Source organism: Periplaneta americana, chromosome 1 (assembly GCF_040183065.1).
Source record: "Periplaneta americana isolate PAMFEO1 chromosome 1, P.americana_PAMFEO1_priV1, whole genome shotgun sequence".
Classification (NCBI taxonomy): domain Eukaryota; kingdom Metazoa; phylum Arthropoda; class Insecta; order Blattodea; family Blattidae; genus Periplaneta; species Periplaneta americana.
The window spans coordinates 148,655,138-148,799,316 of record NC_091117.1 but is presented as its reverse complement, the minus strand read 5'-3'; the positions used below and the strand labels follow the sequence as shown (position 1 = coordinate 148,799,316).

The 144,179-nt window shown below is 36.3% G+C and overlaps 2 protein-coding genes across 3 annotated transcripts in view; both read right to left on the bottom strand.

Moving 5' to 3' along the window:
* The window catches only part of LOC138701885 (trypsin beta-like), an 18,116-nt gene extending 17,838 nt beyond the window's left edge, over positions 1-278 (bottom strand). The window contains exon 1 of the mRNA XM_069829231.1: positions 123-278. Coding sequence (XP_069685332.1) covers positions 123-168 — 46 coding nt within the window. The 5' untranslated portion in view covers positions 169-278. The remainder of the gene's footprint in view (positions 1-122) is intronic.
* A 49,010-nt stretch (positions 279-49,288) lies between these two features.
* LOC138701910 (trypsin-1-like) lies at positions 49,289-136,831 on the bottom strand. Of its 2 annotated transcripts, XM_069829275.1 has the most exons (8): positions 136,810-136,831; positions 130,313-130,432; positions 120,587-120,657; positions 115,394-115,482; positions 106,438-106,591; positions 90,302-90,415; positions 83,608-83,739; positions 49,289-49,614 (listed from the first exon to the last, which is right to left on the bottom strand). In XM_069829275.1, the coding sequence occupies exons 2-8, from the start codon at positions 130,371-130,373 to the stop codon at positions 49,423-49,425; spliced, it is 813 nt and encodes a 270-aa protein (XP_069685376.1). In that variant the 5' UTR covers positions 130,374-130,432; positions 136,810-136,831; the 3' UTR covers positions 49,289-49,422. The 2 variants fall into 2 exon arrangements, with proteins under 2 accessions (XP_069685376.1, XP_069685384.1); XM_069829283.1 differs by lacking the exons at positions 115,394-115,482; positions 130,313-130,432; positions 136,810-136,831 and adding an exon at positions 124,310-126,127.
* Between the last annotated feature and the right edge of the window lie 7,348 nt (positions 136,832-144,179).

Genomic DNA, 144,179 nt, shown 5'->3' with positions numbered 1-144,179 from the left:
GCATAAGAATACATAGGTCTACATTTGAATGTTTAGACCGTTCAACACAGTAGAAGTGTATTTCAGAAAATATGGTTTATGTAGCAACATATATGATTATGTATGGAAACCAAATTTCTCACCTGCAACACAGGCGACCAAAGCTGCAAGGAGAACGAGGACCTTCATTGTTGTAGTATCCAGCTGACACTTGGTTGGCTTCTTGAATAGTTTCTGTATTTATATGTTCCAGTCACATGGCTAATGCATAAGCTAACGACATTGGAAAACCCGTTGAGAATTTTCATATAATTATGTTATTAAGATATGGCGTTGATTTCAAGATGTTGTACCCAATATGTCATGCTTTGATCGCTACAAATCTCCTTATCTAAATATTAACAATTTATCACTCGTGTAATCCTCGAAAGAATAAATGATTAAGTTGCATTCACTTCTTCTCAGAACTAAATTTAGAAAGTAGCGATATGGTCTATCTCTATTATCAAAACTTTGATCGTACCGCTCAAGTAACCTTCAAAGAGCTTTACTTTTTAAGCTGAAGGGAAGATAAGTGTACTCTATATTCTGATGTAGAAAAAAAAATAATTTTGATGTTATTTTCATAGGAAGAGATCCTAATGCAGACCATTTCGAGCAGTTTATTATAACTCACATACCACCAGACTATATCCTAGCTGCATATAACATCACAGTGGCACCGGTACCATTAAGAAATTAAGTTATAATATTGTTGAAACTACATTCAAGATGCCGGAATTGCTGTAATCGTTCTCAGTTCAATATAATTATGCATCACAATCGAATAAATTAGTACTTTTGGAAATGACTATAGTCCTCAATTCAAAACATAAAATAAAACGGATACAAATTAATTACGCATACAGTTGTTAATAATATGGCTGTTATTATTCGGTTGAGAAACTTTTGTCATCCAGTTTTCTCTCAAAAAAGCTCAAAGTTAGGATTTATAAAACACATATATTGCCGGTTGTTCTGTATGGTTATGAAACTTAGACTCTCACTTTGAGAGAGGAACAGAAGTTAAGAGTGTTCGAGAATAAGGTGCCTAGGAAAAAATATTTCGGGCTAAGAGGGGTGAAATTACAGGAGAATGGAGAAAGTTAAACCACGCAGAACTGCACGCATTGTATTCTCCATCTGACATAATTAGGAACATTAAATCCAGACGTTTAAGATGGGCAGGGCATGTAGCACGTATGCGCGAATCCAGAGATGCATATAGAGTGTTAGTTTGGAGGACGGAGGGAAACAGATCTTTGGGGAAGCCGAGACGTAGGTGGGAGGATAATATTAAAATGCATTTGAGGGAGGTGGGATATGATGATAGAGACTGGATTAATTTTTCTCAGGATAGGGACTGATGGCGGGCTTACGTGAAGGCGGCAATGAATCTCCGGGTTCTGTAAAAGCCGTAAGTAAGTAAGTAGGTAAGTAAATAATGTAAAGTAAATAATTTCGAGGGAAAAATTGTTCCGGGGCCGGGTATCGAACCCGGGACCTTTGGTTAAACGTACCAACGCTCTCCCACTGAGCTACCCGGGAACTCTACCCGACACCGATTCAATTGGGTAGCTCAGTGGGAGAGCGTTGGTACGTTTAACCAAAGGTCCCGGGTTCGATACCCGGCCCCGGAACAATTTTTCCCTCGAAATTATTCAAATTAACTTTACAGGGAGTTATTCCTGAAAGCTTAATTTGCATAATGTAAAGTAAAGTTAAGTAAAGTAATTAAGTAAATAAGTAAATGTATGTATAAATACATGCATATATTTGTGTACAGTCGCGCCTTTTTGTAATGTATTCTTTTTGAAGCAGGGTTTAAGTCACAGTCGCATTTGCCGCTTTTTGCTACTAACGCGATTAACTTCCAATGTAAATGCGCAAAAATGCGACATCCACATTGGGCTTGAGGAAACTTGAGAAACGAAGATGATTATGGAGAAAATGATATCAGAGATGTATATGAACTAATTAGTTATGCAGAATCTATAGATTTAAATTAAATGTTAATGGATTGAGCAGTGTCGAAATAAGGTATTGAGCAATAGATATTCAGGAATTAATTTTAGAGTTGGTACAATTTTTGTCTGTTAACTAGATATGTGTGCAGTTTTCTCTAATTCAATTCAGTATGCTGCAACAACTCCATTGCATAGTGTAGATTGCGAACGAGGATACAGAAACTGAAATTAGAAACCACCTTTCAGTGAAGAGAGTTAACACTCCGCTAACATTATATCTTGAAGGCATCCTCTTAAAGAATTTTATTTCCCAAGTGCTTTCAATGTTTGGAGTACTCATAAAAATGGACGTATTAAGTGATGTAAATTAAGCAGTAATTGGCTCCAAACATTGGTTTAAATATTTACTTACTATACATATATCCAGAATATGGTAAGATGGTTGAAAGTAATAAAATTATTGTACAAGGAAAAATTTACATATTTTTTGTATGTATGTATGTATGTATGTATGTATGTATGTATGTATGTATGTATGTATGTATGTATGTATGTATGTATGTATGTATGTATTAACACTACAATTGGGTATACACCCGGTGGCAGTGATACAGTATATAATATACAATAATAGCATTACAATATTAACAAAATTTACAATAATTACAACAATGAAAAAATAAAATAAACGTAAATTTACTTCTAACTGTAAATAAATAGATGCAATAAACCTCGGACTATAAATAAAACTATACTATAATAATGCCTACAATAAGCAAAAGTAAACCTAACTTATAAGTACTTCTGTTACACTCAACTATTACCAACTTAAGTAATTACATATCACCTTAATTACATATCATCTTAATTTATTTACATATCAAATTAACTACATATCATCTTAATTAATTACGTATCAACTTAATTACATATCATCTTAATTTATTTACATATGAACTTAACTACATATCATCTTAATAAATTACATATCAACTTAATTAATTACATGACAACTTAGATAATTACACTGCTCCTACAATTACATTTTCAGACTAATCTTCTCAACCTTTCCTTAAATGTATTGATTTTGAGAGGACCACCCTGAAAAATTGCCACAGGTAAGCTGTAACCATTCTACTATTGTGCGGCTAACAAAGGAAAATTTTGCTATCTCCATTCTTTGTTTCCTGCATTTATGGCCGTGTGCACCATTCTCGATCATCTAGCCCGTTTATCAGCAATCACGGAAACATGGTTAATTCTTGACAATGATCAAGTTGCAGATGCGGTGCACAGACATTTTCCCTCGATCAACTCAGTACCGTCAGCTGACGGTACGCTCGCTTGAGAAGAATCATCTGAGTGCTAGGTTACCGCGTATAAAACAGCGAACGAACGCACTCTGTCAATTATCGCTTTGTTTTTGTTTGTCGGACTGCTTTAAAACCTTTCAAACATCCTCGCAGTTTTCAAATAACAAATTTCAATAGACTAATCATGGAAGAAAAAAAGAAAAGAGTACCGAACTTCTCACAGTTCGAAGTGGGAATTCCTTTAGAACTCGTCAGCAATTATGCATCCATATTACAGAAAAAAGTACTGGCGGAAGTTCTCAAAAGAGAAACGCAGGCTATCTGGTTGGATTTAACCTCACAATTCACAGGAGTTATACGTGTTTACATAATTCCACATAATTTGTAACGTAATTTATGCAGTGGTTATTTCATATTATTGATAATAATTGGGAAAATTTCAGTATACGGATACCTCATTGACAATTATCTTGAAATAGGCTACTAAAAAGAGTAGATTTGTGTTTGTCGAATACTCATCATCTTGCTTACGAAAAGACACATTTCAGTGCCAATAATTTATTTGGGAAATTTTCAGTATACGGATACCTCACTGACAATTATCTTGAAATAGGCTACTAAAAAGAGCAGATTTGTGTTTGTTGAATGCTCATCATCTTGCTAACGAAAAAGACACATTTCAGTGCCAATAATTTATTTGGGAAAATTTCAGTATACGGATACCTCACTGACAATTATCTTGAAATAGGCTATTAAAAAGAGCAGGTTTGTATGTGTTTGTAAATGCTCATCTTGTTGCTTACGAAAAGACACATTTGAGTGCCAATGATTTATTTGGGAAAATTTCAGTATACGGATACCTCGCTAACAATTATTTAAAAAAAAAAAAAAAGAAGCAATTCGTCTGTGTATGTCGAATACGCACCATCATGCATACGAAAAGGAAGTTTTTAGTGCCAATTTATTTTGTGTGCACAAGATTGGAATTTTGGAGTAAGAGGGAAAGGAAAGTATCCTTGTTCTGAAATTTATCCATTTATTTTGTGTTCACAAGGTTGGAATTTTGGAGTAAGAGGGAAAGGAAGGTATCCGTGTAATTTCTCATAATTCAATCGTAAATAGCCTAATTGTCCAAAACGTCATGTAGGTCCTAATAGTTTCAAACGGCAAATCTATAACTAATAAGTGATAATCTCGCATTCTACAAAATTGTCATTTAGTTTTGCTATATTACCCTATTACCGGCATAGAATAACTGTTTTATTATTATGTTAACAAAATTGGACAATTAGGCCTAAATAATATTTTGTCCTCAAGTAAAGTCCCGATCTTCCAAAGCAGAAACATATATAAAACATTAGTCTATTTTGAGAAAAAAGAACATTTTTATTATTCATCTACAAAATTAATCTTTCTACAATAACACCAATTCTGTTATTTCCGCAGTAATTTGCGTGTTCAAGATACATCATTTCAATTCCATCAAGTACGTCAAATCGTGCCGCCATTTTGGTTTTCGCTACTTGACCATGTTCAATTCAAGATAATCGGTCCCACACCCGTGATCAAATTTGATCATCATCAACTCGCTTGTTTAACTTTGATCGAGATTGATACTCCACAAATTGGCGTTGAAGATGGTCAAGTGCCGACTTAACCATGGTCAAATTTTAATCGAGAATGGTGCACACGGGCATTAAACTTCCTAATATGATCAGCCCTGCCTAAGTATGATGTTGTCACCAATCCAGCATTCTGCAAATCTTATTAATTAAATTAATAAAAGTTATATCTTTCCGTAGAATTATTGAAAATATTGCACAAGTGTTCCGCAATTTGCATAAATATAATTTTTAAATTGTGCATTTCTTGCATCAGTTATTTATTTTCTAGCTTAAACACTGATCGTTTTATACAGTAGGCTACATATCTCATGTTTCCAGGTTTATCGACTGGCAAACGGCGACTCGCTTGATGCGGTGACAAAATACTTGGCCTTCACTTACGACGTCACAGCACAGAACATGATAATGGAATGACGCCGTGCATTTCGCACCGCGTCAAATCAGCAACTTTAGATCTACGTGGACGACAGCTTCCATAATGGTAAGTTTGATAAACAATTTTCTCCGTATGATTATATTGATGTTTTTTCCAGCTTCGGAATTTTCTGCAGGATGTCCATTGAATTTGCACTCTGTCCACTAATGTATAACCTGCTATTAGCACCGTTAACACAGAAAGAATGACGTTGTCCTTTGCACTACAGATAGAGTTCGAGGAGCTCTGTTCACCCCACTTATCAGCTGTGTTCTCACCACACATACGGCGGAGTTATGGCGGCGAGAATGTTGGCGGAATAGGGGTTTAGCCTTGATATATTTTTCTCGAAAATCAGATTGTGTTCGGGATTCCCAATTTGATGCTACCGTGTCCGAAGTAAGTCATGGGGGAATACAACTCAGCATCCCGTTCCCCGATATCGCCATTATTTACGGACATTAGAGACTGAAACATTTGAGGTAGCCAGAAAAAAGTCTAGAAAAAAAGTGCAACGGATTTGCTTTATTTTATTGGTGATTGCTAGTAAACATTCGAGGATGTTACAGTAAAGAGGTCGGGTTTCTGAGCCCGTTCGTTCTCCTTGTGTAGACAAAAGTCTGTTTTAGAAAGTCAAAATGATCATTTTTTCCCGGCCTCTACCGTCCATATGCCTGGGGGCAGAGGGTTGTCCTTTGCAGTACAGTTAGAGTTCGACGAGTTCTATACACTCCAATTATCATCTTTGTTCTCACTACTCATACGGCAGGGTTATGGCGGGCGAGAATGTTGTTATATTTTTCTAGAAAAATCAGCTTGTGTTCGAGATTCCCAATTTGATACTACCATGTCCGAAGTAAGTCAAGGCGGAATACAACTTCGCATCCCGTTGCCCGATATCGCCATTATTTCCGGATATTAGAGACTGAAATATTTTGGATAGTCAGAAAAAAACTCTAGAAAAAAAAGTGCAACGGAATTGCTCTGTTTTATTGGCGATTACTGGTAAACATGCGGGGAGGCTACAGTAAAAAGGGCTGCTCTCTGAGCCCCTTCGATCTCCTTGTGTAAACAAAAGTCTGTTTTGGAAAGTCAAAATGACCATTTCTTGAAAATTTGCCGGCCTCTACCTTCCATATGCCTGGGGGCAGAGGGTTGTCCTTTGCACTACAGATAGAGTTCGAGAAGCTCTGTACACCCCACTTATCAGCTCTGTTCTCACTATATATATACGGCGGAGTTATGGGAGCGAGAATGTTGGCGGAATATTGTTGCTATATTTTTCTCGAAAATCAGCTTGTGTTCGAGATTCCCAATTTGATGCTACCGTGTCCGAAGTAAGTCAAGGGGGAATGCAACTCCGCATCCCGTTCCTCGATATCCCTATTATTTCCGGAGATTAGAGACTGCAACATTTTAGGTAGTCGAAAAAAAGTCTAGAAAGAAAGTGGAACGGATTTGCTCGATTTCCATTCTGAAACCCAATATCTTAAACATTTCTGAACTGTATATGGCATGCAGGTTCTATCCTGTAACTTAACATCTGAAATATTTTTTTTAACTACATAAAGCATATAGGTTCCATCTTGAACTTTAATACGGTATCTCTAACATTTCTGAAGTATATACAGCATACGGGACCTATTCTGAAGCTTAATATCTGTAACATTTCTTAACTATAGACAACATACAGGTCCCACCGTGAAACTTAATATCTTCAACATTTCTGAACTACATACGGGATACATGTTGCATCCTAAAACTTAATATCACTAATTTTTCTGAACTATATACAGCATACAGATTCCATCCAGAAACTTAAAACATCAAACATTTCGAAACCAATTACAGGTTACACCCTGAGACTTACTATCTGCAATATTCCAGAACTACATTATATTTTAGATTACCTACATGCTGAGACTAAACATCTGTAACATTTTTCTGCGCTATGTACTGGTTCCATCCTGAAACGAAATATTTCCAACAATTCGGAACTGCATACAAGTTCCAGAATCTTTAACCTTGACAGGAATTTATTATGAACTTTGTGTTGTATTGCAAGCTACCAAATGGCTTAGCTTAATCCCTTCATTACGTTTGTGTCATTACAGAAATTCATATCTTGCATAATCTTGAAGCAAAATAGCTGTGAAACGACGAATCATTATGGACAAACAAGAAAGTGACGTAATGAACGAGAATATTCTTGAAGTTTTTGTCTCTCTTAAACATTTTTGATTAACTGATTACGATTTCTGACCTTTATCTGATGTTATTGAGTGAGATAGGCAGGGATTCCCAGTGCAATTGTTCTCAAATCAATTTCTATTGAATTATTTCAGTTTATATTTACTCATCGTCAGAATAATATCTTTAGGCTATTGGAATGGATACTATCATATTATAAAAATGAAGACAATGAGTTTGAGTCAAGACAATGAATATAAATTGAAGTGCATTGACTTCTTGGTGTTGAGTTTAATGTCTTTTTTTTTTTTTTTTTTTTCAACTGCGGGTTTTCCGCATCTTGTTATTTCCCGTGTGTTAAAAGTTCAGTTAAAAAATAAAAAGAAAGGAGAGAAGGACTAATTTTCTGAACTCTAATCCTGTAGGTTACTCAGATTTTCACCGCTCTACTGAAGGAACTTTAATTATTTTAGAGGAAAGTGTAGAGTCCGAAAAATAATATAAAATCTATTGTGAATAGAACTTCTACATTATTTCAGAGTACTTGGAATTGAGATGCCAATATACTTTTTAAATAATGAAGTAAGTTCTTTAACATCAGGAACTTTTCATCATTCCAGTAGGAAAAAAGCATTTACTTCTGCTTCTTCCCTTTTTCCTCCTTCTTCTTCTTGTTATTATTATTATTATTATTATTATTATTATTATTATTATTATTATTACTATTACTATTATTTTAAAACCGCTCAGTTCCTCCTTTAATGCAAGGTCCTCTTTTTATTGAGATTATTAACATGTTGCGTTCCTTTTTCAAATCCAGACAGTTTCGTTATTAGAACAGTCAACATAGTGCATGTGTTAAAATTTCCACTAAACATACTCATTTAAACATTTAAATTAATTAACACGTTAAATTACTTTTTCAAAACCAAACAGATGTGAAGTAAATATTCGTTAATAGATTCGATTCCTCCTGTACATTTTGTATTGCGCATCAATTTTTCAAGACATCCTGTGAAAGGAATGCTTACAGAATCAGCTCCAATGAATACAGCGAGGGTATTATCACAGTGCAGTCACGAAGCTCAATACGTAGGTAGTAGATATGCATCCATAGATAGTTGCTAACCATAGGATCGCTAATATCGCCTCATTACAGACAATGCGAAATAGTACCGGCACAGTCTGTTCTTCCTAGCACCCTCACAACTCAAGCTTCGTGACTGTATATACTAGACTGTGGTATTATCCTGCAAATTCAGCAATTCGAGGAAACCGAATCATCTGTAACTGACGCTGCTCAATTCGTAACAGATATAGAACCACTTTTCCTAAGCAGCGAGTTGAAAGTTAGTATCAGTAAGAATTAAGAGGGGTCGAAAAATATCCCAATGTGTTACAGATTGCCAGATTCAAACAACAATGGCAAGCAACCACAGCAGGACATCCAGCGCTCTACAGTGGCAACTCTTGTATTAGCGGTACACAACACACGTATTTCCTAAATCGGTTATTCTACCATAAAATATAAATCTATCATGCAATTTTATTATGACATTCAGTTAAGTTCGATTTCTTCCTAAGATTAAATAATCGAATTAATTTACTAGATCAACCACATCCCACATGATTATAATAAAAGACGAAATGAAACTCTTATTTTAGTTGGACCTATACTTCGCTTCTGCCGGTTGACTGCATAGTACAAATTATAGTCCAAATCTATACAAGCTAATTCCATAATAAAGCTTAATCCAGAATTGGCTACTTTAGGTAATAAAGTTTTAAAATCCACAATTAAACAACTCACATTATGATAGATATTCCTAGTTTACATGTATCATGTGTTGAAAAGCAGTTTACTTCTACCCTCTCTAAACCAAGATGGCATGCAGAGATTTCAGAAGTTAGAAACATAATTAATTGTTGTCAATTCATATCTAAATGTAGCTACCTAATGATAGAATTTACTAAAATTTTAGAAGTGTAGTTGGGAACAATATTATTTAAGGCACGCTTTGGTGCAAAACATTGATATTCACTGTTGAAAAACAATCAAGCAAATATTAGTGATGAGGGAAAATTGTCAATAATATTAAGAATGTGAAAGACGATATAGCACGCATAGCGTGTTAAAAAACGGAATAAATTTTATACAAATATCCTGGACATAATGCTCTTTATAAAATTTCTAACACTTACATGACGTAATCGAGTTAAATTAAGTGATTTTGCTTCTTGCAAGTATACTTCTTTCGTATCTGTAGACGTAGGAAGATTTTTTTTTTCCGTGTTTAAAACATGTTTGGCAAAAAATACAATATCTTTCAGATTTGATAATTTTCAGATGATGTCTGTTGCTTGTTACAAAACCAGCACACTGAATTGGAATAAACCGTAAAATTACTATACAGTGTATCAAATTGAGTTAGTCTTATATAAAATGATTTAGCTAAGTATTTGAGTGTACAGGCAAAAGTAAAAAAAAAAAAACAAATTAATACCGGTATACAATATTATGGGCATAGACTGCAGATAGTTCTTGTGTTGTTACGTTGAAGTTCTCTAGAGTCATCTATACCTTGTCTTCGGCGTACGGTATGTGAATATTATGCTTCGTCACACCTGGTAGTAACATTTGTAAACATTAAAATGTAACATCATTCAAGATTACTTCTCAGTGCTGGAAAACCCCAATCCTGCTTATCATCGTCTTTTAATAGCCTTCAGTATACAATCAATCACTTGTAAAATCGCACGACTCAAAGATGTTAGTTTTGAAGAAGATAAAAAATAATTTGCAAATATGTTTGTTATATTAGCGCTGTGAAACTCTGATAGGAGAAACAAGATTGAGTATCTAAGTAATTATTGTTTCCATTGTATGAATTCATTTTTTGTAATATTATTTTCGATTGTCGGACTCGTTTTATAAATAATTATAAATAAGAGTACAGAGTGAATTACGAATGTAAATGTACCTGTTATGCACCGATGACGTCAGTATCACATTCGGAGGATTGTGCTTACTTTCTTGATGAAAGTGCGGATTTTTCTTAGCTCAGAAGATGTTCCGATTTCGTGAACTGCGGTAAATGACTAATTTTTCAGTGTTCTATCTTTCCTTCTGCCTCACAGGTGTTGAAAATGTTTGCAGCAACAAGACTCATACAGTCTGATACTGTTCAAATCCCTCTCTGTTAATTCATTAACAGTCACAGGGCGAAAAGCTTAAATTTTGAGGTCTTTTTTGTGTGGTCGCGTATTGTTGATCACAGCACTTCCAAATCGAAGGCTCGATCACGGATAAAATAAAATAAAAAATGTTGATTTCATCGGCGATCGAACCAATGACTCGGCGACGACATCACAAGTTTTTTCGCCGAGTGGAGGGTCTCCTACTTCGCGGCTCGTCTTTAGCATATCCCGTGCTGAAAACCTATTTCTCCCACTTCAACAAGTTATCTACAGTATGCTCGGTAGTGCCTTCCCATAGTCACGTCTGATATCCTGCATAATGTTACTCATTTTTTCCACTATGTGGCCTCTCGTGGACCCACACGGCAACCACAAATATCTCCCGTCTTTCACACTGAAAATGCTCGTATCTGCATGTTACGTTCTTGAAATGATTTACAAATGGCTTTTAAGCAGTGGCGTATCCTGACCTTTGAGCTAAGGCATGCAATACAAAAAGATTTATCTCAAAAAGCATAGACTCCAATATCTAGATACCTATTCTTATTGTTCATATAATACAATAATCAATCACACATTTAAAAATGATCATGATATTCTTCATAACATGTAAGTTTTAATATTAAACGCATTTCAAAATTAAGACATACCGTAAAAGGAAATAGTAAGGTAAACTGTAGTAGCCTATATAAATTACATTAACCGCTTCTCTTCAGTCATTAAATATGATAACACTCACTTATAGTTTGAAGGAAAATCCCACCCTCCTGGTCTTTTCGCAGAACTCCTCAGTGACTCAGACTGAGACAACACTAAATTCTACTTGTGTGCGTAACAGTGTATAAAAATTGCCTCAGGAATGATTTCCTTAACCCTAGCCTGTACCCCATTTAGTTGACCTGCCATAACCGCAGCTCCGTCATAAGTCTGGGCAATCAGTTTATCTCTACATTCAAATCTATCTAGAACTCCAATAACCAGAGTCGCTAGTTTTACTGCAATTCGATCAGAACTGACGTCACTGAACCCTAGAAATCTTTCCACAAGAACGTCGCCATGTGTGTAACGCAACACTGTAGATAACTGAGATAAATTGGTAATATCTGAAGTCTCATCTAGCATAATTGAAACGAATTTTGTTGTCTTAATTTGTGACTTGATTTCCTGAAACATAACTGCGCCAATCCTTTGAAATGAAGGTGATGTTCCCGTGAAAACTGTTGAGGTTGCAAAATTATGTTTTAATTTACCGTCAAATTCGGCAAGTAAATGTAAGAGTTCGACATAGTTGCCGCGATTGTTAGAGTCCTCGCTCTCGTTGTCCGCGGAAAGCAAGTTCCTGTTTTCCTAGAAAGCACGTCACAGATGTTAATCTTTTCAGAATTTCGCGGTTTTCTTTCACAGTTTCATTATGCCTAATAATGCTCTCTCGTTTTTGTTTATCTAGTTGGAAGTCTATTCTATTTTTCCCGAATGTCGCCAAAGTTATGAGCGCACGGATGTGAGAGTGATTTTTCATGTCTTGATGTCGCAGTATGTAAATTATTCAGATCTGAATAGCCACGTTTCTTACTGTTCCATGGGGAACTGTCGTTTCCAAACAGCAAACAGGGCCAACAGAATAATTTACGCAGTACTTCAGAACCGCATAACCAGACAGTTTTATTATACAGATCGGGATTAAAATTTCGCACGCAAGTTTTGTTCTCTGATTTCAAGTTCGTGAGATGGGGAATTGGCCGTCCATTTTTCGCAATAATAAATTTGTCATTACAGTTCGAGCATGGAAAGGCTTATCAAATACATTTATAATAATGTCTTCTTTATCCATAACTAATGAACATTAACTCTTCATAAACTATATAAATACAGTAGGCTAAATAAAAATATTACAGCGGAACACTTATTATTTCACAATGAAACTTTCTACACACAGAAATTTTACTGTACCACTTGGAATTCTCACACCAACTGAGCTGGGGTTGCTTCTGCTGGGGATTAGTCAGTTTTATTGCTTTAACGGTATTTCGACAATAGTGAGGGTGGAAAAAAAGAATTCTGTTCCCGTTCATCTAAACCTAACGCATATAGTTGTACGTAGTTCACGATTAGCCCAATATGTGGCACTTATTTTTGACAAACACTGTGACAAATGCCTCTGTCTTCAGGACCATTACGAAATTACTACCTGCTGTCCGCGAATGCAGTTTTTGAATCGCATGCAGCAAGCCTTTTCCCGCCCGCATTTTACCCAGTAGCTTCACAGAAACCAGTGTTGAGATGACGTCACCGAATGTAGCCACCAACGAGTTAGAAAGAGAAGACTATAGAGTGGCCATGTTGTCCTGTACAGCGCTCTTTGCGGTGCCACCGCGAAACACGGCAGATCTGAGCTAAGCGCCCACCTTTGTAAAAATATACTATTATAACGTCTTTGGTAAAAATTCGTCTGCTTACAATGTTGTATAACGGAGGTAAGAAGTACAAAAAAACGAAAGAAAAAGACAACTGATATATCATATTTCATGTAAATTTTATGAAGTTAAGTCCATAATTTTGTTAATTAGCAGCATTTTTTTTCATGCATAAATTTGTAACAACGCCCGGCATAAACAAAATAAATGGTTCACTGGTAATGTATTTAAACTAAATACGGATAAAACCAATACAATTCCGTTTCAGACCCAGTGAAAAACAAATAGCAATACAATATTAAAACTGTATTTCGACACCGGCATCCTTTATTTCTGCTCCTTCTGTCCTTACTGCTTATACAAGAAGACGATAAGCTGTAGCTTATAAGAAGTAGGCATATTTCGAAGACAAACGATTAATCAAATAAATGGTTCACTAGTAATAAAGTTAAACTAAATACGGATAAAGCCGCTACAATTCCGTTTCAAACCCAGTAATAGCAATCAAATATTAAAATTGTATTTCGACACCGGCATGCTTTATTTCTGCTCCTTCTGTCCTTACTGCTTATAGAAGACGATGAGTTGTAGCTTATAAAAAGTAGGCCTATTTCGAAGACAAACGATTAATCAAATAAATGGTTCACTAGTAATAAAGTTAAACTAAATACGGATAAAACCGCTACAATTCCGTTTCAAACCTAGTAATAGCAATCAAATATTAAAATTGTATTTCGACACTCGCATCTAAAATAACGCAAAACTCTGGGGTAGGTCGTATTGTTGTTAGTATTTTGACTGGAAGGACATGAAAGAACATAATTGAGCACCCACGTGCAATAATGGGATAAGTATGAATATATTTCGTAACTACTTACCCCATTATTGTACGTGGGTGCTCAATTATACACTAATAATTATCTGTGGTGCCACACTCCTTGAAAGGTTCAGACAGACCAGCCGGCTGTTGGCCTCACGTTCACATTTCGATAATAATTATACTTTACTATAACAAAAAAACTGAAAGCGTGTTTTGTCATGTTTCACCCACGTTACAAGCTTGGAGGTAAAGGTTGTTTACTACAGATAAGGCCTACTTTTATTCTATATCTTATGGTATAGTAAATAGTTTTGCAACGTGTAGAGACTGGGAAAACAATTTAATAAAATCATCCGAATCATACTCATTCATTTTATAGGCAGGTCGCATTTAAAAGAACCTAGGAATATTAACATTTTCTTCAGTATATTTGCTAGGACTTCTTGTCATACTACATGACAATTTTGCTTAGGTTATTCTTTTAAGCATTCCTTCTAGGAATAGCTCAAGTGTTTTAAATTTAGCGTACATAAGTTTAGATTAAGTTCTAGCACGTATTTGACGAAATACTAGGTTTTTCCACTTCAGTTTAACTGATTTATGCAAACGAAATTAAGACAGCTGACGATTCTAATGTCAGTTATCACCACGCCCACTTTGTTTTGGACGCATAAGTTCATTACCGACGGTCGTTCAATTTTCTTCAAACATGGCGGCGCAATGACCACTCTATATCTTTCTCTTTCTAACTCGTTGGTAGCCACATAAGCCGAGAATACCGTAGCGCCACACGTCTAAGTCTTGTTGAACTAAAAGTATCTCATGCTTTGGGTGGGAATTTAAACTATGTTTATGTGTTATTTTACAATTTTCCTGTTAAAATATGAAATCAATCATCCCAACTGAAATCTAAGAGCATGCATTGTATGCCTTGCATTCATGGAGAAAAGCCACTGCTTTTAAGGAACCCAGAGGTTCATTGCCGCTCTCACACAAGCCCCCCCATCGGTCCCTAAGTTTAATCCAGTCTCTACCATCATATCCTACCTCCCTCAAATCCATTTTTATATTATCCTCCCATCTACGTGTCGGCCTCCCCAAAAGTCTTTTTTCCTCCGGCCTCCCAACTAACACTTTAATATGCATTTCTTGAAATGACAGAGAATCAATGTATTGTGATTTTGTTATAGATTCCCTCAGTGTCCACCAGATGTCTTCTGTCAAGATAATACTTTCAAATTCGTCCGCCAGATGTCTTCCGCTTGTCACACCAGTATCACCGACACATTTTTTTATGCACAGGTGTGTTTTCCAGCAAAAATCCGAATATAGCGGCAGTTTTCGTCCACTCTGTAGTTTCATGCTTTACTGGTATCTAAACTGCCCCTTCTTTTGTCGTGCTTGGCAACCTAAACAATGACTTTATTCTTAGCAGTGAATTAAATGTTTCTTCATTCCTACGCTCGTATGCTGTTATTGTTTTTTTTTTAAGAAGTGTATGGATTTTTCAGTGTTATTGTTGGTTTCTATTGACGACGGGATGCAAGTCACATTACTTCCCTAGGGAAAATATGTTTCATTCATAATATAGTAAATAATTAATGAAATAATGACTTAAGCCTGGTTCAGACGGTGCTAGTTTCTGTGATGGATTCCAAGGTGGCTGCGCTGATGGCTGCCCTGCGTGCTCACTTGCTGGCTCCCGTGTTGCCTACGGTGATGGTAGTTGTTCACACGGAGCTGCTCTTTTCACAGTTCAAATTGGAAAATCATCTACTGTTTCATCTGTTGCCAACACTCATGGTCAAAAAGAAACTAAACCGTGAGTGGAAAACTACCAAAGTCCTACATTAAGAGTAGTAAATATCGCAACAAAGTAATTATGCCATAAGTGCAAAACAGCTAAATTCCGATATTTAATTGTTGTTTCTTAGAAACTGAAGAATATAGAAAAAAAAAAAAAAACAAGTTTAGTTGGAAAACAACGAACATGACGACATGGTTTCAGTGCTGATATTATATGATCATTTTTGGATCCAGCTGCAAACCATCACGAAAAATAGCAAGGAACCTAACCTCGAAATCCAGCAAGCAAGCCATCCAAGGATCCACCAGAGCGCATTACTTCCGGCAAGTGAGCACGCAGGCTACCCATCAGCGCAGCCATCTTGGAATCCATCACAGAAACACGCACAGTCTGAACCGGGCTTTACTCAAATTGGACGACCCTCCCAACGGTTATGATAGTATTAAATAATGTAAAATGAAGAAAAATATTCTTATTGCGTAAAATGTGGCAGTGCAGGTAATACAGTTTTAAGCTTATGTGCAAAATTTCATATTTTTACTCCTAATGGCTGCATGGAAAAAGGTACATAAGCATTGAAAAATACAGTATAAGTTACGGAAAACGAGTTTAAAGTTATAGTACTATTTATCTACTATCTCACCTCAAACAGTGCACTTAACGTTGTCTATATCCATAAGGAAGTAACAAGCCACAGCCTTCCTAGCACTGGTCAGATAGTTTGAGTGTTTAAATTCCAAGCAAATTTCTATAACACGGAAACTCCAAAATGGCTACCGAAAGGGTGAGTGGCACACATAGACTTACTAAATAACCGCGGTGGCACATTGCGCCACGCTAGGTCCTTCAGACAAGCAAAGTGTTTCAGTATTTAATAGATAAAAGTTTGTACTATTTATTAAAGTAATAAAAAAATGTTCCATGTTTGTCACAATTTCGCGACTGTTTACCCTTAATCTTTGCGTGACGTCACACCCTTGCAGTTATTTAAGTTATTAAAACATGCTCTCAGCATAGTAGTTGCGTAAGCCAAACAAAATATGTCCTAATCCCTAAATCGTAATAGCTGGATCAAAGCGGATTACATTTTTAAAAAGGTAGCATTTATTAACTCTTTTCATTCGCAATATGTTCTGATCTATCCTTTACGATTTAGCCGCAATAAGCTGATAAATGTCTGTAATATTAGGATATGTGTTACATGTTCTTGGGTAATTATCATAATTGTACAATTTTGTTTCTGGAATGAAATAAACATCATTTGTAACAGACCTGTCTTTATTATTTGATTTACATATAATTTATCCGCGTTCATTTGATAATGGATACTTATCCATCGTCATATCACCAAGGTAATGGCATTCATTACCACACTGAGTACGATATGTAAATGATTATTGCACCGATTCGGTAATAGCATTCATTACCGCACAGTCATGCACATATCGCAGTCAATCAACGATCATATCATGAACACATTAAACGCATTATTAAATAAACGGGGATAAAATAGTGTATGCAGCTTGTCGGATGAGCATAATTAGTGCTGTCATGTAATTGAGGGGTGCTCTGCAATAACAAAGTATATGTAAGAATTGGGGTTTTTGAGAGTAAGTTAAAGTAACATTGCTTTCATTAACGAAGAAAAGACTTTGCAACTCAGCGTTTTTGAATAAGTATTATTGATAGTTTATATGGAGGTACTTTTCAAAACGTATTATGTCCACTAAAGCAAAATTTTCAGGAGAGAAGAAAAACCGTTAAGTCCTAAACCCTTGGAGATAAATTTAAATTTCAAGTGTCCAAAATTATTTATAGATTTCGAGATTGAGGATACACTTTCATTGAAATCATTTTCAAAATGGGGCTGTTGATAATAAAAAAAAAAAAAACATGATGGACATAATATGGTTTGATGTGGAAGACAACATAAATGAATTCTGAATTTTGAATATGATTCAAATTTATCAAATTCGTTTACATAAATAAAACATAATGTATAGGTTAATCTTTCTTTAGACGTTTGATTGTCTTATTCTGAAAAAAGGCTCTTAAGGAAGGTGTTATACAATTCACAATTTAGTATACAGGACGGTTTAACATGTAGGAAAATATTGAATTTAATTATTATTTCAAAGTTGTGACAATCCTCCTCCATCTTCCAAGCAATCACACCTTATCATATCTTCGTCGGTCTCAAGAGTGTGTGTTGGATCATCCAAAATTCTGATTAGAAGTTCAGGTCATCATTAGTTCTCCAGTCGTCTTCATACCTTTTCATAAATAAATTCTCTATATTAGTTTTCTTCTCTTTTGAGTTTCTTTGTAGAGGCATCATCAATGGATCGGATATTTCATCCAGTTTTGTACCCTTTTCCAAAACAGAGCTATATTTCTTTGACGGAACATCCATTTGGTATGTGGGTCCCATATTCATTAATACATTAATCTGTCCATTTTTCATTATTTTCTTCAGCATTATCCGTTTCATATCGTTGATCCCGACAAGTTTTTTCAGGTGTAGTTGAAGTGACTTATAATTCTTGATTTCCCAACTATTTGTGCATGCATGTACAGACTAATGCTTTCATAAAGTTTAGCATATTGTTTGGGGGATATTATTTTCTCATACCTTCTTAAGCGTTTCTCCACTATCCCGAAAACTCGGTCAGCAGGAAGATAGGAGTGGCCTCTTACTGGGAAATACATGCTTCTTTCCTTTAAATGTTAAGGCATCTAAAAAAGCAGAAACAAAACTAATACGTGAACAACATGCATGTTCTTATTTTGGCCACAGCAGCCATCAGAGAATAGTCTTAAGCTTTCTGTTTGTTCTGGATATTCAAACTTTTCTAAAAAAAAATTACACACAGTAGATGCCACTTCAACTTACTGATCCTCTGCCGGACTGTTTTCATTCCGCACATAAAAATGAGATGTAGCTGAGTTTTCTATACCTGTTACACACAGACAATAATGGCTTATCTGTCTGGAGTAATAAGACATCCCTACCGATAACTTCTGAAGCACTTGCACCTGTTGCATGTCGAAACAAAATGAGAGTATCCCCACTTTCTTCTCCTTCATAATTTGGGGAAAAGCCTTAGCCCTCAATTTATGAATTCGTAATTAAGTAATGAATTGAATTTTTTCTTCTTCTTTGGGATTCTGAATTTTGTGCAACATCCTCTGGCAGTAACTACATTGGTCTTTGCTGGGGTACCAAATCCTAAGTTAAATTTAGTATTACATATTTTGTAAAACAAAGTCTTTTTCACATTAAGGTGTTGTGGGACGCCTACATTATAGGTTCTGGGATGTGAAACGTGAATCAATAAAGAAAGCCTACGGTCCTGTTCATTTTTGTTTGCAGTACCAAAGACTTTCTCCTTGGCCTTACATAGGTAGTGTACAGGATTTGTATAACAATGGAAGCGCTCATCCGTGTGCTGACAAGGTGGGTCAAACAACGTTTGGTCAGGCTCTTTATCGCGATTCCTGAAAATAAAATAAAATTCTAAGAGCATTCAATTCAATGTGTTCTCGTGTCACAGTTTGCAGAGTGATGAACTTGTTCTAGATTCCGTAACATTCTGTTAATAACTAACAATGGCTCACTGCAATAACCACAAACAGAGTAATAACTTTAATTATCGAAATTCAGATTGCCTTTGTCTCGCAGTTTTAGTTTTCAGTTTTTTCTGCAACCTCTGCTGTATTTTCTTACAGCAATTTCTCCTGCCATCTTCTTTAATTAACAGTATATATAAAAAACAAACCTTCACACACTGGTAACCAATAATCAACTGACATTGGGAGACAATAGACAGTTAAGAATTAGCGCCAAATCATTCAGTGCAAAGAAATTTACACAAACAGATTGCCTTTTTATATCGACGAGGACTTAATATGGTTTGATATGGACGAAGAAGTGGACAAAATACGATTTGAAGTGAACGCTATATTTCAAGCCTTGTTTGCTTGGGACCTAATACAGTTAGACGCGAATTGACTTCACCATTGGATAGAGCGGGTTCAAAATATGCGGAAATCATATAAAACTCGATTACGTTAAAAAATGGACTTCATACGGCTTCAAAGTACCTATATAAGGTTAATGTATTATTGCTCAAAATCTCGTTATTGAATCTGTTATTTTGATACATCAACAGTAAAGTACTCCGACTTACCTTGTTATTGCAGTCATTCATAACATACAACTTGCTAAAAACATAAAATTACTAAGTCACACGTTAAAAAGTGTTAAAATTTTAAAAAAGGTATATACCTTTTCCAAAATTTTAACACTTTTTAACGTGTGACTAAGTAATTTTATGTTTTTAACAAACGAAGTGTTAACGTGAACTTTAATCAAAGATACAACTTGCATTGTTATTGCAGTCATACGATACAACTTACCTTGCTATTGCAGTCATTCATAACATACAATTGCCTTATTATTGCAGTCATACGATAAAAATTGCCTTGTTATTGCAGACATTCCTAACATAAAGCTTGCCTTGTCATTGCAGTCATATGATACAACTTGCCTTGCTATTCCAGTCATATGAAACAACTTGCCTTGTTATTGCAGTCATACGATAAACTTGCTTTCTTATTGCACTCCTACGATAAAACTTGCCTTGTTATTGCAGTCATAAGATACAACTTAAGTTGTTATTGCACTCCTACGATAAAACTTGTATTGTTATTGCACTCATACGATACAAATTGCATTCTTATTGCCGTTATACGATACAACTTGCCTTGCTATTGCAGTCATAAGATAAACGTTGCCTTGTTATTGCAGTTATACGATACAACTTGCCTTGTTATTGCAGTCATACGGTAGAACTTTTATTGTTATTGCAATCATTCGTGACATACAACGTGCCTTGTTATTGCACTCAAACAATACAGCTAGCCTTGTTATTGCACTAATACGATAAAACATGCGTTGTTATTGCAGATATACGATACAATTTTCATTGCTATTTCAGTCATACGACACAACTTTCCTAATTATTATTGTCATACGATACAATTCGCCTTGTTATTGCAATCATACGATACAACTTGCCTTGAATTTGCCTTCATACGATACAACTTGCTTTGTTATTGCACAATAAAGATACATATCGTCTCCATATTGCAGTCATACGATACAACTTGCCTTGTTATTGCAGTCACGCGACTCAATTTGCCTTGTTACTACAGTCATACGATAAAACTTGACATTTATTGCAGTCATACGATACAACTTGCCTTGTTATTGCAGTCGTACGATAAATATTGCCTTGATTTGCAGACATACGATAAAGATGCATTGTTATTGCAGTCATAGGGACAATTTGTCTTGTTATTCCAGTCACACGATACGACTTGTCTTGTTGTAGCAGTCATAACATAAAATTTGCCTTCTTTTGCAGTCATAAGATAAAACTGTCTTGTTATTGCAGTATACCGTACAATTGGCCTTGTTATTGCAGTCATACGATACAATTGGCCTTGTTATTGCAGTCATACGATACAATTTGCCTTGTTGTTGTAGTGATACGATACATCTTTTCTTACTATTACAGACATACGATATAACTTAAACTGTTATTGCAGTTATACGATGCATTTTTCCTTGTTATTGCAATCATATGATTCAACTTGCCATGTTACTGCATTCGTACGTTACGAATTGTCTTGTTATTGCACACATACCATACAACGTGCCTTGTTATAGCACTTATAACAATCAACTTGCTTTGTTATTGCAACCAAACGATAAAACTTGCATTGCTATTGCAGTCATACGATAAAACTGGCTTGTTATTGAAGTCATACGATACAATTTGCCTTGTTGCAGTATACGGTACAACTATCCTTGTTATTGCGTTCATACGAAGTAACTTGTCTTTTTATAGCAGTCATAACACAGAACTTACATTGTTATTGCAGTAATACGATATAACTTGCCTTGTTATTGCAGTCATGCGATATATCTTTTCTTATTATTGCAGTCATACGGTATAACTTACCTTGTTATTGCAGTCATACGATACAATTTGCCTTGATTTGCAGTCATAAGGTACAACTTACTAAACTTGTTATTGAAGCATACGGTGCAATTTGCTTTATTATTGCAGTCATATGATGTATCTTGCATTGTTATAGCAGTCATACCATAGAACTTGCTTTGTTATAACTGCCATACGGTACAACTTCCCATGATTTGCAGTCATACGATAAATATTCCCTTGTTATTTCAGTCATACTGTGCAATTTGCCTCGTTATTGCAGTCATACGATACAAATAGCCTTGTTATAGCAGTCATACGGTGAAACTCGCATTGTTATTTGCCGTCATACCATACAACTTGCATTGTTATAGCAGTTATAAGATACTACTTACCCTGTTATTGCAGTCATACGATATATCTTGTCTTGTTATTGCAGTAATACGATATAATTTACCTTGTTATTACAGTCATACGATACAATTTGCCTTTTTATTGAAATCATACAATTCAACTTAACTTGTCATTGCGCTCATATGATATATCTTGTCTTGTTATTGCAGTAATACGATATAATTTACCTTGTTATTACAGTCATACGATACAATTTGCCTTTTTATTGAAATCATACAATTCAACTTAACTTGTCATTGCGCTCATATGATATATCTTGTCTTGTTATTGCAGTAATACGATATAATTTACCTTGTTATTACAGTCATACGATACAATTTGCCTTTTTATTGATATCATACAATTCAACTTAACTTGTCATTGCACTGATACGATACATCTTGCCTTGTTATTGCACACAAACGATACAACTTGCATTGTTATTGCCGTCATACTTTACAATTTTCTTTGTTATTGCACTCATAAGAAACGACCTGCCTTGTTATTGCTGTCTTTCATAACATAAAACGTGCCTTTTTTCTGCAACTTTATTGCACTCATACGATACATCTTGCCTTGATTTTGCAGTCTTACGATACAATTTGCCTTTTTATTGCAGTCACTCATCTCAACTTGCCACGCTATAGCTGTAACACGATAAAACTTGACTTTTATTGCAGTCATATGATACAATATGCCTTGTTATTGCAGTCATACTATAAAACATGGCTTGTTATTGAATTCGTACGATACTATTTGCCTTGATTTGCAGTCATACATTAAACATCCCTTGGTATTGCAGTAATGCGGGATAATTTTCCTTGTTATTGCTGTCGTATGATACTACTTGCCTTGGTATAGCAGTCATAAGATAAAATTTGCCATCATTTGCAGTCATAAGATACAACTTGTCTTGTTATTGCAGTATGCGGTACAATTTTCTTTCTTATTGCATTCATACGAAGAAAATTGTCTTGTTCTAGCAGTCATATCATAGAACTTTCATTGCTATTGCAGTAATACGATACAACGTGCCTTGGTATTGCAGTTATACAATACGGTCGACCTTTTCTTATTTTTGCAGTCATACGATTTAACTTATCATTTATTGCAGTCATACGATACAATTTGCCTTGTTATTGCAATCATACGATTCAACTTGCATGTTATTGCACACGTACGATACTAATTGTCTTGTTATTGCATACATACGATACCACTTGCCTTGTTATTACATTCATAACAATCAACATGCCTTGTTATTGCAGTCATATGAAGTATATTGCCTTGTTATAGCAGTCATACCATAGAACTGGCATTGATATTGGAGTCATATGTTACAACGTGCCTTGTTATAGCAGTCATGCGATACAACTATCCCTGTTATTGAAGTCATACGATACAAATTGTCTTGTTATTGCAGTTATACGATATATCTTACCTTGTTATTGGAGTCATACGATACAATTTGCCTTCTGATTCCAGTCATACATTTCAATTTGCCTTGTTATTGCACTCGTACAATACAAATTGTCTTGTTATTGCACACGTACGATACAACCTTCCTTGTCATTGCACTCATAACAATCAACTCTCTTGTTATTGCAATGAGCGATACATCTCGCCTTGTTATTGGAGTTTTACGATACAAGTTGCGTTGATATTGCCCACTTGCGATTCCACTTGCCTTGCTATTCCACTCACGCGATACGACTTGCCTTGTTATTGCACTCATACGATTTAACGCACCCTGATATTGCACGTTTAGGATAGAACTCGCCTTCTTATTAGTCATACGCTACAATTTGGCGTGTTATTGCACTTATACGATTGAAAATGCCTTGCTATTGCAATCATAGTAAACAACTGGTAAACAAATGCTTTGTTGTTAGATTCATACGATTAAACGTGCCTTGTTATTGCAGTCACACGATAGAACTTGATTTGTTGTGGCAGTCATACAGTACAACTTGCCTTGTTATTGCATCATTCATAACAAAACTTGCCTTGTAATTTGAGTCATATAAAACATTGCAGTCATTCGATACAACTTCCCTTGTTATTACAGTCATTTGACACTACTTGCCATGTTGTTGCAGTCATAGGGTACAACTTGACTTATTTGTCTCAAATGATTCAACTTTCCTTATTATTGCACTCATAAGATACAACATGCCTTGTTATTGCAGACATGCTATGCAACTTGCTTGTTATTGCAGTCATTCACAACATAAAACTTGTTTTCTTTATGCAGTCATACGATATAACTTGCCTTGTTACTTCCGTGATACGATACAACTTGCTACTGCACACATAAAATACAAGTTGCCTTTTTTATTGGAGGCATACGATACAATATTCCTTGTCATTGCACTCTTAGGATACAACACGATATGTTGTTGCACACAAATGGTGCAACTTGCCTTGTTATTGCAGTCATTCATAACATAAAACTTTCCTTGTTTTTGCAGTCATACGGTACAATTTGCATTGTTATTGCAGTCTTAAAGTAGAATTTGCCTTGTTATTGCAATCATACGATAGAACTTGCCTTGATATTTCAGTCATACGAAACAACATGCCTTGTTATTGCAGTGATACGATACAATTTGCCTTGTTCTTGCAGAAATATGTTACAACTTGCCCTGTTATTGCAGTCATGCGATACAATTACCTTAGTAATTGCAGTCATACGATACAAATTGCCTTGGTATTGCACTCAAACGATACAACTTGCCTTGTTATTGCAGTAATACGATAGAATTTGTCTCCATTGTAGTCGTAAGGTACAACTAGCCTTGATATTGCAGTATACGATACAATTTGTCTTCTTATTGGAGGTATATGAAGTACTTTGCCTTGTTATAGCAGTCATACCATAGAACTTGCATTGTTATAGGAGTCAGATGTTATAACGTACCTTGTTACAGCAGTCATGCGATAGAACTACCCTTGTTATGGCAGTCATACGATACATCTTGTCTTGTTATTGCAGTCATACGATATAATTTACCTTGTTATTGTAGTGATGCTATACAATTTGCCTTATAAATGCAAACATACGATTCAGCGTTCCTTGTTAGTGCAACCATACGATACGAATTGTCTTGTCATTGCACACATACGATACAACTTTCCTTGCTATTGCACTCATAACAATCGAATCTATTGTTATTGCAATATACGATACAACTCGCCTTGTTATTGCAGTTTTAAGATACAATTTGCGTTGATATTGCACTCATACGACTCAACTTCCCTTGCTATTGCACTCACACGGTACGACTTGCCTCGTTATTGCACTCTTACGAATTACCTGCCCTGTTATTGCACATTTAGGATACAACCGATCTTGTTATTACAGTCATACGATACAATTTGGCGTGTTATTGCACTCAAGTCCGGCGCCGTGGCGTCGAGGTTTAAGGCATCCCGCCTAGGCCTCGCGTTACGGAATGCGCGCTGGTTCGAGTCCTCATGGCAGAAGAAATTTTCTCATGAAATTTCGGCCAGTATATGACACCGGTGCCCACCCAGCATCGTGATGCACTTGGGGAGCTACGATAGGTATCGAAATCCGGTTGCGAATACCAGCTATAACGGCTGGGGTGATCACCGTGCTAACCACACGATACCTCCATTCTGGTTGGATGATCGTCCACCTCTGTTTCGGCATGTGGGCGTTAGGCCTGCAGCCGGATGGTCGGCCTAGGCCCTTCACGGGCTGTAGCTCCACGAATTATATATTGCACTCAGACGATTGAAATTGCCTTCTTATTGCACTCATACGATACAACGAGACTTGTTCTTGCATCATTCATAACATAAAACTTGATCTTTATTTCAGTCATACAATACATTGCAGTCATCCGACACAACTTGCCTTGTTATTACAGTCATATGACACTACTTGCCTTGTTGTTGCAGTCATACGATGCAACATGCCTTGTTGTTTCTCTTAAACGATACAACTTTCCTTTTTATTTCACTCATAAGATACAACATGACTTGTTATTACAGTCATACGATACAAATTGCCTTGTTCTTGCAGTCATTCATGACATACAACTTGTTTTCTTAGTGCAGTCATACGATACAACTTGCCTTGTTATTTCAGTGATACGATACAACTTTCCGTGTTAGTGTACTCATAAAATACAACTAGCCTTTTTTATTGGAGACATACGATACAACTTTCCTTGTTATTGCACTCTTAGGATACAAATCGCCATGTTATTGCAGGCATATGGTACAACTTCCCTTGTTATTGCAGTCATTGGAACATACAATTTGCCTTGGTTTGCAGTCACACGATACATTTTGCATGCTAAATGCAGTCTTACAATACAACTTGGCTTGTGATTGCAATCATATGAGAGAGCTTCCCTTGATATTGCAGTCATACGAAACAACTTGCCTTGTTATTGCAGTCATAGATACAATTTGCCTTGTTCTTGCAGTCGTACGGTACAACTTGCCCAGTTATTGCAGTTATGCGATACAATTTCCTTTGTCATTGGAATCATACGATAATATTTCCTTTGTTATTGCAGTCATATGGTAGAATTTGGTTTGTTATTGCATTCATACGATAATACTTCCCTTGTCGTAACAGTCATACGATACACATTGCCTTGTTATTGCAGTCATATGATACAAGTTGTCTTGATATAACAGTCATACGAAACAACTTACCTTTTTATTGCAGTCATACGATACAATTTGGTATGATTTACAGTCATACGATACAATTTGCCTTTATATTTCAGTCATCGGTGTAATATGCCATTTTATATCAGTCATACCATACAACTTACCTGATTACTGCAGTCATGCCATAAAACATGCATTGTTATTGCTGTCCTACAATTCAATTTGCCCTGTTATTGCAGTCATACTATACAACTTGCGTCGTTATTGTAGTCATACAGTACAACTTGCCTTCTTATAATAGACATACGACACAAATTGCCTTGTTATTGCACTCAAACGTTACATCTTGCCTTGTTATTGCACTCAAACGTTAAAACTTGCCTTATTATTGCAGTCATACGAAACAACTTACCCTGTTATTGCAGTCATATGATACAACTTGCTTTTTATTGCAGTCACGCGATTCAATTTTCTTTGTCATTGGTGTCATACGATACCATTTGCCTTGTTATTGCAGTCATACGGTACAATATGCCTTGATTTCGAGTCATACGATACAACTTGCCTAGTTATAGGAGCCATTCAATACAACTTGCCTTGTTACTGCAGTCACACGATATAACTTGCATTGTTCTCTGCAGTCAAACGATTCAATTTGCTTTGTTATTGCAGTCCTACGATAACACTTCCCTTGTTAAAGCAGTCATAAGATACAACTTGCCTTCTTATTGCGGTCATATGATACAACTTGTCTTGATATAACAGTCATACGTAACAAATTACCTTTTTATTGCAGTCATAGGATACAATGTGGCCTGATTTGCAGTCATACGATACAACTTTCCTAGTTATTTCAGACATCTGGTACAATTTGCCATGATATATCAGTCATACCATACAATTTGCCTTGTTAATGCAGACGTACAATACAAGTAGTCTTGTTATTGCTGTCCTACGATTCAATTTGCCGTGTTATTGAAGTCATACAATACATCTTGCGTTGTTATTTCATTTATACAGTACAACTTGCCTTGTTATAGTAGTCATGCGATACAATTTGCCTAGTTCTAGCAGTAATACGGCACAACTTGCCTTGTTGTTGCAGTCATACGATACAATTTCCTTTGTCATACCAGTCATACGATAAAACTTGCTTTGTTATTGCAGTAATACGAAAGAACATGCCTTGTTATCGGAATCATACGTACAATTTGCCTTGATATCGAAAAATTCAGTACAACTTGAATTGTTATTGGAGTTATGCGATACAATTTCCTTTGTGGTTGTAGTCATACAATACAACTTGCTTTGTTATTGCAGTCACACGAAACAACATGACTTGTTATTGCAGTAATGCGACACAAATTCCTATGTTATTGCAGTCATACGATAAAACTTCCTTTGTTATTGCAGTCATACGAAACAACATGCCGTGTTATTGCAGCCATACGTTACAATTAGCCTAGACTTCTAGTTATACGATACAACTTGCCTTGTTATAGCAGTAATTCAATACAACTTGCCTCGTTGTTGCAATCATATGATATAACGTGCTTTGTTATTGCAGTCTTACAGTACAATTTGGTTTGTTATTGCAGTCATACGATAACACTTCCTTTGCCATAACAGTCATACGCTACACCTTGCCTTGTTATTGCAGTCATATGATTCAACTTGTCTTAATATAACAGTCATGCGAAAGAAGTTAAATTTTTATTGAAGTCATACGATAAAATTTGGCCTGATTTGCAGTCATACGGTACAACGTGCCCTTTTATTTCAGTCATCGGTGCAATTTGCCACGTTATATCAGTCATATCATACAATTTCCCTTGCTATAACAGTAATACAATACAACTTGCTTTGTTACTGCCGACCTAGAATTCAATTTGACTTGCTATTGGAGTCATATCATACAAATTGCGTTGTTATTGCATTCATACAGTACAACTTGCCTTGTTATAGTAGTCATACGACACAACTTGACTTGTTATTGCACATAAACGATAGAACTTGCCTTGTTATTACACTAAAATGTTACAACTTGACTTGCTATTGCAGTCATACGATACAACTTTGCTTGTTATTGCAGTCATACGATACGCCTTCGCCTGTTATGGCAGTCATACGATAGAATTTGCATTTTTATTGCAGTCATACGATGCAATTTTCTTATTTATTGGAGTCTTACAATAAAATTTGCGTCGTTATTGCTTTCATACGGTACAATTTGCCTCGATTTCGAGTCATACGAAACAACATGCCTTGTTATTGCTGTCATCGGGTACAATTTTTCTTGATTTCGAGTCATATTGTACAACTTGCCTTGTAATTGCAGTCATGCGATACAATTTCCTTTGTCATTACAGTCATACAATACAACTCCCTTTGTTATTGGAGTCATACGAAACAATATGCCTTGTTATTGCAGTAATACGGTACAATTTGCCTTTATTTCGAGTCATTCGATATAACTTGCCTTGATATAGCTGTCATTCGTTACAACTTGCACCGTTATTTCAGTTATACAATATAACTTGCCTTCTTATTGCAGTCATACAATACATTTTGCTTTGTTATTGCAGTCACATGTACGTTAACACTTATTATTGCAGTCATATGTTACAACTTGTCCTGATATATATCAGTCATACGTAATAACTTACCTTTTTATTGCAGTCATACGGTACAATTACGATGCAACTTGCCTTGTTATTGCAATCCTATGATACAACTTGTCTTGATATAACAGTAATACGTAACAATATCCCTTTTTATTGCAGCCATACGATACAATTCGGCCTGATTTGCAGTCATACGATACAACTTGCCTTGTTATTTCGGTCATCCGGTACAATTTGCCATGTTATATGAGTCGTACAACACAACTAGCCTTGTTATTACTGTCCTACGATTCAATGTGCCTTGTTATTGCGGACATAGTATACATCTTGCGTTCTTATTTCATTCATACATTACAACTTGCCTTGTTATAGAAGTCATGCGGTACAACTTGCCTTGTTATTTCAGTCATGCGATACAATTTCCTTTGACATGCAGTAATACGATAAAACTTGCCGTTGTTATTGCAGTCATACGAAACAATATGCCTTGTTATTGCAGTCATACGGTACAATTTGTCTTGATTTTTGTGTCATACGGTACAATTTGCCTTGTTATTGCAGTCACGCGATACAAATTCATTTGTCATTGCAGTCATGCAACACAACATGCTTTATTATTGCAATCATACGAAATAACGTGCCTTGTTATTGCAGTCATAGGGTACAATTTGCCTTGATTTCGAGTCATACGATACAACTTGCATTGTTGTAGCAGTCATACGATATAACTTCCCTTGTGAATGCAGTCATACGGTTCAATTTTCTATGTTATTGCAATCATACTTTAACAATTCTCTTGTTATAACAGTCATACGATACAACTTGCCAAGTTATAACAGTCATATGACACAAATTGTCTTGATAAAAAAAGTCATACGTAACAACTTACCTTTATATTGCACTGATAAGACACAATTTGGCTTCATTTGCAGTCATACGATAAAACTTTCCATGTTACTTCAGTCATCCGATTCAATTTTCCATGTTATATCAGTGATACCATACAATTTGCCTTGTTATTGCTGTCATACGATACAACTTGCTTTGTTATTGCATTCATACTGTACATCTTGCTTAATTATATTAGTCATGCGACACAAGGTTTCTATTTATTGCACTCACACAATACAAATTGAATTGTTATTGCACTAATATGTCACAACTTGCCTTGTTATTGCAGTCATACGATATAATTTGCCTTGTTATTGAAGTCACACGGTACAATTTGTCTTGATTCCGAGTCATACGATGCAACTTGCCATGTTATAGCAATCATGCTACACAACTTGCCTCGTTATTGCATTCATACGATATAACTTGAATCGTTATTACAGTCTTACGGTACAATTTGCCTTGTGAATGCAGTCATACGCTAATACTTCCCTTGTTATAGCAGTCATAGGAAAGAACTTACCTTTTTATTGCAGTCATACGATACAATTTGGCCTGATTTGCAGTCATAGGATAAAACTTGGCTTGTCATTTCAGTCATCCTGTACAATTTGCCTTGTTATGTCAGTCGTACCATACAATTTACCTTGTTATTCCAGTCATGCAATACAACTTGCCATGTTATTGCAGTCCAACGATTTAATTTCCGTTGTTATTGCAGTCTCACTATACATCTTGCGTTGTTGTTGCATTCATACGATACAACTTGCCTTGTTATAGTAGTCATACGACACTACTTGCCTTGTTATTTCCCTCAAACGATACAACTTGCCTTGTTATTGCACTAATATGATACAGCTCGCCTAGTTATTTCAGTCATACGACACAATTTGCCTTGTTATTGCACTCTTGCGATACAATTTCCCTCGTTATTTCAGTGATACGATAGAACTAGGCATGTTATTACTCTCTAAGAATACAACTCGCCTTGTTATTGTAGTGATACGATACAACTTGCATTCTTGTTGCAGTCATATGTTACAACTTACCTTGTTATTGCAGTGATATGATACAACTTGCCTTGTTATTGCAGTCATACGATACAACATACCTTGTTATTGAACTCATATGATTCAACTTGCCTTGTTAATGCACTCATACGTTGCAACTTTCCTTTTTTTTATAGCAATTATGCGATAGGAGTTGCCTTGTTGTAGCAATAATACCATTCAACTTGCCTTGTTATTGCACTCATACGATACAACTCGCCATGTTATAGCTCACGTAAAATACAACTTGCCTTGTTATTGCTAACATATGATACTAATTTCCTTGTTATTGGAGTTATTCGTTTCAATTTGCCTTGTTATTGCACACATACGGTACAACTTGCACTGTTATTGCTGTCATAGGATACAATTCCCTTTGTTATTGCAGTTGTACAATATAATTTGCCTTCTTATTGTAGTCATATTATTCAACTTGCCTTTTTAATGCAGTCATACGATACATTTTCTTTGTTGTTGCAGTCATACGATACAATTTGCTTTGCTATTGCAGTCATACGGTACAATTTTCCTTGATTTCGAGTCATACGATACAACTTGCCTTGTTATTGCAGTTATATAATGTACAACGTGTCTTGATGTAACCGTCATACGTAACAACTTACCTTTCTATTGCAGTCATTCGATAAAATTTGGCCTGATTTACAGTCATACGGTACAACTTGCATTGTTTTCAGTCATCCGGTTCAATTTGCCATGTTATATCAGTCATACAATACAACTAGCCTTGTTATTGCTGTCCTACGATTCAATTTGCCTTGTTATTGCAGTCATAATATACATCTTGCATTGTTATTTCATTCATACATTACAACTCGCTTTGTTTAATAGCCATACGATACAATTTGCCTTGTTCTTGCAGTCTTGTGGTTTATTATTGCAGTTCTGCGATACATTTTCCTTTGTCATTGCAGTCATACGATACAACTTGCTTTGTTATTGCAGTCATACGAAGCAACATGCATTGTTTTTGCAGTGGTATGGTACAATTTGCATTGATATCTGAGTCATACGGTAGGATTTGCCTTGAAATTGCAGTCATGCGATACAATTACCTTTGTCATTGCAGTCACGCAATACAACTTGCTTTGTTATTGCAATCATATGTAACAACATGCCTTGTTACTGCAGCCATATGGTAAAATTTGCCTTGATTTTGTGTCATACGATACAACTTGCCTTGTTATAATAGTCATAGGATATAACTTGCCTTGTTATTGCACTCATTCAGTCCAATTTGCTTTGTTATTGCAGTCATATGTTAACACTTCCCTTGTTATAACAGTCATTCGATACAACTTGCCTTGTAATTGCGGTCATATGATAGATCTTGTCTTGATGTAACAGTAATACGTAAGAACTTACATTTTTATGCAGTCATACGATACAATTTGGCCGGATTTGCAGTAATACGATACATCTTGCCATGTTATTTCATTCATCCGGTTCAATTTGCCATTTTATATGACTCACACCATACAATTTCCCTTGTTATTGCAGTCATACTAAGCATCTAGCATTGTTATTGCAGTCAAACTATTCAATTTGCCTTTTTCTTGCAGTCATACCATACAACTTGCTTTGTTATTGCATTCATACAGAACAACTTGCTATGTTATATTAGTCACACAAAACAACGTGTCTTTTTTTTGCATTCAAACGATACAACTTGCCATGTTATTGCTGTCATACGATACAACTTGCCTTGTTATTGCAGTCATACGATACAACTTGCCATTTTATTGGTCATGTGATTCAATTTTCTTTGTTATTGGAGTCATGCGATACAATTTGCCTTGTTATTCGAGTCACACGGTAAAATTTGTCTTGATTTCGAGTCATACGATACAACTTGCCTTGTTATAGCAGTCATGCTACACAACTTGCCTCGTTATTGCTGTCATGCGATATAACTTGTCTTGTTATTGCAGTCATATAGTGCAATTTGCCTTGTGATTCCAGTCATACGATAATACTTCCCTTGTAATAAGAGTCATACAGTACAACTCGTCTTGTTATTGTTGATATATGATACAACTTGTCTTCTTATAGCAGTCATAAGAAAGAACTTACCTTTTTATTGAAGTCATACGATACAATTCCGCCTTATTTTCAGTCATAAGATACAACCTGCCTTGTTATTTCAGTCATCCGATACGATTTTCCTTTTTTTTTTTTTTTTCCAGTCATGCAATACAACTTGCATTGTTATTGGAATCCTACCATTCAATTTGCCTTGTTATTGCATTCACACTATACATCTTGCGATCTTTTTGCATTCGTACGATACAACTTGCCTTATTATAGTAGTCTTGCGACACCACTTGCCTTGTTATTGCTCTCAAACGATAGAACTTGCCTTGTTATTGCACTAACATGATACAGATAGCCTAGTTATTGCAGTCATACGATACAATTTGCCTTGTTGTTGCAGTCATACGAAACAATTTGCCTCGTTATTGCAGTCATACGATACAACTTGCCTTGCTATTGCACTCATACGATACAACTTTCCCTGTTATTACACACTTACGAGAGAATTTGCCTTGTTATTGCAGTGATACGATACAACTTGCCTTGTTATTACTTTCAAAGAATACAACTCGCCCTGTTATTGCTGTCATACGATAGAAGTCGCCTTGTTATTGCAGTCATATGTTACAACTTACATTGTTGTTGCAGTGATAGGATTCAACTCGTCTTGTAAATTGAAGTCATACGATACAACTTGCCGAGTTATTGCAGTCATGTTACAACTTACCTTTTTATTGCAGTGATGGGATACAACCTGCCTAGTTATTGCACTCATACGATGCAACTTACTTTGTTATTGTACTCATATGATTCAACTTGCCTTGTTATTGCACTCATTCGTTACAACTTGCCTTTTTTATACCAGTCATGCGATACAAGTAACCTTGCTATTGCAGTCATACCATTCAACTTGCCTTCTTATTGCACTCATATGATACAAGTTTCCTTGTTATTTCTCACGTAAGATATAACTTGCCTTTTAATTGCTGTCATACAACTTTCGTTGTTATTGGAGTTATTCGTTTCAACTTGCCTTGTTATTGCACACACACGATACAACTTTCGTTGTTATTGGTGTCATAGGATACAATTCGCTTTGTTATTGCAGTCATACAATAGAATTTGCCTTCTTATTGCAGTCATATTATTAACCTTGCCTTGTTATTGCAGTCCTACGATACAACTTCCCTTGTTATTGTAGTCATACGATAAATCTTGCCGTTTATTGCAGTCATGCGATACAATTTTCTTTGTTATTGGAGTCATAGGATATAATTTGCCTTGTTATTGCAGTCATACGCTACAATTTGCCTTGATTTCGAGTCATAAGATACAACTTGCCTTATTATTGCAGATATATGTTACAACTTGTCTTGATATAACAATCATACGCAACAACTTACCTTTTTATTGCAGATCTACGATAAAATTTGCTTATTTGCAGTCATACGGTACAACTTAAATTGTTTTCAGTCATCCGGTACAATTTGCCAAGTTATTGGTCATACCATACAATTTGCCTTGTTATACAGTCATACAATACAACTAGCCTTGTTATTGCTCTCCTACGATTCAATGTGTCTTGTTTTTGCAGTCATACTATACATCTTGCGTTGTTATTTCATTCATACAGTACAACTATCCTTGTTACAGTAGTCATACAATACAATTTGCCTTGTTCTTGCATTCACACGGTACAATTGTCCTGAGTGTTTCAGTCATGCAATACAATTTTCTCTGTCATTGCAGTCATACAATGCAACTTGCAATGATATTGCAGTCATATGAAAGAACATGCCTTATTATTGCAATCATAAGGTACAATTTTTCTTGATTTAGAGTCATACGGTACAACTTGCCCTGTCATTGCAATTATGCGATACAAATTCCTTTGTCATTGCAGTCTTACAATACCACTTGCTTTCTTATTGCAATCGTGCGAAACAACATGCCTGGTTATTGCAGTCACACGGTACAATTTGCGATGATTTCGGGTTATATGATACAATTTACCTTGATATAGGAGTCATTCGATACAACTTGCCCCATTATTGCAGTCATACGATATCACTTGCCTTCTTATTGGAGTCATACGGTACAATTTGCTTTTTTATTGCAGTCACACGTTAACACTTCCCTTGTATCAATCATACGATACAACTTGCCTTGTTATTGCAGTCATACGATACAAGGTGTCTTGATATAACAGTCATACGTAACAACTTACCTTTTATTGCAGTCATACGATACAACTTGCCTTGCTATTTCAGTCATCCTGTTAAATTTGACATGTTATATCAGTCATACCATACCATTTGCCTTGTTATTGCAGTCATACAATACATCTAGCCTTGTTATTGCAATCCTGCAATTCAATTTGCCTTGTTATTGCTGTGATACTATACCACGTGCGTTGTAATTGCATTCATACAATACAACTTACCTTCCTATATTAGTCATACGAAACAACTTACCTTGTTATTGCACTCAAACGATATAACTTTCCTTTTCATTGTACTAATATGTTACAACTTGCCTTGTTATTGCAGTCATACGATGCAACGTCCTCTGTTATTGCAGTCATACGATACAACTTGCCTTTTTATCGGTCATGCGATTCAATTATCTTTGATATTGGAGTCATATAATACAATTTGCCTTGTTATCGGAGTCACGCGGTACAAATTGTCTTCATTTCGAGTCATACGATGCAACTTGTCCTGTTATAGAAGTAATGCTATACAACTTGCCTCGTTATTGGAGTCATGCGATATAGTTTGCCTTGTAATCGCAGTTATACGATAACACTTCCCTTGTTAGTACTGTCATACGATACAACTTGCCTTGTTATTGCAGTCATATGATACAACTTGTCTTGTTATAGCAGTCATAGGAAAGAACTTACCTTTATATTGCAGTTATGCAGTTATATATTTTGGCCTGATTTGCAGTCATAAGATGTAACTGGCCTTGATATTTCAGTCATCAGATACAATTTGCCTTGTTATATCAGTCATACCATACAATATGGGTTGTTATTCCAGTCTTGCAATACAACCTGCCTTGTTATTGCAGTCCTACGATTGAATTTGCCTTGTTATTGCAGTCATACTATACATCTTGCGTTGTTATTGCATTTATGCGATAGAATTTGCCTTGTCATAGTAGTCATACGACACTACATGCCGTGTTATTGCTCTCAAACGATACAACTTGCCTTGTTTTTGCAGTCATACGATACAAGCTTGCCTTGTTTTTGCAGTCATACGATAAATTTTGCTTCCTATTGCAGTCATGCCATAAAATATTCTTTGTTAATTCAGTCATACGATACAAGTTGCTTGTTAATGCAGTCATACGATACAATTTGCCTTGTTATTGCAGTCATACGATACAACTTGCCTTGGTTTTGCAATCATACGATACATTTTGCCATGTTATAGCACTCTTCCGAAACAAACTGCTCTGTTATTGCAGTCATACTATACATCTTGCGTTGTTATTGCATTCATACGTACAACTTGCCTTGTCATAGTCATCATACGACACTACTCGCCTTTTTATTGCTCTCAAACGACACAACTTGCCTTGTTATTGCAGTGATACGATACAACATGACTTGTTATTGCTCTCAAAGAATACAACTCACCATGTTATTGCAGTCATATGTTACAACTTACCTTGTTATTGCAGTGATAGGATACAACTTGCCTTGTTATTACAGTCATACGATACAACTTGACTTGTTATTGCACTCATATGATTCAAGTGTTTTGTAATTGAAATCATACGATACATCTTGCCTTTTTATTGCAGACATGCGATACAATTTTGTTTGTTATTGGAGTCATACGATACAATTTGCCTTGTTAGTGCAATCGTAGGGTACAATTTTCCTTGATTTCGAGTCATATAACAAAGCTTGCCTAGTTATAGTGGTCATTCGATACAACTTGCCTCGTTATTGCAGTCATACGACATAACTTGCCTTGTAACTGCAATAATACTGTATACTTTGCTTTGTTATTGCAGTCATACGATGACACCTCTTTTGTTATAACAGTCATGTGATACAAATTGTCTTGATATAACAGTCATACGTAACAATTTCCCTTTTTATTGCAGTCATACGATAGAATTTGGCCTGATTTGCAGTCATACGATACAACTTACCTTGATATTTCAGTCAACCGGTATAATTTGCCATGTTAAATCAGTCATACTATACAACTAGCCATGTTATTGCTGTCCTACGATTGAATTTGCCTTGTTATAGCAGTCATAATATACATCTTGCGTTGTTAATTCATTCACACATTACAACTTGCCTTGGCATAGTAGTCATACAATACAACTTGCCTTGTTATTGCTGACATGCGATACAATTTCCTTTGTCATTACAGTCATACGATACAACTTGCTTTGTTATTGCTTTCATACGAAACAACATGCCTTGTTATTGCAGTCACGGTAAAATTTGCCTTGATTTCGAGTGATACGATACAACTAGCCTTGTTATAGCAGTCATTGCATACAACTTGCCTCGCTATTGCAGTCATACGATATAACTTGCCATGTAATTGCAGTCATACGCTCCAATTTGCTTTGTTATTGCAGTCCTACGCTAACAATTCCCTTGATATAACAGTCATACGATACAACTTGCCTTCTTTTTGCAGTCATATGATACAACTGTTCATGATGTAGCAGTCAAACGTAACAACTTAACTTTTTTATTGCAGTCATACGATACAAATTGCCTTGTTATTGCAGTCATACGATACTTGCCTTTTTATTGGTCATGCGATACAATTTTCTTTGTTACTGGAGTCACACAATACAATTTGCCTTGTAATTGGAGTCACAAGGTACAATTTGTCTTGATATCGTGTCATACGATACAACTTGCCTTTTATAGCAGTCATGCTACACAACTTGCCTCGTTATTGCAGTCATGCCATATAACTTGTCTTGTTATTGCAGTCTTACGGTACAATTTGCCTTGTGATTGCAGTCATACGATGATATTTTCCTAGTTATAACAGTCATACGATACAACTTGCCTTGTTATTACAGTCATATGATACAACTTGTCTTTGTTTTTTTATTTTATTTGGTTATTTTACGACGCTGTGTCAACATCTAGGTTATTTAGCGTCTGAATGAAATGAAGGTGATAATGCCGGTGAAATGAGTCCGGGGTCCAGCTCATATTGGGTTTTGGGAAAACCCCGGAAAAAACCTCAACCAGGTAATTTGCCCCGACCCTGATTCGAACCCGGGCCACCTGGTTTCGCGGCCAGACGCGCTGACCGTTACTCCACAAGTGTGGACACTTGTCTTTGTTATAGCAGTCATAGGAAAGAACTTACCTTTTTATTGCAGTTATACGATACAATTTTGGCCTGATTCGCAGTCATAAGATGTAGCTTGCCTTGTTATTTCAGTCATCCGATACAATTTTCCTTGTTATATCAGTCATACCATACAATTTGACTTGTTATTCCAGTCATTCAATACAACTTGCCTTGTTATTGCAGTCCTACAATGCAATTTGCCTTGTTATTGCAGTCATACTATTCATCTTGCGTTGTTATTGCATTCATACCATACAACTTGCTTTGTTATAGTAGTCATACGACACTACTTGCCATATTATTGTTCCCAAAAATACAACTTTCCTTTTATTGCACTAATATAATACAGCTTGCCTTGTTATTGCAGTCATACGATACATTTTGCCTTGTTATTGCAGCCATACGATACAATATGCTTTGTTATTGCAGTCATACGATACAAGTTGCCTTGTTATTGCAGTCATACCATTGAATTTGCCTTGTTATTGCACATATACGATACAACTTGCGTTGTTTTTGCTCTCGTAAAATACAGTAGAACTTGCCTTCTTATTGCATTCATATGATACAAGTTTCCTTGTTATTGGAGTTATTCGTTTCGACTTGCCTTGTTATTGAACACATACGATACAACTGGCCTTGTTATTGCTGTCAAAGGATACAATTTGCTTTGTTATTGAAGTCATAGAATACAATTCGCCGTGCTATTGCAGTCATACTACTCAGCTTGACGTCTTATTGTACTCATACGATACTATTTGCCTTGATATTGTAGTCGTGTGATACAACTTGCCTTGTTAGTTCACTCATACGGTACATGTATTGTTTTATTGCGGTCATACTAAATAACTTCCTTTTTTATTTCTTATCCATGAGAATTTTTGAGATTCTTTCAAGAGTTGCTAAATGTAATTAGGGATTAAAATATAATACACGAGAATAAAATAATTTAGGAGTTGAACTTTAGTTTTGCAATACAATTTAATTGTACAATACATGATATAAGAAAATTGAGCTTGTGTATTTTCTTGTATATCCCATACTTTGAGGTAGTGGAGGAAAAAATGTGCCTTCTCAAAATCGAAATGTATCCAAAACAATGGAATCACCTTATGAATATTATTATAGTATTGCTTCCAGAACTTTTTCTTCATATTGATTTAATCACTTTACGAAGGAATATTTTATATCAATCAGTATTCCAGCGCGGATTCATCACATTGAGAAACTAGTGCTTCGACCCATATGCACCTTCGAAAAACGCTTTTGATAATACTGTCTGCTCCCTTCCGTAACGTCTGAACGTCTACACCGACACTAGAGCGCTCTACTATCTACATAGTGAAAGTGCGACATTCATATTATAAGCTGTGCATATGCAGTAAGACATTTCGTACTCGCCACCTATTTGATGTATTGTATTGTATTTATTAACATTCCATGGTATTCATACATGCTTACAGCTAGAATATGGAACAAGTGAAAAAACTTAATACTATTATAAAATCTTAATTTATAGTCACAGTCTAGATGAAAAAAAAAATATATATATATATATATTTACAATATAGTCTACTAGTACAACACATAGTTTTAGTATCAATTTCATGAAGTGTTAATGAATGTCATGAATTCACCTACAGAATAGAAGGCGTGAGAAATTAGGTACTTCTTTAATTTGGCCCTAAATAATTTTATGTTTTGAGTTTCATTTTTTATATCGATAGGGAGGCTATTAAAAATTTTTACTGCCATATAACGCACTCCTTTTTGATAGCTCGAGAGACTTGCCGATGGAGTATGAAAGTCATTTTTGACGTGTATTTATGCTATGAACTGTTGAATTAGTTACAAAGTTTTCACGATTACATACGAGGAAGATTATTAATGAAAAGATATACTGACAAGCCATGGGCATTATTTGTAGTTTTTTGAAAATAGTCCTACACGATTCCCTAGATTTGGCACCTACTATTATTCTAATTACTCTTTTTTGTAATAGAAATATATTGTTACTATCTGTGGAATTTCCCCAGAATATTAATCCAAAACTCATTACCGAGTGGAAGTATGCAAAGTATATTGTTTTTAAGGTATTGATATTTACTATCTTTTGCATAGATCTAATAGCAAAACAAGCTGAATGTAGTTTGGGGGTAATTTCTTTAATATGATTTTTCCAATTTAACACATTATCGATTTTTAAGCCAAGAAATTTGGTTGTTGTTTCTAATAGGGATCTATTATTAATTATTGTACTAGAAATTTGCGACGTTGAATTTGAACAGGATTTAAATAGAATTATGTTAGTTTTGTTACAATTTAATACTAATTTATTGACAGAGAACCAGTCACATATTTTAAAGAGAATTTCCTCTGTTGAGGATTGGAATGTGTTGGAGTTATTGGCTGTAATTACTATACTAGTGTCATCTGCAAATAATATGGGATGACCTACATCTTTTTATTCGGGGGGCAAGATCATTTATAAACACTAGAAAAAGTAGGGGACCCAATATTGATCCTTGAGGAAGTCCATTATTAATAGTTTCCCATGTCGATGCAGATTTCATAGTTGTATTGATTTCAACTTTCTGTTTCCTATCTATGAGATATGAGTGAAACCATTGGTGTGCAACACCTTTAATTCCATAATAATCTAATTTATCTAGCAGCATTTTATGATTTATATAGTCAAATGCTTTGGATAAGTCACAGAAAATCCCTCCAACTTGTAATTTTTTATTAACTGCCTCCAGAATTTTATCAGTTAAACTAAATGTTGCATTTTCTGTGCCTTTATTTTTTCTAAATCCAAATTGTTCTGGGACTAAAATGTTGTATCTTACTAGATGATGATATAATCTTTTATACATTACTTTTTCAAAGATTTTGGAGAAGACTGGTAGAAGTGATATGGGTCTGTAATTTTCTGGAGACGTTATTTCTCCCTTTTTGAAGATAAGAATAACCACTGAATATTTTAATCTCTCGGGAAATATACCATTGAACATTGAATAGTTACATAAATAACTTAATGGCCCAGCTATAATATGTGAACTCGCTTTTAATATTTTACTTGTTATTTCATCATACCCTGAGGAGTTTTTTTATTTTAAATTTTTAATAATTGCAATTATTTCTTGTTTGTTTTTTGGAAATATTTGAATATTTGGGAATTTTGTCGGAAAATATTGTGTTAAAGAATCTAAACTGTTAGTAGCATTATCTTGGGGGATGTTGAGGTTATCAGTTATTGTAAGAAAATATTTGTTAAATATGTTTGCAATTTCATTTGGGTCTGACGTTTTTGTATTGTTAGATATAAGGATGTAGTTTGTTACTTTACTTTTCGATCGTCCACTTTGTTTTTTAATTATGTTCCAAGTTGTTTTGATTTTATTATCAGAGTTTAGTATTGTTGTATTATAGTGTAATTCTTTAGCTTTTTGAATTACTTTGTGTAATATTTTTGAATAATTTTTATAGTGTTGTTTTAAGTTTGAATCATTACTATTTCTGTTCTGTATGTATAATGATCTCTTGGTTTTGCATGAGATTTTAATACCTTGTGTAATCCATCTATTGTTACATATTGTTTCATTTTTATACTTTACAGGAAAACTGGATTCAAAAATATTTAGAAATGTTTTATGAAACTCGTTGAATTTACTGTTCATATCACTTTGACTGTATACTGATTCCCATGTTTCATTTTTAAGATTTATTTCAAAATTATTTAATGATTCCCTGTTTATATTTCTGAATCTCACTTTAGTTGGTTTTTTTGATGATGTGTTAATTATTGGGGTTGTTTGAGATATACCTATTTTTTTCTTTTCCGATGAATATGTTGTCTATTGCAGTAACTAAATCCCCTTGTATTCTGGTCGGAAAGTTTACTGTGTAAATTATGCTAGCAATGAATTTAGTTGATCTTTCCTATTGCTTTCTGTTAGATAATCGACATTGATGTCTTCGCAAATAATGCATTCACGTTTCAGTTTCTGTAAGTATTCTAGTGTCTTTTCCAATAAATGAATAAAATTTTCGTAGTCTCCAGATGGTGCTCTATATAGACATATTATAATGAAATTATATGTTTCATTTTCTAATTCAACAGCACAAATTTCTAAATCCCTGTCTTTGCAAAAATGTGAAAGATCAATATTTTTAAAATTAAGGTCAGATTTGATAAATACACTCACGCCTCCATCCTCAAGAGTTTGTCTGCAGTAACTAGCACCTAATTTATATCCTTCCGGTGAGAGAGACAATATTTCCTGTTGGAACAGCAAGATAAGTGCATTTGCTTTGTATTTCTAATGGTGGTGACTATATCGAGGTATGTGTACATTGACGTTCAAATATATCTGACAAACGATTTTAGGATCGTGTAAGCGAACTTTCTACCCACTGGATAAGTCAGAACCAAAGATATAAGAAATTGACAAACATTGAAATAGTTCCGCCATTTCTCAATAGGTGACCCTATTATTGGGACGGGTAAAAAAGTATTTGGAAGAATGTCGATGTAAGCATTTAGTAGTGTCTGGAATGGTAAACTATACTGCATACTGTAGACTTTGATTTCGTTCTACTCACGCGTTTAAACGCGTTTATGAAAAGGAATTCTAATCCTATTATCTTCACTTAAGGTTCATGGCTAATTGTTTAAAAGCAGAAATTATTCACCTTATATTGTAACTGATTTCTTAAAAACATAGGGTGTAGAGAAATAGTGGGTTCCTGGTTTCACTTACATCTTCAACTTCCGTGAAAAAGAAAAAGAAAATATCCGTTACGATGCAGTTCGATATCATGGCCATTTTGTGCTTGTGATTTCAAATAAAGTCATATTAATATTTTATTAAAGTTATTACGTATAGCCTGTTTCATTCCTACTCGTATATACTGAATTCGAACAAAATCCGCCCAACGGTTCAGAAGAAATCGCTTGAAACAGAGAGACAGACGTCACGCATGAGACCTCTTTTTCGTTATCAGTGATGCTATAAACGTATATTCCAACGAAAGTCTTGAAATCGATATATTTTGCATCATCACGGTACACTTATACCTCTTATAAAAAGGAGATTAGGAAAAAGTGACAGAGATTTCACAGAATCACGATGATTGCACAAACACGACTTTGTCTTATTGTTTTATTTTTAGTGTTATATTATCAGTAGGGCTATATTTTTATGCTCATTCTACACTTAAGATATATGGCAATACACGTACGCTTTGACACATGCAGCATCTAGCGGAGACTTCTTTAACTTCTTGTAGCGCAAAATGTAAGTTTTTTTAATCAATAATAAATTGTATCTCGAAGAAAGACTTACTCTCCTAAAAAAAAATCGCTTTATTTTCCTCTCTAATTATCCTCTGTTTCCCGCTCTAATTTTCTGCATTAATTTGCCTTTATATTCCGCTGTAATTTCCCGCTAATTAAATCTCTAATTTCCCTCTATTCTTCGCTTTAATTTCTGTCTATTTTCCACTCTCGCTTTAATTTCTGTCTATTTTCCACTCTAATTTGCCTCTGTTTTCCGTTCTAATATCCTTTTCTTTCGCTCCAATTTCACTCTTAATTGCGCACTAGTCTTCCTCTATTTCCGCTCTAATTTTTCCCTATTTTCCAAACTAGTATCCTCCTATATCCTGTACTAGTTTTCTCCTATTTTCCGCACAAATTTACCTCTATTTTCCGCTCTAATTTACCTCAATTTTCAGCTCTAATTTCCCTCTAGTTTCCTCTCTATTTTTGCTCTACCTTCCGCTCTAGTTTCTCTTATCTTCCGCTCTAATTTCCCTCTAATATCCACTCCAATTTTCCTCTATTTTCCGCTCGAATTTCTCTCTATGTTCCGTTGTAATTTCATTCTATTTTCAGCTCTAATTGCGCTTTAGTTTTCATCTATTTTGCGATCTAATTTCCCTCCATTTTCCGCTATACTTTCCCTCTATATTCCGCTATAACTACACTATATTTTCCGGCCTAATTTCGCTCTAATTTCCCATCTAGTTTTCGTCTAACTTTTCCTCTAGTTTCCCCTATCTTAGCTCTAATTTCATTCTATTTTCTGCTCTAATTTCCTTCCCTTTACCGCTCTAAATTCGTCATTTCCGTCCTAGCGTCGCTCTATTTTCAGTTTTAAATTAGCGCTAATTTTCCTCCGTTTCCCGCCTTAAATTCTCCCTGTACTCCCCTATAATTTACCTCTACTTTCCGCTCTAATTTACCTCTATTTTCACTTCTAATTCCGCCATACTTTTCCTCTGTTTTCCGATCAAGTTTCTCTCTAGTTTCCTGTCTATTTTTCCATATAATTTCCCTCTATTTCTCGCTAGAATTTCCCTCTACTCTTCGCTCTAATTTCTAGTCTATTTTCCCTCTAATTTCCAGTCTAATTTCAATTTATTTTCCGTTCTAATTTCGGTCTTATTTCCATTTTGTGACTTGTTTTTTACTAATTGAATAGTACCCCACATTTTCTCCAGTAAATCATTTCTCATAGGTACTACCATATAAGTAGATATAAAAGTGGATTAGTTTAAAAACAGGGAGTCTGCAGTTCTTCGCTAATTGAGAACCACTGCTGTAAAATAAAATACCGTAATTTCCCATAACTATGGTCCAGGCACCCAACTATGGTCCAAAACGCATTATTTACTACTTAGTCCCCCAAGAGTTCGGTGTTTGCCTTTAAGGCGCCACTGTGATGGAATTATGTTCCCCATAGATGCTTCTATCTACCATTACGCGTGGCAATGATATGGATGCTTAACAAGGTCAGTGTGCATCGTTCTATTGAATGTGTGAAAACACGAAATTATTCAGTATGTGATTATCTGTTTTATTAAGCTCTCCTCTGTAGAATTGGTACGTTATAAATATATGAATCTTTGTACAATTAAACCTGGCTATGTAGTGTTTACTTTCACGTAATAATTGCACTGGCAGAGGTTAAGGACTCTGCGTGAAAAATGTTTAACCTCAGGGCTAGAAGTCAGTCAACTATGTACCACAACTTTTCGTGGACCTTAGTTGTATTTCATTTTGAAATATTTGTTTCAATAAAATGTGATCAATGTGATTATTTACTTCTGCAAATACGGTATCTCAGTATATTCTAAAACACCATTTAACATTATAGTCAAGTAAACAAAGAAAAAGGCTGTTCCAGCATCAATGGTACTAGCACGAATGATGGTACGGTAAAACGAAAACTTCAGGGTAGAAGGAAAACAACCGTCCCTGTAAGTGACTATGAGAGCGTTGAAATTGAATTGGATACAGATTATGATGTTTCCTGTGTTCTCTCCATATTTACAGACAGTGAGTCAGTTGTGGAAAAGAAGACGAAATCTGTTAAAATAATGCTAAAGGCACATAGTTATATGGTAGTTACTTATGGGGAGGATTTGTGGCCAGGAAAAGTTTTGGAAGTGAAGAACAATGGAGCTGTTGTTTCATGTACCTATGGTAAGAAGCGGCAATTACTGAGGTGGTGAGAAATGGAAGACATTTTATTCTACAGAAAGGAAAACATAATAAAACAAATTGAAGACCTCAGATGCGTCTCGAAAAAGAGAGATTTATTTTCAATTTCAGAATTACAAGAGAAGTGGAGATTCAAAGGATCGAAATAAGCCTACTTAATGTAGTCTCAGCATGACAAATAAACATTATCAGTAAATTTATGTGCATAATATATGTGAATGTGTTAGTTCATTCTGATATCGCAATTTTCTTCTTTAATATACTGTAGTTGTTCATTATTGCAGGAAAATGACTTTCAGATTTCACTTGTTTATTGTGTGTTTATGCAATATGTACTAATAAAAAGAACCACGTACTTTTAATTTATTTGTAATATTTCTGTGCTAGATTATGTTTCTACCCTTAAATTAGAACTCAATGTATTGATTTACGAATAATTACAGCTCCAGCTATAGTCCATTCGTGCTTTAAAACATGAATATATGAGTGGACCATAGTTAGGCAACCCAGAATACAACTATGTACCAATGCTTATTATTTTCTTAAGACTTGTAATTAAATAATTTCAAACACATATGTCAATATTTATTTAATATACACTTGCAAGAGTCCGAAGCCAAAATTTCACTTAATCTGGATGAATAGTACTGAATATACAAAGAAAAATGTGGAAAATGTGGACCATAGTTAGGGGAAACTACGGTACCTAATCATTTGTGAATAAATACGCAATAAATAAAGTAAATATTGTAAACATTTCATGAATTGCATTTACTCATTATCAGGGAACGGATTTATATGGACTAAAAATATATGAAATATGTAAATATATATGTAGTTATTTTTACCAAAATATGGAATTAAATATGGATTTTTACCAAAATATGGAATTAAATATGGACTTAAAATTATAAAAAAATGACTATGTACGTTAAATATTGGTACATTTTAATCAAACTAAACAAAAAATATAATGGACGTACCTTATCTTCCAATGTAGTTTCAACAAAACACAATTTTTATTGTCTGTTACCATAACAATAGGTTACAAACATTTCTTTCAAGTGCTGAAAAGTGAATCTTCTTCTATTGTCTCTGAGGATAGATTTATACTGACTAAAAGAGCGTTCGACGTCACAAGAAGTAACTGGTACATAATTCAATTTCACAATGTCTGCTGGGGATAAGTCCAAGTTAATCTTCACTGTTGATTCACCACTCATCACAGCAACAACCGTTTGTAGTTCTTCATATCCAGGGTTTTTTGAAAGTACAGTGTCCACCTTAGCTCTTACTGCATCTGCAACTTTACCTCTACCACGATTCAGTTGTTCCACAGTACTATTTATAATTTCAAAACTTTCAGATAGTGAAAGGTGCCTATTTTGGAGACTTTTGAGCGTTTTTATGATGCATGAAAATGTATGCTGAATGTGAGCTAAGTCATTCTTCACACTTATGTCACAGGTAACTGTTTTCGCAGTATCAATTGAGACTGCATCTTCAGAGTCCAATGCAAGGAGAACATTGTTAACAGAGTCTATATGTTCGGCATAATATTCAACTGCTTCTAGCCATGTACCCCATCTAGTTAAAATTGGCTTTGGTGGCAATGGAATTTCAGGGTACATTTCTTTCAACACGTTAACTCTACTGGGAGCTTTGAGAAATACTTTTTTCACTGATGAAATCAACAAATCTACTTTAGGGAAATTGTCTCTGACCACTTCTGCCACACGATGAAATGCATGCGCCACACAAGTAAAATGAGTCAATTTAGGATATACAACAGATAATGCTTGTCCAGCTTTGACCATATAAGGGGCAGCATCGCTAATAAAGAATAACACATTATCGTACATAATACCCTTTGGCCACAGGATACCCATAGCTTCGTTGAACAGTTTAACTATAGTTTTGTTATTGCACTTTTCTAGAACATCACAATGTAAAAGAATTCGTTCAGAATATTGTTCACTTAACAAACCGATAACTACATTACCAACAAGTCTACCTTCTTTGTCGGGAGTCTCATCAATGGAAACCCAAATTGAACTATCTTTAATTTCATCTCTTATCTTCTGTATTGTCTCATCGTAGATGGATGGAGCATACGTCTTCCTAAGTGTTGACTCATCCGGGATTGTATGTTGAGTATATTTTTCAAGGAATTCCCTGAAGACCTTATTCTTTAGTTTGTAGAGAGGAATATCAGCAGAGATGAGAGAACGGCACAGGTCGATGTTAAACTCAGATCTTACATTCGATGTTGTTGGTTGTGTTAAAAACAATTGTCTCTGCTTGGAATTTAGTTGTTTGTTGGCCTGATGTTTACTAGTTGTAATGTGTTGTTGCACCAGGAACTTTTGTGTAGATGATACTGCACACTGACACAAATTACAAAATAATATTTTATTGTCAGTTGATAAACCATCTTCTTTAAATTCTGAAATGTAACTTGTTAGTTTTGATTTTAAATTGACTGAATGACGTACTTTTGGCATATTTACCGTCTTTATAGTATGATTTACAAAACTGAACCTATGTGTACTCTGACTGGCATTTAACTGTTGAGCTGCACAACTGAAGTCTGTTAAAAATTTTAAATTAAATTAATACAGTTTTGTAACTTACTTTCCCATTGTTGATAGGACTGCTAATTTTCAAATAACTCTGATGTTAAAGGGATTACTGAACATGTGTTTAAATCTCTATTGTTGAAATGTATTTTTAAAAGTTAATGGAATTTTGTTTTGTTTTATTGTTAAACCTAATATAATATGGACTGTTTTATATGAAATATGGAAAATATATGGAAATTAACGAAAATATGTACTAAACTCTAAAATATGGAAAAATATGGAAAATAAAAGTAGGATTTTTCAACCATACACATTGTGAAACATAAAGATAATGCAAAATATAAATTATATTAGCTTTATAAGTAAATATGTATTTACATATAAATCCTTTCCCTGCTCATTATCATAGTCTACAATCATAGCCAAGCATAAACAATATAAACGTGAAAAGAATTTTATCCCAGACTCTCTGTTGAAGCTACGTCATTCTGTATTGTTTTCTCCCTTATGAGAAAGTCTTTAAATTTATTTGTGTATTATCCTATCCATCCGAGAAATGCTCTAGGTCCTGTCAGATCATGAATAGGTTCTGTGTGACTCATGATCCAGTCCCAAAACTTGGAGACGCGTGTATAGACTCCGGGTTGATCCTTTTGGCCACAGTCAATTCCCCAAGACACCACTCCCACCAATATGCCACGATGTACCAAAGGTCCTCCGGAATCACCCTAAAATGGGGAGAAAACAGTGTCATAGTTTTAATATGAGTATCAGACTCAAGTAATAGGCTATAGATGTCTCTCTCTTCCTAATGAAGTGCAAGATACCTTATGAAGTTAAGAAGAAATATTCCTCATTGTTATGTTCACATGGTATTCAGTGTTTTGTTCAATAGAACTTTCGTGGTGAAAGTAGTTATTGTTATTCGTTTGTGAATATTAAAGCAGGTGTATTCCAAGATGCTGTTTCATCTTCCACATTATTCAACATCAATACTTGAGACTTTCCTACATATAATGACTGTCATTTCGCACAGTATGCGGATGACATTGTCATTTTACAACAGATAATAATAATAATAATAATAATAATAATAATAATAATAATAATAATAATAATAATAACGCATATAACGAGCTTCAAAATTACCTAAAACTGTTCAAAATTGTCTCATTAACTAGAAAATAAAAATTAACGTGTACCAACAGAACAGTGACAATATTCAGCAAAAGGCATCCAAAAGAACTATTCAACTTGAAACTTTTCAATGAAATTATACCAAGCAAAAAATAAATAACATACCTACTTAGATTTTCGTACGGACAGCAGATATACTTTTAAACCTGAAAGTAAAGTATCAGCATCAAAAGGTACTACACAGAGTGAATCGTAAGTAATGTCATTAATTTCAGGGTGTTATTCTTTGAAATATTTCAAACAAAAAACTTGAATACAATTTTGCTCGTTTTTGCATCATTTCCGAGACAAAAATAGTTTTATATGAAACATTTCATAGCGTGTTTTGGGAAAGCCGTTGATTTAATTTTTCCTATATTTTCTCCTTTATATTTCCTTTATTTTCTCAGATATCTTCCATTTTTATTTTATACTTTCTTCTGTTTTCCTTCCAATTTCCGGGACCTGGGCGACCCCTGGCAGCCGGAGGCATGTTTCAAGATTCACATTTTTCCAGTTGAGCCATTTCCGGGGTCGGGGCGGTCCCTGAGAGCCGGAGGCACGTTTAAAGTTTGTCGTTTTCAGGGGTTGCGTCGTTATCAGGGACTGGGGCGGTCCCTAGGACCCGGAGGCATGTTCCAAGTTTTTCATTTTCCCGGTTGCGTTGTTTTCTGAGGTTAAGGCGGTCTCTGTGACCCGGAGGCATTGTCCAAGTTTCTCGCATTTCCGGTTGCGCCGCTATCACTCTCCAGTCACTCTCGATTAACTGCCGAGTAACTCTTTGATCATACTCGATTCGCTCAGGAGTCAATCTTCGATCACTCTCGATATAGTAACGGGTCACTCTCGATCCACACCCGAGTCATTCTCGATTCACTCCCGAGTCACTCTCGATTCACCCTCGAGTCACTCTTGATTCACTCCCAAATTACTCTCAATTTAATTCCAAGCAACTATCGATTCATTCACGAGTCACTCTCCATTAACTCTTAGAACACTCTTGATTCCCTACCGAGTCACTCTAGACTAACTCCTAGATCACTCTGGAATCACTCCCGAGTCAATCTCGGTTCATTTTCGATTCTAAACCGTCATTCTCTTTGATCACACCCGGACCACTTTGTTCATGTTCGGTTCACTCTCGAGCAACTCTTAGAATACTGTCGAATCACCCCGAGTCATTCTTTTATCACTATCGATTCACTTGGGACTCCCTCTCCATTCACCCGAGTCACTCGATTCACTTTCGTATCACTCTTCGATCACTCTCGATTCAGTCCCGAGTCACTCCATTCCGTCTCGAATCACTTTTAGTTCACTCTAGATTCACTCCATAGCCAATCTCGATTTACTATATAGTCATTCTCGAGTAACTCTCGAAACACTTCCGAGTCACTCTTTGGGCACTCGATTCAGTCCCCAGTAACTCTAAGATCACTCTGGAGTAACTCTCGATTCACCTCCAAATAAGTCTTATATCAGTATCGATACGCTACCGAGTCACTCTTAGATCACTCTCGACTCACACTGGTCATTCGATTCAATCACGAGTCACTCTGGATTTACTCGAGATACTCCATATTCGCTCCCGAATCAGTCCCGAGCCTCTCCCTACTTACTCCAGATTCGATCCCGTTCCATTCTTAAGTCACTCTCGCTTAACTCCGAATCACTCCCGAAACAATTCCCATTCACTCTGAGTCACTCTCCAGTCACTCCTAAAACATTTCCGAGTCACTCCCGGTTCACTCTCCAGTCCGGAATCACTTCACATTCACTCCGAGTCACTTCCGGTTTACTCTTCAGTCACTCCCGATTCGCAGTGGTGTCACTCCCGATTAGCAGTGTTGTCACTACCGGGTTACTCCACACTCCGAGTCAATCCCTCTTCAATCCTGCCACTCCTGAGTCACTCGATTCACTCCAGATAAGCTCCCGAGCCAATCCTGATTCACTCCAGTCACTCCCCATTCGCTCAAAATTCACTCCTCAATCACACCCGATTCACTCCTAGCCACTCCTCAATCGCTTCTCATTCATTCAGTCACTCCCAATTTGCTCTTCAGTCACTCCAGAGTCACTGTTGTGTCACTCCCGGTTCACTCTCCCGTCACTCCCGAGTCGCTCCAGATTCACTCAGTAGTCACTCTCGATTCACTCCCAAGTCACTCCTGAGACGCATCGCTTTAAAATTTTTTCAAACAAATTTAATTTCATCAAAATTTAAATTATTTTTCTTTTAAGTAAAGTTCTATTTTAATTTCAAAATTTAAAAAAATTACATAATTTAAAATTTTAAAGTACAAATTGAAAAAAAATTAAAAGATATATCTAAATGAAAATAAAAAATTAAAAAATTGAAAAAAATCAACAGAAAGCTATTTTATTTAATTCTCAAATTTTTTCAAAATTCGAAAATTTTCAAAAATATTTAAAATTTCCAAAAAATAAAAAAATTTCAAAATAAAAGTATTTTCAAAAATTTTAAAAATTCAAAAAATTTTAAGAATTCTAATATTTTGAAAATTCAGAAATTTAAAAAAAATTTTGAAAATAAAAATTTCGAGAATTTTAAATATTTTGGTGAAATTTGAAGTTTTTGAAAATATTAAGAACTTTTGAAATTTCAGAAAAATTTTTCTTTTGAAATTTCTTAAATTCAAAAATTTTTGAAATTTTTTAAATTTATTTTGAAATTTTAAAAAAATTTTGAGAATTTTTTTTATATTTTTGAATTATTAAAAATTTAAAAACATTTTTAATTAAAAAATATTTCAAAATTTTGGAAAATTAACATTATTTTTAAATTTTTTAATTTAGAAAAATTTTGAGGATGTTTGAAAAGCTTGAAATTTTTTAGAAAGATTTTTCGAATTTTTTTGAAAACTGAAAATTTTTTTGAATTTAGAAAATTTTAAAACTTCTTAATTTTTTGAAATTTGAAATTTTTCTTGAAAACTGTGGAAAACTTTGAATTTTTTTGAAAATTTAGAAAATCTTTGAAAATTTTGAAATTTTTTTAAAAATTTCAGAATCTTAAAAAATATTGAGAATATTTAAGATTTTCGAATTTTTTTTTCAAAATTTTGATTTTTTTTTTTTTAATTTTGGAAATTTTAAAATTTTTAAATTTTTTTTTAAATTCTTTAAAATTAAAAAAAGTTAGTTTTTCTATGGCATTTTTTTAAATCTTGAATTTTTTCTTTTTCTATTTTAATTTTTATACTTTTTATATATATTTATAAATTTCAACTTTAGTTTTGTTTAATTTGAAATGTTATAATTTTTTAAAATTTTGAAATTATTTTTTAAAGAAAAAAATTTTTTTAATTCGGTGTCTCAGAAGTGACTTGGTTGTGAATCAAGAGTGACTACTGAGCGAATCTGCAGCAACAGGGGAGTGAATCGGGAGTGACTGGAGAGAACCGGCAGTGATTGGATAAAACTGGGAGTGAATAGCGAGTGAATGGAGAGTAAATCGGGAGTGACTGGAGTGAATCGAAGTGACTGGAGAGTGAATCTGGAGTGAATGAAGAGTGAATCGGAAGCGACTGGTGTGAACCGACAGTGATTGGAGAAAACTGGGAGTGAGTAGCGAGTGAATGGGAAGTGTTTTGGGTGTGGCTCGGAGTGAATTGGTAGTGAGCCAGGAGTGAATCGGGTGTGATTCTAAGCGAATCTACAGCAATTGGGGAGTGAATCGGGAGTTTCTGGAGAGTGAATCGAGACTGGATACTGAATCGGGAGTGACTGGAAAGTGAACCGGCAGTGATTGGAGAAAACTGGAAGTACATGGGGAGTGACTGAAGATTGAATCGGGAGTGACTGGAGAGTGAACCGGCAGTGATTGGAGAAATCTGGGCGTGAATAGCGAGTGAATGGGAAGTGTTTTGGGAGTGGCTCGGAGTGAATTGGGAGTGAGTGAGGAGTGACTCTGGATCGAGTCTGGTGTAACTTGGGAGTGAATCAAGAGTGGCTCGTGGGAATCTGGAGTGATTAGGAGTGAATCGGGAGTGACTCGGAATGAATCTGGCGTAGTCTGAGAGTGACACTACAGAGAATCGGGAGTGACTTAGGAGTAAGGAGGGAGTGACTAGTGACTCGGAGTGTATGGGAAGTGATTCAGTAGTCACTTGGATTCAACTGGGAGTTACTTCGGAGTGATTCAGGAGTGAATCAGGATTGACTCGGGAGCGTATATAGAATAAGTCGGGAGTGACTCGGAGTGAATTTGGAGTAACCCGGGAGTGACACGACAGCGAATATAGTGGCTATGAAGTATGACGGGAGTGAAACTGTAGTGTCTTTGGGTGAATTGGGAGTGACCCTGGAGTGATTCAGGAGTGAATCAGAATTGGCTCGGGAGCGTAATAGAGTAACTCGGGAGTGAATAGAGAATGATTCAGGAGTGACATGAATGGAAAGGGAGTGACTCAGAGTGAATGGGATATGATTCGGAAATGACCCGAGAGTGAATCGAGAGTGACCCGGGATTGTATCTTGAACGACTCTGAAGTAAATCGAGAATGGCAATAGAGTCTATCTAGAGTGAACTAAAAGTGACTAATGACGGAATGGAGTGACTCGGAAGTTCAAATTCAAATTTATTTACAATTTACATTTTAATTGAATATATGAATAGATATCCGAAATGAGCATATGCTCGTGCTCGGGTATAGTCCAGTAGTCTACATAAATTTTACAGGGTTCAAATAATAATGCTGTTGATATAAATAATAATAATAATAATAATAATAATAATAATAATAATAATAATAATAATAATAATAATAATAATAGAATAATCGTGAACAGATAATGATCGAAGGTTGACTCGAGGTCAATGGTGAGAGTCAGAAGTGAATCGATAGTGATAAAAGAGTGACGCTGGTGTAAATCGAGAGTGGCCAAAGAGTGACTCATTAATGAATAGAGATTGATTCAGGAGTGAATCCAGAGTAACTCGAGAGTGATCTAAGAGATACTCTAGAGTGAATTGAGAGTGATCTAAGAGTTACTTGGTGGGGAATCAAGAGTGAATCGATAGTGGTTCGGAAGTGAATCGAGAGTGACTTGTGAGTGAATCGAGTGACTTGTGAGTAAATCAAGAGTGACTCGAGGGTGAAACGAGAGTGACTCGATAGTAATCCAAGAGTGAATTGAGAATGACTCAGGAGTGAATCAAGTGACTGGAGAGTGATCTAAGATTAACTTGAGAATGAAAAGACCGACTTGAGAGTGAATCGAGTGATCAAAGAGTAACTCGAGAGTGAATCGAGTGATCAAAGTGTAACTCGAGAGTGATCATAGAATGACTCGGGGGTGTATCGACTGATCAATGAGTGAGTCGGGGATGAATCGAGAGTGATCTAAGAGTGACTGAAGAGTAAATCGGGAGTGAACTGAGACTGACTTGGGAGTGAATCGATAGTGATCTAACAGTAAATATGGAGTGGGTCGGGTTACAGAAGAGTGATCTAAGAATGAATCGAGAGTGGTCTAAGAGTAATTCAGGAGTTAGTGAAGAGTGAATCGAGAATGTCTCGGGAGTGATTGGAGAGTGACTCGATATTTAATGGAGTGACTCGGGATTTGATCGAGAATGACTCTAGGGTGAACCTAGAGTGAGTCTGGTGTGAATCGGGAGTGTTAAGAGTGACTCGTGAGTGAAAAGTGACTTAAGTGATTTTTTGACTGACTTGGGAGTGATTTAAAATTGACTTGGCACTGAGAGTGATTTGGGAGTTACTTAAGAGTGAATCAAGACTGACTTGAGTGATTTGGGTGTGACTTGGGAATGTTGTAAGATTCACTTGGGAGTGATTTGGGAGTGAATCGAAATAGACTGCGGAGTGAATGAAGAGTGACTCGGAAGCAAATCGAGTCATGTGTGACTTAACAGTGATATCAGAGATTTTTAAAATTGACTTAGGACTGGAAAGTGACTTAAGAATGACTTGGGTGTGACTTGGGAGTGTTTTAATATTGACTTGAGAGTGACTTTAGAAAGATTTGGGACTGATTAGTCACTGTTTTGGGAGTGAATCGAGATTGACTATGGAGTATATCGAGAGTGTCTTGGGAGCAAATCGAGAATGACTTGGGAGTGACTTAAGAGGGAATCGAGACTGATTTGGGAGTGACTTAATAGTGAATCGGGAGAGTATTTGGTGTGACTTAAGGTCGACTCGACAGTGAATCGAGAATGACTTAAGAGTGATTTGGGAGTGACTTGCGAGTGTTTAGGATTAACAATGGAGTGAGTTAAGAGTGACTTGGGTGTGACTAGAGTGAATCGAGAGTAAATATTTTTAAACAGGTTTCAGTACTGTATTTTGTTATAGTGTTTGCCAAACAAAATCTATGTAAATTACTTTCTTTCAGATAAGGTTCGGTAATGTAATTTTTCTATAACTTAAAAACTACATTTCGAATATTTTCAAACAAGAGAGTATGATGCAATGTGTCTGATCAGTATCAATGTTAGCTCAGTTGGTAGAGCAGCTGGCTACGAAATGGAAGGTCCGGGGTCCGATCCCAGGTGGTGACAGGATTTTTTCTCGTTGCCAAACTTTCAGAACGGCCCCGAGGTTCACTCAGCCTCCTATAAAATTGAGTACCGGGTCTTTCCCGGGGGTAAAAGGCCGACCACACCACCTCATTCTAGTGCCGAGGTCATGGAAAGCATGGGGCTCTACCTCCATGCCCCCCAAGTGCCTTCATGGCATGTTACGGGGATACCTTTACCTTTATCAATGTTACTGTAAGTTTATTAGAAATAAAATGTTGTGTTCATAGTGATATGCATCTTAGTAAGTTTGGATTTACGATTATATAATAAACCCCATCCAAACTCCAATGATAGAAAAACTTTGATAAGGGCCACAGCAGCGGTCCGATCTATATTCAGTACTGTAGTGGTCAGATGATCTGTAGAGCTTGCGAAATAAAGTGGGATGCTGACAGCCATATGGACCGCATTTGCGCACAAGAAAATATAGATAGCAGACCCCAGGGATCACTCAGGCGCTCGACGTGTTAAGTCCTACTCAGCTGTGCGTCCTGTTCACACCACACACGTGTAGTTAGCCTCAATTGCGATGTAAGGTATGAACTCAACGACATTAATACATGTCATGGATGAATATATTACTGAGTTTCCCGTAACACATACTAGAGGCGCTGTTGTAGAAATTGATCTTGCTGCCACCTGTTGGGCGGAGGGGCGTTATTACATCTAGCAGCGCACCAAGTAGCGAAAAGAGTAACTAATTACTCCATGCATTTAGCAGCGCACCTGGTGACGAAAATGTTTAACTGTGCAGAAAGTATTCCCTCCTACCCTCATCGATATTCAAAACTAACCCAATTTAAAATAAAACATTTACATTTTTATTCGTCACAGCACCTCCTACTGAAAATTCTTACCGGAGCCAACAGGAAGATAAAAGAGACGATCTATTTTACACTACCCAATTAAAATATAACCAGACAGAGACAAAAAATAAAGCAAAAGGTAAGATAATTGGGATTGTATTCTTTGGATATTTACTGTACAGCGCAATGGAAAAGTCTGCAAGAACTACTTAGATAGTTCAATTTATTATATTACTATTACTTTACAATACATTCAACAACACTATTCTTACAACGTCCATAAATATCACTGTTTAACATACACTGCTTATACATACACGTAGTAACACTTTATGTTCACTTATTAGCAAGTTTCTGTCTGCCATCTTGTCTCCTCGAGCAATATCTCGAACGGATAAATAGAGAACTCTGGGTAATGTACCCAGCACGTAGTTCTTATGTTCACCACCTACGACGTTGGGGGCTGATCATCTTATTTGAGCCACCTGCCGTCAGATGGTGCTGACCGCAGTTTCGCATCCTATTATATATTTATCCATGTACACAGTGGCTGCTCGTGATAAAATATTGTATGTGTTCACAATTTTGTGTTCCAAAATCGAAGAGAATTTCAAATCGTACATTTAACCTAGTATAAAATGTCATGATTCCAATGTTTCACTATCGAAAAAACCGTATGTAAATTCAAAAGAACAAATAATAATAATAATAATAATAATAATAATAATAATAATAATAATAATAATAATAATAATAATGAAACCCAGTCTTTTTATTTCCAATTTTTCCTGGTAAGCCAGTTTATCCAGTTCTTTACTGTTCCAAATTACTTGAACAGAGTTCATTGTTTACGTTTGTTAAAAATGAATTGGCCTACATACCACAATGCCGTTACTTACAAAAGCGTGTGTTCAGTAATATATTTTGGTTCACAACACACTGATACACTACAGCCTATACCAGTACTGTAATCCCATTCGCATAGATTGATTATATTGTGACAGCTGCGTCGGGATTCGAACGCATGTCCGACAGGGCGCCCGGCAGACGAAACATTGGTCGCTTAGGTGTGGCGGCGAGAGGAGCGTCTGCAGGCGAGAGAGGGCAGAGGGGCGGTGTACTACGACGCGGCGAGGGGAGGTTGCGCGGGCATCTGGTGCTTGCGGAGAGAAGAAAGGGGAAAGAGCAACCGCGGCAGAAAGGAGAGAAATCCAGATTATTCGAGAGTGGAATCTTCCGGAAATTTCCCGCAACTATGGTTTAGTTATAAAAGAAGAAACGCGGGTGAGCAGTGAACAGTCAGTCAGTCAGTCAGTGTTGTTATAGTCAGCTAGCCTTGTGTACCGGAGTTCGAGTTGAGTGTGTATCCACAACTGTGTGAGCATCCGAAGACCTGAGTTCGAGTGCAGTGGACCGCAGTTGCAGGGACCTGAGTTCGAAGTTCAGTGGACTGTCTCTAAGGTCTGGGGTTCGAGATACTGTGAACTCGAGTGACTGAGCTAGAAGAGCTTACTAGCCAAGGCAAACGAACTGAGAACTGACAGTTCCGATTTGTAAATAGTGCTTTGTGTACATTAGTTAAAATTAAAAGTTCATTGTTGTTCTCAATAATCCAAGTAAATTGTCATTGTCGTCTGTGGAGTGCAATAACGAATACTGCGTTGCTGTGTGGAGAGCAAATCCTATTGTTGAGATAATAGAAGTTACATTGTTCTTCAGTATAAAAATTTACAATATATACATGCCAGTAAATATTATTCTTAAATATTATACACTACCATACAGATACTTAAATTCATACCACCACTACATTCAGCCAGCACGTCTTTGAAAGCCAAACTATGCTATTATGCTAACACTGATGTATAGTAATTCACAAGCTACACTCTCGTAGCAGCACTGTACACACATCCAGATAAAGTAAACGTTCCGACAGTGACATGCTGACACCTACAGGCTAGAATACAAACTATTAAATTTCTTCCTCGAGATATAGCACGTGAACGATAGCATCGATGCATCTGACATCTGTAGGATAGATTCACTGTTCACTTAACGTTTTGTGCTCTTGACGAGTCATAAGCGGCCAACGAAATACAATTTTCTCCCGCGCATGCGTGAAATTCCTGTAACCTTCTGGGGAAAGAGCACGGCTTGTACGTGAACGGATGTTGCCAAGTTTACATAAGAAGTTTATGCAAGATGTGGGAAGTTTAAAATGTTCGATTCTGATATTATATATTGCCACTACGTCAATACGGTATTAAATGATAAAACTTTTCGTGCATTAATGGAAACAAGGTGTTCACGTGCTCTTGTGCTCTTATTGACGCACCGCCACTGCATGTACATGTTATGGATGCAAGATGGCGGGCGACACTGAGCAGGGTTTGTGCAGTGCTCTACAATGTCTGGAAAATGTGGCGGTAACACGTGGTTACTTGAAGAAAGAAACTAAGGAAGACATCCGAAACTCGGTGAGTGTCATTAGACGTTGTTTTAATGAACTAAAAACCGCACTAGAAAGTAATATGAAAGGAAAACAGAGCCTCGCTAGCGAGCACAAAAGCGATAAAACACCAGATATAGATTGCGAAGGCGGAGAGAGCCGTCCAGCAGGACAAGTGGCGCCATCTACCGGGCACTCACTGGAAACAACCACAAGCGCTGGACGACTTTGGACATCTAGCGGCCAAAAGGACAACTATGACAGCGCTGCCGGAGGAAATGAGAGCAGAAAGAACCAAAGCCGGGAGACATCTAGCGACAAGCGAGCGGACAGCGACGGCGACCAGCAGAGCGGAATCAGCAACCAACGACAGGAGACATCTAGCGGCCGAACTGACAACCAAGCTTCAGGAGGTCCACCCATCAGAGCAGGAGGCGATATAGAAGAGATTGTAACCAGAAAAATAACCCAAAGACTCGAATCCATGATGGAAAACATATTAGGGAATATTAAGAGGATGGTGCAAGAGGAAATATCCAACTCGGCGAAACAAAACACAGATCCTGGCCGCGGGATTGCTACCAAGCGTCTAGAAGCAAACCGCCTACAACATCCAGCCGCCGGGCAGGACGCAGAGGCCCCACGAACACAACATGTACAGAGGAACACCGTGGACGTTAGAGGACACAAAGGGCAATCCTCATGGGCTACAGTGGTAGGTAGAAAGCACAATTCAGGCGAACAGCACACGACCAAGGCCTCACAGAGTACCGCAAAGAGGCATCGCATATACTAACAGGCTGAAAGCAGAAGAAAGAAACGTATGGATCTACGTAGGGCGACTCAGCAGTGAAACAACAGTGGATGACATAACTCGCTACCTAAAAGAAAACGGAATAGAACACGTCTCAGAATGCGAGATGCTGGTGTCGTGCCCCCGGGAATCGGATAAGTAGGGGATGATAAGGTAGTCCAGGTGAACGAATTATCAATCCTATAATCACTGCTGAGGATCCCAAGGAGCGGGAAAAGAACAGATTTTAAAGGAGTTGGTTATTCAACACACAAATTGCAGCTTCACGCTTGCAATAATAAGTAAACACAATAAAATAAACATAATGCTGAATATAATATAATAAAACATAATTTGAAAGAATTCTACATTAGTATAGTGAAAAAGTTGCTAACTTCTTTCGTAAGTTCCTTCCTTAAAGAAAGTCTGAATCTGGCTAAGCAAGTACGGACAATTTCCACTTACATATAAGTTGTAGAATTGCCATCTCCCGTTCTTGTAGCCAAGCTCTGAATTCGTCTAAGTGGTGAAGGGAATATTCGGACTTAGAATATTCGTGGCGTTGGAGAACCTTCTGAGCTATAGTCTGCACCCTCCTCCTGGCTCTGGAGTAGCGTAATGTAGTCTCTTCCAAGTACCGCCGATTGAGAGTGATGAGCCAGATTCATGGGGTTTTATAGTAATTATAAAAAGGGTTACGCCCGAAATAACAACGTCTGATTGGTTAAGATTCTAGCTTGGGGTTGGAACTTCAGAAAGAAGATAGCTTTACAATTGGTTGTTCACCATTGAAATATCATCGGTCCCTTATAAGGTCATGACAAGATATCCTGTAAACAGGATGAGTTGTGGTATAGTGACTTTACATAAAAGAGCAAAAATACAGTAATTTCTTATGACAAACAGGATATAGGTGCGCTTCTTCCTTTGTAATATCAAAGTACAAAAGTCACGTAATGCCAATAAACTAAATAAATTGCAAATAAAAGAATACAAGTTAACTATACAATACTGCAATCTTCTCTTACTTTCTAATGTTACAAATTTTAAGTGTCAGGTTCAAGGTGGGTTAACATCAAGGATAATCCTTAAACGAACTGCAAGGCCAGAGGCCCACGCTTAAGGCCAGGTGATCAATACTAATACAGGTAAGCTTAATTACAGGTGTACCTGGGTAATTGCAGGTATACCTGGGTTCGAGCATCACATTACTCTCACCTTTCAAAATGTTTGGGTATACTCAAACAAACATTTTAAGAAAATGGTTACAATAAAACATACAAAACTCAAATGATAATCTTAGTAAACATCAAAAGCCTGGGAATTATCATTAGGTTCCCAAGTTTCAACAGGATGTGGTCAGACTGTTAATTATTAAAATGTCTTTAGTAGTCGTCATATCACCACTTCCTCTGTGAAATAAACTAATTATACTTATACAAAATGTCTTCAGGCAACTTGCTTTACATATCTGACTTCTTTATCTTGTACTTGTTGACGGACGTTAGTGGCGTACAAACAATTGGGCGGATCCCCGGTTCGAAGCGGCCTGTTGCTCCTTCGGGTCCGGATCCGATGTTGTTACTTCCTCTTCGTTTAGCTCGTCGAGGTTCATTGCTACCTCGTTCCGTTGCGCCTGACGTCGAGCACGTGGTGTCGGCCTTGGATCTGTGAGAACTGAGTAACGCTGGCGTGCGTGCTGGAAGCAACTCAATAACTTCCGTTTAAATACTACAACCAATAACGTCAATGTCATTAAAGCCACTATAGTAATTAAAAACACATTTACTGTTGCTTTTTCGGAGCTATTAGGCTTACTTTTTAATTCTGAAGTAAGACCTGATACGTCGAAATTTTGTCTCGATTGAACAGCTTCACTTTTTGCTATCACTGTATTCAATGTCATTATTGCCTCATCTGACATAGCTTGTGGTAATTTATTAATTAGTACATTTTCTTCGTCACTATTTAGCAAGTCTTTGATGTCCGGCAATACTATATGCAAATTAGTGCGTAGGTTAAATTCGCTTCTTCCTGAAGAATGTGGAAATAATTTAAATGATTCAGAATGGATGTAGCAGGTAGAGCTGTTACTAATTATACCGGTGTTCTCCAACTTTAAGTTCATGACTTTGTTTTCGGAAGCTGTATACTCAAAGCCAGGGGTATAACAACGTAGTGTTACCTCTGTGGGTTGATACAGACTATAGACCCAGAACCGGTGATCTGGTGAACGTATCCACACAGCTGGAAATGGGTGATTCAAAATCAACCTGCTACAATGTTCTCTTATGGCTTCTGCCTTACCAAGAAACAAGGCTATAGCACAGCTGGGCTGGTTTTGCCTATACAATGTATAATCGGAAGGGCAGATGGTGAAATAACTCTTTACACACTTACTTAGCATAACATCAGAAAAGGTTGTGAAAAATTGTCGGTCCTCTGATACAGCCAGATATGTTTCTTGTATGTCAATAACCATATGTTTTTGGAGAGTTTTATGGAAGAAAGGCAAGGGATGTAATCGATATAATTCAAAATGACGATCTGCTGCTTTTAATGGAATATCAATGAATAGTCTAATACTATCTGATGTGGCTGCTGCATGTACTGTGGCTAAATCGTAGTAAATATACATATCCTCAACGGTAGTCGTAGTTATCATAGATGTCCCTGAGGTCAATTTTAATGAAACTTGTTGTAAAATATCTGATAAGTTATGGGGTCGGATTAATGACGTGGATAATTTGCCTAAAGATGTCATATCCAACGCGGTTAATGTCTGTGCAAGGCAAGTTTTTATTTCAAATACTGCCATTTCTACTTCTCGAATCATAGCACTATAAGTAGTCTGTTTCTTAATTAATTGTTGGACGTCGCGTACATCTGTCTGTACTCTACTTAATCCTATTGAAAAGTTTGAAATAGAGTCTCTTAATACTTCTGCTAATTTGATAGTGTTTTGAGCATTCAAATGGGTTTCTTGGTCTAACGTTTTAATCCAAGTTAATTGGTGTTCTTCTACGTGTAATATCTTTTGTTGAAATCCCTGCAACTGATCTATTACATGGTTAATATTATGTAAGTCCCGAGAATCCATAGTTCCGAATAGATACTTTAATGTATAGCCTACCACATCTATAAGTCCTCGTCGTGTCCGATTTTGATCTTGTACTGAGGATACCTGTAATTGAAAACTTGTATCTGGTTCTGGTAAAAGTTTTGTTATATCTAGTAGTTCATCTGCTAGGTTATCTACTATGTCCCCAACTCTGTCTAGTTCGGTCCATAGCACAGTCAATCGTCCGAACATTATTCTAGGAATCTCTTGTCTAGCTTCTTCTAATATTTCCCGGATTCGTACAATTAGATTACGGTATACCTCTAAGTTAATGTTTACGACTATGGTCCACTTGTCGCCTGTCAGAAGGACGTCTCGATCTTTCAAAAACACTGCCCCCTTGTCTAAGGCCAAGTCTGCGTCTGGTTGTCTTGAGTCCTTCGTAAGTGTCCTTGTAAAACAAACGGCAAGCACTGTAAAAACAAAATACAAGCTACTGTACTTACTTATACCTAAAATATAGATATACTATATTTATTTAAATCCTAACCGAGTATTCAGAACTCTTTACGGTTATAGGGGCCTAAGCGCGTTTCCTATAACATTCTTATTACATGGAGTTAGAGCAAAAGTAACAAATTTCGATAGGTTAATATCAATCGTAGAAATGGACATATAAAATTTAAAATTAAATTTCAAAAATAATTTGGCTCGATGCTGCGGCTGAGTATTATTCAGGCGAACTCTACCGGCCAGCACGATAGTCCCAACTACATCATGCATGGAATGTTACGTCATACACAACTCCAAAATGTGCTCTACTCCGTTACATCCTCACATATGCGTCGTAACCTATTACGTAAGGGATATTGCAATGCTGCATTATTAAACGGCACTATATTAACTTCCTCGGTAATATCTACCTGATCGTGACTCGGTTCATTATTTAATTCACTATTTGCTACATTGGTTTCACCATTATCATCTTGTACATCATCAATTTCCTCATCTGAATCAAAAGTATACTTTCTAGGCTGATTTCCTCGATCGCGTAATTTATATGGGCTAGTAATAGTTTCTTTATCCTTATTTTGACGTCTAACAGAGGTCCCCGGCTCCCAATCTTTATCACTATCGTCACAACGTTTATTTACTGCCTTTTGCTTCTTCTTGGCTGTCTCTGATAATTCATCATTAGCGGGCTCCATATTTTGTTCTGGGGTTTCCTCATTTCTTTCTTCACTCGTTATGCTAGGCGGGCTTATTATTACCGTAGCATCATTACTTGACATATGTCTGCTATTGCATTCCTTAAGTCTATTTATGTGAACGTTTATACATTTCTCTTCACTAATTTTGACGGTGTAAACCAGGTTAGATAATTTCTCAATTATCTCAAATGGTCCAGTCCAATGATATGCGAATTTCTTAGCTTTACTTCTGGAAGCTACGGGGTCATAGAGATATACTATGTCTCCTGCATTAAATTCGCGCTCCCTTGCTCGCTTGTCATAGTGAGCTTTGGACTGTTCATGACCCCTTTTGGATTGTTGTCGCACTACTTGAGATGCAACTCGAATTCTATCTGCTAATAGTTTCACATGTGCCTCATAGGAATCATAAGAATTTTGTTTTCTTCCCAAATTTCGTTTTACTTGAATGAAGCGATCTTCAATGGGTAACTTCATATGTCGGCCAAAAACTAAATAATATGGGCTAAACGTAGTTACTGTATGTGGTGTGGCTCTATACGCCATAATAGCATAGGGTACAAATTTATCCCAATTCTTCCCATCTTTATGAACATAATGTGATAACATATCAACTAGTAATTTATGCATCCTCTCGCATACTCCATTACTTTGTGGATGGTACGAGGTAGTCTGAATTTTCTTAATCATCAATAATCTACACGTTTCAGAAAATAATTTTGAAGTGAATTGGGTTCCCTGATCAGTCAACAAGCGATTGGGTGTCCCCCATTGTGCTATAATTTTGGTCACAAATTCTTTTGCGACTGTCTCTGCACTTTGGTCCGGAATAGGGATAGCCTCACAAAATCTGGTGAAATGATCAACAAAAGTTAATAAGTATTTATTCCCAGATTCTGTAGTAGGTAAAGGTCCGACAATGTCCAGCGATACAGTATCCATGAAATCGTCGGCTGCTACCGCATCTCCTAATGGTGCTCTTTGAGATTTTCCAATTTTCCGTTTAGCACACTTATCACATGAGCCTATATACTCTTGAATGTCACTACTCATGGTCGGCCACCAATACTTAAGTTTTATGGCTGCAATAGTCCTCTTGGTACCTTGATGAGCCATAAAAGTATTATCGTGATAATGCTTTATCACTGTTGCTATTAGCGAACGCGGAATGACAACTTGTATCCCGTGTGCAGGGGAATGCCTACACAATAACCCATTATTATCTTTATGGAAGTCATCAAATTCAATTAACCTAATCAGCTGATCATCGGCTAACTGTTCTGACAAAATCAATTCTTCGGTTAAATTAAATTCTGAGTCTGAGGTCACAATACCAACATGTCGGCTTAAGGCGTCTGCATGAGGTAACTTTTTGCCTGGTTTGTGAATCACTTCATAATCAAACTCCGCTAGTCGTAGACTCCATCTAGTGAGCCTCGAACTCGGATCTTTTAAGTTAAGTAACCATCTGAGGGCTGCGTGATCTGTGTGGAGAGTAAATTTTCTCCCGTACAGATAACATCTAAATTGCTTCGTAGCAAAAATGACTGCAAGAAGTTCCCTTTCAGTGCAGCTATAATTTCTTTCAGCGGCATTCAACTGTCTGCTGCAATAAGCAACTGGTTTCTCTTCTCCATTTATTTTCTGTGATAGGACAGCGCCTACGGCTTCCTGTGATGCGTCTGTAGTTACAATGAACGGTAATGAAAAATCAGGATAACTCAACAATGGTTCTGTACTTAATTTTGCCTTTAGTTCTCGGAAGGCTTCTTCCTGACTAGTCCCCCATTTAAATTCAACATCTTTCCTAGTTAACATTGTTAAAGGTTTAGCAATAGCGGCAAAATTAGGGATGTGTCGTCGATAATAGGATGCTAAGCCTACAAAAGAACGAATATCTCTAACTGATCTTGGTTGCGGATAGTCCCGAATGGCTTTGATTTTCTGTGGATCGGGCTTCACACCTTCTCGCGATACAATATGACCTAGGTACTCAACCTGATCCGTTGCAAAAGTACACTTAGATGGCTGAATTTTGAAATTAATTTCTTGCAATTTTACAAACACCTTTTCTAAATTCTTCACATGAGTGGCGATATCTTCACTCATTATCAAGATATCATCAAGATAAGCCAAACAAATGGTCCCTTTCAGGCCCATTAATAGGAAATCAATACATCTCATAAACGTGCTGGGAGCATTCTGCAAGCCGAAAGGCATTCTATTATACTGATAGTGTCCCATGTGACACGTAAAAGCAGTTTTCTCTTTGTCTTTTTCATCAATTGGTATTTGCAAGTAACCAGAAGCCAGATCCAATACAGAAAATACCTTACATTTCCCTAGAGAATCTAACGTCTCTACAATGTTAGGGAGGGGATAAGCATCTGACTTTGTAACGGCATTTAATCCCCGATAATCAATACACAATCTGTGCTTTACAGTTCCATCTTGAGATTTCTTGGGTACAAGTACAATAGGACTTGCCCATGGTGAAGTACTGGGTTCAATAATTTTCTTATCTAACATGTCATTAATTTGTTCTTCCACCACCGATTTTAACGCGTGGGGAATTCTATAAGGATTCTTCTTCACTGGTAAAGCATCTCCGGTATTTATGGAATGCTTCACTTCACTAGCACAGCCTATTTCTGGACTTCCTTCGACGTAAAACAAATGCTTATACTTTCGTAAGACGGCTATCATAAGTCTCCTATCTTTGCCCTGTAAGTGCCCTAATTTTTCATCTAAAAATTTCTCAAATTCCCATAATTCTGGTACATAATTGTCTTTAGCCCTACGTCGATTTGTGTTCCATGTTCGCTTTGTTTCCCGGTCAATCATATTCACGGTCCTATTACTGTTATTCATCTCATTAGCGATTTCTGATTCTTGATCAACACCTAGGTTTGCTACACTAGCTTCTCCTATAACACGGTGTTTGACTAAACTCACAGGTTCGGGCGAAAAATTAACAATTCGAATAGGTACGTAACCTAAAATTTTCTCACACTTTAATACATTAACAGCTTCATGTGGTGCGTTTTCCATAACTAATTTTTCCTCTAATTTTAGTTCTCTATTCAACCCTACATTCACCCCCTGTTCTGACGATCGTGAGCAAAGTAAAACCTCACCATTATCATCAAATGTTGAACTTTCACACAACTGGTGTTCACAATTATTTATCTGCCTAACTTGACCTTGACTATTCACGGGAATTATAGTCTCCTTATTCAGCACCGGTCGGTCGTCCAACTTTCCAGTTGCAAACGCCGACTCTGCCGCACCATTCACAGACAGTATCATAAGGGATTGTTCGTCCGAACCGACTAATTTATCCGGTGAGGGGTTTTTGCTTTGGGAAAGACCTTTTATGTTGGTAGGGAAATTTTCTTGGCCACTTGCATTACAATGAGGAACACAATTATTACTTTTATTACGATCACAATTTTTCTGGCCATTCATGGAGACTTTTCGAACGTATCCCGATCCGTGATCATCCACAAGGGAACTATGTCCCCGAGCATCATTGACAATTGTCCTAAAATTACCAAGTTGACTAATGCTGCGTGCTACATGAATTCCAGGTAGCCCATCCTGATCACTGGTTGGTTCTACCAATAGCACTTGAGAGGTCTTTGGGTTACAACTAAGATTATGGCGTCCCATAACCTTACCTCGGACTATTTTTACTGTATGTGGTGGTAAGACAACGGACTCGGCTAGCAAGATAGGTCCGCTCCAGTCAAGCTGATCGTGAGTCGATGACTGCGAGGCCATTGCAGACACAGAACCCGATTTTCCAGACACTGATGCGACATTGCACGATTGTAGATCAGTGTTGATCAATGTCACAGTTTGCCTGCCTATTACCAAGGAGTTCGACTGGACGTCTATACGCGCACCAACATAGCGCAAAAAATCCATCCCTATGATGCCTGCGGCGCTGATTCGTATGTCGCTTATCACAAATTTAAATTCAAATTGCTCACTTCCCATAAGGAATTTGACCGTCTGGGTTCCAAATGTTTTTACCTTTTGCCCGTTTGCACCCCTGATCACTACATCAGATTCTGTAATTAGCGCTGAGCTTACTGTGGGTTTAATTAATGATACTGTGGCGCCGGTATCCACAACGAATTCCCAAATTTTCCCCTCTATTTCTAAGTCTACCCGAGGCTCGCTAACTACCTCGTTTAAAGCAGACGGCGCTACCAGAACTGAGTGTGACTGTAATTCGGCTCCTACGACGGGGTTTTCTTCGTAGGACCTATCCCGTTTGGGTACTGTCGCGGATGCCCCTCTGATCCCTTCCTACAGTCCCGTTGATAGTGACCCATAATCCCACAGTTGTAACATTGGATGCTCGATCGGTTACTATTTGAATTTCCACGTCCCGGAGCTAACCCTCGCCCCCTTGACCCGTTATACTGTCCCCTAGTATAATTTCCCCCGGGTCGTACATCTCGACCGCGAGCGAATCCCCTGTTGAAATTCGGCTCATATCTGCGGTTGTTGCTCCATGCTTGATAATTACCCGAATTTTGTTGTCTGTTCCCTGCTTGGGCTTGAACCATAAACAATTTCTTATCTTTTTGCTCCTTCAAAACGGATGCACCTTCATCCTTTTCCGTTTGATACACTTGATTCGCTATTCGTAGCGCATTATCAATTGTAGTGGGTGCCTGAAATCTAACTTCTCGGCCAACAGTTCCACGTAAACCATGTATGAATGCGGCAACTAATCGCCTATCTGCTTCCTGCTTCAAAATCTCTCTAGTATTGGCATCCTGATCATGCACTATTGTCTTTAAGCTTAGTCTTCGCACTCTGTCGCAAAATTCTTCTGGTGATTCGTGCTTTTCTTGCATGGCATTTTGTAATTTTAAGTAGTGATATTGCATCGATCTCTTATCTTTAAATCTAGCAATAAAATTTTCCTTGAAATCTTTAAAAGAAATATCTACTGCTTGTAATTCAGGTGTGGTGTCATAATATGTTCTCGCTGTGCCTCGCAATTTCAATATGGCAATCTGAACTGCATCTTTATCTGTAAGTCGTCCCATGGTGGTAATTCTTTCAATTTGGTCAAAGAAACTGGTAACTGGTATACTATACGAGTCCCCTTTCCATGGCTCTACTAATTTGGTTACGCTTAAGTCTTTGGAAATTAATGCAGGTGGATCGTTTCCTTGCGGCATCTTGTTGGTATTTGATTACACTAGTTATTTAATGGATACCTTCCCACTCGTCAAGTATGGATTCAACGCTGCTGTCTACTGGTCATCTGTTCAACAGTTACGTGGTCTGTGTACCTACGCTTGTTGGTGGGGTTTGAGCTATTATGCTGACTCAATTCCTCCCAACCAGCTTATGTGCGCATTGACACCCTCGATCCTGCTATCAATTCGTCGCTAAACTCACCACTCTGGCAATACTGGGGAAGATAGTCCGTACGTTCGATTTCCAAAATAGGGTAGTCGAATTCTGGTGGTACGTAGCGTATAACTAGTCGTATGTCTACTTCGAAAATTACCTCTAACCCTTGCGAATGTTCGTAACGGTATGTTTTTAACGCTGGTGTCTTGAAAGTTTTAAACGGTCTACCTGCAAAGGCAATATCAAGGCGAGATCCTGCCTTCAAAGCAACAAATTTCATACGATGCTCTTGAATTAAATTCGTATTAATATTAGTATGTTTTCTAAAAAATGTCTCAACTAAACTTTGGGCGTAATTGCTTGATCCTTCCAAAGCTAAAGGATGCGATACCCCAATTACATGTACAAAAAGGACGGTAAATTCTGTATCACCTTCGGATACACCCGAACAACATTGAAAACAAGCCATACAAAATTAAATCAATGCAACCACATTAGATAATAAATTCAAAACAACAACTAATAAAAATTCAAAAACACAAATAAAACATAAATAAAATAAACACATAAACCACCCCCTGTTAAAATCTGACACCGCTGCCACCAAATGTCGTGCCCCCGGGAATCGGATAAGTAGGGGATGATAAGGTAGTCCAGGTGAACGAATTATCAATCCTATAATCACTGCTGAGGATCCCAAGGAGCGGGAAAAGAACAGATTTTAAAGGAGTTGGTTATTCAACACACAAATTGCAGCTTCACGCTTGCAATAATAAGTAAACACAATAAAATAAACATAATGCTGAATATAATATAATAAAACATAATTTGAAAGAATTCTACATTAGTATAGTGAAAAAGTTGCTAACTTCTTTCGTAAGTTCCTTCCTTAAAGAAAGTCTGAATCTGGCTAAGCAAGTACGGACAATTTCCACTTACATATAAGTTGTAGAATTGCCATCTCCCGTTCTTGTAGCCAAGCTCTGAATTCGTCTAAGTGGTGAAGGGAATATTCGGACTTAGAATATTCGTGGCGTTGGAGAACCTTCTGAGCTATAGTCTGCACCCTCCTCCTGGCTCTGGAGTAGCGTAATGTAGTCTCTTCCAAGTACCGCCGATTGAGAGTGATGAGCCAGATTCATGGGGTTTTATAGTAATTATAAAAAGGGTTACGCCCGAAATAACAACGTCTGATTGGTTAAGATTCTAGCTTGGGGTTGGAACTTCAGAAAGAAGATAGCTTTACAATTGGTTGTTCACCATTGAAATATCATCGGTCCCTTATAAGGTCATGACAAGATATCCTGTAAACAGGATGAGTTGTGGTATAGTGACTTTACATAAAAGAGCAAAAATACAGTAATTTCTTATGACAAACAGGATATAGGTGCGCTTCTTCCTTTGTAATATCAAAGTACAAAAGTCACGTAATGCCAATAAACTAAATAAATTGCAAATAAAAGAATACAAGTTAACTATACAATACTGCAATCTTCTCTTACTTTCTAATGTTACAAATTTTAAGTGTCAGGTTCAAGGTGGGTTAACATCAAGGATAATCCTTAAACGAACTGCAAGGCCAGAGGCCCACGCTTAAGGCCAGGTGATCAATACTAATACAGGTAAGCTTAATTACAGGTGTACCTGGGTAATTGCAGGTATACCTGGGTTCGAGCATCACACTGGACACAAGGGGCACGAACAGGGCGTTCAAACTAGCAGTCCCATTCAGATATCATGACATTATATTCAGTCCGGACTTCTGGCCGGAGGATGTTACCTTTCGCTCCTTTGGGATATGATAAAAGAGAGCAACCTGCCTTCTATGGAACGTGGAAGGATTCATTTCCTTAATGAAAACACCGGAAATATGCCTACTGGAGCAAGACATAATACTTACCGAGACTTTTCTCCGAGAAACAGTCACTCTACCCGGATATTATGCAGCGCACAGTCTAGTAACGGTGGAACCAGAAGGGAGGTCTTCGGGAGGAGTATCCTGCCTATTCAAGCCATCAATGGGACAAGTCGTCGGCGAATACGCAAAAAGGGACGTGGTGATAGCCACATTCGAACATCTGTCATCGGGATGTAAATTAGACCCACTGCCACAACTGAGTTCGCCATAGAAACCATCCTGCACGCGCTAGAGCGCGCTGGCGCAAGGGCACCTATACTATTGGGTGGCGACTTCAACTGTCGCAAGGGCAAACCGGACAGGAAAGCCGTAACGGTATTCGAAACCCTAGAAGAAGGATTCTCACTGGTCAACGAGGGAACCATCCCAACCTACGTAGCACACAATGGGTCAAGTGTGATAGACCTTGCTTTCTACAGGGGAAAAGAAATACGCATCAGCCACCAAGATCATCTGTGGACACCTATAAGAAAACACATCCCAATCCAGACTAGATTCACACTAAAGGGCCGGAAAACCACCGCCAATGAACAACAAACAGCTCCAAGGCATATCGACCCCACCTTGCTTAGCAGACTTCTAGACGAAGCAGCTATAACTCAACGCTTAACAAAGGTAAATACTGATAGTGCACTCTCTCTACTTGAGACTGCACTACTCAACTCGACGCTGAAAACGAAGTCAAAAAGAAAAAGTAAGCCCTGATTCGACGACGAAGAGTGTTATATCCTTCGACAGGAAACGCTAGGAGAATTGCACAGATAGAGAGAACTCAAATCGGATATAAATCTGGCCAGATACACAAGAAAAAGGAGAGAATACCAAAATGTACTGAACAAGAAACGCATACAGTTCGCAGAGAAGAAGGAGCTAGAATTAATAGCGGAAGCCGAAGCAGCTCCATACAGAATACTGCAACCCCGAAGAGCAAAAGTCCACCCGCAAATACCCATGCTGGTATGGGAAGACCACTTTTCAGCGATATACCAGAGGACTCAAATGAGCAGCAGGCAGCCCACAATGGCAAGTAATGAGGGAACCACACAACTCACGATGGAGGAAGTGTGGGCCGCTTTCAAAAGATGTAAACAGAACAAAGCGCCAGGACTGGACCGCCTTACCAACGAGGTTTTACAAGAATCATTGCCAGCAACCATTGAAATATGGGCATCACTATTTAACGAATGCTTCAGACAAGGGAAAATACCAGACAGATGGAGAGAATCTAGCATACATATGCTGTACAAAGGGAAAGGCCCGAAAGACTCGCCGGACTCTTACCTTAGTATTGCCCTCAAATGCAATCCTTTCAAGGTGCTCTCCAGGTTATTATTGAACCGGATTACGCCACAAGCCATGCCGTACATACCAGAACAGCAATTTGGGTTTATAGCTGGCAGATCCACAACTCAGTCAATTGAGAGAGTGCTTGACACCATATGGGAAGCTACTGGCATGGCTGGAGGTTACATATACACCATTTTCATAGATTACGTAAAAGTGTTCGACGGAGTGGACAGGACTATCATGGTAGATAAACTACACCGCATTCTGGGAGAGGAAAACCCGAACGTGCCACTCATAGAGAACATCCTGAGCGCAAACCTACTAACATTTAGCGACAAAGTGAGCCACTCCAGACCCATTACCCAGACGAATGGCGTTCTCCAGGGGGACCCTCTTAGCCCGATGATGTTTAACCTGCTAACACACGATGTCATACAAGAGGTAGCAGTAAATCTACCCATGTTCCTGTAAGCAGACGACATGGTTATGATGTCGAGCAACAGGGAGGCATTACAGGAAGCGCTTAACAGACTCCATGAAGGAATGGCCTAGATATAAATACAGGGAAAACAAAGGTCATGAAATTCACAAAAGGCGGAAACGTCTCCAGATCGGACATCTTCATATATGGTAACGAGAAACTGGAAATTGTTAACTCGTACAAATATCTGGGTCTAACAATACAAGTGACAGGCAAGTCCATTACTAAGCACATAGAAGAAAGATGCTCGGCAGCGATCAAGGCTACGTACGACATAAAGAAGCTCGAGAAGCTCTCCACAACCACAGTCCTGTGCCTCTTCTACATCAAGATCGCTTCAATTGTTAGCTATGTGCTCAAAAAGATATGGGTCCACTTAACCTCAGTGAACCTGAAGAAGCTAGAAGCCGTGAAAGCGTCATACCTAAAAAGAGGTCTTCAAGTGTCAAGAAGAACGTAAACGAGGCTGGTAAATCTATTAATAGACACAGACGTCTTCATAAGAGAGCTGATGACGAGCAATGGCCTTCAACATACACCAGCATATGAGGCCCACGTTAAGGGCAGAGAAGAAAAAGCAGCAGACGTGGACCTGGAATTCCTTCAGATGCCAGCCATAACATGGAAGAATGGAAGAAGCCTAACTTCGAGCTACGACACGTCTTCACGAGGACGGCGGCCCACGGGTTCCACCATAGGATCTGTGTGAAAAGAGGATACCACTCGGCCTCAGAGCTGTGCATCTGCACCCTCTGTGGGCACAGCTGCAGTCAGTACCTGCCAAGCAAGGACTAACACACTAACGTTCTACGCAAAAGAAGACAACTTTTGACTAAAATGTAACAATGTACACATTGTGTTTAATAAATCTTATTATTATAAAATACACATGTTATATTAGCTCACAAGTTAAGCACAAAGTGCTGATCGCTTCCAAGCAAAGAGTCCACAGGATGCATTTCTCCTTCATGTCATTTTGTTTTTGTATTAATATTACTTTATTGTCATAAAACACAAAGTATACAGGCATAGTGAAACATTTATATTCAAATGTATATTAAAAAAAATATCATCAACATTATACAAATATTCCTTTGTTAAAATAAACTTAATTTTAATTTTAAACACATTATCAGGCAAACATCTCATATTAAGAGGTAAACTGTAACAAAATTTAACTGAGAAAATATCAATTCGTTTCATACTAAAATGATAAAATATATTTCTTATGTCTTCATTTATCCAGATATAGTGACTATGATGAGTATTATTTATTAAAACATTTATCTTTGCCTTTTCTTACAATTAAAAGTAAATAAAATATTCCTAATTTTAAAAACAATAATTGTTTGCAGTGACCTTGATAACATTCCTGACAGATTATTCTAAAGCCACGTTTCCATTTTTGCAACTGCGCAGGAATAGAGAGGCAAACAACAGTCGCCACTTAAAACTACAGCTTCTCTTGCGCACATATTTTTGCGATTTCGGATCCAGTCCGAAGAGCAATATCAACACTTGATAATGTATGTAGCTATCACTACAGCTGTTTTGATTATTGTTGCTGATCAACCACAAAGGAAGGAAAAAAAAAGACCTTCATTTTAAATGAGCAAAAATATCATGCAGGAAGGGATGAAACCAAACTCATGATTGAGGAAGTGAAGCTCATCAAATTATGGTATTATTTTATTTTTTTAGTCTCTATTGTGTTCTTATTTATGTCACTATTTTATAAATATAATTCACTAGCGATTCACTCTCATGTCACTCCCGAGTTACTCCAGATTCGTTCACTAATCCCTCCCGAGCCACTCCCAGTTCACTCTCCAGTCACTCCTGAGTCATTCCCGGTTCACTCTCCAGTCACTCCCTAATCACACGCGATTCACTCTCGTGTCACTCCCGAGTTACTTCAGATTCTCTCACTAGTCACTCCCGAGTCACCACTGAGTCACTCCCGATTCAGCACCAGGTTACTGCAGATTCGCAGAGCCAATACCGATTCACTAACAGGTCAATCCTAAGTCACTTCTGTTACAAAAAATTCAAAACTTTTTTTAATTTCAAAATTTTTTAATATTTATCTTTTAAAAAAATTCAATTTTTTTTTCAATTTTTTTTCAATTTTCAATATTATTATTTAATTTGAAATTTTTTTCAAATAATCTTCAATTAAAACAATAAATTTCAATAAAAGAAATAAATTTCAATTTAAGAAAAAATAAATTTAAATTTTTTTAAATTTCAAATTAAAAAAGTAAAAAATTCAATTTTTTTAATTAAAAAAGTTTCAAAATAAAAAAGGGAATAAAATTTTTATTTCTTTAATTTAAAAAAAAATTAAAGATTAAAAAACGAATAAAATAAAACAAAAATTCTTCGAATAAATTTAAAAAATTTAAAAAGGAAAAAAATTCAAAATTTCCTTTCTTTAAAAAATCGAATTTATTTTTTTAATTAAAAAAACCCATTTTTTAATTCAAAATTTGAAAAAATTTTGAATTTATGTATGAAGAAAAACATTTTTGAAAAATTAAAAAAAAAAAAAAAAAAAGAAATTGACATTTTTTGGATTTTTTGGAAAAAAGATTAGATTTTTTATTTCAATTTTTTTTTTTAAATATCTTTCTTTTGAAAAAACTTGAAGTTTAAGAAAAAATAAAGTTTTGAAATTCTTTTCTTTTTTTTTTAATTTTGAATTTTTTGAAACGGGAGTGACTCAGGAGTGGCCTGGGAGTGAATCATTAGTGACTCGGGAGCGACTCAGTAGTGACTTGAGTGAATCTGGAGTGACACGAAAGTGAACCGAGTGAGTGGAGAGTGAACCGAGATGATTCGGAGTTACTGGAGAGTGACATGTGAATGAATCGGTGTGGATTGGAATTCGGGAGTGACCAGGGACTGATTCGAAATGACTTGAGAGTGATTCGGGAGTGAATGAGTGGCTTAGGAGGGAATCTGGAGTAATTCGATTGAACCGGGAGTGACACGAGAGTAAATCGCGAGTGACCCGGGAGAGACTGGAGAGTGAACCGGAAGTGGCTCGGTGTAAATGGAAAGAAATTTGGGAGTGAATCGGTAGTACCTTGGGGGTGGAGCGAGAGTGACTTGGGAGTGAATAAGGAGTGGGTAGGAAGCGATTGTGAAGTAACTCGGGAGTGTATCTTGAGTGACTAGTAAGCGAATCTGGAGTAACTCGAGAGTGAATCGGAAGTGACAAGATAGTAAATTGGGAGTGCCTGGAAAGTGAACCAGAAGTGATTAGGAGTGAATTGGAATTTATTCGGGAGTGATCCGGTAGTGAATCGGTAGTGGCTTGGGAGTAAGAAGTGGCTCGGGAGCAAATCTGGAGTAACTCAAGTGTTGATCGAGAGTAGCTCGAGTGAATCGGGAGTGATTAATGAGCGAATCTGGAGTAACTCGTGAGTGAATCGTGTGTCTCGGGAATGACTGGAGAATGGACCGGAAGTGACTGGAGTGGTTCGGGAGTGTACCGGGAGTGGCTTGTGTCTGAAGACTGACTCGTGACTGCAGAGTCAACTGGGAGCCACTTACGAGTGACACTGGAGTCAATCGCGAGTGGTTCGGGAGTGACTAGATAGTGAACCGAGAGTCAGTGTGGAGTGAACCGGGAGTGGGTTTCGGGAGTGACTGAGTGGATCGGGAGTGAATGGGAAGTAATTCGGTAATGGCTGTAGAGTGAACCGGGTGTGACATGAGAGTGAATCGCGAATGACTGGAGTGAACTTAGCTGCCTTGGGAGTGACTCGGAGTGAAAGGGGCATGAATGGGCAGTTATTCGGGAGTGAATTTAGAGTAAGTCGGAAGAGGCTCGGGACTGATTTGGGATCGACTCGGGAGTAACTAGGAAGCGAATCTGGAGTAACTCGAGTCTATTGGGATTGACTCAGGATGGAATAGAGTGATTTCAGAGTGAGTCAAAAGTGATCTAAGAGTGATTCTGTAGTGAATCGAGGGTGATCTACGACTGACTTGGGGTCAATCGAGAGTTACTCCAGAGTGGATCGAGAAAGACTATGGAGTAAACCGAGAATGGCTATAGAGTAATTCTAGAGTAGCTAAAAGTGACTATGGACTGAATGGAGTGACTCGGGAGTGAACCATGAGTGATACGTGAGTGAAACGAGTGAATGGAGAGGGACTCGGAAGTGAATCGATACTGATAAAACAATGACGCGGGTGCGAATCGGGCAGCCAAAGAATGACTCGTTAGTGAATCGACCATGTTCTAAGAGTGGCTCCGGTGTGATCAAAGAGTGACGGTTGTGAAGCGAAAATGAATTGAGATTGACTCGGGAATGAATCCAGAGAGACTTGAGAGTGATTTAAGAGTTCCTCTAGCGTGAATCGAGAGTGATCTAAGTCACTCGGTAGGGAAACAAGAGTGACATAAGAATGAATCGAGAGTGACTTGTAAGTGAATCAATTGTGGCTCGGAAGTGAATCTAGAGAGACTCGGGAGCGAATCGAGAGTGAATAGAGAATGACTAGGGTGAGGATTGAGAGTGACTCGTTACTATGTCGAGTGTGATCAAAGAGTGAATTGAGTGACTGGAGAGTGATCTAAGATTGACTCGAGAATGAAAAGTGTGACTCGAGTGATCAATGAGTGACTAGGGAGTGTATCGATTTATCAATGAGTAACTTAAAGAAGAATTGCATCAGCATGGAGAGCTTTCTGGTCACTGCAATTCATACTCCTTGACAAGAAACTGAACCGCAAACTAAAGCTGGAGGTGCTGCAATCCTGTATCCTCCCAACCTTACTTTACGGCTGTCAGACCTGGAAACTGACTGTGAACCAGAAGACGCAGATTCAGATCTGCCAGCGCAAAATGGAGAGGAAAATCCTAGGACTCTCTCTCAGAGACAAGATTTCCAACACCAGACTCAAGCAGATGACAAACACCAGAGACATAGCACACCAAGGGGAGCGCCTGAAATAGAAATGGGGAGGCCACATGTCGAGACTTCCAGGCTGCAGATGGGCGCATATTTCCACCACGTGGGACCCACGCATCGGGAGGCAAAACCGAGGAAGACCTGGGACCAGATGGGCGGACTTCTTCAAGAGCCTAGCTGGACCCCTGTGGTCCAGAACAGCCGAGAACCGAGAAGAATGGAGATCGTTACAGTTTGCAAGTATCAAGTGAGAGTGCAAGTGTACACACACGAACGACAAACAAAACTTATATAGAACAGAACCTACCGTCATGCGGATTAGCTCACCGCATGATCTCTAAAGAGCTCCCCTTTTTAGGAGGCCATAGCCCTTCACGGGAAATCCAAAGGCTATTTCATTCATTCATTCATAACTTGGGGGTGAATCGAGAGTGATCTAAGACTGGAGAGTAAATCGGGAGTGTATCGAGAGTGATCTAAGTGTGACTAGAGAGTGATTCGGGACTGACTTGGGAGTGACTTGATAGTAATCTGAGAGTGACTCGGAAGTGAAACGAGTTACTGGACAGTTAAATCGAGAGTGGCCTAAGAGTGATTCGAGAGTTAGTCATGAGTGAATCGAGAATGACTCGGGAGTGAATGAAGAGTTACTCGGGATTTGATTGATAGTGACTGTAGGGTGAATCTAGAGTGACTCTGGAATGAATCGAGGGTGATCAAAGAGGGATTCGTGAGTGAATTAAGAGTGACTTGAGTGAGTCTGGAGTGAATCGAGGGTGATCAAAGGATGATTCGTGAGTGATTGAAGAGTGACTTGAGTGATTTCTTGACTGACTTGGGAGTGTTTGAAGATTGACTTGGGTCTGACGAGAGTGATTTGGGAGTGACTTGGGTGATAAACCTAGGAAGTTATTAAATATAATTATTGAAAATAGAGACAACAAACAAAAAAAAAAAATTTCATAATAACCATAACGAAAAATGGACTCTCTTGCTATAATTATTAATACACAAATTCGAGAGTGACTTAAGAGTGAATCAAGACTGACTTGAGTGATCTGAGTGTGACTTGGGAGTGTTGTAAGTTTCACTTGGAAGTGATTTGGGAGTGAATAGAGATTGACTGCGGAGTGAATGAAGAGTGACTCGAGAGTCATGTGTAACTTAACAGTGATTTGGGAGATTTTTAAAATTGACTTAGGACTGAATAGTGACTTAAGAATGACTGAGGTGTGACTTGGGAGTGTTTTAATATTGACTTGAGTGTGACTTTAGAAAGATTTGGGAGTGACTAGGCACTGTTTTGAGCGTGAATCGAGATTGACTATGGAGCATATCGAGAGAGTATTGGGAGCAAATCGAGAACGACTTGGGAGTGACTTTAGAGGGAATCGACAGTGAATCGAAAGTGACTTAAGAGTGATTTGGGAGTGACTTGCGAGTGTTTAGGATTAACATTGGAGTGAGTTAAGAATGATTTGGGTGTGACTAGAGTGAATCGAGAGTAAATATTTTTCAAACAGGTTTCAGTATTCTATTTTGTTATATTATTTTGTCAAAATCTAATGTAAATTACTCTCTTTCAGACAAGGTTCGGTAATGTAATTTTTCTGTAACTTAAAAAATACATTTCGAATAATTTCAGCAAGGGAGTATGATGCAATGTTTATCATCATCAGTATCAATGTTACTGTAAGTTTATTAGAAATAAAATGTTGTATTCATAGTGATATGCATCTTATTATGTTTAGATTTATGATTCTATAATAAACCCCATCCAAACTCCAATGATAGAAAAACTTTGATAAGGGCCACAACGGTCCGATCCATATTCAGTACTTTAGTGGTCAGATGATCTGTAGAGCTTGCAAAATGAAGTGGGATGCAGGCAGCCATATGGACCGCCTTTGCGCACAAGAAAATATAGATAGTAGACCCCAGAGTAGCTCAGTAGCTTGGTAGCTCGGTAGTGGCGTGGGAGTGAGTCAGGAGTGGCTCGGGAGCGAATATGGAGTAACTCGAGTGTAAATTGAGAGTAGCTCGAGTGAATCGGGAGTGACTAGTGTGCGAATTTGGAGTAACTCGTGTTTTGGGAGTGACACGAGTGAATCGCGAGTGACTGGAGAGTGAACCGAGAATGACTCGGAGTTAATGGAAAGTGACTCGGAATGAATGGGAAGTGACCCGGGAGTGGCTTGGGAATGAATTGGGAGTGACTCGGAATGATTTGGGAGTGAGTCAGGAGTGGATCGGAATCGAATCTGGAGAAGTCATAGAAGTAATAAGTAAAGAAATCGCACTTTCACAAACAAATTATCAATCATTATCGATTATTATGTGTCAGGTATCTTTGAACGTCAGTGTACTATTTACTACTGCATTTTATTGTATACTCGTATGTATTGTCTTGTGTTAGACTGTACTGTATTGCAATTTCATGAGTTTCACTGTACTATGTTGAGTTATATTGTACTGCAATATATAGTACTTTGTTACAGAGTTTATTATTCTGAAATGTTACGTTACACTGTAGTGTACTGCATTGCGCTCAGTTGCATTACAATGTAGCGTTTTGTGTTGCACTCTATTGTAATGTCTTGTATTGTATTATATTGTACTGTGTTACCACTGTATAGTAATGTCTCGTATTATATTGTGGCACATTTGATTTATTGTATTCTTTTGTGTTGTGTGACATCGTTTAGTGTTATATGTTATTGTATTTTAGTGTGTTATGTTATATTGAATGCTATTATTTTCTATTGTATTGTTTCTTGCATTACATTGCAGTATATTATGATGTGTTACATTGTGTTGTATAGGATATTTTTGTGTTGTTTTTAATTGTATTAATTGTATTGTATTGTATTGTGCTGTTACACTTCATAGTATTGTGTAGTGTTTTTGTGTATGACATTGTGTTGTACTTGTGTTATGTTACTCAGTGTTGTATTTTTTGTTACTTTGTATTCTATTACAGTGTGTTATGTCACATTGTATTGTAGTTTTTATATTACATTGTATTGTATTACGCTGTGTTACGTTCTTTTTCATTGTATAGTGTTACACTGTAATGTATTGCATTCTGTTGTATTGTTTTGTATTGCATTGTACTGAGTTTCGGTGTATTACTTTGTATTGTGTTGTTACATGATATTGTATTGTATTCGTTTGTGCTACATGATATTGTGTTGCATTATGATGAGTTACACTGTACTGCACTCTGTAGTGACGCTGTTCATTGTATTTTATTGTACTATGATGTATTACATTGCATTGTATTATCGTACGTTGTGTCTGTTTGTACTATATTTTATTGCATTGCATTTTATTCTATTTTGTTGTGTTGCATTTTGTTTTACTGTGCTGTGTTATATTGCATTGTGTTCGTGTTGCGTTCTGTTACTTTGTATTGTATTTTATTTCATTTTGTTGTGTTACATAGTCATGCATTTCTATTGTGCTGTGTTGCATTGTATTTTATTATGTTATGTTACATTGTACTTTTCTGTGTTGAAGTGCATTGTATGTGAATGCGTTTCATTGTGTTACTATTTGTTTAAATTGTGATGTATTATGTCAGGTTTAATGTATGTTATTTTATTATTTACATTGTATTATGTTGTGTCGCTTTACATTTAATATATTTTGTCTTACATTCTATTTTACTGTGTTGTATTACATTGTGTAATATATGTTATGTTACAATGTACTGCTTGGTATTTTGATGTGTTACATTGTAGAGCAGTTTGTTGCGATACATCGCATTGTATTATATTACTTTACATTGTATTGTACTGCAGTGTATTAAATTGTGTTATGTTAGATTTCATTGTACGGTGTTGGTTTTACTGTCTTGTATTGTGTTGTATTTCATTATATTTTATTTTATTATGCTATTATATTCTATTGCGTTGTTTTGTGATTTTTAAATCGTATAATACTGTATTGTGTTGTTATGTATCACTTTAATGTATTGTAATACATTGCCTTATATTTTATTGTGTTCTTATATTTTGGTATTTTGATATGTTACATTGTGTTTCACTGTGCTATGTTACATTTATTCTAGTGTATAGTGTGACATATCTTGCTCAGGATAGGGACCAATGGCGGGCTTATGTGAGGGTGGCAAGGAATCTCTGGGTTCCTAAAAAGCCAGTAAGTAAGTGTGACATATTATTGTATGGCATTGCTTTGTTACATTGTATTGGATTGTATTGTTTAGTGTTCGTAAGTCTGTATTTTGTTGTATTTTTTAAATCTTACTGCATTGTTTTATTTGGTATTTTATTGTGTTATATTTAGTTGTATTTTATTATATTCTAATGTGTTACATGTTATTGTATTTCATTGTGTTCTGTTGTCGCACATTGTATCTTATGTGCTGTGTTATATATTGTTTTGTATTGTGGGCTACTATCTTGAATTGTGTTGTTTAACATTGTATTATATTGTGTTATATTGCATTATGTTCTGTTACATTGTATTACATTGCAATGATCTACATATTGTGTTGTATTATGTAAAATGGCATTGTGTTTTAATATGTTGTGTCTTGTGTATATTGCTGTGTTATAGTATATATATATATATATATATATATAAATTAATGGTTAATTACTTATGTTTAAAATCCGAGAACACATCCTACACTAACCTGACAGGCATCTTTCCCGCCCTGTGGGTCTCCTGCACATAAATTGCGCGTTGTGAAGTCGTTGATTTTGTTGTGGCATTCACTTCTACCCAGGATGGAGACAGTTGTCCTTCTCAACTCCAACGGCATATTCTGCAATGAAAAAAATAGCTTAGCAGTTATGTAATAGGTCTAATAGAATATTTATGATAGAGTAGAATGAAACAGAACTATACTGAGTACTGCTTGAGTATGTGACGGTTTTCGTGCAACTGAAAGACATACATCAGAGTTATGTATTGGTCGTTGAGACATGGTGTGTATTCAGTGCGGATATGTTTTAGTATAACTTTAAAATTCTGTCATTTTAAAATGGGTGAAGAACTTTAATGAAAAGGAGATGTATTGAATAGGTTTGTTGGTTTAAGGCGTTCTGTGCGCACACCCGAAAAAAAAGCTATGCAATAGTGTGTGCTAAGTGCAGAGGAGTCCAACATGGGCAACAGACGACATGCAAGTGCATTATAATATCCACCATATTGCAATGAAAAATTTTAGACGAGGTTCTGTATTTCCAACGCTATAAGATTCAAGTGACTAATAAATTGTTTAAGGTACAAGATAAAGTGTCTCGTGTTAATTTCTTCGTGTAGTTTTTTAAGGTCCACCACTGTGGAGTAACGGTTAGCAAAGCCTAAACGTAAAACGTGCGGGCCTGGGTTTAAATCCTGGTTGAGACAAGTTCCCTCGTTGAGGTATTTTCTGGGGTTTTCCCTGAACCAATTAAGAGCAAATGCGCGTAGCTTTAGGCGTTGGACCCTGGACTCATTTCACTGGCATTATCACCTTCATCTCATTCAGACGCTAGATAATAATAGTAGTTAATAAAGCATCGTAAAATAACTGATTAAAAAAGATTCTCGAAGTTTTGAGGAATGACGCAGTGACACTGCGTATGTTAATTTCATTTCTCGGGATTTTTTTACAAACAAAACTTTCTGCATTAGAATGACGCAAATACAATGCAGTTCTACGAAAACTCTTTTCATAGCGTGACTGTGTGGTGCGGTGTCTCTGCATTTGGTGTAATCAGTCCTTCTTCTAGGAGGACAACTACACTTTCACTGTAGATGCTACTCGCTATTGCACCATGCACTTTTCTTCATCCAGAACTCCTCAAGTAAAAAATATATGGTAATCGATCCCGCTGTGTCTAGGGACGGAATAAATTGATGTCGCCATGTTGAAACGCGTTATGAGGAACTATAATGCATTACTGTAAAATTGCATTAATATTGTAATAGAAACCAACTTACTAATATGATTATTAATAAAATAAGTAAATATGTCTCATTAAATTGCAGTAAAACCACTTCCTATTCTATTTCTAACATTCCCTCATGACGCAATGTCAGTTCCTCAAGTTCTACTCTTTATAAAAACAGAATATAGGGTCGTATTGGGAGATCTTGACATTTGGGAGATCTCGACACTTTTAAGAACACTAGCGATTGTGAACACTGTTTCTAGTGAAAAAGTTAAGCGTGTACACGGGTACGGACGAAGGCTAGCCACATGCACGAGTACGCACGAAGGTTAAGCGTGAACACGGATACGCACGAAGGATAGGAACATACACGAGTACGCACGTAGGTTAAGAGCGTACTCGGGTATGCACGAAGGTTAAGCGCGTACACGGGTATGCACGAAGATTAGGCACATACACGAGTACGCACGAAGGTTAGGCACATACACGAGTACGCACGAAGGTTAGGCACATACACGAGTACGCACGAAGGTCAAGCGCGTACTCGGGTACGCACGAAGATTAGGCACATACACGAGTACGCACGAAGGTTAAGCGCATACACGAGTACGCACAAAGGATAAGCGCATGCACGAGTACGCACAAAGGATAAGCGCGTACACGGGTACGCACGAAGTTTAGACACATACAATTGTACGCACAAAGGTTAGGTGCGTGCACGGGTACGCACGAGGGTTAGGTACGTACATTGTACGTACGAAGGTTAAGCATATACACGAGTTCACATCAAGATTATGCGCGTACACGTTTACGGCAAACGTTAAGCGTGTACACGGGTACGGACAAAGTTTAGGCACATGCACGGGTACGCACGAAGGTTAAACGCGTACAGGGGTACGCTCGAAGGTTAAACGCGTACACGAGTACGCACGATGTTTAGACGCGTACACGGGTACGCACGAAAGATAAGCGCGTACACGGATAAGCAAGAAATTTAGAAGTGTACACGGATACGCACGAAAGTAAAGCGCGTAAACGGGTACGCACGAAGATTAGGCGCGTTCACGACACGTACGAAAGTTAGACACATACACGAGTACGTTCGAAGGTTAAGCGCGTACACGGGTACCCACGAAGTTTAAGAGCGTACATGGCTAACCACGAAATGTAGGCGTGTACACGGGTACACACGATGGTTAAACGCGTACACGGGTACGCACAATGTTTAGACGCGTACACGGGTAGTACGCACGAAGGTTAAGCGCGTAAACGGGTACGCACGAAGATTAGGCGCGTTGACGACACGTACGAAAGTTAGGCACATTCATGAGTAAGCTTGAAGGTTAAGCGTGTAGACGGGTACCCACGAAGTTTAAGGGCGTACATAGCTAACCACGAAATATATGCGCGTGCACGAGTACTCACGAAGGTTAAGCGCGTACAGTGATACGCAGAATGGTTCGGCGCGTTTACGGGTACGTACGAAGGTTAGGCACATACAATAGTACGCACGAATATTATGCGCCTAAACGGGCACGCACGAAGGTTAAGCGCGTACACGGATACGCACGAAGATTAAGGGCATATACAGGTAATCACGAAGGCTAGGCACATACACAAATACGGACAAAGGTTAAGCGCGTATACGGATCAGCACGAAGGTTAAGCGCGTACACGGACACGCAAACGATTAGGCGCGTACGTGGGTACGTACGAATATTAAGCGCGTACACGGGTACGTACGAAATTTAGGCGCGTACAGGGGTACGCACGAAGGTTAAGCGCGTACACGCGTACAAACGACGGTTCGACGCAGGTACGGACGAAGGTTAAGCGCGTACACGTGTACGAACGATGGTTAGGAACATACACGAGAGCGCACAAATGTTAAGCACCTACATGTGTACGCAAGAAATTTAGGCACATAGACAAGCACGCACGAAGGTTATGTCCGTACACGGTACGCAGGAAGGTTACGTGTGTTCACGGCACATACCCGAGTTCACACGAAAATTAAGCGCGTACACGTGTACTCACGAAGATTAAGCGTATGGGTATGGACGAATGTTAAACACATACACGAGCACGATGTAAAGTTAGTCGCGTACACGGTTACGCTTGAAGGTTAGACATAAACACGAGTACGCAAGAGGGTTAATCGCGTACTGGTACGCACGAATTTTAAGGGGGTATACGAGTACCCACGAAGTTTAAGCATATACACGAGTACGCACGAAGGTTAAGCACTTACACGAGTACGCACGAAGGTTCAGAGTGTATATGGGTACGCACGAAGTTTAGACGCGTACGCGGATACACACGAAGTTTAAGCGGATACACGAATACGCACAAAGGTTAGGCACATACACGAGTACACACGAAGGGTAGGCAGATACACGAGTACGCACGAAGGTTAAGCACTTACACGAGTACGCACGAAGGTTCAGAGCGTATATGGGTACGCACTAAGTTTAGACGCGTACGCGGATACACACGAAGTTTAAGCGGGTACACGAATACGCACAAAGGTTAGGCACATACACGGGTACACACGAAGGGTAGGCAGATATCCGAGTACGCACGAAGGTTAATCGTGTACACGGGTGCGACCGCAGTTTAGGCACATACACGAGTACGCACTAGGTTAATCATGTATACGGGTACGAACGAAGTTTAGGCACATACACGAGTACGCACGAAGGTTAAGTGCGTACACTTGGTCAAAATGAAAGTGGCTGGTCTCTTGAGCAGTGAAAATTTTTAAATCCCTTCGGGTGAGCGTGCAGTTCACTACCGTAAACCTCCGTGCGCCGCTTTAGTTAACTCCATAACACAAGGTGCTGATTTGGTCTACCTCCATAGCATGCTTCGAATCTCTGTAGTGAATTTGGTTTGTCCTTTCTTTTATTTTTTTACAACTCCTTGTAGTGTAATATAGTCAAATAATTTTGCTTATGTTAATTCATATTACTTACAGATAATTACAAAATTGGTGAAAATTTGTGGTTATAATTCCAGGAAATCAGAATATATTTTGTCATCAGAAATATGATTTTTCTTCTTGTTTAGAATTACAACGTTAAGGCCCTGATGATCACGGATTTAGATTAGTATAATAATCATATTGCCAATTATTTAACCGTCAACATATTTGCTGAATGTTACATAGGCAACAGAGTGCAAAGCAGCAGGGATTAATAAAATAATTAACACAGCATTTTAATATGAAGGCGCCTAATTGTAGTCTTTAGTGTTACTTCCATCTAGTGTCAAAAGTTTCTATTAACACGAAAAAGATAATAAAGCGAAAAGTATTCTAAGTATTAAAAAAATGACAAAAACCTGTTATATTTTAACTGATGCATTTAAAAAGCAACAAAAAAAAAGTTTAGTAACTTCACAAAGATTTGAATTTGCAAGCTCACGAACTCTTAGCTATCGCTCTACAAATTACACCAAGAGTTATAGGTACCGCAGTCAGAATGGCATTGTAACGAGCAATGATCATACTCCACTTGAGAACTTGTTATACAGTATATAGTGTTTGTGTTATAATATTCACTGTTTAAACACTCTGAATGATCTGTCTGTTTTAAATCTCGTATATGAATTATTTTCTCGGAAGATTTTAGTGATTAATGGTTGTGTTCCCCATTATAACTACTAGAACAATATACGCAAATATTTTGAACGAAGCCTGGCTGTCCCGAGCACTCACAGAAATACCCGATTCGAACTTAGTCTCTCAGACGCCGGCCACTTTCATTTTGACCAAGTGTACTTAATATGATTTGATCCGACACATCATGGGAGTTGTACATAATACGATTTGATCCAACACATAATTTTCATCATAGAAACAAGGCGGGAAAGAACACGAATTGCTCCAATATGAGATCATGGTCTTAAAGAATACCGTCTCAGCTATGCGAAATCGCTTCGAACTAAATTTCGACCAAGGTTGTATTTAATACGATTTGAAACGACACTCCACAATTCTTATTTTGACCTATTTTGACTTATTTCTAAGTTTAAAATGCTTTGTTTCTTTAGGATTTTTACCTCGATCTCTCTACTAATGTATATAGGTATAGTAAGATTAAATATTTTTTATTAAGACCTTCCTTGTGAACTCTTTTGATTTCCAACGTAGACTTTAGACCTTTAATCTTGAATGCAACGTTGTGTTTGTTTTTTTAATACAATTATGCTTCGCACATACTCTATTGTAATTCCATGATATAAGATTTATATATCACCGTCAAAAGTTCACAGGATATTACTCCTATAATGAAAACGGACGAGTACCCTCATTTTCGGTCGGATTATTTAACCGCAACTGAATTTCATACACAAAATTTAAACTGCATCCATTAGCGGTTTCGATAAACCTGCTGGTATTATGAGTATTAATGAAAGCTAACTACAGTACAGTAAACTCTTGAACTCGGTTATAATGAACATTTGGCTATAGTGAACCTAAATCGTTGGTCCCGACCCGCATACATTAAAAAGTACAGTAATATTTCCGTTTATAGTGAACCCTTGCATTGGCTATAGTAAAGTATCCTGACAAATTCTTATTTGAAGTCAGACCTTCTTGTATAGAATCGAAAGAATGTATTGAGAAGAACATTCTAAGTTCCTTACACCTTTAGTCAAAATGTAAAGGTAGGATTAGTGATTCCTAGACAATGAGCTGTACTGTAAATCCAGGCAATCCGTGACTACCTTGCCTCACTCCACCGTCGAAGGGTTGCCATCCTGTTCCCAGACACTCTACTCTACTGTTGTTTCTAATCCTCCTCCGTCAAAGGGTTGCCTTTTGTTCTCAGAAACATTTCCATTATGACAGGTAACATCAAAACAACAGAAAATGAAATTGCCTTCTTTTATTAAAAGGGGACGGCCATTATGTACAGAGCATAAATAAAGGTAAAATTCCGATGGTTTTAAAACTCCATCGACCCCCACCCAGTTTCCATTAAGTGACCCGGGAAATTCCAAGGCTGAGTCACACCATAACAGCCTTCATCATTTCTACCTGATCAGTCTCTTTCCAGTGTTCCAACGGTGAACGTACTGTATAAAAATGTCGAAGTGAAGTGTTTTCTTTGGAAGGTAAGGCAAATATTATAAGTGACATTGAATGTGGTCTTTCGCAAGCAGACGTGGTTCGACAGCATAGTTTAAATAAATCAACTGTGAGTAACAGTATACAGCATAATCCATTCCACAAAAATGAAATATTTTATTTTCTTCTCACGATTTCATTCATTTCTGTCATTTAAGGTTAGGGAAGAGACACTTCGGATTTAGTGAACTTCGAATATAATGAACGAAACATAACATTGTCTTTGTCATGTAGGCCTGTGTCATACTCACTATAACAATATTGTAAATAATACAGCTACAGTATTTGATGTCAATCTTGAGATATGTACATACCAATTTTCCATACTGCCTGACACCCCATCCAGTAATATTTCCTCTGGCTCCAGTGCGCAAGACCAGGTCTTTGGGCGGCAATTTGACAGCGCTCACATTAAACGGAGGAGTCACCTGAAAATCAATGACACAATCTCATATATACATATAAATATATACTTACGGCTTTTAAGGAACCAGAGGTTCATTGCCGCCATCAGTCCCTATCCTAAGCAAGATTAATCCAGGCTCTACCATCATATCCCACCACCCTCAAATCAATTTTAATATCATTCTCCCATCTACGTCTCGGCCTCCCGAAAGTCTTTTTCCCTCCGGTCTCCCAACTAACACTCTATATGCATTTCTGGATTTACCCATACGTGCTACATGTCCTGCCCATCACAAACTTCTGGATTTAATGTTCCTAATTATATCAGGTGAAGAATACAATATATATCAGCAATTCACGGGTTAAGCCATTTGTTCCGGTCTCATAATTTTCAGTGAAGGTGTGTCCATCGCTCTCTTACCTATTGGTTTATGTTCTAATATGTTTGATATGCGATATTCAGTCATTCGTTCAATATGTTCCTTCCATTTGTCTCTATAAAACTTTATTTTATCTGTTACTGTAAAAATATTTAATTCATTCCTAATATCTTCATTTAGTTTTTTGCCCAAAGACTGTATCCTGCACAAAAGGGCCTCTTGATCTCACAGTGCTTCTTAAAAAATTTCTTTAAGCTACTTCTATAATTTTTTCTTCTTTTTTGGATATAGTCCAAAATTCACAGCCATATAGTTATAGTCCAAAATTCACACGCGGCGCAGCACGATGCTGCATTTCGCTTTACAATGCCTCGCGACAGCTTAAAACTGTCTGCTCACAACAACTGATTTGCTGGCTGTATGGGTTTGGAAAACTGGCCTAGGCTAGAAAATGGCGTCAATAATAGAGGACTGTCTATATGAAAAATTCTATTGTATATGGTTATTACTTCCTAAGGACGCTTAGTACGTCTAAAAATCTATATGATTGAAAGAGTCTTAAAATTAAATATTACTGAAGTACTGCACAAACGTCATTTTTTATGTTTATAACCACTTCACGACTTACAATAAAGAAAAATGATATATTAAATCAATAATGAGTGATAGTATAGAGCAGAGAATTAGGCTTACTACAAATTATTGTTGTTATTATTGTTGTTGTTATTATTATTATTATTATTATTATTATTATTATTATTATTATTATTTATTATTCACGTGGTGCTTTCATCTCATTTGCAATTTCTTACATACCGATATTTTTTAGAAACCACATTATTGTCGTGATACTGTTTCAATGAATGTACAGAACATATATTTTTTTTATTTTAGTACATTATTTTACGACGCTTTATCAACAGCTTAGATTATTTAGCGTCTGAATGAGATGAAGGTGATAATGCCAGTGAAATGAGTCCGGGGTCCAGCACCGAAAGTTACCCAGCATTTGCTCATATTGGGTTGACGGAAAACCTCGGAAGAAGCCTCAACCAAGTAACTTGCCCCGACCGGGAATCGAACCCGGGCCACCTGGTTTTGCAGCCAGACGCACTAACCGTTATTCCACATTATTTCCTGTACTAAAACAACTAATTTATCCGCATCGAACTCTATTATGAATAATGTGCACTACACAATAATAGCATTCATAGATAGTGAAAGCGTGCAATCATAGCCACTACTAACGCATGCGCAGTACACTGCAGTTATTATCAGACAGTCTCCTCACGACGAACTTCAAGCAGTCATTCGATGTTGTCTCTCCGCCTCGTCTGATTCTGTGTGCATCACATCATAAGAAATCAATGGTAAACAAGTACCAACAGACAAAATGTCGCGTCATGCCTGCGTCTGATTCTGTGTGCACCCGGCCTTATAGATAGTGTTTTTTTTTTCAATAACCTCTTTATAGTATCACATATACATTGAGGTCACAAAATGGGCATACCCCTCATTTATTACGACACTACGATGGGTATGGTTGATTGATTGATTGATATGGACATGTACCTAATAGTTTAACGATCCAAGATATTGATATGAAGACCTTCATTTTCATAGCACAGTTGAATTCTGTGCCATGTCCTGGCAGATGTTTTGCGGAGATAATCAAGGGTCACTTCGTTGAAGCTGTTTATAATTGTGCCATTGTGTTATAGTGGTGATTTCGCACTTTGTCCTTGATGACTCCCAGAGAGCATTATCAGGTGTTGTGAGGTCCGGACTTCATGGAGACCAGGCAAAAGAAGCTTGATCATCTGCAGATCCTCTTCCAATCCACCAGTTGGGAAAGGTCGTATTCAGATATCGGTGCACTTGCAATGCAAAGTGTGCTGACGCTCCATCCTGTTGCAGGACCACAGTGTCTTCGATACCAGCCTATTGCAATTGTGGCACCAACCATTCACTACGCATGTCCTGGTAGGCTGGCCCATTAATGGAACCTTGGAAGAAGAAAGGGTCGAAAATGTGTGGTGCACTTAGTCCAACCCACGCCATGACATGGGGTGGGTTTCTCTCCAATTCTTCATCAAAGAATGGATCTTATTTAATCCAAAAGATGATGTTTCGTGAATGCATGCTCTGGTAGATAGCACATCTTTCATGAAGCCAAATCGCTGTCACTAATCTTTGTTCAATGGTAAACAGACTCTGGTCAGCCATGTTTGTTTATAACTGCACTGTTACCATGGTAGCATGGAACCGAAGCAAACATCAGGGTACCAACATTCACATTCACAAAGAAAGTGAAATAAGACTACATGGGGATATGCCCACTTTGTGACATCACTGTGTAACTAAATTTGTTAATTTTAGTAAAGATGTCTTCATTTTTAAAATAATAAATATTACAACCAAGATAGATAAAACAATTGACCTGTTGAATAGTCTGTATCACGCAGTACTTCTTAAAAATTTCATTTAAGCTACTTCTACTTTTTTTCTTTTGTTACAGTCCAAAATTCACAGCCATATAATGGTACATGAACAACCATCACCTTGTGAAATTTTTATTTATTGTCCCTTTTATGCCCGTGTGCACCATTCTCGATTAAAATTTGACCAGGTTAAGTCGGCACTTGACCATCTTCAACGCCAATTTGCGGCGTATCAATCTCGATCAAAGTTAAACAAGCGAGTTGATGATGATCAAATTTGATCAGGGGTGTGGGACCGATTATCTTGAATTGAACATGGTCAAGTCGAGAAAACCAAAATGGCGGCACGATTTGACGTGCTTCATGGAATTGAAGATGAAATGATGTATCTTGAAAACGCAAATCACTGCGGAAATAATAGAATTGGTGTTATTGTAGAAAGAGTAAGTTTGTAGATGAATAATAAAAATGTTATTTCTCAAAATAGACTATGTTTTATATATGTTTCTGCTTTGGAAGATCGGGACTTTACTTGAGGACAAAATATTATTTAGGCCTAATTGTCCAATATTGTTAAAATAATAATAAAGTAGTTATTCTATGCCGGTAATAATATACTTACTTACTTACAAATGGCTTTTAAGGAACCCGAAGGTTCATTGCCGCCCTCACATAAGCCCGCCATCGGTCCCTATCCTGTGCAAGATTAATCCAGTCTCTATCATCATATCCCACCTCCCTCAAATCCGGTAATAATATAGCAAAACTAAATGACCATTTTGTAGAATGCGAGATTATCACTTATTAGCTATAGATTTGCCGTTTGAAACTATTAGGACCTACATGACGTTGGACAATTAGGCTATTTACGCTTGAATTAAGAGAAATTATACGGATACCTTCCTTTCCCTCTTACTCCAAAATTCCAACCTTGTGAACACAAAATAAATGGAAAAATTTCAGATACATTCCTTTTCTTCTTACTCCAAAATTCCAACCTTGTGCACACAAAATAAATTGACACTAAAAACTTCCTTTTCATATGCATGATGATGCGTATTCGACATACACAGACGAATTGCCTTTTTTTTTTTTTTTTTTTTTTTTTTTTTTTTTTTTTTTTTTTTTAAATAATTGTCAGTGAGGTAGGTATCCGTATACTGAAATTTTCCCAAATAAATTACTGGTACTGAAATGTGTCTTTTCGTAAGCAAGATGATGAACATTTGACAAACACATACAAATCTGCTCTTTTTAGTAGCCTATTTCAAAATAATTGTCAGTGAGGTATCCGTATACTGAAATTTTCCCAAATAAATTATTGGCACTGAAATGTGTCTTTTCGTAAGCAAGATGAGCATTCGACAAACACAAATCTGCTCTTTTTAGTAGCCTACTTCAAGATAATTGTCAGTGAGGTATCCGTATACTGAAATTTTCCCAATTACTATCAATAATATGAAATAACCACTGTGTAAATTACGTTACAAATTATGTGGAATTATGTAAACACGTATAACTCATGTGAATTGTGACGTTAAATCCAACCAGGTAGCCTGCTTTTCTCTTAGAGAACTTCCGTCAGTATTTTCATTCTGTAATATGGATGCATAATTGCTGACGAGTTCTAAAGGAATTCCCACTTCGAACTTTGAGAAGTATGGTGCTCTTTTCTTTTTTTCTTCCATGATTATTGAAACTTGTTATTTGAAAGCACTCTGACAAACAAAAACGAAGCGATAATTGACAGAGTGCGTTCGTTCACTGTTTTATACGTGGTAACCTATCGCTCAGATGATTCTTCTCAAGCGAGCATACCGTCAGCTGACGGTACTGAGTTGATCAAGGGAAAATGTCGGTGCACCGCATCTGTAACTTGATCATTGTCAAGAATTAACCATGTTTCCGTATTTGCTGATAAACGGGCTAGATGATCGAGAATGGTGCACACGGCCATTACTGTTTTAATGACCTCTTTATAGCACCAATACCACATCTATATATATAATTTGAACTGGTAATGGAAATTACGGGAAAATGGCTGAACGGATTTTAATAAATGGCCCCTCATTTTGAAGCTTGCAACATAAAGTTTTTCGGAAAAGTGGTAGTTTTCAGTGAAATGTCAATTTTCCTACATAATTTTCCTATTTTCCAAAATCCATCTGTTGTCAGTTTTGAAAAATAATTTTATTCAATAACGGCCGACTTGACTGAATTTCAGAACAAAACACACACTACAATAAACAATAGGCTATTACACGAAGGCCATGACCTGCAGATTGCCGACATATTTAGAGCTCAATTCATTTTGTTATTAAAAACTGATTCTGCAGTGTATAATTTTCTGAGCACAGCTGTATATTGGATATTCAAATCTACGAAACTTGAGGTGGTTTTATGACATTATTACCATTAGAAATTAAATATTATTATAGTTAATATCATGATGCATCTATTTTTTTCATTAATTGTACATAATATTGATGCTATATTGATGACATGAAAGTGAAACGTTTAGAGGTTATGTAAGTAAATGTAGAGAATATTTTAATTTAGATCTTCATTTCTATAATTTACTGAGTGGCTGCTATATATAACTACAAAACTTAAGTAAGATAATAATATTGTTATTAAAAATCAAATATTTTTATACTTATTAACCCAGTGGAGTTGGGTATTTTTCATATACTTAATGGCGGTGTAGTGTAGATATTGGTATGTGTCATTGTCTTCAGTATTGGCTCGAGAGAGCGCAAAAATTACAGTTCCTAATGGCGGTGTAGTGTAGATATTGATATGTGTCATTGTCTTCAGTATTGGCTCGAGAGAGCGCAAAAATTACAGTTCCTAAGGAAAGATGAAAAGGTATTACTTACTGATAAAATAAGAGGCCTAGAAAATTTTGTAGTCTCCAGATCATTTCAGCAAGATCTCTTAGTAGGATAAAATGATTTTACGCTCTACATTTCAAGTTCTACACGAAAATGCTATTGTTCGAAAGCTTAGCAAACCTGACATTTTTTTAACTTTTGCCTACAATCCACAATGATCTGAAATAGCTACTGCTATCGTCCTGACATTGATACTTGCGTTTTCGCGTTGAAACTAAAAAACTGAAGTTGGATAGGTTCAAGAAAAAGTATTTGGCCTAAAAAATCCATTCAGAGGCAGTATGTTTCATTATTATGGAAGTAAATAACTATCAAAAAGACAAGTATTCTTCATTGAAAATAAGTCTGAAAAATTTTTATTTGAACGTCTAACGAACTTAGTTTGCAGCAGTATTTGCTGCACAAGCCACTAGTATTATATAATTAATTTGTTAATTTTATTAAAGACGTCTTCATTTTTAAAATAAGAAATATTGCAATCAAGATAGTTAAAGCAATTGACTTGTTGAATAGTCTTTCCTTCTAAAATGATGTTAGTTCTTACAGTATTTAGTCCTTGAAAGTTTTAGCTGCTAAAATATTCAGGCTATACTGTTTATTATATTATTTGTATTAAACAGAGTCTTATGGAAACTGTCTTCTGAGCTAAATATGAGAACCTGATCATCTGCAATGAGTAAGCTATCAAAGAATCTGTTTTTAAGTTTAAACTGTGAGTTTAATTTTGTCTGTAAGTTAGTTATAGCATTGTCAATGTATTCTAGTGTACTAGTGACAGTGAAAGGGGACACCCTTATCTTACTCTTTTATTTATAACTGTCATTGCATTCTTTTTATTTTTCGTTCCAGCTTCTACTAATATTTTATTTTCTACATATAAACTTCTAATTACTCTTATTAAATGTTGAGGTATTCCTTTTTGTTTCATAATGCTCTATAATTTGTATCTATTAATATCGTGAAATGTTTTTTAAAAATCTACAAATGCCATAAAATTTGGCATATTCTACTCTCTATGTTTTCAATTTTTTTTATTAATAGTAAATATACAGAATGAACAGGATCTCTCTTCTTGGAATCCGTTTTGAGCTTTTGAACTTATATTTGAGATGGGCAGGGCATGTAGCACGTATGGGCGAATCCAGAAATGCATATAGAGTGTTAGTTGGGAGGCCGGAGGGAAAAAGACCTTTGGAGAGACCGAGATATAGATGGAAAGATAATATTAAAATGGATTTGAGGGAGATGGGATATGATGATAGAGACTAGATTAATCTTGCTCAGGATAGGGACCAATGACAGGCTTATGTGAGGGTGGCAATGAACCTCCGGGTTCCTTAAAAGCCAGTAAGTAAGTAAGTGAGTAAGTAAATAAGTATTTTCCTTTACTACATTAAATGTGGTTTTCAAGATAACTGCATAAATTTTATGGGAAGTATTTAGAATACTTATTCCTCTATAGCTTTTACAGTTTTGTCTATCACCTTTTTTATATAAATAGAACATATTTTTGCTATTCTCCATTCATCAGATATGTCACCGAACTTCCAACATATTATTGACTGTGGCAGCCTATCCTTTTATACTACAAATTATGCAACTATAGTCACAGTAATAACAATCATAATGCAATAATACTACATATTTACAAAGCTTTAGAATAAAACAGAGAAAAAGACAGATAGGGTTGAATTAGGTAATTGTGGAGTTTAGTTTTGAAAGACATTACATCCGACAGATTCTAATATCGGCAGGAAGAAAATTCCAGATTCGAGAGGTGTAGATTGAGAATGATTGAGAATAACGGCATATTCTGTGCTTAGGTATAAGAATAATAGCTTGTGGCCCTTTAACAAACTTACAGCGATTGAAGTCCAACAGTAATGGCTCTGCCAGTGCACTCTTTACTCTTGACCCGTGTACATTCACAGTAGATTCCACCACCAACACCCAATTTACACACGTAATCTACGCACCGTACCTGTTATACAGGAATTTCATCCCTCCTTTTCCCCTCATAAGTATTACCGGATTCCTAACCACAGTAAGTTAGTTTAATCTTGAGAAATTAAACTCGAATTTGTGGTGCAAAAGCCTTGTATCATGGCAACCATGCATGCATTGTTGAAATGTTTTTTTGTTGTCTGTATAGTTATGCTCTGTCAGCTATTCGGGAAGAAGGACTCTGAAAAATGTTTAGAAAAAGAATGCATTCGGAAAAATGACATAGTGGAAAAATTTCTTCAGAAAAATGACTTGCCAGCAAAATGGGCCCTAAATGCTATTCAATACATTAGAATGAATAATAATACTTAAACAAAGAGAAGTTGAAATGATTGAAGTTGGATGGAAGAAAGAGTTGTAATAAGGAAACAGCTTAAGGGGTTAGGTACAGCTTAAAGGAGTAAAATTTTGGAAATATTCAACATTTTTTTCCTCCCTTACTGTTTCTTCTACAATAATGAAAATTATTACATGTAAAACACTGTCCTTTTGCTAAATGATAAAAATATTTTTACTATTTAAAAAATTATATATATATATATATATATATATTTTTTTTTCCAAAATTCAAAATGCTGGCAGTTCACTGTGCAGTGATGAAGCATTTCCCTCATAACTCGGAAACTATTCAACATTCTGTGATGCAATTTTTTATGTGTATTTATGCATGCCATATCTACAATATGATGCAAAATCCCTTCTCTACCTTTGATAGATTGTCTGATAAAAAATAAATTCATTTTAAAAAATGGTCAAATATCAATATTTTCTTCTAACACAAAATAAAAAAATATATATATATTATTTACTAAGGAATGTAGTTGAAAGAGCATGATATTGTAAACATGAGTTTCAGCAATAAAATAAAAGCGAGAGAACATGAAAAAGTTAACAAGTTTATGAGTTATGAAGGAAACACCACTTCATCACTGCACAGTGAACTGTCGCCGTTTTAAATTAAAAAAAAAAAAAAAGAATATATATATATATATATAGCAAAAATTATTCCTAGATTTCCAAAAGCTATAATATAATTTTTTGTAAATCATAATTTTTTTTTTTTCATATAGCAGGAGGACAGTGTTTTACACATACTAATTTTCATTATCGTACAAGATACAGTAATGGAGGGAAAAAATGTTGAATATTTCCAAACATTTTACTGCTATAAGCTGTACCTAACCCCTTAAACAAAAATTAATAACTAATAAATAATGAAAAAACGGAAGTTGGGATAAAAAGAAACTAATTCAGAAGGAAGGAAGAAAGAAAGGATAGAAAAGAAGTGAAGGAAGAGAAGAAGCAAACAAAAAACAAAGACATAAAAAGTAAGAAGAAAAGAAAGAGCTGGAAAAAGAGATGGTAGGAAAGAAAAAAGCAAGAAATGAAGGAAGATACAAGGAGACGAAGGAAGAAGAAATAAGGGAAAGTGAAGAAACAGAAAAGGCAAAAGTAAAAAGCAAACAATGAAATGTTAACAGCGGTATCAGCTAGAGAGTTCATTTAGCGTGAGTGACAAATGGAAGACAAATTTACCCTTGAGCCCTTTATCAGGGACAGGATTCTTTTAAGGGCTTCGAGTCTACAACATGGGATCTGCACAGGTTTTTTTCTTTCCCGGAGGAATTAGCACTGAGGATTTTATAGACCTTAAAACGTCTTTTACCAGGCTCGAGCCCACAAACCTCGGATTAAACAGCTAACATTGTAGACACAAGAGATGGCAGGAGTGAATTAAAACATCCAGAGGCTGTACCGGAGGTACGTCTTGTCACATGGATGCTTGGAAATGAAAGTACAGTTCACATAAAAACATACATATTATTTTAGCGTGTAACATTAAAGAGGTCTCTTATTCGGAAAAAATGTTCGCAATAATTTCTGTAATACCACAGTCTAGTATATACAGTCACGAAGCTTGAGTTGTGAGGATGCTGGGAACAATAGACTGTGCCAATACTATTTCACATTGTCTGTAATGGGGCGATCCTAGTGGTTAGCAACTATCTATGGATGCATATTTACTACGTATTGAGCTTCGTCACTGTATATACTAGACTGTGGTAATATTATACGCGCATCTTGCCCCTAAACATATCATTGCTCCTTAGAGGCAGTGGACCATTGCAACCCATAATATATCACTATTGGAAAAATAAATGAGGTTTGAATATAATAATTAAAGCCTGGATTTCTAAGCATAATCAAGCAGTAAAACAAGCAAGCAAATAAGCACGAAAAATGGTGAAAATAAGCACCAAAATAAGCAAAAACGAATACATGGAAACACGTAAAATTAGCACGAAAAATAGTGAAAATAAGCAAAAACAAATACACGGAAATATGACGATAAATTATTTGTTTCGTAGAACTCTTATCTTATTGAAGGCTGTTGCAGTATACAAGGAAGGTCATCCTGAGATATTCCTGTGTGAAGCTCCTGCGTTGTCAGTGAAGAATGATTTGTACAGTGAAAATGTTCTTTCAACGTCGCAAGACGATACAGGCACATGTGAAAAGCGTAACAGTTCTTCTTCGGTGAATTCCTCTTCAATTTCTGTTTCTTCACCAGAAAACTTTTTAGAAATTTGACACAGTGTTCTGTAACCGGAATTTTTCTGTATCACCTGAGTTTGTCAAACGCAATTTTTGCAACGCCATGGCCTGGTTTCTTCAACCTTTGTTAAATTATAACAGTGTGTTATTCCATTTTAACTGTAAACTTGACAGTTGAAGCATTTTTTCAAGTACTGTTAGTACTAACAGGCTGTTAAAACCTATGTTAATTTAACTGCCCAATTTCATGCAGTTAAATCATTTAACTCTCTGTTAGCATAGAAGTATCCAATATGGCTGGTGCGTTATATGCTGAACTTATATATCTGGATTATTTAGAAAATTATATCCATGAATACATAAACAGAGCGGATGATTTCTGTGATTTGACAGAACAGAAGTTCATACAAAGGTATAGGCTATTTTCTGCCAAGCATCACTTTTCGCTTTCAACTTAGATCAGTTTGTTTGTTTATTCTCATTAATTGGTTTATACTGCGAAATAATTTCCAGCAGAAGGTTTCTTTCGAACGAAGAGAAATTAATCTTAGCATGCAGGCTTTCACGGCCGGTGTCTAGTTGAAACAGAGCTTCCGGGCTAAGATGCCGTGGTCTACTGGTGCTGACGTTACCAGACGTTTCGTCTACTTCTACGGCAGACATCTTCAGTGGTTAGGTATCCTCGGTCGAAGTCTTCTGCTCGGGATACCTGTAGCAACTGATGACCTGACTGGTTGCTCGTCCTTATTTATAGCGCCGAGACTTGGTGTTCCGTTGTCGCGGCGGTCCGCGCCCGTCAGATCGTGACCTTGGACTGGCCGTGGCGTTGATTGGTCGCGGCGGCTCGCACCTGCTCGGTCCCGGTGGCCTTGGGCTGGTCGTGGCGCACAGTTGTTGCGGCGGTCCGCGCTCGCTAGAATGCGGTGGCCTTGGGCTGGTTGTTGTGTTCCAATATCGTGGCGGACAGCACTCGCAGGATTTCGGTTTCCATCCGTCGTACCGTCGCTGTGCACAGGTTTTGTACGAGTCCGTTTCAGGACAGGATGCCAGCAGTTGTTAAGTTTCAGACCCTCTTCTTTACGGTTGAAATTGTTTGGATGTTTATGAATTTCAATCGCTTCCCTGAATATGCGGGGGAAGTAATTGGACGTGTTGCTGAGGATGTCTGTTTCTCGGAACTGTATGTCGTGCCTCCCATCCTGAAACGCATGTTCCGCCACTGCAGATTTATCCAGCTGTCCCAATCTGCAGTTCCGTTCGTGTTCCACTAGTCTAGTTTTGACGCTACGTTGTGTAGTGCCTATGTATACGGCACCGCAGGAGCACGGAATGCTGTATACACCTGCGGCAACCAACTTGTCTCTCTTGTCCTTTACCGATCTCAGCATGTTACGGACTTGTTGGGTCGGCAGGAAAACCGTGTCTACATCGTGCCGTTTTAATATCTTGCCGATCCGGTCCGTGACATTCTGATGATACGGGAGGAAGACCGTGCCCTTCTTCTTCTGCTGGACTAGAGTGTGGCTTTGGGATGGCCCGTTCAGATCTCTCCTGGGATGCATGGCCCTCCTAATCTCCGGAGCTGAGTACCCGTTACTGCTTAGCGCAGCTCTTAAGTGGGCCATTTCTTGTCGGAGATGTTGTGGTTCTGAGATTTTCTGCGCTCGCTCAATCAGAGTCTTCATCATGGCTCGTTTTTGACCAGGATGATGGTTTGAGCTCTTGTGTAGGTATCTATCGGTGTGGGTGGGTTTCCGATAGACGCTGTGTCCTAGGGTACCGTCCGGTTTCCTGTGGACCAACACATCCAGGAACGGTAACCTTCCGTCTGATTCTAATTCCATCGTAAACTGGATCTGTTTGTGGACCCCATTTAGATGGTTGAGAAAATCCCTTAGTGCTGGTTCTCCATGTCTCCACACCACAAATGTGTCGTCCACGTATCTGAACCAGCATTCAGGTCTTCGTGTCGTGGCCTTGAGTGTAGTATCTTCAAAGGACTCCATGTAGAAGTTGGCAACCATCGGGCTAAGAGGGCTGCCCATGGCTACTCCGTCTGTCTGTTCATAGAAGTCCCCATTCCATTGAAAATACGTAGTAGTGAGCACCAGTTGGAATAGCGCTACAATGTCCTCTGGGAAGATGTTCTTCAATAGTTCTATGGTTTCTATAATTGGGACTCTGGTAAACAGAGACACCACATCAAAGCTGACCATAATGTCTCCAGGTCGGGTTTTCCAACTGGTGCTCACTACTACGTATTTTCAATGGAATGGGGACTTCTATGAACAGACAGACGGAGTAGCCATGGGCAGCCCTCTTAGCCCGATGGTTGCCAACTTCTACATGGAGTCCTTTGAAGATACTACACTCAAGGCCACGACACGAAGACCTGAATGCTGGTTCAGATACGTGGACGACACATTTGTGGTGTGGAGACATGGAGAACCAGCACTAAGGGATTTTCTCAACCATCTAAATGGGGTCCACAAACAGATCCAGTTTACGATGGAATTAGAATCAGACGGAAGGTTACCGTTCCTGGATGTGTTGGTCCACAGGAAACCGGACGGTACCCTAGGACACAGCGTCTATCGGAAACCCACCCACACCGATAGATACCTACACAAGAGCTCAAACCATCATCCTGGTCAAAAACGAGCCATGATGAAGACTCTGATTGAGCGAGCGCAGAAAATCTCAGAACCACAACATCTCCGACAAGAAATGGCCCACTTAAGAGCTGCGCTAAGCAGTAACGGGTACTCAGCTCCGGAGATTAGGAGGGCCATGCATCCCAGGAGAGATCTGAACGGGCCATCCCAAAGCCACACTCTAGTCCAGCAGAAGAAGAAGGGCACGGTCTTCCTCCCGTATCATCAGAATGTCACGGACCGGATCGGCAAGATATTAAAACGGCACGATGTAGACACGGTTTTCCTGCCGACCCAACAAGTCCGTAACATGCTGAGATCGGTAAAGGACAAGAGAGACAAGTTGGTTGCCGCAGGTGTATACAGCATTCCGTGCTCCTGCGGTGCCGTATACATAGGCACTACACAACGTAGCGTCAAAACTAGACTAGTGGAACACGAACGGAACTGCAGATTGGGACAGCTGGATAAATCTGCAGTGGCGGAACATGCGTTTCAGGATGGGAGGCACGACATACAGTTCCGAGAAACAGACATCCTCAGCAACACGTCCAATTACTTCCCCCGCCTATTCAGGGAAGCGATTGAAATCCATAAACATCCAAACAATTTCAACCGTAAAGAAGAGGGTCTGAAACTTAACAACTGCTGGCATCCTGTCCTGAAACGGACTCGTACAAAACCTGTGCACAGCGACGGTACGACGGATGGAAACCGAAATCCTGCGAGTGCTGTCCGCCACGATATTGGAACACAACAACCAGCCCAAGGCCACCGCATTCTAGCGAGCGCGGACCGCCGCAACAACTGTGCGCCACGACCAGCCCAAGGCCACCGGGACCGAGCAGGTGCGAGCCGCCGCGACCAATCAACGCCACGGCCAGTCCAAGGTCACGATCTGACGGGCGCGGACCGCCGCGACAACGGAACACCAAGTCTCGGCGCTATAAATAAGGACGAGCAACCAGTCAGGTCATCAGTTGCTACAGGTATCCCAAGCAGAAGACTTCGACCGAGGATACCTAACCACTGAAGATGTCTGCCGTAGAAGTAGACGAAACGTCTGGTAACGTCAGCACCAGTAGACCACGGCATCTTAGCCCGGAAGCTCTGTTTCAAGAAGAGAAATTAGTCCCACAATTTCTTTTTGTTCCAGTGTTTTCCATTTCATAACAGCAACACCAATATGCCGCTCCACGCTATTGTGATACAGACGAGGAAAGAAGCAGAAATCAAACATGAGAGAATAGAAAGACTTCTATCCTCTCTGAATCAAACAACGGAAACAAGCAAGAATCGCAATTGTCAGAGTTCAGAAAACAGAAGTGAGCCTATACTTGGTTATAGGTTATGGTTAAACTCTAGAATCTCTGGTCATAACAGAGAGTTAACAAACAGAATGTTAAAATGTGAATTGTAAAGTTGAAGAAAAGCAATATTTTTAACAGCAATTCATACCTTTAACTTACAGTTAATTAACGCTATGTTAGGTGCATTTTAACAAAGGTTGAAGAAACCGGGCCCATTTGTTTCTGAAGATGTTACCGAAATTTCGTCTATCAGGGAAAGTGAATGTTCTGATTGTATATATGCACGGTTAATCAGATAATCGAAAAAACATAGAGAGTTCAATGTTCCGACTTTCATGGCATTTGTAGATTTCGAGAAGCCATTCGACAAAGTAAATAGAAACAAATTATGGAATATTATGAAACAGATGGATGTGCTCAACACTTTATAAATGCAATAAGAAGTTTATATGTAGAAAATAAGATGATAGAAACAGGAAAGAAAACAGATGTAATGGCAACCATAAACAGAGGAGTAAGACAAGGGTGTCTACTTTCACCGTCACTTTTTAATATATATATATATATATATATGGACGATGCTATATCCAATTGGCAGACGAAATTAGATTCACATTTTATAATAATTAGAAATAGACATCTAGATACTTTACTTTTTGCAGATGATCAAGTTCTCATATCTAGCCCAGAAGATGGATTACAATAAGCTCTGTATATATTAAATAATACTGTCCCTCAATATAACTTAACAATACAGCATATCTATAAACAAAACTAAAATATTAGCTTTCAACGGAACAAATACCATAAGAGCCAAAATCATCATAGAAGGAAAACCCGTTGAACAAGTCAATTGCTTTAATTGATTGCAATACCTCTTATTTTAAAAATGAAGACATTTTAAATAAAAAAAAAGGATGTCTACTTTCACCGTCACTTTTTAATATATATATTGACGGTGCTATGTCCAATTGGCAGACGAAATTAGATTCACATTTTATAATAATTAGAAATAGGTAGACATCTAGATACTTTACTTTTTGCAGATGATCAAGTTCTCATATCTAGCTCAGAAGATAGATTACAAAAAGCTCTGTATATATTAAATAATACTGTCCATCAATATAACTTAACAATACAGTATATCTATAAACAAAACTAAAATATTAGCTTTCAACGGAACAAATACCATAAGAGACAAAATCATCATAGAAGGAAAAACCGTTGAACAAGTCAATTGCTTTAATTGATTGCAATACCTCTTATTTTAAAAATGAAGACATTTTAAATAAAATTAATAAATTTAACTATTTTTGTGGTACTATAAAGAGATCTCTAAAAAATACGAGAATAGAAACTAAATTAAAGTTTCATAAAGCGATGGCAGTTCCTATACTATTTATGGTTGTGAATTTTGGACTCTAACTAAAAAAGAAGAACAAATGATTGAAACAGCTGAAATGAAATTTTTAAGAAATATTGCTGGATATAATCTACTAGGTAAAAAAGGAAGTGAAGATATTCGAAATGAATTGAATATCTTTAAGTTAACAGACAAAATAAAACAATATAGAAACAACTGGATGGAACATGTCGACAGAATGAATGATTCTCACATTCAAAAATTAGTTTTAAATTATAAACCAACAGGTATAAGAAATATTGGCACACCAAGAAAAAAATGGATACAACTTTTTGACAACTTTCTTTTAGATGCCAGTAAATATCTAATGAAGATAAACAGAAGGCATGATTGCCGACCTCCTACTGCTCAACAGTTCGTCATTAGATATTATGTGCTCATACCTTGATAAGAGCAATGTCGTTGTCCAAGCTCTCCGAATCGTAGCTCTCATGAGGGATAATTCTCGTCGCCCTGTGCACAAAGCCGCCCTTATCTCTTCTGCTTGAGTTTGCACGCAGGATTACATCTTCTGGCTTCTGAATATATCCATATTCGCTGCATTCCAAACAAGACCGAAAAAAATGGAAAATCTTAATAGAATTATTACGACTATTACACTTTTACTATGTCATACTACTTTTGATCAATAAAACAGTACAGAATGACAAGTTTCAACCAATCATGGCTTCTTATCCTACAATTTTTGTCACCTCCCTTGCATTTGTTTGATTTTATTTATTGAATATCCGATATATATAGAAACCTATTTCACCCATAGGTATATTTTCGTTATTATTGGGTTAACGTATATACCCTAAATTTGTTTGTTTTATCACCTCCCTAGCATTTGTTTCTTTGTTAGCCAACATTGTACTTTCAATGATTGTACCTTTTACAATTTTTCATGTTTATTTCATCATCCTTAATTAAAACCTTTTATCATTTATCTTGTTTTATATTATTTAGGTTATGTTACAGCTTCTACTGTATGATATTATGGATAGTAACGTATCAGAGATTGTTTAATATAGATTTATAATTGAAGTGAAATGCAACTGTTTCAATAAAAATGAATCTGAATCAACAAAGTCTTCTTGACTAGTAATCGTCTATAGAGTTCAGTGAAGACTGTACAGTTGGCACAACTGACAACAAGAGAATAGCTCATCATAACACACTAGCGAAATATTTGTAATGATGAGATGATACAACAATATTTTTACAAGACAGTTTCGTATTTTAGTAAGTCAATTAATATTTCACTGTATTAGAGTACTTTATTTCTTTTAATCTTTATATATTTTCTTCTAATCGTATAATAGTCAATTAAATCCCACTCAAGTTTTTATTTTTTTCTAGATAAATGAAAACATCTAGTGTGATAACTATAGAAAAATATGTTTTATTTACAGTCACATTTCTGCTATAAATAAATGAAGCCTGCCCTCGAAGAACGATGTACATCACATTTGGCAACTTCACAGGAATGAAAAGAAATAGTTTGTTCTTTATGTAACGTTGATCTTGGTTTAAGAACTTAGCAGTTCTCCTTCATAGTTACAAGAATATTTTACTGTTACATGGTACCATGCAGGGATTATAATGAGAAAACAGCAACCTCCGTGGAAAAAAGTTGTATATCACCACAGATTTAGAATGTTGTATATCATATTATCACAAGTTCTGCTCCACTTTATTTATTGTAAATACATAAATCCTCTAAATACATATATTGCTTTATTAGAAATACATAAAGGAAGGATCATGGGTACTTTTGCAGCACAGAAAGTCTCTAAACACAGTATAAAATACTTAATTTATTATAATGAGGAAGCCATGAGATATTTTATTTATGTAACAAATTGTGAAAAAATAAAACAGAATGTGTCTTATGTAAATAAAACAGAATTGTGTTTTATGTTTCACAACACACTTGCATTTAATGTTTTAAATATAATACATAATAAACTTCAAACATATGAGTACAATCTACAAAACCTCACTCTCCACATCTTATAGAGAGTAAGTTCACATAAAATTGCTTGTCCTGTGGCTGCAGATATTGACACATGTCAAGCAAATCTCTCTTTTTCTCAGGTGTGAATGAAATCAAAGCAGGATACAGCTGAGGGAATTGAATTTCTGTTACAGGCAATTTAATTCTTGGCTGATTAACTCTTCTTCTTCTCTTCATTATAGAGTATTTTACCCATGACTGAAGCATATTGTAACTTTTTCTGACAATGATTACCTGAGGATCATCTGCCAAAAATGTTATCAACAGAACTTGTGTCATTTTTAATATAGGATCATGTTTCAAGGTTTCATCTATCACAGAAATGTCTACAAAATCTTCCTGATCCACCAATGAATGGTCTCTTGATACGTGACTCAGCTACTGCATGCTTCCACTGAGATGGAACTATTACATTAGCCACAGTAATCTTTAACATTTCTTAAGGCGTTAGGTACAGTTTTCGGCAGTAAAATTTTTGGAAATGTTCAACATTTTTTTTTCTCCATTACTGTATCTTGTACAATAATTAGAATTCCTTCTGCTATATGAAAAAATATTTTTACGATTTAACAAAAAAAATATTTATATTTATTTTTTCAAAATTCAAAATGGTGGCAGTTCACTGTGTAGTAATGAAGCGTTTCCCTCATAACTCACAAACTTGTTAACTTTTTCATGTTCTCTCTCTTTTATTTTATTGCGAAACTCATGTTTATAATATCATGCATTTCAATTACATTCCTTAATAAATAACATTTTTTTTATTTTGTGTTAAAAGAAAATACTGATATTTGACCATTTTTTAAAATGAATTTATTTTTTATCAGACACTCTATCAAACGTAGAGAAGTGATCTTGCATCATTTTGTGGATATGACATGCATAAATGCACACAAAAAATTTCATCACAGAATGTTATAAGTTTTTGAGTTATGTGGAAAATGCTTCATCACTGCACAGTGAACTGAATTTTGAAAAAAAAAATGTAAATAATTTTTTTAAATCGTTAAAAATATTCTTTTCATATAGCAGAAAGACACTGTTTTACACATACTAATTATCATTATTGTACAAGATACAGTAATGGAAGAAAAAACATGTTGAATATTTTCAAAATTTTACTGCTGTAAGCTGTACCTAATCCCTTAAAACAACGTTTGAGATTGCAAACCCGGGCCTAAACAGAAACAAACGTTACAATAATAGTTAGTATGCTACGTTTAGTGAATGTAAATGTGAAACACTGCTATATAAATACGAAAGTACTACTTAAACAACTCGTTTGTGATATATAACGTTCTGCTCTTACCTTAGTTGGACGCTGTTTTTTTTTTTTTCAATACATGCCCTAATGTTAATGTATAGCTTTCTCTGCTATTCTTCAATCATTTGTGTGTATTCTTCTTCCAATCCAGTTGATTAATCTTTCTCTTCCTGCTCTTATTCAACGTTAACATTGCGCTCGGTAACACACTAAGATTGCCAACATCCGCCATCTTTGTTGATATACAACTTTCTTGTAGGGAAGCAACTTTCAACTAAAAAACCCTGCCTCATTTGTGTGGAAAATGATTTAATTTCTGGTGCTAATATATACCTTGAACGACCTACAATCTTCTCCTATGAAAATCTCAGCATGTCCAAATATCGATATACAATGTTCTTTGAAGGCAGGCTTCAAATTATAAACAGTAACAATCAAAACGAGATGAAATCTCCATCAAATTGAACTATTACTCTAACCCTGGGCTAGACGCATACTCATGTACAACAACTGACTGTGCTGAAGGTATACTGAGTATCAGGTTTGATTGAGGCAACCCCACATGTTCCTAGATAAGTCTCCTCCGCATGTCGCCGAGCAATGTTCGGAGAATGATATGAATATTTTGCCCATCTGGAAAATCTGGGTGCTTTTAGTTAAGAACATGACGAAGTTTTCACCAGGACATCAAACAAATGGGAATTAGATACCAAGGGAAGTGAAGTGTAAATATGATGGCTGATTATTGCTGGATAATTCAGAGAGATAATACTTTCGAAGATGCTTCTAAACAGTTAAGAAAATGGAAATTTTAAACGCAATGAACTCCTTACGTATTTCAAGGTACAATATGGTTGTACTAATGAAATTGAAGTTATACAACTTCAACTCATTATCATTTTTTGTGTACTCTACAATTATTTATTAAGAAAAGTTTCTACAAAAATTCGAATAAAATTTAATTTTCTTTCTGTGTTTTTTGCAAAAACATTTTAACATATCAGCACAATTTGGAGGTCATTTTCGAATTCAAAATGAAAAATCTGATAAGAATCACCTATCAGGTCTAAGTCGGCAAAAAAAAAAAGTTTCAACATACAGGACTGTGTTATGAAAGAGGGATTAAACATACTTTAAACTTTCAAATTGTGCATCTGAGAACATATATGAATCTAATTTAAATACATTTCAGTAAGTAAAATGACTAAACACAAGGGTTCCGTTTTAAATATAGTCTACAGAGTCGCTAAGATTTTTTAAGTTACAGTTCAGTTCAGAAGCTCGGAGAGTGCAGTCGGGTTTTTTGTGTGCTCCATGGTGCGAGTTACTACAGTCTTAACAATGGGTAGAAATAAGGGTGCAAACTGTGAAGGAGGGAGTGGGAAGGATCAGGACAGTCAGATTATTTCCACCCTCAAACTTATGTTTGAGGATCTTAAATCTTCAGTGCAGATGGAGGTGAATGAACTAAGAAAATCAGTTAATTCATGTCTTCCAAGTTCGATAGTCTTAGAGAGGAATTGGCGCACACAAGACATGAACTCAACTCCACACAGGAGGAGATGAAGAGACTAGTGAAAGAAAATGAACATCTTAAACAGGAAATGAGTGATCTGCAGCAGTACACACGCAGAGACAATATCATGCTATTTGGAGTTCCGGAGATCAATGAACAATCAACTTATGAAGTTATTGACCAAATATCGGAAGTCATAGGCGGTAGTGAATTGGTGCAACATGATGTAAGCATAGCACATCGCATACCATCCAGGCCTGGAAAGACGCGTCCTATTGTCATCCGCTTCACAAAGAGGAGGAGAAGTGATGAATGGCTCCAGCTGTTCAGGAACGAGGCCAAGAAAGATGACAGCGGCCCTGGGATTGCGACAAAGAAAGTCAACAGGGAACTTCAGGAAGGAAGAATCACAGCAGGTGACCAACTGACAGCAGTGACCAGAGACCTTTTGAACAAGACAAGGGATACAGCACGACTGAAGAATTATAAATTTGTATGGACAAGAGACGGTAAAATATTTGCAAGAAATGAGTAAAATCACTAATGTTGACGATGTAAATAATTTGTAAATACTATTGTGTCGGTAACCACGTTTAATTATACAATATAATTGACTTAACAATGGCTAGTAATACTATATTAAATGAAATCCATCCGTGCAAATTTAATAACAATAATAACACAATGGTTTTTAACGATTTACTTCACTGCAATGAGTATATTACCAATATTCTATCAGATCTTAAAATATTTCACTTAAACATTCGTAGCATCAACAAATATTTTTCCGAACTCTGTGTTTTACTTAATAACTTTTCCTTTTACTTTGATATTATAGTTCTAACTGAAACCTGGCTTGATCATGACTCTGGCTATGATATTAATGGTTATAAAAAATTTGTTAAAAGTAATAAGTATAATAAATGTGATGGTATAGTTGTATATTTTAAGGAAAACATCGTAGTGTCTTTAAGTGATATTGACATTTCCCATTGCAACGCTATACATTTTCAATTAACACTTATTAATGATACTCTTGTTAACCTAACTGCAATTTACAGATCTCCAAAACTATGCAAAAATGAATTTCTGAAAAATTTTGAAAGCTTCTTGTCAATATACAAAGATTTAAAAAACCATGTTATTCTGGGTGACATAAACATTCAAATTTTAGAAAATAGATTACATAATTTTGGCAATACGTATTTAAATATCATGCATGACTATGGATACGTGAAATACTTAAATTCCATTACTCGTCCATCATCCAATTCATGTCTTGACCATATTTACCTAAAAACGGGAAATAACTTAAATTTTATACCTGGAGTTTACGCAAGCGCAATAACAGATCATTATATGACTTTTGCACTGTTGTCAATCAGTAATAAAAGTATTAGCAGAGAACCCACTGAACCTTCGGACAATTATAAGCTAATTATAAACCATAAAAGCCTAATATCTCATATTAATAATATTAATTGGGAATCTATATTCTACAATGAAGATGCAGATACATGTTTCGATAATTTTTATAAAATACTCTGTAACCTAATTTGTAAATATTCTAATCATGTCCCTCTCAAATTCTCAAGTAAGTACAAAAAAATTAAACCTTGGATTACCACAGGTATTGTTAAATCAATACGATCTAGGGATAAGTTAGCTAAGCAAGTTAAACGTGACCTACGAAACATTGTTTTATTAAATTACTACAGAAAATATAGAAATATTCTCACTAATGTAATAAGAAATCAGAGAATCAAATATTATTCTGAAAAATTTAACAAAAATAAAAATAATCCAAAGCAATTTTGGAAGACCATAAACGAAGCTACTGACACCCAATGTAATAAAAATAGTATATTAAAGACAATTATAAGCCGAAATGGAATAACAATTGAAAATAAGGAAACTATCGCAAACGAATTTAACGATCATTTTACTAATGTAAGTCATGACATCGTATCTGATATAAAAAAGAAAGTTGTTGTTGTTGTTGTTTTCTAATGCCAGGCGTTTGACAATAAAGTCATTTGACCTCTTGCACTCCAATATTTTTCAAAGATACTATCATGACCAGCCACTGAAGCACAGATTTTGAGGTGTTCCGAATCCAGAAAGTATTTGGTACTCATCACTATAAGCTTACTTATAATAAAAGTATATCATCTATGTTTATGTTTCCTGTAAACGAATGTGAAATCATTAATATTGTAAACAGTTTAAAAAATAATGTGGCTCATGGTATTGATGGTATTACAACAAATACCCTGAAACTTATTATCGAAGCTATTTCTAAACCACTTGCCTTTATATTTAATTTGTGCATATCTCAAGGTGTATTTCCATCAGCCCTAAAACATGCTGTGGTGATACCAATTCACAAGTCTGGTGACAAAAATAATCTTAATAATTACAGACCCATTTCACTATTACTCAGTCTCTCTAAAGTATTTGAAAAATGTATAAAAACACGGTTAATAACATTTTTAGAAAAAAATACACTACTAAATGATAATCAATTTGGTTTCAGAAAAAATTTGTGCACTGATGATGCTATTATGGCAGTTACCTCAAAAATAATTCAACAATTAGATGCAGGAAATAAATGTCTAGGAATTTTTCTAGACTTACAAAAAGCTTTCGATACGGTCAATCACAGTATACTTTTGAATAAACTGGATAGATTAGGAATTAATGGAATTGCTTTAAAATTATTTAAATCTTACTTAAGTAACAGAACTTAACCAACTAAAATAAATGATCACCTTAGTAAATCGTGTAACACTGATATAGGTGTACCTCAGGGGACGATTTTAGGTCCTGTTTTGTTTTTAATATATATCAACGATTTACTTAAAATTGACATTGAGAAATATTCTGGTACTCTGTATTCTTATGCTCATGATACTGTGGTTATATTTAGCGGTTCAAGTTGGAATGAAGCTTATCAAAATTCTAACAGTGGTATTAATATTATTAAAGAATGGCTGGATGCTCACTTACTTTCTTTGAACGTTTATAAAACAAAATTAATACCATTTTCATTAACATCACATGGCCTTGAGCAACTAGAAATAAATAATAATATAAGTATAACAATACATGATTGTAACCTACCTACTTGCTCATGTAACGCTTTGAGTATATCCTCACAAGTTAAATATTTAGGCATTATTATTGACCAACATTTAAAATGGGACAAGCATATCTCCTTTCTGTGTAACAGATTGCGTAAAACAATCCACAAATTTTCCATTCTACGTTCTTATTTACCTGTTTATGTTCTGCGTACTGTGTACTTAGCTCTGTTTCAATCAATAATTCAGTATGGTATTTTAGGTTGGGGAGGAATGGCAAAATCGACTCTCCGTCCTTTAAATTTGCTCCAAAAAAGAATTATCAAAATTTGTCTATATAAACCTTTGATTACCCAACAAAATTAATTTTTCAGGAATTTGGCGTATCAAATCTAGAACAAATTTATAAACAAACATTGCTGATTTACTTCCATAAAAACCACAATAAATTTAAATTTGATCCTCATGAATACCATACGAGACAAAACTACAGTTTCTTTCTAAATACTCCCAAATGCCACACAACTGCTGGATTAAAACACAGCAGAAATTTTGGACCCAAAATATATAATACATTAATTAGAGCTTACCCTGAGCTAAGTACACTTAACACACAGAGATTTAAGAAACAAATCAGTTTAATTGTTTAAGCTAATTGAGTTAAAAATTGATACTCTAATATTCATGTACTTTTGTATTTTCTATTTGTATATAGACCCTGTTATTACATGCTGTATGTATTTTACCATTTATTAATGTTATTGTGCTCAATGAACTCTCTTAATTTTGTGATATATTTTGTATAACTGATCTGAACTGCGCCCGAGCATGAGCTTCTGCTCTTTCGGGCTGCAATGCCTAATATAGCTCAAGTGTATAGTATTAAATAAATATTATTATTATTATTATTATTATTATTATTATTATTACTTGAAAATAAAACCAACGTGTGTGAAGAAAACCTGTGTCTGAAACTGTAATTGCCACTGGAGTAGCTCAGTCGGCTAAGGTGCTTGCCTGCTGATTCGGAATTGCGTTCGGATGCGGGTTCGATTCCCACTTGGGCTGATTACCTGGTTGGATTTTTCCGAGGTTTTCCCCAACTGTAAGGCAAATATCAGGTAATCTATGGCGAATCCTTGGCCTCATCTCGCTATCACCGATCTCATCGGCTCTAAATAATCTCGTAGTTGATACAGCGTCGTTAAATAACCAGGTAAAAAAAATATGCTGTAATTATTATCTATTGTTGATTCAACTTGACTGTTAGAGATTTGAACTTAGTTCGTCAGTGAGAAGGACAGAATCAATAATCCATGTGCGTAATGGTGTATCCTTTAAAAAAGGGTATAACTCATTGTCAAACAATATGCCTTAGACCCTTATTCCAGGGATATTCAAATTATGTTCTTATTTTCCAATTTGCTAAGTAAACGAGAGCTTTTACCAAATGTTGTATGGGAATAGTGTTACTTACGTCACGAGGCAGTGAGCCGCTGTGACCGCCCAGTCCTTGAAGATGACTGATGCTCCACACTTATGGGAACCAAAAATTTGCAGAGACAGCTTGAACACACGGTCGTAGGAAATATATCAGTTACTTGAAATGCATATACATTTTTGTCATAAAATTAAAATAATTATAGCTATAAGAAAACTTTAAATATATAGTTCGTAAGAAATACGAAAATACAGAAAAATGTCACTGTTATAGGCTGAATTCCATTAGGACTGGTAAATGACATCTCTGAACGGTAAAGATGAGATTTTTATTAAATTAATACGAATAATATAAAAAAACGACCATGTATTGTGGGTCCCTATCACCACGGCATGGCGCGTCCTCAGGTTGCGGATAGAGGAGACGGCCTCCAGATATGGAGGGTAGCTGCGAATATATTGAATAAGCAGTCGTGGACAGCCGATAAGGGGTGGTCCTCCAGCTTGGGGGTTGGGCGAAGGGCTAACAACCCATCACCGTAAAAAAACAGCTTGTTACGTATCCCTATAATAAGCCTCGGAATAGGACTGATTCTCTGGCACGACCACAGCAAAGGAATAAGGATTTGAGATTTGGCACTTGGAACGTAACTAGTCTTTATAGAACAGGAGGGGTAACATTAGTAGCAAAAGAACTAGCTAGATATAGAATAGACTTCGTGGGAGTACAAGAGGTTAGGCTAGATGGGAATGGCATATCACAAATAGGAGATTACTTGTTGTATTATGGGGAAGGAAACAATAATCACCAATTAGGAACAGGATTCTTTGTTCATAAAAGAATAAAATCAGCAGTAAAAAAGATCGAATTTATCAGTGACAGGTTATCATATTTAGTACTTAAGGGTAGATGGTGCGACATCATAGTTATAAATGCTCATGCTCCTACAGAAGAGAAAGACGACCATATAAAGAATAGCTTCTATGAGGAATTGGAACATACTTTTGATCAGTTCCCTAGATATCACATGAAAATTTTATTGGGGGATTTCAACGCTAAAGTAGGACGGGAGGATATTTTTAGACCAACTATTGGAAAAGAGAGCCTACACGCAATTAGTAGTGACAATGGAGTTAGATTAGTCAACTTTGCCACATCGAAAAATTTAATTGTCAAAAGTACAACATTCCCCCATAAGGATATACATAAATATACTTGGACTTCTCCAGATGGATTGACACACAACCAAATCGATCACATCTTGATAGATAAACGGAGACATACTAGTATAGTAGATATTCGAACTTTCAGGGGTGCAGACTGTAATTCTGACCATTATTTGGTGATTGGAGAATTAAGAGAAAGATTATCAGTAGCCAAGCGAGTAGAGCAACAAGTTAATATTACTAAATTCAATATTTTGAAATTAAAGGACGAGGAAGCTAAGCAAAATTATCAGGTCGAAATTTCGAATAGGTTTGCCACTTTAGAAAGTTCCGACGAAGTTGAGAAAGAATTAGATGTTAATAGCGTGTGGGAAAATATCAGAGATAGTATCAAAATTGCAGCTGAGCAGAGCATAGGTTATTATGAAACTAGGAAAAAGAAACCGTGGTTTGATGAAGATTGTTGCATGGTAGTAGAAAGAAGGAAACAGGCAAAATTGAAATTCTTACAGGATCCAGTTGAGGAGAAGAGAGATAATTATTTCAATGAAAGACGGGAAGCAAGTCGTACACTTAGGAATAAAAAGAGAGGTTACTTGAAGGAAAAACTGAATGAGGTAGAAACAAATAGTAAGAATAAAAACATTCGAGATTTATATAAGGGTATAAAGGAATTTAAGAACGGATATCAGCCAAGGGTAAACGTGATCAAGGATGAGAATGGTGACTTGCTTGCAGACTCTCCATCAATCCTAAACAGATGGAAAAACTATTTTGCGCAACTACTAAATGTACATAGGCCAAATAGAAATGATCGGGACGAAATTGAAATACAAACTGCTGAGCCATTTATACCCGAACCCACGCTTTCAGAAGTCGAAATTGCGATAGAAAATCTGAAAAAGTACAAGTCTCCAGGTATCGATCAAATTCCAGCAGAATTAATACAAGAGGGTGGGAGTGCATTATATAACGAAATTTATAAACTTGTACTTGCTATTTGGGAAAAGGAAATTGTACCAGAACAATGGAAGGAGTCCATAATTGTACCTATTTTTAAAAAGGGGGACAAAACCAACTGTGGTAACTTTCGAGGAATATCACTTTTGTTGACGGCGTACAAAATTTTGTCCAATATTCTTTTGAGAAGATTAACTCCATACGTAGATGAAATTATTGGGGATCATCAGTGCGGTTTTCGGCGTAATAGATCGACTATTGATCAGATTTTTTGTATTCGACAGATAATGGAGAAAAAATGGGAGTATAAGGGTATAGTACATCAGTTATTCATAGATTTCAAAAAGGCTTATGACTCTGTTAAGAGGGAAGTATTATATGATATTCTTATTGAATTTGGTATTCCCAAGAAACTAGTTCGATTAATTAAAATGTGTCTCAGTGAAACATACAGCAGAGTCCGTATAGGTCATTTTCTATCTGATGCTTTTCCAATTCACTGCGGGCTAAAGCAGGGAGATGCACTATCACCTTTACTTTTTAACTTCGCTCTAGAATATGTCATTAGGAAAGTTCAGGATAACAGGCAGGGTTTGGAATTGAACGGGTTACATCAGCTTCTTGTCTATGCGGATGACGTGAATATGTTAGGAGAAAATACACAAACGATTAGGGAAAACACGGAAATTTTACTTGAAGCAAGTAGAGCGATCGGTTTGGAAGTAAATCCCGAAAAGACAAAGTATATGATTATGTCTCGTGACCAGAATATTGTACGAAATGGAAATATAAAAATTGGAGATTTATCCTTCGAAGAGGTGGAAAAATTAAAATATCTTGGAGCAACAGTAACAAATATAAATGACACTCGGGAGGAAATTAAACGCAGAATAAATATGGGAAATGTGTGTTATTATTCGGTTGAGAAGCTCTTATCATCCAGTCTGCTGTCGAAAAATCTGAAAGTTAGAATTTATAAAACAGTTATATTACCGGTTGTTCTTTATGGTTGTGAAACTTGGACTCTCACTCTGAGAGAGGAACATAGGTTCAGGGTGTTTGAGAATGAGGTGCTAAGGAAAATATTTGGGGCTAAGCGGGATGAAGTTACAGGAGAATGGAGAAAGTTACACAACACAGAACTGCACGCATTGTATTCTTCACCTGACATAATTAGGAACATTAAATCCAGACGTTTGAGATGGGCAGGGCATGTAGCACGTATGGGCGAATCCAGAAATGCATATAGAGTGTTAGTTGGGAGACCGGAGGGAAAAAGACCTTTAGGGAGGCCGAGACGTAGATGGGAGGATAATATTAAAATGGATTTGAGGGAGGTGGGGTGTGATGATAGAGACTGGATTAATCTTGCACAGGATAGGGACCGCTGGCGGGCTTATGTGAGGGCGGCAATGAACCTTCGGGTTCCTTAAAAGCCATTTGTAAGTAAGTAATATAAAAAAACGAAAAACTTTCAGTATCTAGGATTAATGAAGCTTAGTATAAGTTACTTTTGTAGCTGCTGAAACTTCATTAAGAATAAAATTCACAAACAATTTAAACTTAGTTTAATTGATGCATCACTACACAATATAAATAAAAAAGAAAGAAGCAACAGAACTCATAAAAATTAAAGATATTCAATCAAACAGAAATATTATAACAACAGATCCTGAATTTAAACTATTTAAAGGGTAGTAAAATACCAACAAAACCAACCTAATTAGGACCTTTGCGTCCTCATTTGTTTTGGCCCAACAGTTCTCAAGACTCCTTTTAAAAGTATCTTTCACGTACCAAGTATCTGATTTCAGTAGCAGTTCCACATTTCTTCTTGTTCCAAACACTATCATTCATTGCTCATCATCTTCAACTTCATCTCCATTGTTACCATATAACAGATATTATCTCTGTTCAATGCTCTTTATATTGTTCAGCTACTTCAAATCATTATATATGTTGTCGGGTCCTGCATTCATGTTTAAAAGTTCTTTTTAAATTTTTCCCTTTCTGGTAAATGACTTTTAAAAGCTCGAAGAAACTCTTGACAATTCTGTGCAAATTAATTGAAACGAAGTGATCTTGGGATGGTCATTAACTTTCTCTTCAGACGATTTAATTTAAGTTCTTGCTCGAAACCATAAAATGATGGTCTCATTTTAACACATATTTAATTTTCTAAATAATTTGGTTATGGCAGTTGCTCTGCATTCCGGCTTCTTATAACAAGTCCAGTACTCTTCCTTCCTCTTGTATCCCTCCCATGGTACACATACCCATGGAAAGCAGTTTTTTCCTACCTCGAGGTGAAACAATAATTTCAGTGCCGTTTGGCATGTTGTTTCAAACATCAAAAATCATGCTCCTTCAAAAATTACACACACCAAAAATTTGATAAATGATGTTTCAATACAAAACCATGGTAACCATTATAATTATTGCTATGTATGCATTATTATCGGGGTATATTATGGTACTGGGGAGCAAACAGTTTTGGCAAACATTTCATGAGGGAAAAAAACTGCACAAGGAAAATTATCCTATGGAAGAAATGGCTTATGGAAGAAAACATTAGGGAAAAATATCCTCCAGGAATGCTGATAGGTCTGTATTCAGCATCTAGCAAGGAACTTGTAAAATTTTCTATCTTTAGCAATAACTCGTTATGTATTACTTTTGTCTTACATTTTCTTGTGATGTTTCAAATGCTGATCACATGGAAAAAGGGTACCACAACTTATGAAATCTTCACACAAAAGAGAATTGAACGAAACCAAAATGTAATTGTTTGTATGTTTAAAAATAAATTTGGGGACATGAGAGTACAACATAATAAAATTATATATCTTGATGACACATCCAAATGAAATTCTCAACATACAACTCAATTTCAGAACACACTCTTTGACTCCACATTACACTACACAAACACACCTCCACAGGAAACAAAACAAAAGGTGCCAAGACAAGCAACAACCAGTTCTGAAGAAGGCCAATAACAGGATGAAACATGTTAACCAGGTACGATAGAATTTAACACGAGAAAGACATATAAATACATATTCCGAAATAATAAAATTTCTTGCAATGAGTTTGCAGTTACCTGATAAGGGTAATCTTTGATGTCCACTTTTCTCCCTCCAACAATTCGTGAATATTCACTGTCAGTTGAACCTGAATGAAAAAGCAATTAGGCTATAATTACATTAATGCACATGTTGTTTCATAAATAATTCTCATTTTTAAACATTTCATTTTGTTTGAAATTGTGCTAGATACAATGTATTCTTCAAGAAATAGTAAAGGTTTGTCTGTTCTTCTGTTTTTGTTTTTCCAAACATAATGACGATTTATTCCAAATAAATACCTAGAATTGTTTACATGAAACATAGTTTCTTGTGTGAAAAATAACTGGTCATTATTTTAATAAACAACACCCATTAACGATTTACTTCAAGTGAAATCAGGATAAGATTTATTTCATACATCTGTGGTGTTTGGTCAGAACATGGTAACTCCAAAAAAAACTCTTTTGAGATACAAATACTTTTATTTTCACTATTCCTTTAAAAATCAGAATTACAGTTTACATACAATGTGAATGAAAATAACATAGATAGGGCACTGTTTAATCATGTGCACATGCTCATGCTTTTCTATAGCTTCTAAGCAGCCTACTGGCAAGTATAGCCTAGAGAGCAGAAAATGGTCATTTTGGAGTTATATTCTGACCAAACACCACATAGGCTATATATTTCATTGTAAAAATTATGTTTAAAAATTAATATTAATTCTTAACTGTAATGTACTGTAAGTACCAGTATGGTTACTTAGTCTTTCTAGCAATCAGTCAGGAAGGAAGAATAAAATTCACAAGTAATTACAGTCCACTCTGGATATAGTGAACTCGGTTATAGTCAACTTCGGCTATAGTGAACGTAAATCGTTGGTCCCGACCCGCATACATTAAAAAGTACATTAATATTTCCGTTTATAGTGAACCCTCACTTCGGTTATAGTGAACCTTAAAAATTGAAGTTACAAGAGTTGTATTCCAACAAATTCTTATTGAAATCAGAGCTTCTTGTATAAAATTGAAAGAATGAATTGAGAACAACATTAAAGTTTCTTACTCCTTTAGTCAAAGGACAAAGGTAGGATTAGTGATTCTTAGACAATGAGCTGTACTGTAAATCCAGGCAATCAGTGACTACCTTGCCTCACTCCACCGTCGAAGGCTTGATTCTGTTCTCAGGTACTCTCCTCTACTATTATTTATAATCCTCCACCGTCAAAGGGTTGCCTTTTGTTCTCAGAAACATTTCCATTATGAAGGATAGCATCGAAACAACAGCAAATGAAATTGCCTTCTTTTATTAAAAGGGGACGGACATTATGTCCAGGGCATAAATGAAGGTAAGATTCGATGGCTTTCGAACTCCATCAACCCCTTCCCAATTTCCATTAAGTGAGCCGGGAAATTCCAAGGCTGAGTATGCAGTCACACCAAAACAGTGTTTTTCATTTCTACCTGATCAGTCTCTTTCTAGTGTTCGAACAGTGAATGTACTGCATAAAAAAGTCGAAGCATAAAGTGTTTTCTTTGGAAGATAAGCGAATATTATAAATGACACTGAATGTAGTCTTTTGCAAGCAGACGTGAGTCGACAGCATAGTTTAAGTAACTGTGAGTAACAGTATACAGTATAGGCCTACAGTGTAATCCGTTCACAAAAATGAAATATTTTAATTACTGTAAAGTATTTTAATTTCTTGTTCACAATTTCATTCATTCCTGTCATTTAAGGTTAGGGGAGAGACACTTCGGATTTAGTGAACCTCGGATATAGTGAACGAAATATGCAAGTCCGCAGAGGTTCACTACATCCGGAGTTGACTGTACTTCTATCAGAGGTGGCAGGAAATTAATCCATAATGGATTCATTTATTATAGAAGAGATTCGAAAAACGGGAAGGGTTACTGGCAACGTTCGCATAAATCTGAATGTAGAGCAACAGCAATAACAAAATAGACACTTTATCGGTTCTGAAAGAGAGTGAACGTCAACATGCTCGAAATCAGGAGTGTGTAAAGGCCGAGCTCATGGTTCAGAGATTAAAACGAGTAGCTACTGAACACCCAGAGTTACCACCAGCACAAATTCTTAAGCTACGGTTTCGCTACGGCGATCTTCGCCGAACGATCATTGCTGATGTTCTTGGCTGGGATTCCTTCCCATTGATTTGAATGTGCATGGTTTCTTTACAGTGAAGATCGTCAACGAACATCGCTGCACTCGACAAACATCATTGGAGTCTGCCTTTGATGCAGAAACCTGGCGATAATTCCCGCGAAAGCAATTGTAAAATTACAGTAAGTCATGAACTAAACTATTTAATAACATCTGATCTACACGTCATTATACATACCATAGTGACGGTAACACAGAATTCTACAATTCTACAATTTCCCAACTAACGAAGAGGAGATATTAATTGATTAGGCCTATGTCTCCATACACAAATCCCTGTTCGACATGAGCCAAAAAGAAGAACCAATGTAAACAATAACAAATCTATATCTTGCATCAACCAGAGCTAATAATACAATTGAGTAAAATGATTTAATTTATAATTGAAAAATAAGGAATTGCTAATATTAGGACACACCATGCGGAAGCAAAAGTTAGAGTATGAAATAGTAAGTGAACTGGGATGCCAAGCAAAGGAGAGAAGTGCAACAACCTCCTTCTCACATTATTTTTTTTGTAATATTATTCATCAAATACATGCTCCTAAATAAAAAAAATTAACATTGTAAAAAGTAAAAATAAAGTATTTATATCATTGGTATTTGAGCCATTCAGAGCAGAAGTGGTGTAAGTCAAAAATGGGTAATGAGGGTTAAAGTAAACATTCTGTAAAATATAGTGCAAAGTAGCAATTAATATTCAATTTATTTAAACTATTAGTAGTCAGTGGATAGCACGAAGGATATATTAATTAATTGCTACTCCGCGCTATATTTTACAGAATTTTTACTTTAAACCTCATTACCCAATTCTGACGTACACCACTTCTGCTCTGAACAGCTCATTTACCTTAAAGTTACTGTTAATCTTTCAGCTGGGTCTAATTTTACAATATCATTTTCAATTATTATTCGGGAGAAAGTCAGAAATATTCCAGGTAAGTTGGTCCTTATCGCTAGGTTAGATTTAACAAAAATAATACCACAAATAGCTAAATCAGTACCTCTGGTTCTATAAAAAGTAGGTCAATGAAATTTTACAGGTGTATAATGAAGCCATTTGCTACATGAAAATGTACATTTTATTTTTAAAGTCACTGAAAATTAAAATATATATATATATATATATATATATATATAAGTTATTTTTAGGTTAATGAATTTTTTAAAAATATCTGCTAAATGTCCACACATAGGTGCATATATTTCAGTTACCATATATTGGAGAGTAATAAAACTTTGAACTATTAAACTATTATAGGCTAGTTTATGGTTGTATCACTCTTCCATAGTAAATTAAGTTTGATTCTTTGAGTTTTTAAATTAAATTAGTAATTTAATTATTTTGTACCAAATTTTCATATTTCTTTTTGAAACCTAATTTTCTCATAAATTAATTAGTTCTGTACATACTGGCTCAATTTTTGTAGGGCAACTCTGAAATGCCTATCTAACTAGGAACGTGCCCTGAAAATTTCAGAGTTCTAACTTAAGTAGTTTTCAAAAACATGCATCAACGTGTTGAAAATTGTAATTTTCAGAAAATTCAATTTAAAAGTTAATGTGTGTGCATACCTTAATATTTACAGCTCTAGAACCTCCAAGCACCATAACTGTCCTGCTCATCTGTTTCCTTATCTTCTCTCTTTCTCTTCTTTCCTATCTTCTTCATCCTAGCCTCCTTTGCCATGTTGTCTGCTGCCTTTTCTGCCTTGTCAACACGCTCAATGTCTCTTAGAGCAGTCTTTATATTTTCCCAGCTTTAATGTCCATACCACAGTCTACTATATACAGTCACGAAGCTTGAGTTTTGAGGGTGCTAGAAACAATAGACTGTGACGGTTCTATTTTGCATTGCCTGTAATGAGGCGATAGTAGCGATCGTAGTGGTGAGCAACTATCTAATGTTTGCATATTTACTATGTATTGAGCTTCGCGACTGTGGTCCATACCTTCCAAAACTAAAACCCTCTTACAAGCACCATCATTGAAACAAATAGGCCTAAGTGCATCTAATGCACCAATCCTCAAAGTCTTACCACCTACAAAGACAGTTTTTGGGTATTCGTTGCCAGATGCAACTATTAAGTGTTTCATTTTGATTCTGGGTTTTTCCAAGAAGTCACTTAGAGAGAAGAGTTGGATGTGCAAGATCTCTGTAGACTGGCTTTATTGCATCACTCACAGCAGCTGGCAGAGAATTCTTGTGAGTGTACTCACTCCCTGTTTCCAGTCAACGTTGGTAACGACACCAAGAGTCTGGACCGTTGGGGCATAAGTTGTGATATGGCTCATCATCAGTGGACTGTTTATAGAAAAATGTTGCCCAAACAGCTCTTTGCATCTGTTCTAAATTTCCAACATGATCTTATTGCCATTCCATAGTAGTTTTGCAATTGATCAATAGCAACATTGGTTAGTCGTTCTCGACCATTTATTGTTTTACCATCTGCAAGCTCCACACTTTTCATATTTTTGCACAACTTTCTTAGTCTACTGCCCATTCTTTTCTGAATATGCCTATGCATTCTAATTTCTGCATTTCTACATCATTACCATATTATGGTCTGGCACTCACTACACTCATGAATAGTTACTCTGATGACTCCATTCAAGGAAGTGTGCGCCCTCTTATGCCATGTACCATCAAATATGGCGGTAATGTCACTAGACCCTTCCAGTTCCTTGGCTTCTTTAGATGCATTTAACATCGACCCTTCAAAAACACTTTCTAAACTTTCAAAAATGACACCATTATATCTCTCAAATTTAACTGGTGGAGGAGGGAGATCCATTATGGCACAGAATAAACGTACTGATTCCCTTCCTTTCCCAATGCACCTCAAAGCATAAGTGAATCTAATATTTAGGCTATAATATTTGACATCTTCTTTAGACTTGTTTTAGAAGTCATTGTGTATTTCACATAGTCACAAAAATTACACTGTAACAGCAATTTTGAGGATAAACCTCTCCTCCTTTGTTTATCTTCACTAATGTACACACTGTTTATGTTTTTGCACTTCGAACACAACACATTTTTACTGATAAAAGATGAAAGTATATCTATATCAATAATAATATTTCCACTGTTCACTGAAGCACACTGTTCATTTTCACTACTTTTACTATCAAATAAGCATGACAATTTCTTTTTAGAGGCACTACCAGATGACGAAGAGGAATTTTTACTGTCACAGAGGTTATGTGGCCCATGTACTGGCGTGCACTCGGTATTATCAGTCACTTTCCTGTACTTATTCCCTCTAAACCTTCGTTTAGGATTACATATTTTTGTTCTACCCATATTTTAAAAGTAAAACACAGTAATTACACACTAAATAAATAAAACTGACATATACGAGACTTAAACATCAACAAATGTTCACTATATACATACACGCCATGAAAAACAAAGTCGTGTTCCTTTGTGACTAACAGCTTTCCAGAGAGAATAGACTTTCCAAAGAGATTGCATATAAATCACTAGTACGTCCAGTAATGGAATATGGTGCTGCATGTTGGGATCCTTACAGATTAGAACATTAAGACACTGGAAAAGATTAAAAAACGGGCTCTCAAGTGTTGTCGGAAAAATTCATCATTAAAATGGGACACACTCACGGACAGGAGAACGCGAATTCGATTATGCGCAATGTTCAAAACATACAGAGGTGAGCCTGCCTGGAGAGTAGAGAGAATAGACTTTATAATCAGGTTGAACACAGAAACAAACTCAAATTACCACATTTCTGTTCCAAAGTAAGAAAGAAATGAAGTTTTCTTTGGTTTCACAGATTGGTGGGCATGGTCATGATTACACATGGATTCAAATATTGCATTTTAAAATGCTTTATAGTAACCCTAGATCATAGAATAGATCATAGAAGTCTCTATGATCTAGGCAGTAACAAGACATACAAGTTATATATATCAAATTGTTCAGAAAGAAACGGTCTTTCACATAAGAAAATAAAAAAAAGAATGCATTTTTTTTTTACCCTCATAACGACCAACTTACCATTAGGTGGGATCATTTTCAAGATGTCTCAATATATAAATGAATTAAAACAGGCCTCCATATCTATTTCTAATCATATTAGCTGGTACATTTAAGATCCGAACTTGTTTTTCAAAGCAAAACTTTTATTGTAACGTTATCAGATTATCATCCATTATTAGCTGATCAGGCATGGTTAACTATATAAAATAATTTACTATCCACCTACGAAGTTCGCCGGTAAAGAAACCACTCTTAAACGATGAACACTGGCGATTTCAATCGTCATCGATGTTCGTTCGGCGAAGATCGTCGTAGACAAACCAAAGCTTTAGGGTGGAATTACCACTTACTGTATTTCTTCAGGAGTTCTAGCACAACTACCAGAATGCGAAAATCTGAAGAAAAGTATTCAACGAATTAAGCAGAGGGACTACCCAATGAAACAAGAACTTTACAAGAACTTGGTTTCATTCCAGAACATTTTTAAGTACCCCAGCTGGTGAAAACTTCCTGATCCGTGATCATGAACATCAAGGCGAACGAGCAGTGATTTTCGGGACAACGCGAAATTTGGAATTTCTTAATAAATCTGAAACATATGTTGATGGTACTTTCAAGAGGGCTCCAAACATGTTTACGCAACTTTTTACAATAATGGAGTAGTAAAATTAACGAGACCAAATTTTTCCGTTCGTTTATTGCTTGATGTCGTCTAAATCAGAAACCCTATTCCAAAATGTAAAAGACGCTATTCAGAAACAGGATTCATTTTCAGCCATCATCATGAATAATGTGTGACTTCGAACTAGGTAGGCATATAATTAATGCAACAATTTCTACTTTCCCAGAGTCCTGTATCAAATGGTGCTTTTTTCATTTGTACCAGTCAGTGTACAGGAAGGTACAAGACGAGGGACTACAACGCCAATACAGTGATGCAAATGACAGTACATTAAGGGACGTCTCCACTGAAAATCATGAAAATTGTCAAAAAAATTATTTGCTATTTCACTTCCTCAGAATGTATATTTTCATACCCCAAATGGATTTAGTTCAATTCTGATTACAAATATGTTAATTTTCTTTTAAAATTGAAGCTGTAAGAGGACGTGGTACTTCAAGAGCTGTCAAAATTATTTTCATCAAATAATTCTTTTTTACAAATTTCTGATTACAAATCTAGTAACTTTTTTGTTCTAAAGTTGGCTCCCTGAAGTTACTAGATGAATGTAGCGGAGATGAATTTTAATAGGTGTATGTTACATAAATATTCATTTTACTTTCAAATCCATTTTTCCGTAAGTTTTTTTTTCTTGATTCATCACCAACTGTTTTATGCCAAATATTAATCAATCTGGATGAAATTTTTACTGCAAGTATTTATGATGTAGCTGCATGTTTCTATGCAAGTAAGAAGTACTGCTAGTTTATTTTATTAATATTTTTCATGAATTATAGAAAACATAATATTTTCAAAACTTCAAAAACATTTTCAGTAACATGGGGCTCCACCCCATTACTATGGAGCAGTGCGTGGCTTCTTGAATGCAGACTTTCCCAATAGGTTGTTCGGAAGAGGAGAACCCTTGCCTGGCCACCTAGGTCAACCGACTTGACGCGCATTGACCTTCCTCTGGGGCTTTGTGACAAGTGTTGTGTACCAACGTGGTACAGTTGACACTTTGAAAAAACTGAGACAACGCATTATAAATGCAGCTGCGCTAATCACTTCACAAATGTTATGGAGCACTTAGACGTATACATGGTAGCTCCAGGCGCACACATGGAGTTGCACTGACCATTCTCCGAAAGTCGGAGAGTTTTTACATCAAGTTATACAAAACGTTATGTTATAAAACCATTATTTATACTTTAAATTAACACATTTCTTGATCCCTCTAAGAGGGACACGGTGTAGTACTTTTAAGCCCTTTAAGACAGAGACGAAATCCTTTTTAACTTCTCTGCCTACACAGATGATGCAATGATTAATGAACGCGCCTCGAAGGTTAGTTCTTAGTATTTATAAAAGTTAACATTTTTATGGGTTTTTCATTAAATTGTTTTTTCTCTGAGCTTTGCCTTTAAATTATATCCATTGGATCTATCAATTTCACCAGTACTGACCTCGCTAATACGACATAATTGGTTTCAATGTTAAACTGACAGGAACATAGATTAAAGAAAAGAATAATAATACAAATTAGATTTTACTAATGATACAAAACACGTCTATTTTACACACAACGCAGTCAATAATAATCGGACTGATATTCATATTTCACAGTTCCTTCTTCTTTGATTTTGTGTTATAGAATGGCCATTCTGTTCACACAATGATAATCAATAGTGCTTCGAAAGATTTTCTTGTCGATTTTCAGATGCGTTTATAACGGTACGATCGTTGTGGGATGAAGTCACCATAAACACATTGAGAAGTGAGAGCGGGAATTTACATATAAAGTTCTCATACGTTATTTGATTTACTGTGTACAACGTTGTTGCTTCTATGTAATATTGATATTTATCAACATCAACACTCATTTAATGGAAAAAATGATAGGTATTTATTTACATAGATTATTATTATTATTATTATTATTATTATTATTATTATTATTATTATTATTATTATTATATTAATCTTGGAATCATAAACATGTTCCCGAGAGACATTTTATAATAGGCTAAATTCTTGTTTGTTAGCAATACTAGAAATAATAACCAGTAAAACAAAACACCTACTTGTATTTAAGTACCGAACAAAAGTGATATATTCATAACGGTAATGATGATGATGATGATGATGACGGTGATAATAATAATAATATTAATAATAACAATAATAATAATAATAATAATAATAATAATAATAATAATAATAAAACATTAACTGATTACATACTTTTAACACTTCGTATCACTTAAGATTTAGGCCTAGTTATAATAACAACCATCTAGTGCTAATTGATAATCCGTGGCGCTACAGCCCGTGAAGGGCCTAGACCGACCAGCCGGCTGCTGGCCTCGCGCCTACATGGCGAAACAAAGGTGGACGATCATCCAACCAGAATGGAGGTATCGTGTGGTTAGCATGATGATATCCCCAGCCGTTATAGCTGGCTTTTGCAACCGAATTTTGCTACCTATCGTAGTCTCCAAGTGCATCACGATGCTGGGTCGGCACCAGTTCCATACACTGGCCGAAATTTCATGAGAAAATTTCTTCTCCCATGAGGACTCGAACCAGCGCGCATTCCATAATGCGGGTCCTAGGCAGGATGCCTTAGACCACGACACCACGGCGCGGGACAGTGCTAATTGATAACTAAGGTAATTTACTAATTAGTTTTCAGTTTAATACTACAGAGTTGTTATTATAACTATATAATAAGGTGAGTTCACTCAGGAAGCAGTAGCTAATATTGTCACATACTTATTAATCATGCAATGATTTACTTAAAATCATACAAAGTTCATTTATCTAAGTAGTACAGTTTCTAATTTACTGATTCAACACATTTTATGCTACTAAAGAACCGGAATCCTATTACTTATAAACATGTTTTACTTACATGTGCAATAGTGGGCACAGAATGATAACAGAACCACTACCACCGGTTTCCCGAGCATCATGATTCAAAGCAGACAGCCAAAGTATTGCTCTCCACAGATGAGGCAGCATCTTTGCAGTCCTGCGTAAAACGAAGTTCAGTTGTCTCAGTGACTAATTATCACGTGATACTAAGCTCTTGGAGAAAATTTCAAAGCGAAGGTTAGAGTGGGAAGTGAGAAATCCTAGCATAAATTATTCCAGTTTTCACCTGAGTCTTTAAACTTAATTAATACTCCCATTGTACAGATTATCATTATGATTATTTTAATAATAATGATGACGATGATGACGTTGATAATAATAGTATCACTACAGAAATAAGACAGTAAACACACATAATGAAGTCACAAAACACAATGAAGTCCACGATATTGGCTGTTTCAGTAGAAGGGCTTGTGTTGAAGTCTTGGGAATATCGTCGTGTCATGGCTTGTAGAACGGCTCCGATTTCATTCATTCCCTTCGTGAATATCAAATTTTGCCGAAGGTTAAATACATTTCGCTGGTGCGTGGTGTTGGCCACATAATTCCTTCGAGGGAGTTCTACCTCCTTGTTTCCTGAACTGCGAATTAAAACCTTTATTTGAAATAAAAAAAAGTGGAAATTTCTTTTGCGTTTAATTAATTATCTTTTAGGCCCATTCACAATAAAAATTAAATATAAACGTAACATAAACACAGGCGCATAAACGTATGCCACAAACATAAGAAGTCAGTTATCATTTACAATACAGTTTTAACGTTAACATAGAAACATAAACGTGGGCGGGAATCAAGGATATCGAATGAAGAAAACAAGAATTGCATAATGATGACTGATGATGTAGCTATTTAATTTCTGTTTCTACTAACTACAATGGCTTCATTATATGGCTTTCAAGATTTAAAATCAAAGAAACACAGATGTAAACGATATTGCGTTCATCCATTGAACCAGAGAAGAATAAAATTAAACTTTTATAACCTCTTACAGGAAATGAGAGTTGATGATTTTCATTATCTAGAAAGAATATCAGGGAGGTAGGTCGTGATGCTGAGGACTGAATTAACTTTGTTCAGGATAAAATTCGATGAAAGAATTATGTTAGGTCGGTAATGAACCTCCAGCTTCCTTAAAAGCTATTTAATACATTCTTCTACTGTGTGATGTTTCCAAATTGGAATCATCCGCTTCAGTGCCTGGCCTTCGGTTCAGCGAGTACTTAACCCTTTCAGCCCTCACTTTTTGAGGAGAAGGCAAAGTTCATCCTTCTCCAATGATACCAAACTCTGGACAATTGCACATGGACAAAAGTAATCTCAAACTAACTGTGTAAAGTAATCCTGTACTTCATTACGAACAGATTTTACAGAACCAGTTCTAAGTTTCCTCGCGTCTCAAGAGCCTAACTGAATAAATTAATTGAGAAAAAATTCTTAACTTTAAAAAAGGTATCGTTGTGTCTGAACATTACAGGCAGAAAGATTCAAGATATATGACAGCTATTCGAAAGTTTACAATGAAAGTCGTGTCATCTTCAACAAAAAAGTGAATTCGGAAATACTAACAAAAGGGTCAAACGTATTTCTACTCGGAACCTTTAAAGTTATTCCTAGAATTATCGTCCAGCTTTTTACAGTTATCGGACTAGATAAAAATCTAATCTCATTTCTGGCCAGATGTAAAAATCGATACCTGCAGCACTTGTTTATGCGTTATTGTCAAGTGGAAACACAATTTACACAAAGGTGCTTAAAAAAATCCTGAATGTAATTCGTACACTAAGAATTCAACCGATGCACACACAATTAGACATGTACGTGTTTGAGAATGTAGGACTACTCAAACAGTGCGCACACGATATTACCTGCAAGCAGGATTGCTTGTAAGTTCCTTTACCTGGAAGAATTCGTATAAAGACGTATCGACGGTGTAAAGCTGCAGAAACCTACAGCAAATGAGCAGAGAGACACGTTAAACTGATTAAACTGTACACACACATCAGTAACTCTAACATTCGCAACACCAGATGATTTAGAGCAATCGTGTGAGGTAGGTAACATCTGACATCATATTGGACGTATTCCGTTATTTTGTTCTGCATTATAAATCCTGAAATGGACAAGCGGAAGATTTACATCACAATAACAGGTTTTACTGATTTAGGAAACATCATCTCTGCTTTTATATGCCGTTATTCGAAATTCAAAGGAATACTAAATTTTTATTACCAGAAATAAGAAAGGGAAGAAGAGTGAAGGAACAACCAAGGAAGCAAGGATAACAATCCAGGAGAGGATCACAGCTAGTAAGAAAGTCTCCTGCTTCAATCCTTAACACATGTCGGAATGAATGCATGTGGAAATTGATGGAGAAACACTACGCGTTCTTGCCAGGGAAATTGGGGCTGAGAGGAAGTGTCTATGTGAGCTCCAAGCCTGTTGCCCACTTGTCTCACTCCGATTTTCACCGTTTCATGAAGGTTCTGCTATCTGGTAGGATGGAAGAGAAGGCCTTATGGCCTTAATCCTGTCAGATTAGATAAATAAATAAATAAATAAATAAATAAATAAATAAATAAATAAATAAATAAGGATCATTAGAGAATTTTGAAGGAGAAATCCGACAATAGACATAATCTAATAGCTACTACAAAGACATGCCGGCTTAAGACAGTCACCGTCAGATAAGACGATAATGGGCGCGGGCACATTTTCCCCACCGCGGGTAGCAGTGAGTGGGCTATGTAGGAGAGGTCACGTGACCATCATTGAGTAGTGGCTGAGTGTGGACGTGTGCTGACGAAGGGTGGCACCGAACGGCGTAGAGAGGCAATCGACCTGTGAGCTGGTGGTAAAATTGAAGTTACAATATAAAATGGAAAAAGTGCTAGAACGAGGTGAAATGATAGAGAATGGAAAGTTAGAAATTGAAGATTATTGATTCAGAATAGAACAGTAAACTCGAAGAAACAAATGGATATAACATCACAAAGCTAGAAGTTTTGAAATGGAAAACATCAGTGTGAAGATTGAATATCTGCTACGAAATAATGATCAAATGAAAGAAAATTAAATATTTTGGAAATAAACAAAGAAAAAAGAATTTACTAGTTTTCTGAGTAGGAGAAGAGGATCGTGAACACGAAATGGATACATATGTGACTGTTTGCAACGTGTGAGAGGAGATTTTTGGTATCGATGTGAGGGTAGCCCACATTGAACAAACTTACAGACTACAGAAAGGAAGATTCAGACCTGTTCTAATAAGATTAGTAAGTATGAGAATGAGAAGAATAACCTTAAGTAATTTAAGAAATTAAGGAAAGCAAAATTAAGGGTTGAAAAAGACGTGAACTATGAAACAAGAAGCAGACCCAATTACTGATACCGTTTATGAAGGCGGCTAGGAGTAAGGGACATTTTGCTAAGATCTATGAAAATAAATTGAAAGTCAACAGGAGGTACTGTGACCTGGAGCTTTGTTATGAGAATGTAAATCATCCGAAACATGGATTAAATAACTTATCAGAGAAACATCAGAGGCAGGCAGAAAAACACGCGCAGAGGGAATCGAAAGCAGAAGTGAAGAATTAACACAAGCGAATAAAGCAACCGACTCCAAAAGACAACATGGGAGTTAATGTGGAATATGTAGTGGATCAGTGGCTGTGCAAGGTCCAGACTAAAGAGAATAAAATGCTCGCAAAGCAAATATGAAAATTCAAGGAAAGATGGAAAAGCAATGGTTTGGTTTAATCACGAGTAATGATACGAAACAGCTGTTATAATCCGAACATGACGGGAAGCATGGAACAAAAGATTATGAATCAGGAGCCGGAGCAAGAAGGCGACACATGCAGAAAGAAGACATCGAACAAGGAAGAAAAAATCGTAGCATCAAGAAGAATCATACCAAGTTAGGAGACAAAGAGAAGCACACTTCAAAGAAGAGTGGCATAAAGGACACAGTTACAAAGAAGTATGCGAGTGTTAGGGCAAAGAAAGGTTTAATTAAACTGTGTAAAGATGAAAGAGTTTAGTGAAGAGGGAGGAGCTATTGATGCATATGAATCAAGTGACGGGGAAATAGAGCAAAGAAGAAGAGAAGAGAAGGAGAGGAATCCAGGGTTGGGAATAATAGGAGAATCATCTAAGGTGGATATGGAGAGTGAAAGGGAAGGAGTTTTTTCGAGTGCAAGTCTAAAGCCTTGGTTTTTCTGAACCGACGCATGCGAAGTGCGAGGTGCGAGGCCCGCCTCGCACAAATCCGGACTACACGAAAGATAGTGAGTGGTTTCTATAACTGCGAGGTGCGCAGACTTTGCATCTCGTAGTTATAGAAACCATTCACTATCTCTCGTGTAGTCCGGATTTGTACGAGGCGGGTCTCGCACCTCGCACGTCGCATGCGTCGGTTCAGAAACACTTAGGGCCGTACTCATAGACATTTTGAGCGCGGGTTTTCGGTGGATGATCAGCGTTTTTCGTATTCATAAACCAGTGTCAGCGATAGGATATGATTTGAATTCTGTACAAGTAACCAGTGGATAGCCGGGGCTAGCTTAGTACGCTCGTAGCGCGTACTGCGAAATGTCTATGAATAGCACCCTAAGGCTTTAGTGTAAGCTGCGAAAGGGAGTGCGATGAAGAAAAGAAAGAAGAAGACGAATATATAACAGTGAAGGATAGCGGAGACGATTCAAGTCCAGAGACCGTGGGAGATGTTGATAGATTGCTAAGTATGTTTAAAAAAATAAAGGAAACTTGTAAGAGATTTAGCGAGATATTAGATAGATAAAGGAACAAGGAACTGCAGTCAAAGACGTGTGAATTGTAATAAGCGAACTAAAGGAAGAATCTGATATAGTCGGCGGTATTTAGATGCGCGAGGATTCGATCAGTAAGTGTTACTGAAGTGGAACTGAGAATAAGATAGAGCAATAATCAGTTAAGTGTTAAAAGGAGAAGATAAATTGAATAAATCAGTGAGAAGAAAAGTAGTAAAAAGATAGTAAGGCTAAAATGAGTTAAAAATAGTAAAGAATATTGAGTGTTTCATGTAGTAGAGAGAGGAAGAATACGGGGAGTGGGGTAGGTAGAAAGTGAGTGCAAATAGGGAGATTGAACCATAAAAGCTAGCCAAGAAAGTGAAAAAATGGTAAGTGAATTAAAAAGTGACAGCAAGAAAGTATTAAAAATATTCGAACATTGGAAAACTTAATAATATAATATGGTAATGTAGACGAAAAAGCAGATAATTAGTGAATATTATTCAGAGGTAAAAGAAAATTACAGGTAATAGTAACGAAAGGTAGTAATGTTAGCAGGGGAGGATTAGTAGTTTGTAATCGAAAATTTTTCTAAACAAGTGTAATGTAGACAGTATTGCATATTTATCGGGAATGGGATAGAGGGAAGATAAAGAAGGCGAAGAGTTTAATGTACTAAGTACTTTATGTCATAAAGGATGGAGGAAAGAAATACTCATAGTAGTCTAAAGTAGAGTTTAACTTTATGTATTGGATGACATGAGAAAATATAGATAAGAGATGAAATATAGTAGGATAAGTGACTGAATGAAATCAAGTGTCCTGGTGGAAAAGGCCGAATTGTCCTATCTCTGCCAGTTAAAATAAAACATTATTATTAACGTATTATTATTATTATTATTATTATTATTATTATTATTATTATTATTATTATTATTAATGTACAGAAATGTGAGAAATACTACTACCTGAAAGCCATATGATGATAATAAATGTGAATTTGAATAAAGAAATGATTAGTAAAGTTTTACATCTCTTGTTCTGATATCATGTATAACTCATCGATTCTAATTTCAATAACATGCCTGACCCAAATTTGATTTTTTAATTTTATTATTTTTTTTTATAATATAACGCTTCTACACTTAAATTCTATTTCATCTTCGTCTATCTTGCTATTTAAATAGTCAAGGTATGATAGTTTTATATTCTCAATGCTTTAACAATATCCTCGTTTCAAATATTTCATCCTTTCCTTATGTATGACAAACATACTCGTAAATATATATATATATATATATATATATATATATATATATATATAAAGTATAGAAAGATATATAGATTATAAATAGATACAAACAGATACAGGCATATAGAGATAGATGTACCGATAGCTACTGTAAATAGCTAGATGGATGGATGGACCGGTGGGTAGATGAGTGGGTGGATAGATAAGGTAGGCAGGTAGCTATAATGTTTTCGCGTAAGAAAAATCCTAATCTAAACAATAGCACGTAACTGAAGTGAGGCTTCATTGGCCGCAGCTTGGGGCCATAGATTCTCCCGCCCACTTTTGTACATTCTGTTTCATGTTAAACCTTTCCTGTTACTCGTCAAGTAGACCTAACTTCACTATTATGCACTATTTTGCTTAGGAAACTTTTACTTTATAATTACTGTAATTAAATTATTTTAAACTTACGTGTAAGGTCAATCGCTGCCGGACAAAGGAGTTATTCCTTCCAGAATGAAGAAGCGATACTACAGTACCACGTGAATAACTACGAGCTCAAGTGACGCCAGCTTGTTACAAGAACAGACTACCTCGATATTACTTTTGGTATTCATTCGCGTTCATAGTAAATAACAAAATATAAAAGTAGCTTTTCTTTTACATAGCATTTTACATATAAGTGAAGTTATGTTTTTTATCGTATTTAACAACTAAAATTCAATTTTTTATTTTCAAATAATACAAGATTATGTTTTCCAAATATGGAACTATATTTTCCTGCGTTGTGTGAGTATTTCGACTGGGAGCCAATCACGGGAATGACAGCAACGTGCTTGTGTTTACATTAGGATTTTTCTTACAGGGAAAACAGTATAGACGGGCGGACGGACGTATAGATAGAAATAATGTATATACGTAAAGAAGTATAGAGAGCAAAAGAGACAGATTTATTTACAAATTATATACATACATTAGATAACAATTTTAATTTTGAATCGAAGTTTTATGTCTATAATTCACAGAAATAAAACTTTTATTGATTTTTAAGTGCTAAGCAATAATAAACGGAGAAATAAATGATTGAAAAAAAACTAAAAAGAGAATCTATGTATAAAAGTAGAAATAATAATGAAACATTTTGATTGATGGATAGACGCATTAGTGAATGAATAGTGAAACAAATGAATTAATGATTAATAAATAATTACCGACTGTCAAAATGAGTAGTAGTGAAATTCTGAAAGATAGTAGAGATTATTCGAGTCATCTTATTCCTTGTGAGAGTTGTGAGCGAAGCTGTAGGTTATTTCGAGAAATAAGTACACATTACATATTATGAGCAAAGAAAGTGTTAAGCCGGAGGCAAATATCGCTTATCTTTATCAGACATTTTCCTCAAACAGTAGCGACAATTCTTGCCAGGCGAGGTAGCCTTCACAGAGCTACTGGCTTTCTGCTGCTGTTAAATTATATTGTTTCACCGCAAGTAAGGGGAAATCGTATTGCATTTAGAAGATATTTAACTCCACTATTTGTATTAGTGATTCTTGTACATTGTGAGGAGAGGTATTTCTCTCATGCGGAACGAACAATACATTTAAAAACTTGAATATATATTATTTATTGACGATCAGATAATAATAATAATAATAATAATAATAATAATAATAATAATAATAACAGCAAAACAATATTGTAATATAGAGTCCTGCCATCAATACATTATTTTGAATGTTCTCTTCATAATAAAATTGTAAATATACTATTTTAATATAACCCTCAGAAATTAAGATACAGTTTTTGGCATTAAATCCGATAAGCATTTAGGATAGAATAAACATATTTTATGCGTGTGAAATAGAATACATAAAAGAATTTATCTTTTTGTTACACTTCAGTCATATTATCAGTTTATATTTTACGTATAATTTGTAGCTTTATTTTATTATACAGGCTGTTAAATAAGTATCCAATATTTTATGAGGTGATAGCATCAAAACAAGAAAAAATGTCTAATAAACATGGGTCTTACTTTCTGAGATCTGAACACTTGTTCATATGAGGTGCTCAATGTGTCGTCCATTTACGGCAATGCATGTTTCTGCCCTACAATACAGCATGCTACCAGATAATCATACCGTAGTTGACACCCCTGGCATGGAATACTGATACGTCGCAAAGAATACTGAAAAAAAAAAGTTTGTTTGCGAATATGAGCGTGGTTCAGCAGAGATGATGTTGTGAATTTTCGTAATCAGCATGTGTAGGCTGATGAAAATCCCCCTGCAGTTGAAGAAATAACGGATCAACACAGATTCTCAATGAATGTATGGGCAGGCGTTCTTGGCGATAGATTAATAGGGCCATACGTGCTACCAGAGAGATTAACTGGGGCTCGTTATGAGTACTTTCTTATTAACTTATTGCCTACCTTGCTGGAGTATGTTCTATGTCAGCAAAGACTACAGTTGTGGTTCATCCATGATGGCACACCAGCACATTTTTTTTCCGGAATGAGCGTGAACACCTGGTGCTGACATTTTAGGACCGCTGCGGCTGGATTCATTGGGGAGGCCCCACATCTTGGCCTGCTCGTTCCTCAAATCTAAGTCCCCTAGACTTTTGGTTATCAAGAACAACCAGGTCAATTTCAAAGAGTGCGTGATTCCTTACGCCGAAGGCCAGAGGAATGCATTGCCATGAATGAACGTCACATTGAGCACCTCCTATGAACAAGTGTTCAGACCTCAGAAAGTATGTGTTGTAGGACTCATGCTTATTAGACATTTTTTTTTGTTTTGATGCATACTATCACCTCCTAAAGTATTGGATACTTTTTTTTAACACTCTGTATTCACTAGTTAGTAATATTAGGATAGGGAAGTGCTTTTAATTCTACACTCACTCCATTAATATTTCTTTAGAAAAAAAATATTTCTTAATAAAATTCTTCATTAGCCATTGAAAATTTTGTTTACTGATTTCAATGTTCTTAAAATCAGATACATTTATTACAATAATATCATAGTAAAGTTATACTATATAATTATTATAATACTGTATAATAGTGCTGTTAAATGGTAAGATATTCTTTGCTTCGTCGAATATTCATCTCATCTTGAAGACGTACTGTACATCAAGTGTAGAAAGTTGTGTGGCAGAACGAGACAAGCATTTAGACGTAAAGTTTCTTGTAGCCCAGTTCCGACAAGAAAAGCTATATTGAAGTTAGTAGGCAAGTTTAATAAAACATGTTCTGTTACTGATCGAAAAGGAAACGAAGATGTCACGTGCTCACCGAAGAAAAGCTTGATGAAATAGGATCTGCCTTGGAAAGTAGTCCTCGAAAATATCCTTTCTGAAGTTTATGTAAATTACGTCTTGAAGATGAATATACGACGCATACATTGAAAAACACTAATGTACTCTATAATGAAATTTCACTTACCTAAGAATGTCTTAGGTTTATAAGTGAAGAAAAAGAAATGAATTGATTAGAATGAATTAGAGGACAGAAACAAAACACTATCGTTATAATTTAATAAATGCCAGTTATATCACAATTATTAAGATCACGCAGTTAACCAGGCATAAGTTTTTCCAGTTAACGCTACATCAAACAATTGTTGAATACTTAAAAAGGAGAACATGTTATAAATATAAAATATCTGATAAAGCGAGTAGGAAATTTTAGGTATTTTACCTAAAATTCAATTTGGATATTTAAATTGATTGATATAATGTAAGGTAGGTATCCCTGATATGGCCATACTAAGGTTTGAGAATTTTTCTAGCCGCCATTTTGAAAAAAAATGTAAACCACTTTTTTCTTACTCGTTCTCAGTCTAATGGACTTTCTTAAAACAATTTCCTTGCCCCATAAAAATAGCTTTAATTGTCCAAAAAGTGCCAAATTCCAAAAGTCTAACTAGTGGCCATATCAGGAACATGTGCACATGATATAGCCACCCTTGTTCCATGTTCTACAAATCGTGATTGTTTTCAGTTTGATAGCGCAGTTGTGCTAAAATTAAATAATCTATATATATATATATATATATATATATATATATATATATATATATATATATATATAATTTGAACTGGTAATGGAAATTACGGGAAAACGGCTGAACGGATTTAAATAAATGGCCCCTCATTTTGAAGCTTCGAACTCAAAGTTTTTCGGAAAAGTAGTAGTTTTCAGTGAAATGTCAATTTTCCTACATAATTTTCCTATTTTCCAAAATCCTTCTGTTGTCAGTTTTGAGAACTAATTTTATTCAATCACGGCGGACTTGATTGAATTTCAGAACAAAACACACACTACAATAAACAATAGGCTATTACACGAAGGCCATGACCTGCAGGATTGCCGAAATATTTAGAGCTCAATTCAATTTGTTATTAAAAACTGATTCTGCAGTGTATAATTTTCTAAGTACAGCTGTGTATTGGATATTCAAATCTACGAAACTTGAGGTGGTTTAATGACATTATTACCATTAGAAATTAATATTATTATACCGGTAGTTAATATCATGATGCATCTATTTTTCATTAATTGTACATAATATTGATGCTATATTGATGACATGAAAGTGAAACGTTTTGTGGTTACATAAGTAAATCTAGAGATATCTTAATTTAGATCTTCATTTCTATAATTTACTGAGTGGCTGCTATATATAACTACAAAACTTAAGTAAGATAATAATATTGTTAATAAAAATCAAATATTTTAAACTTATTAACCCAGTGGGGTTGGGTCTTTTTCATATACTTAATGGCGGTGTAGTGTAGATATTGACATGTGTCATTGTCTTCAGTATTAGCTCGAGAGAGCGCAAAAATTACAGTTCCTAAGGAAAGATCAAAAGGTATTACTTACTGATAAAATAAGAGGCCTACAAAATTTTCTGGTCTCCAGATCATTTCAGCAAGACCTCTTAGTAGGATAAAATGATTTTACGATCTACATTTCAAGTTATACATGCAGCAGCTATACGAAAATACTATTGTTCGATAGCTTAGCAAACCTGACATTTTTTTAACTTTTGCCTACAATCCACAATGACCTGAAATAGCTACTGCTATCGTCCTGACATTGATACTTGCGTTTTCGCGTTGAAACTCAAAAACTGAAGTTGGATAGGTTCAAGAAAAAGTATTTGGCTTAAAAAAATCCATTCAGAGGGAGTATGTTTCATTATCATGGAAGTAAATAACTACTAAAAAGACAAGTATTCTTCATTGAAAATAAATGTGAAAAATTTTTATTTGAACGTCTAACGAACTTAGTTTGCAGCAGCATTTGCTGCACAAGCCACTAGTATATATATAATTTGAACTGGTAATGGAAATTACGGAAAAACGGCTGAACGGATTTTAATAAATGGCCCGTCATTTTGAAGCTTGGAACCCAAAGTTTTTCGGAAAAGTAGTAGTTTTCAGTGGAATGTCAATTTTCCTACATAATTTTCCTATTTTCCAAAATCCATCTGTTGTCAGTTTTGAGAACTAATTTTATCGAATCACGGCCGACTTGATTGAATTTCAGAACAAAACACAAACTACAATAAACAATAGGCTATTACACGAAGGCCATGACCTGCAGGATTGCCGACATATTTAGAGCTCAATTCAATTTGTTATTAAAAACTGATTCTGCAGTGTATAACAATTTTCTGAGTACTGCTGTGTATTGGATATTCAAATCTACGAAAATTGAGGTGGTTTGATGACATTATTATCATTAGAAATTAAATATTAATATAGTTAATATCATGATGCATCTATTTTTCATTAATTGTACATAATATTGATGCTATATTGATGACATGAAAGTGAAACATTTTGAGGTTATGTAAGTAAATGTAGAGAATATATTAATTTAGATCTTCATTTCTATAATTTACTGAGTGGCTGCTCTCGTATATAACTACAAAACTTAAGTAAGATAATATTGTTATTAAAAGTCAAATATTTTTATACTTATTAGCCCAGTGCGGTTGGGTCTTTTTCATATACTTAATGGCGGTGTAGTGTAGATATTGATATGTGTCATTGTCTTCAGTATTGGCTCGACAGAGCGCAGAAATTACAGTTCCTAAGGAAAGATCAAAAGGTATTACTTACTGATAAAATAAGAGGCCTAGAAAATTTTATAGTCTCAAGATCATTTCAGCAAGATCTCTTAGTAGGATAAAATGATTTTACGCTCTACATTTCAAGTTATACATGCAGCAGCTATTCGAAAATGCTATTGTTCGAAAGCTTAGCAAACCTGACATTTTTTTAACTTTCGCCTACAATCCACAATGACCTGAAATAGCTACTGCTATCGTCCTGACATTGATACTTGCGTTTTCGCGTTGAAACTCAAAAACTGAAGTTGGATAGGTTCAAGAGAAAGTATTTGGCCTAAAAAAATCCATTCAGTGGGAGTATGTTTCATTATTATGGAAGCAAATAACTACTAAAAAGACAAGTATTCTTCATTGAAAATAAATCTGAAAAATTTTTATTCGAATGTCTAACGAACTTAGTTTGCAGCAGCATTTGCTGCACAAGCCACTAGTTTTGGTATAAAATGAATAAACATGACACTCAATAATCTTTTTAGTAATTCAAAAGTGTAGTCAAAACAGGTTTTTCCATAAAAAATTAAGTTGTTTTTCTTATAATACAACATTTTTGCGTAATCCCAGCTATAAGGCACGTAAATTTGTCAGGTGAAAAAAATAAAAGTGAAATGAACTTGATATGGGCATGGTGCATTTGATATGGCCATATCAGGAGCAGGTAAGCTTTCACGAAAATCTTTTGATTATGAACAACACGTAAAAGATACGCCATTACCGACAACACCAATCAACAGAACATTAAAAACGGAATGGAGTACTATGGTTTTCATGAGTAAGTATTTGAAAAACATGCATAAAACGAAGAAGACTTACCAGAGAAAAATAAGAAGAGGTCACATGAAAATCGCAAAACAGGCAACTGACGCCATATTGCTCAACCTGACTGAATGGAAAACGGTCAAGTAACATACCAGGATGCCCTTTCACTGGATCCTGCTGCAATTTAGCGGATTTGTTGGTTAACTAACTCACAATAGGGGGGTGGCCATATCAGGAACATGGCCATAACAGGAGCACCCGCCTTACTAAGTTTTCTGTTATGTAAGATTCGGGACCTAAGCTGAATCATCCGCAAAAATTTGAAATGAGAATTTTGTGACAATTTCTAGTAAACTTTAACATGATAGATTGAAAAACTGGTAATAGAAATGAAGGGTTCAGAACCATAGTGGGCCAAGCGCCATTTACTAAAACCGTAGAAAACAAGGGTTAAAATGAAGTTATTACCATAATTCAATGGAAACATATAGCAAGTAATATAAAGTATACACATTAAAACTAAATGATATGTCAATCTTCATTAAATTATGGTATTCACTTTAACCCTTACTTTCTCCGTTTTTAATAAATGGTGCTTGGCCCACTATGGCTCTGAACTCTCCAAATGTGATATACCCTGTAAGTTGTTGCCAAATGGATGAAATTATGAAGATTTGCACGGGATTTACAAATGAAAAGACTATCGAACTAAAGGTTAGTACAGAGTAGAAACAAAATTTATCTTGCAAGGAGAAAATACCCAGGAGTTGGAGTGAAAGCTGGACTTCAGAATCTGTCTCTCCTACGATGTAAATTAGAGATGAAGATAACATACTCAACATATGCTGTATACGAAATTTGAGCGTTATGTTAGAACAAGGGGCTAACATGAGAGTGGAGATTTGGTGCGTGTAACTAATATACACGTGACGT

Excerpts from the sequence above, each read along its gene's own strand:
- LOC138701910 (XM_069829275.1), bottom strand. The coding sequence starts at position 130,373 with ATGATGCTCGGGAAACCGGTGGTAGTGGTTCTGTTATCATTCTGTGCC. Across the intron at positions 83,740-90,301 it reads TCAGGCAGTATGGAAAATTG|AATATGCCGTTGGAGTTGAG; the intron begins GTATGTACATAT and ends TTTTCATTGCAG. Across the intron at positions 49,615-83,607 it reads GCGGGAAAGATGCCTGTCAG|GGTGATTCCGGAGGACCTTT; the intron begins GTTAGTGTAGGA and ends TCCCCATTTTAG.